The sequence below is a fragment of the Passer montanus genome, unplaced genomic scaffold, assembly GCF_014805655.1.
Source record: "Passer montanus isolate IOZ18808 unplaced genomic scaffold, ASM1480565v1 scaffold209, whole genome shotgun sequence".
NCBI lineage: Eukaryota > Metazoa > Chordata > Aves > Passeriformes > Passeridae > Passer > Passer montanus.
In genome coordinates this window covers 1-137,834 of record NW_024366692.1, presented here as the reverse complement: position 1 = coordinate 137,834, position 137,834 = coordinate 1, and the positions used below count along the sequence as shown (strand labels likewise).

Here is a 137,834-nt window from a genome sequence, read left to right as displayed (position 1 = left end):
CTCCTGAACACCCGTGACTGACTTGTTCGTACTGTGTCAGAGTTATATAAAATCTTTGCCTGCATGTAAACACCCCACAATTACAAGAGATTATCTCATTAAAATGCGTAAATTGAAGCCACTTGGGTTTTTCCCATAATCAGCTCTTGGTTTATAACATTGACCTTCCTGTCTTTGTCCTTAAGAATAAAATATATTTTTTCTTCTTTTATTTAATACACAGAATGTTGTGTCTCTAACATGTAAAAATAGGAGGGAAAACATGAGAAAGGAAAGGAAAGATTGATGAAACAACTCAGAACACTCAATTTCCAGGTGAAATATTTTACCGTTTCCAGGGACTGAAAGAAAAACAAGTGGAGAGTTTAAAAAGGAACATGGGGAGAGACTTCTTCTAAGGGATGAATTGGCAGGAAAAGAGGGAGTGGATTAAAACTGACAGGGAAGAGGTTTAGATGGGATATTGGGCAGGAATTGTTCCCTGTGAGGGTAGGGAGGCCCTGGCACAGGATATTCCATGGATTGCCCATCCCTGGAAGCTGTCCAAGGCCAGGATGGACAAGGCATGGAGCACCCTGGTCTATGGAAGGTGTCCCTGGATGATCTTTAAGGTCTTTTTCAACCCAAACCATTCCATGATAGCATTTTATGGTATAAAGTCCATTCAAAGATGTTCCTGTTTGTTGTGTTTGTCTTGCCTTGAGTAGGTAGAGAAATGCTGAGCCTGCAGAACCAATGTTTTTCCCTTTGTTATTTGTCTCCAGTCCTCATTTGAGTTCCTAAAAGAAACTCCATTGGCTCTGTGTCTCCTGTTAATCTCACCCAAGGACCTTTACCTGGGCAAACCCAGGAGTGTCCTTCAGTCATCCTAATTATGAAGCACTCATAAATAATTCAAGTCAGCTTTATTTCCTCCCCTAACGCTAATGAAAGCAATGGGATCATAAAAAACAATTCCCCACATAAAGCCTGGAGACAATAGAGGTCTGGGGTGGAATGTGCAGCTCACGCTATGTGTGGGTTTGAAGTGCACCAGCAATAAGCAAAAACAATTTCAGCACTTTGGGGAATTATGTGTCCTGCAATTTGGGGTTGGGACCTAATTATGAACTGGCGCATCAGGTGGCCAGTGCCCTGTGGGCAAGCAGGGAGCTCTATAAAAGGTGTCTGCACCAGGTCCTTCCATCCACTTCTCTCACCTGTTCTGCCTTCGTGAACCAGGTAAGACACTTTTGTCTCAAACTTCGGCCCCTGCTAAACCCGAGGGAAAAATCCCATTTGAGGTCTCATCAACAGATGAAATGTGATGGTTTCACAGCCAAAGAGCGTGGAACCTCTGCTGCTTCATCCCAAACCCATGGATTTGTAGCTGTTCAGCCCCTTTTGGATTTCTCCTCTTTCAGCTTCTGCCTTAAAGCTTCTCCTGCCCCATTTTTGTGTTGCCTGGGGTAAATATGGAACAAAGGGGCTCAAAATGGGTCCTGCTTGTTCACATCAACATCTGGGATTTGGAAGAGAACCCGAATCATTCACATGTGAATGTGCCTCTGGCTGGAGAAGAGTTTCGTGCTTCTTGGAGACTTTGCAAATTCATTGCTTTGCTTGTTGTCATTAAAAGTTTATTGCACCAAAGTTGCCATGTTCTGGTGTTCTTTTCTCCTCTTTTCACCATTGTTATTTGCCTTTGGAGAAGCCTCATCTGTGCAGGTGTCAGTGACAGCCTAAAATATCCTCTAATCATGGAATGTTTGGGTTGGGAGGGATCTTAAAGCTCATTTCATTCCACCCCCTGCCACAGGCAGGGACACCTCCTACCGGCCCAGGTGGCTCAGAGCTTCATCCAGTCTGTCCCTAAACCATGGAGAGGAATGTCCTGCCCAAAAAACCAGGGAAGAATACATTTCCATATAAATTTCTTCCAGGTAAATCTTTCATCTCTTTGACCTTCGTGTTCTGACTCAATTTCCTCAGTCAAACATTTAAACTCTGTCTTCAGGAACAACCTCAGCAAAAAGTTAAATCAATTTCCTGTCAAATCTTTAAATAAAGTTTTCTGGGCCACAGATTGGAACTTTGAAATCTGAAATCTTTCTGAATAATAATGAAATGTGACGTTGGACAGCTTTTAACAGAAAAAACAGCTCCTTCAAGGATTTATTCACACCAGCAAGAAAAGCTGGAGCAGAGAGAACCTGGGAAAATGGTTCTTGGAAAAATTAAAAGGCAGAAAATGCCTTAACCTGTGAGCATATCCACCCTTCCTCTTGCTCTGGTGAGATTCCACCTTCCAGGATCTACAGGGAAGCTGGAGAGGGAACTGGAGTGACAGGAAAAGGGAGAATGGATTCAGACTGACAGAAGGCAAATTTAAGGTGGATATTGGGAAGAAATCTTTCTCTGTGAGGGTGAATAGGGCCTGGTACAGGTTATCCTGGGAATTTCTGGTTGCCCCATCCCTGGAAGTGTCCAATGCCAGGCTGGAGCCACCTGGTCCAGCAGGATGTGTCTCTGGCCATGGTAGGGGATGGAAGGAGAAGACCTTTGGGGTCTTTTCAATCCAACCCATTCCATGAGTCCATGAGTCTGTAATGTTATTATTGTGCCCCAGGACAGCTGGGTGGGAAGATTCCTACTCCCAAATTCTGGACCAAGGAGCAGTGGCTGACTTCACTCCCAGCTAAGACATTCCAGGTGGTTTTGAAGTCTGAACCTTAGCCTATTGTAAGGATCTATATTTTCCCCCAGCCTGTACAGAGAGAAGTGTTGCCAACCCACAGCCAGAGAAACCAAAACTAAAACTTCATTTGTTTTTTGCAGAACAGAATCACTTTAATGAGAAAAAAGCATTCACAGAAAAACATTGCAGAGTATGAAGAATAACAGATAACAGGCAACTCCTTCCATGGTTGCTCTTCTCCAGTTGGACAGTGAAGTTACATTTTAGAAGAAAATAAATTACATATTACACACACAGAGACAGAAAAAAAAGCCCAGAAGACAACAAGTAGAAGGTGAACGAATCAAGGAGTTGTGTGCTTCCATCTCCACCGTGTGGGGTGACTATGGTCACAGCACTTCCTCTGGGGCCAGGATTGCATCTCTCCGTTGTCGGTGATTCCTTACTCCGGGATGTTTCCGCAGGGTTTAGCAGGAGCCCCAGAAGCCGCGGCCGTAGCGGCCGTACCAGGAGTAGGGGCTGCAATAGCCAGAGCCAAAGGCTCTGCCAGAGCCATACAGGCCCCGGTACCCACCACAGGAGCCCAGACCCCCATAGCCCCACAGGCCCCCGTAGCCCAGGGATCCATAACCCCCATATCCATAGAGACCCCCATAGCCCAGGGATCCGTAGCCCCCATAGCCCAGGGACCCGTAGCCCCCATAGCCCAGGGAGGCCCCGGAGGCTGCAAGGACGGGTGCTCCAGCAGATCCCACCACGGAATCCTGGGGGAAGGAGCTGAGGATGGGGCCGGGGAAGGTGACCACCACGGCGGGAGGCTGGATCACGGTGGTGGAGTCAGGGCACTGGCGGACGCACGGCTCGTTCCCGCTGTCAGCCAGGGGCTGGGGACGGAGGACGCCGCAGGCAGCGGAGGGGTACAGGTCATAGCAGGACATCTTGTAGGGATTGGAGGTCAACACAGGCTAAAAAAGAAGGCAAGGAGTTCAAAATTCGGAAATCTAAATTAAAATTACGAGTGTTCCAAGCACTTTGCAATCTCAGTGCTCTCTTTTTCTCAAAAAGTGTTTTTTTCAAAAATTCTCTAAAGGGTGCCTGCACACAAGAGCAAGTGGGAAATGTTCTAAAATCCTTGTCCTGCGTAACATCCTTCAAAGAACTGTGACTGATTTCTCCACATTAAACTGAAAACCGGGAGCAAAAGCAGCAAGAGCAAAGCGACTTTGTCCAAGGTCATTGGATGAGTCATTAGGAAAACTCAGATTTGGGTTCAGCAGGTTTGCATGAGATGGAGCTTATAGAGAACTTAATTACAGTAGCTTCATCTTCCCACTCATCCCAATTTTGCTGAGAGCCAAGGGAACAACAGATTACAGGATTGTGAGCACCTGGCTTTCCCAGAAAAGCATTTGACAAGACAATAAACAACAAATCTCCAAGGACGTTCTGTAAATCCTTGACAGAGTTCTGAGGAGGAACTTGAAAGCAAGAAGGTGAAGGAGAGCTGAAGATTTGTGGTAGCAGGACACAAATGGCTTTATCATGTGTGAACGGCTGCAGGGGTGACACCCTTGTCAAACCTTGAACATTTTGTGCAAAGGTTGAGATGGGTTAAATGTATCAAAATGAGGATCAGAGAATCACAGGCTTCCTCAAGCTGGAAGTGACTCAAAAGGCTCAAGTCCAACTCCCTACTCGTTGCAGGGTTATTTAGAGCTAAACCAGAGAACCTTGGAATTGCCTGGTTTGGAAGAGACTCTTAAGATCATCCAGTCCCACCCACTCCATGGACAGGGACACCTCCAGCTATCCCACGTTGCTCCAAGCCCCATCCCAACTGACTTTGGACACTTCCAGGGATGGAGAATCCATGGAATATCCAGTGCCAGGGCCTCCCCACCTTCACAGGGAAATATTTCTTCCCAATATCCACCCTAAATTTCCCCTCTTTCAGTCTGACCCCATACCCTATATCTTATCCCTGTGGGAAGTCCCTCTCCAGCTTCCCTGGAACTCCTGCATATCCACACAACCTCCGTTCCTCCAGGCTGAACATTCCCAGCTCTCCCAGCCTGTCTCCATAGGGGAGGGGATCCAGTCACCTTAGTTGACTCAGAGCACTGTCCAGTTGCTCCAAGGTTTGGAGTTCCTGGCACCAAGAACTCCACAGGACTCCACAGGAACTCCACACTTATCTGCCACCCCAGAGACAGAAAAGTTCTTGATCTTTCCCAAGTCCAGATTCACCCAACAGAAAGGATGTTGGACGTCAACTGGAGTTGAAACCAACAATAAAAAATACACCGAGAGCAACGGAGCAGATTCAGACTTACCCAAGTCTCCAAGAAGTCAAGGGAAGCGTTTGGAGGAGCAAGGAGACAGAGGAGCTTTTATATCAGCTGGAGGCACCAGATCAGCATCTCTTGCCCGCCCCAATTTCAAACTCATGCAACCATCAGGATGATGAAATTGTTGGGTTCATTATTGGCGTTTATGAGGCCTTTCAAATTTGTTTGTAATAATGATCTAAACATCACCTGAGATTATAGAGAATTCTTTCATCTTGTGACGAACTGGGGGGGAGATTAACATGCAGCATTATTCCTGTCACTTCCTTGGAATTACATCAGGAATCACCAAGCCAGCTCCTCTTGGTATTAACTGAATACCTGGAGAGTAGCTCATGGGTTCATCAGAATCACAAATTCTACTGGAATTTAATCCTGAGCAGGAAAAACAGTGAAATCCTAAATTTTGGCCACTTCCACAGAGTGCCGTGGAGGAGACAGAGAGGACCCTTTGTTTTCCTGAGGCTTGTTTGGGTTTGGGAGATAAACAAGGAATGAATTCACAAAGTTAACAAAAGCCACAAAGGGATTGGAGGTCCTGAAGAGATGTTTCCCAGGTGTCGAGGGTCTGATGTTTTCTGGACAAAGGTGGCACTGAGAACATTGAACGGACCTGAGGAAATGTGGGATTTTTTAGGAAAAAATGGATACTCTGGTGCAAAAGTCAAAATGTGACGCAAGTACTTTGAGTTATTGCCTTGGGCTCTTAGGAGCCTTGGGTTCATGAGCTCCTGTGATACACAAGTCATAAATCCCAAAAAGGGCTGAGCTGGAAGTTTCTGGGGTGAGGGAACAATGAGGAATTTGGAATGTGTGACACAAAGGCTCCTTCTTGCCTCGTTTACAGGTGGGCCATTTTAATGTTGCAGACTCCACGCCATAGGTGATCCCTAAATGGTGAGGTGGGGTTCTCAGCCTTTGGGGGACAGGGGCTTTTGGACAATAATCTTTTCAAGCTTCCAGGAGCAAGTCCATGCAAATCCTGTAGATGATCCATTAGATTAAAGGCATGGAGCTGGATTTAGGTTCCTCACAATTATGGAATGACATCACATTCAAACACCTCAGTCAAGATATTTATGGTATCTTGGTAACCCTTGGTATCATCAGTTCAAGGCCAAATACTGGGGGCTCGTGACCCTTCAGGTCTTTTCCCAATGAAAAAATAATTTGAAATAAAAAATTCAGAATAAAACCTGGAAATTCATGAACTGTATTTTATTCAAAAACCATTCCAGGGATGGGTCAACCACAGACTCTGGTCCCAGGGAACAAGGGATGGGAGAACAGGGAATGGCCTTGGATGAGGGTCAGTAACAGCTTGGACTTGATGGTTTGGAGGGCTTTTCCAACCCAAATAATTCCAAGATTTTGTAACAAAAACCTTTTAAGGACCACAGGATGATTTCCATGCCTTCCTTTGGGTTCCGTATTGTTCTTACATTAAGCAGAGTAATAATGATAGAAATGACCACCCAAAGTTGCTCTAAATAATTTTTTCTCCAGGTATTTTGTTTTTTAATGGAAAAAAGCTCTGCACATCAGATGACCCCATGTGAGCAGGCGGGTTTTGCCATTAATGATGGAGAAGCTCTGGAAGAGCGTTGGGATAATTCCTGCTGTAACGCCAGGGCTGTGAATGGAATGATAACAAGAATGAGGATGACTTGTCACCATTCCAGATGAAAGAGGGCTTTGTGATGAAACGCGCCTCTCACATTTCACGAGACTTCGGACCAGCAAATAAACAAAGAGTCAGCAGAACTTTGAGGACCTACGTGTCACATTCATTTGGGGTTTGCCCCAATTATGCACATCCCCAAATTGCACCTTAGATGTTCCCCAGGATCTTGGGAATGGTATAAAAGCTCTCCCAACCTGGGGCTCTTCACTTCGCCTTCCTTGCCTCATTCACCTCCGCGAGAAAGGTAAGCACCATTCTAAGGGATCTCTTCCCTTAGAATTTTCCATTAGAAAATTCCAGTCTCTTTTCTGCTGGTCTTAATCAAGGTTGGAATCATCCATAAGGATTCTGAGATTCTTAATATTTGGGTTATTTTGTGATGGTTTTATTTTTAGTTGGTGTTGGACATTCATAAGTTCAAAATGGTAAAATCATTCTTTCTTCTTAGTAGAAATCAGAAAAATTAGCAAAGCAGCTTCCAAAACCTTGCAGAAGGTTTGTTCCGCCAATAAGAATTTTCTATGGGTTTTCTGTGGTGGGAATGAAGTACAAGAAATTAGGAATGAAACCCAAGGAGAGACAACAGCTGAGAGAGGAGGGATTTACAAAAACACTGATGAGAAGGAAGGACAACCAAGACTTGACACATAACAATTATTTTCATCCACACATCCAACTGTCAAATCTTTTAACCATTGAATTTCTGCCTTTTTCTCACTCCTCAGTGTCCGCTGACCTCCAATCTCTACAAAATGTCCTGCTACGACCTGTACCCCTCCGCTGCCTGCGGTGCCCTCCGTCCCCAGCCCCTGGCCGGCAGCGGGAACGAGCCGTGCGTCCGCCAGTGCCCTGACTCCACCACCGTGATCCAGCCTCCCGCCGTGGTGGTCACCTTCCCCGGCCCCATCCTCAGCTCCTTCCCCCAGGATTCCGTGGTGGGATCTGCTGGAGCACCCGTCCTTGCAGCCTCCGGGGCCTCCCTGGGCTATGGGGGCTACGGGTCCCTGGGCTATGGGGGCTACGGATCCCTGGGCTATGGGGGTCTCTATGGATATGGGGGTTATGGATCCCTGGGCTACGGGGGCCTGTGGGGCTATGGGGGTCTGGGCTCCTGTGGTGGGTACCGGGGCCTGTATGGCTCTGGCAGAGCCTTTGGCTCTGGCTATTGCAGCCCCTACTCCTGGTACGGCCGCTACGGCCGCGGCTTCTGGGGCTCCTGCTAAACCCTGCGGAAAACCCTCTGGATGATGTAGAACGGCAAAGCAAAATGCAGATGTTTCTTCCTTTTAAATTCTTTCCTGAAACCTCCATGAGTTCAATTCCTTGTTATCTTCTTTATCACCCCTGTGGCTGCATGCAGTGACAGACTGAAGTGTCTTTCAAGCTCTGCCTGCATTTACAATCCTGATGTTGCCATGTTGTTTGTGTTCTTTTCATTCTCATTAAAACTGTTGCATCACTGAAAATCCTTGTGTTGGGCTTTTGTGTCCTCACCCACCCTGAGTTTGCCAACCTCGCTGGATAAAGCTCCCTGCTCTGCATGAGGCTGCAAAAACATTGAGCAAATCCTGCCCAGAGGGGAAAGTCTCCATGGAGAGCCTTCCATGGGGCTGTTTTACCCGTGAATTTACAATTCCAGTAAATCTACATTTACGGAATTACAACATGGTCATAGCATGGTGGCCAAAGATGGGCAGAAATTTCCTCTACATGTTGAGCAGAGACAACTTCTTTAAATCCACAACAAGGACCTCATGAGTGGTCATGGAATCACAGAATTGGGTTGGAAGAGCATTGAAGATTGTCAAGACCATGGGTTTAATTTATTTATATATTAAGTAGAAATAGAATTTGTGTCCATATTTTATAAGTAGCCTAAAACCCAACAAAAACACTGCACCATAAATGTCATTATCTTCTTGTGTCATCAGCAAACCACAAAGCCACCTCCTGACTCAGGCAGATCCTTATCTCACTAGGAGTTTTCCTTATCTGATTCAGCTGCTAAAAGATCTCAGGGTACACATTTTCCTGCAGCAAAAAGATTTGTTGAAAATCACCACATTTAGAGAACTTCTGACCAGAAAACTGAAGAGAAAACATGAATTAAAAAAGGCAAAAGCTGCTGCAAAATTGAATGACTCCCAGCAAAACTCAGAGCTTCCCCAGTGGTATCCAAATGACAGGCAGAGAGGATGTTCTATGTCCTGTGAGGACCTGAAAACCAGTCAGAAAATCTGTCTACCTCCTGTCAGGACCTGAAAAATCAATCAAAAAATCTCTACCTCCTGCCAGGACCTGATAAACCCGTCAGAAACTCTGCCTGCCTCCTGACAGGACCTGAAAAATCAGTCAGAAACCTGTGGTGGTGAAGAGAAGGGTAAGAAAAGCTCAGGTTACAAAAGGAGCCCTTAAGCAGGGTTTAAGCCAGGTTCTAACGGAGATCCCTGGCGGTGCTTCCTGAGGGAAGGGACAAAGGATCTGCGTGATGACACTGGATGGTGGCTGAGCCACCACCCTCGGGTCAGGGCAATCCTTGAGTTGGTCATCGGGAAATGTGATGGTCATCAGGTGACCCAAGCCTGGCCATCACCCAGGAGAACCTTCTCTGGGACAAGGGGAAAAGCTTGGAAATCTCATGGAAATAGGAAAATCTGTCCAGTGTCCAGTTCTGGGTCCCTCATGGCAAGGGGACGTTGAGGGGCTGGAGAATGTCCAGGGAAGGGAACGGGTCTGGAGCAGCTGGAAAAGGGAATGGAGAATCCTGAGGGAGCTGAGGGGGACTCAGCCTGGAGAAAAGGGGGATCCAGGAGGAATTTGGGATCTGATCCCAGAAAACAGGGAGAGGACAAGAGGGAACACCCTCAAGCTGTGCCAGGGTTGGAAATTTGGGAACATTCCTCCTGCAAAGGCCTTGGAAGGGGCTGTCTGGGGAGGGTTGGAGTGGCCATCCCTGGCAGTGTCCGAGGCATTCCTGAACATTGGTCTGGATGACCAGGTGAGGGTGGTCCCAGCTGGACTCAGTGACCTTGGAGCTCTTTTCCAACTTAGATAACTCTGGGATTCTGTGAAACTGCAGGCAGTGTCGAGGAGGGGCTTTTGGTAGGTCCTCTGAGCTGCTGGAGAAGGCAAGGCTCCCATTAGCGCGTTTATCACGCCTGGTCACCTCACGGGTGACGAAAGGGTTTTGCTCAATGTTTCTGTTTATGAGTTGATTCAAATTCTGACGCTGCATGAAACGCAAATTACAACCCAAAGATTTCTTTCATCTCAGCACTTTAATTGGCTGAGGTTCACGCCTGGTAACGTTCCATGAAATGCACTCAGAATGACAGCTCAGATTCTGCTGCTTCATTTATTCACCTCTCATTAGCTGGCATAATGATGCTGGCTCAGGTGTTAATCATCATTTTCATCTGCTTGAAGGTGCAAGATTTTTTCCTTTCTTATTTGCGCATGGTAGATAAAAAATTGATGAAAACCTCGGTGCCTTCCTTGTGGAATCAGCAATTTTTATGTCTTGTTGGAATTTGGATTTGGACAAAACCATTCAGAACTTTTCCGAGGAAATTGCAGATATTTTTTACACCGTTCAGATCCGTGTTTTGTCTCACAGATGTTCAGGCTACAGAGAAAATGTGAGTTAAAACATCAGCACTGAAGAAGAAACTCACCCAAATAAATGAAAACTTAAATTAGATAAGAAAATCCACTGAAGTGAGAAGCCATGAGCTGGTGGAGGGAACAGGAAGAGTTCACTTGGACAATTTCTTTAAAATGTTTTATTTTTAATAATAATTTTAAGTCTAATTTTAATTATGTTTCAAAATACTGGGATGTTAGAACAAAACCACACATTTATATTGCAATAATCACACCGAATTTCATGCATAAACAATTAAGGAGGGTTTGAGAAGTGCTTGAAAACACACCCAAAAATATTTGGACACCTTTTGGGAGAAATTATTCCTGTAATCCCCTGGGGACATCCCGAAGAAGCTCCCAACTTCAGTGTAACTTTGGTAGGAATGTGTTTATTTAATAACTCATCCACAGCAAATGAGGGGTTTTGAAGTGGGATGTTCATCTAGTTCATCTAGTGATGTTCATCTGTGAAAAAACCACTGATATCCCTCCAGAAAAAAACCCAACAAACTTTGATTTAAGCCCTATTTTAGGTACTAAAATATTGTGTTTTCTGCATTGAGGAAAATCGGGAATTTCCCAATCCCAGCGGGCAAACCCACAATTCCCACAACTACCTGAGGTTTGTGGCTGTGGGTGCAAAACCCATCAGGAGGCTCCTTGCACCTCTCCAAGCATTCCATTGCAAAATCTGGGAGCAGAAGTGACGAGAGCCGAAATCCGGAGCCCTTAAACCCAAACTTGTGCACGGCAGCAGGTTCTGACTCCGATTAAAATCATTAATGATGCTAATGAAGGAAGGGCTTAGCAAATGGGATTTAATTCCCGCTGGGAGGGATGGAGCTGCTCCATCAGGATCCGAGATGAAAGGGAGCCGGCAGCTGGAATGTGCCGACCTTGCGGGGCAGAGATTCAGGGTGGTTTTGCAAAGCCGGGAGAGTTTCGTCACTTTGGGGAGTGATTTGGGCTCGTCCGAGGTGGCGACTCCCGGGTTCGGCGTGTTCAGCCCCGGGGCATCCCAGGGTTGGTATAAAAGCAGCAGCTCTGCGGAGCTTTTCCATCATTCTCCTGCTTTTCTCCTCTCCATCAGGTAAGTCCAATCATTCCTCTCCCAGCTCCATAATGCCTTTGCTTTTTGACTTTTCATTCCAGTTGCTGTTCGCAACTATTATATTAATTTTCAGGGCTTTATTTTTCCCTTGTTCTTCTTTTTATTCTTTAAATTTTCATTTTTGCAGTATCCTGACAAGTATTCTACTGCAAGGGTTTAAGAGCCAAATCCACATGACGCATTTTTTATTTAGGAATTTTTTTTTCCTGTTATTCATATTTGGCCATTTCTGGACTGACAGCAGAATGAAAATTCAGGATGACACAAGCTTTAAAATGCTGAATTCCCCTGCATTTCAGTCCGTGGCTGAATCAGGGAAATTTGTCTGTGTCCTGAGCTATCCAGCTGAAGAAAGAGTTTATTTTAATTCCAGTCATTTTTATATATAAAAATATAAAAATATTGCATTATTTAGTTATTTTCACCACAGCAAAAATGAAGGAAAGTACTCATGCTCTGACCCAGTGAATAAAATAATAGTTTTACTGGGAAAAAACATTAAACCAAAGGCTTTTAGGCCCAGATATCCAGGTGGAAAAATGGTTTAGATCCATATTTTTATCTGATGAAGGAATTGTGCTCTTTCCATCCTATCCCATCTCCATCCCACCCCATCTCCATCCCACTCCCCTTCCATCTCCATCTCCATCCCATCCCATCCCATCCCACCCCATCCCATCCCATCCCACCCCATCCCACCCCATCCCATCCCATCCCACCTCTCCCAACCCCAAACCTGCTCCTATCTCACCCCAATTTTTCCCCTGGGGAAATCTTCCCACATTTCCCAGCTCCCCCAAACCTCCACCTGCCCCTTCCGTAGATCCTCGGTTTTCAGCAGCTCCTTCTCTCCATTCCAGGAACCTCCACCCCTGCCGGGAAATGTCCTGCTACGACCTCTGCCCCACCACTGGCAGCATCTCCTGCCCGCAGCCCGTGGCCAACAGCTGCAACGAGCCGTGTGTCCGGCAGTGTCCGGACTCCACCGCCCTCATCCAGCCGCCCCCGGTGGTGGTCACCTTCCCCGGCCCCATCCTCAGCTCCTTCCCGCAGCAGGCCGTGGTGGGATCTGCTGGAGCCCCGGCCTTTGGTGGCTCCCTGGGTTTTGGGAGTCTCTACAGCTCCGGGGCTTTCCCGGGATATGGCGCCCGCTCTGGATACGGGATCTCGGCTCTGGCCAACGGCTCCTGCGGCCCCTCGGTGTCACGCCGCTTCAGCCGCCTCTTCCGCGGCTCCTGCGGGCCCTGCTGAGAGCACCAGACCCTCCAGGAAATCCTGGGAATGCCCAAATCCATGGCCACGAGCATGAGGGGTCGGTGTTTCCGCAGCCCCCTTTGCATTCCTGATCTTTCTCCTATTTCTTGTTCGGCATCTCCTCGTTGTTTGCTCTCGCTGCCTGTTCCGGCATTCCCTATTTATTGGACTGATGTAGGACAGCCCATTCCTGATTTATTGGACCAGCATGGGACAGCCCATTCCCTGTTCTGGCACTCTCAGTTTATTTAATAAGTGTGGAACAGCACATTCGCTGTTCCAGCATTCCCGATTTATTGGACCGGTGTGGGACAGCCCATTCCCTATGGATTTCACCCACAATGATCAATATCCTCGGACAACAGCCAGGAGGAGCCGGCTGAGGACATCTCAGAGCAGGACTTTGGTTGGACTTTCCCCAAAATTGTTTGGGAATGGATTTTCCCCAAAACTGTCCAGGAATGGATTTTCCGCATTCTGTGATCTCTGTCTTTGCAAAGGTGCATTTCTTGCTCATTAAAAATTCATTGCATCACACAGCAGCCTCCTGGTTTCCATTTTCCCCCATTTTCCCCCTTTTCCCCCTTTTCCCCCCTTCTTTCCCTTTGCCACCTGATCTGCCCACAGGCAGGTCCGAGCTGCTCCCTGAGGAGGAGCACAGCCTGAGTTTACTTGGTTTTCCAAATGTTTCTGGAATAAAACTCATCAGGAGCAGCTTTCCATCCTTTGAAGGTTAAAAAAAGAATAAAAAATTAACAGAATTCCAGAGTCATTCAGGTTGGAAAAGGCCATGGGAAAGACTGACAGGACATGGGGAATTTATCAGGTAGAATGATTCTGGGTTTTCTTTTTTTATTTAACAAGGAATTATGGAATCAGGGAATGGTTTGGATTGGGAAGGAACACCAAAGGTCATCCAGTCCAACCGTTCTGGTTTTCTCTCATTAGATCAGGTTGCTCAAAGGCCCCTGAACACTGCGAAAATCAAAGATTCCAGACATTCTTATTAAATTGTTTGGGTTTCAAATAAAAAAAATTAAAAAAAAAAAAAAAAGGAGGGAACGAGCTAAAAATGAAGATTTTCTTCAGTGTGTCTGAGGGAGAATCTAATTTAAAACACCTGAAAAAATGGAAGTGCAGCTCCTACAATTGCAAAATGATAAAAATGGCAAATCCTCCCTTTGCCAATCCCACAGGAATCTGGCCCTGGCAGGATGCTGGAATCCAGCAGGGCACATCCCTGGGTCTTTGTGCCTGCAGGGAAATTACCAGCCTGGAGCACCTACAAACACATTAAATAAAGACTTTGCCAGCCTGGAGCACCTAAAAATCCATTAAATAAAGATATTGCCAGCCCGGAGCACCTAAAAACCATTAAATAAACATTTAAGCCATTACATAAAGTCTGGAAATCAAACACGAGAAGTTTAATTGGCATCGGGATCTGCCGTTTGCAACGCCTTTAATGAGTCAGCTGCTGATTGCATCTCAATTAACAGCCCTTCCCTTGTCCTAGGACTGAGCACGGGGTAAGACAAGGGTGTAGTGACCTCTGGGGTTCAGAGCAGAGTTTTTCTCATCCTCGGAGTTTTCTCCCTGCTCCCAAGAATTCTTTGTTTGGGTGGCAGGTGCTTCAGTTTCTGCCATCGGAATTTTTCTGAACTTCTTCAAATTGTGCCCGAGAACTTCAGGAAATGTCACAGACACATCCCAGTGTTGCAGTGGCCAGAAAATGATGATTTTTGTATCAAACTGGCTCCATAATCAGGAGTCACAGGACCAGAGGCTGCTCCAAAATAGAGATAGAAAAAGGAGGAGAAAACCCCTTAAACTTTGAGACATTTTTGTATCTTTTGCCTGTGTTTCTTTTCCTTCCCAGCCCAGAGAGAATTAAGTAATTAAAGGTTAAAGAATTGATCTTTGGGGTATCATAGAACTGGATGACAGCCCGGGAGTCCCCACAGGAGGTGACACAGGGCTGGTTCCAGGTGTCGGCGCAGGGCTGGGGGCAGGAGATCCCACAGGGGGCCAGGCAGCGGGAGCTGGAGCTCTGTCTGTAGAAAGACATCTTCTGGGATTGGGGATGGGTCTGGAACCACAAAGCTGAGGCAGCAAGAAGGTCAGAGACCGATTTAGTGGAGGTTGGGCTGGGAAGAGAAAGAACAAACAGCAAAAAGGTCACAAAGAGGCTCAAAATGTGGGGTTTTCCATATTCTCATGTCCTTGTCTCCTATGCCTCCCAACTCTTAATTATGGAGACAATTTGACACAAAAATACCCACCAAAATTAACAGTAGATCCCAAATTAACAGTAACCTCCAAAATTAACAATAAATACCAAAATAAGAGTAAATAGCAAAATTAACAGTAACCCCCAAAATGAACAGTAACTCCAAAATTAACAGTAAACCCCAAAATTACCAGTAAACCCCAATCCCTGCCCTGGCCCTGCTGGCCCCACAATTCTGGATCCAAGCAAAGCTCAGTTCAGATCCCGACAGTTCTAGGAACAATTCCAGGTTCGGACTTACCCCTGTGGAGCTCGGAGCGAGTCGGGAGGGTTTGCTGGAGCAGCCCAGAGACAAGAGGGTTTTTATACCTTTTCTTGGGCAATCAGCTGGAGCTGAAACATCCATGGCTGATGAATGATCCAAGAAAAATTCCCTCCACCTCTCACTGGCCCAGATAAAGTGATTATTTTGCTCAGCAATTATTACTGTTGTTGTTACATCCATGGCATTACTCAGGCACCGTAATGATTTATTTTTTTTAATTTTCATTGTTGCTTTTTCCTACTTCTGGTATTGCTTCATGATTGCTCAGAGCTTGATCCATCAGCACGAGGTGCTGACATAGCAGAGATTCCACCCTGCTTTTTCCGAGGAAAAGGGAATTGTGCAATTTCTGCCATTATTGACCCACAGTGACTCTGGCTTGAGACATGTTCATCCACAGGCGCCTTCCTACGGAATTCGGGAATGGGAAGAGCTCCTTCCCATCCTCCTGGTCAAGGAACACTCCCAGCTTCATGAAATGTTCAGGGGGAGTTCAGGGATCCGCGATCAGGAGAAATCCACGTCCACTTTTAAGGGAATCTGTGGGATCAGCACTGCTGAGGGAGGAGGATTCATGGATTGGGGTGAGCCAGGTCAGGGAGGGGATCTGTGCATCACACCTGGAAAACCTGGGAATGTCCAGGTGCAGCTCCAGCTGAGGCAGAGGTCTGGCTGCAACTTCAGCAGATTTGTTCCTCAGATTCCTCCCTCTCCAGTCATTCATGGATTACATTTCCTGTTGTGTCTCCATTTTCCATACCCAGCATTTTTTCCAAATTTCCTCCAGAAATGAGTTTTCCCCCTCCAAAATTGCTCCCTTTTATAGAGTTATAAACTGAACAGTGGGGTTTTGAGTAGCCCTGAGAATTCTGTCCCAAAATGTCCATTTTATTCCATTTTTTCCATTGGTAACTGTTAGGGTAGAAAACCCAAGGGAGCTTTTCCTGGGGTTTCCGTGAGTTTTCCCAGCCCTTGGAATTTACAGCTAAGAGGATTCACCCAAACCAAAACCAGGACTAGGAAAAACCAGGGAAGGAGAAATTCTAGGGCCACAACCCCCAGGAACTGCTCCTGCTCCAACCACAACTGGAAATCCCTGTCCCAACCTCCCCATCCTCCTAAAAGGGCAAAAGGAGAAACCCAGTGGGATCTGCCCAAATGAACCCTAAAATTCTTCCTTTTGGCTCCTGGTCTTTGATTCTCCCCCTCTGCTCTGTGGTGCTGTGATCCCACCAGGAATTCCGTGCCCAGTTCTGGTGTCTCCAAGCCATGAAGTTGCTCATGAGACTGGAGCCCCTCCCCGATGGATCCAGGCTGGGAATGTTGAGCCTGTGGAGACCCCAGAGCCCCTCGGGGCTCCAGAGAAGCTGGAGAGGGATTTTTCCTCAGGAACTGCAGGGACAGGACACAGGGAATGGGGTCAGGGTGAGATTTTGGGGAGGAATTGTTCCCTCTGAGGGTCTGGCCCAGGGAATTCCATGGATTTCCCACTCCTGGAAGTGTCCAAGGCCTGGCTGGTCCATGGAAACTGTCCCTGCCTGTGGAGCAATTCCACAAAAAAAAAAAAAAAAACCAAAAAATTAATTCCTCAGCGTTTTTACCAACTTGGCAAAATCAGCAAAATGCTGCAGGAAGCGAAACTCCTTCCAAAATACTCAAGGAAGAAACTGGAGGGTGTTGGGAGAAACTGATAATTGTTTTGAGGCGGATAAAACAGTCGGAGCCCGGGCAGGGATCGCCTCCCCAGGGTTGGGAAATGTCGGGGATGGCTCAACCCCCGCGGGCAATCCCGGGATGGGATAAAAGGCTCCCGGCTCCCAATTCCTCCCATCCCAGCTCCTGATTCCTGAGACTTCAGTTCCTCGGGCTTCTCCTCTTCGGGATCTGAGTGAGTCTGGGGGACGCTTTGGGGTGGCCGGGGTGGGAGTCCCTCCTTGGGGAGACTGGGAGAGCCCTGAGGAGCTGCCGGGGAGGAAAGGAGGGAAGGGGAGAGGGAAAAGGGGAAAAGAGGGAAAAATATGACTTTTTGGAGAAGAACTGTTTGGGAAGGAGGGAGGGAAGGAGGAGAGGGGCAGGAAGAAGGGAAAGGGAGTTTTTCCAGAGCAGGTGCTTGGGAAGGAAGGAGGATAGAAGGGCAGGGATAAGGGAAAAAGAGGAAAAATCTGAGCCTTTGGAGAGGAGATGCCTGGAAGGGATGGAAGGAGGCAGGGAGAGAGAGAGGGAGAGAGGCAGGGAGAAGGGGACAAAGAGAGAAAAATCGGAGTTTTTCCAGAGCAGGTGCTTGGGAGGGAGGGATGGAGGGGGGAGGAGAGAGGGACAGGAGACAGGAAAAAGAGAAAAATTTTCTGAGATTTCAGAGAGTTTTTGGAAGGAGGGATGGAAGGAGAGAAGGAGGGAGGAGAGGGACAGGGAGAAGGGAAAGAGAGAATATGAGCAGGGGCTCTGCTGCGCTGATTTCCAACCCTATCTCCTCCCCTCCCTCCCGTTCCCGCAGCAGTTCCAGCTCTCTCCTCCCAGGATGTCCTTCTCCAGCCAGCTCAGCTCCCGCTGCTCCGCGCCCTGCGCCGTGTCCTGCCCCCAGCCCTGTGCTGACACCTGGAACCAGCCCTGTGTCACCTCCTGCGGGGACTCCCGGGCTGTCATCCACCCCCCGCCCGTGGTCATCACCTTCCCGGGGCCCATCCTCAGCTCCTGTCCCCAGGAGAGCATCGTGGGATCCGCATTCCCGGCGGGAATTGAGCGCCCCGCGGGCCTGCAGGGCTCCCTGGTCTATGGAGGTGTCCTGTCCTCCAGGAACGCCTGGAGCCAGCGCTCCGGGAGCTGCGGGCCCTGCTGAACCGGGGAAGGGGTGGGGAAACCCGGGGGAGCGGCAGCAGGAGCTGGGGCAGGAGCTGAGCAGGGGGACGTGGATCTGTGGGGCCGGGAGATGGTCGGAATCCATGGAAATATGTTCAGGGTTCATGGGAGCTGCTCAGGATCCATGGGAAATGCTCAGAACCCATGGGAAATGTTCAGAACCCGTGGGAAATGTTCAGGATCCATGGGAATTGTTCAGAACCTGTGGGAACTGCTCAGAATCCATGGGAAATGCTCAGCATCCATTCAAACTCCTCAGCACCCCTGGGATTCTCCTTAGCACTTCTGGGAGCTCCTCTTCCTCCCCCTCTTTTGTTTTTAATGTAATTTTTCTTTGAATTTGCCTCTTCGCTCCTCAACTGAATTGTTTGCCTGCTTTTATCCCAATAAACTTCTGTGTTTGCATTCAAATATCTAGGATTTCTTCTCTTTTTTATAAAACCTCTGCAAACCCATGGGACCAAACTATCCCATTATCTCGGAGATCTTGGGAGGATGGTTTGAGTCTTCCAGGGAATGTTTTTATGGATTCACCTGTCAGCAAATTCCCATTTCACCTTCCCAGGGAACAAGGTGGGGCAGAGCTGCGCAGTCCTTGGGAAAAAAATTCCATGAAAAATTACCATTGTATCCATTGTAGAACTGCTCCAAGATCTCATCCCACCCGAACAGAAAACTCCAAATCGTGATGCAGAAAGGATTTTATTGGGGCCGAGAAATGGGATTCATCCCGTGACAGCAGCGCCGCCCGGAATTCCAGGGGAATTCAGAGGGAATTACAGAGGAATTCGGGCAAATTCACAGCAAGGCAGAATGGATGGGAATTGCGAGCGGGGATCCGATCCAGAGGGAATTGCGGGGCTGGAATCACTCCTCGGATGGTTTCTGGGATCATTCCTGGGATGAAGGAGCAGCCCCGGCTCCCCTCGGAGCCCTCCCCTCGCTCACAATTTGCGGATTTACTTTTTTTTCTGCTGGTTTTGGTCATCCAGGGTTCCTTTGCCGGGTTTGGGAGGGCGGGGGTAGGAGGGGAAGGGATTTCGGGGGTAGGAGGGGTGAGAATTTTGGGAATAGCAGGGGTAGGAATTTCGGGAAAAGCAGGAGGAGGAGGAGGAGTAATTCCAGCCACCAGAAGAGGCTCCGGGCTCCCAGGAGCTCTGGACACCTCCGGACCCGAAGGAATTTCCCATTCCCGCTGGGAATGGGGACCCCACGATGCTCTCCTGCGGGCAGGAGCTGAGGGTGGGCCCCGGGAAGGTGATGACCACGGGCGGGGGGTGGATGACAGCCCGGGAGTCCCCGCAGGAGGTGACACAGGGCTGGCTCCAGGCGCTGGCCACGGGCTCTGAGCAGGACACGGGGCAGAGCGGCTGGGAGGACATCGCGGGGCTGGAGGTGACACAGAGGGGACAGCGTGAGGGGACAGAGCAAAGGGGAAACCTCATTTATTCATTATTCATCATTATTTGTTTGCTATTATTTAATCATTATTATTATTATTATTGTTATTATTACATGTATTTATTTATTTATTCGAATATTCGCATTTCCAATTTTAATATTTTCAGTGTTCATACTTCCAGTGTTCATATTTCCAATATTCATTCATTCATTCATTCATTCATTCATTCATTCATTCATTCACTTTCATTCATTCTTTCATTCATCTTTTCAATATTTGTCTTTTCCATATTCGTATTTCCAATACTAATCTCTTCAATGCTCATTTTTCTAATACTCATATTTCTTATACTCTTTTATTAATCTCAGAATTAACGCGTTTTACCCCATTTATTTCCGACTGTTCTGTTCCCAAATCTTGAGCCATTTCCCACCGCTCCTTGTGAATTTTTTAGAAGCAAATCGAACAATTTCCGAGCTCAAACCCTGCCCGACCCCCCAGACCTGACTTACGCGGTGGCACAGCAGGAGATGGGATGAGAATGGCAGAAAAATGATTTAAAATCTCTCTGCAGGAGCTTTTATAGAGCTCCTCACTTCGCCCCGGGGGAAGGGAACCACTCCTGTCCTCTTTGTCCCCATTGTCCCTCAAATGTCTTTTTCTTTTTTGCTTTTGTCTCTCAATCAAGGTAATCGTGGCCATTGTTTCTCCCCAAACTCCACCTGACGCTCCTTTAAATCCCGGAGATTTCGGGATGTCAGACAGGGAGGGCGATTCCCACCCTTGGCACAACTCCCGAGCTGAAGATTTATTTTGCTGCGAGCTTTCAAATCGATATTTCCCCCCCAAATTGTACCAAAATCCCTCAATTCAATATCCCCGCGCGGATCGCCCTCCCCATCCCCTGTTTTTGTTTCTCCAAACAAAGAATTCCTGGCTCAGAGCCGGCGCAGGAGATGAAAGGAGCGAGGCCTTGGGCTCCTCCCTGGATCTCCTTCCCCTCTGAATCAACAGCCGGGGCTGGCATTTCACCTCAGACTTTTTAATAATCCCCGTGAGGAAATCGGCACCAAAAATTGCCCAATTCCCGCGGGGTGTCGGGAAAACGAGGGGTTGGATACGAAAAACAAGGGTTTGACATCGCCCGAGATCAGAGAGCACCGAGATGGTGAGGGGAGGAATAAAATGAAAATGAAAATTAAATTGTTTTGGCAGCAGCTCCAGCCAGTGTCATCACAAGGAAAACGTGATTTCCAGGGAAGGAGGCATGCAGAAACCCAGGGATCATTCCCAGCCCCTGAGGAGGAGGAGGAAGGTTTTGGGGTGAGGATGAAGAAAGGCAAACAATGATTCAGGAATTTGGAGATGTTTTTGACAGAGATCTTTGCTTCTCCCATGGTCACTCCTGACTCAGGACCCTGCGCCCGCTCCAGACTTCCCCCAGGAGCTGCTGAGCCTGCAGAAAATCCTGCTTTATTAAGCATTAATTAGCAATAATCATCATTTCCCTTGCTCTTTCCAGGCCCGCACCTCCCACGCAAGACAGGGAATCAAGGGAGGTTCCGCTGATGGTTTTTATTTTTAATTTTTTTTTTTTCTGGCGGAGATGATTAAGAGAAACCCAGTGGATTTATAAAAACATCCCGCGGCAATGCGGGGAACCTCTGGGAGGAGATCTCGGGCACGGCCTGGACTTGTCAGTGCGATTAATGTAATTAAAATTTCATTATCCCCTGGAAATTTATCTTTTTCTGACACTGAAGGGCCCAAATTCCCAATTTCCAAAATTAATCCAGAATTTGTGGCTGGGAGGAAACCGCCATCGGTGATTCCTGGAAATCACACGGAGCATCTGGGAGAGAAATGAGGAATCCCAGGAGGCAGAGAGAGGTGGAATAACCCCAGGGCAGGGCGGTACAGTGCAGAAAATGGTTTTTAATGGGCACGAGAAGCAGAACGAGCATTCACAACAGCACAAAATTAACACGGACACCTTTAATATCCCTAATTCCCACCAGAATTCCCGCTTTCCTCACAATTCAGCCCCTCATCCTTGGAACCGAACCCCCGGGAAGTTTTCACCAGGGGCCACTTTTTTTTTTTTTTTTTTTTTTTTTTTTAATTGATAATTCCAGTCTCAGGGCACGTAAAGCAAATAAGAGTTGATTAACATTAAATTAACATTCCAGGTCCAGGCGTAATCCAGCCTGGGAGTGTTTGGGAAGCGTTCTGGCTCCCTTTGTTGTGCGGAAGCCCTGGGATATTTTGGGGCGGGGGGTAATTGCGGGAATGACCCGGAATTCCAGCTCCAACGTGGCCATTACGGAAGAATGAACCGAACATGGTCTTTAGGATAAAAACAGCGCCTGGAATGGCTCGGAATGGGATGAGCAGGGCACGCCTGGCATCCCAAACTGCCTGGAGGGATCCACTGCTGGCACCGGCTCCTGGAATTTGGAACTCCGGGTCCCTCCCTGTCACCGCGGAGAGGTGGAGAAGAGTCCTTGGAAAAGCAGTTCAGGAAAGTTTGGATGCAGAAATGTGGAAAACAGCTTGGGCTTTGCTCAGTTCCCTTTGTTTAGAGGGAAGAAAATCCCCAAACAGAGCTGGGTATGAACAAGACACTAAGAATTCCTGTTTTGCTTCAATCTGAAGGTTTTATCCTGGAAAATGCACAGCCAGGGTTTTTTAGGGATAAAATCTCTTATCCCAGAAATTTAACCCTAAATTTTACCTTTAGTCAAGTTTGGAGCAGTCCGGGAAGAGCCTGGAGGTTGCCTGTCCCTCTATCCAAGGCTGAGTGTCCCCAAGAGAGCCCAAGGAGCAGAGGAAAAAGGGAATTCGGAACAGGTTTGATGCAGTAGCATTTTAATGGGAATGCAAAGTGGAGTCGAACATTTGCAGAGAGAATAATGCAGACAAAGAGGAGCCGACTCCAAGAAAAGCCCAAAATTACCCCAAATCACCCAAAATCGAGCTCACCCACTCCAGCCTGACACCCCCTCCCCTCACACTTGCTGAGACCTTCCAATTCCTACCATTCCCCAAATCCCTCAGTTGCGATCCACGCTCGGTGTCAAACTGGGCAGAGAAAGTCCAAAGCACAGACAGAAGAAGCAAAACCCCAAGAAGAAAGAAAAGCCTGAACTAAACTAAAGCTCTATCCTAGACTTAAAACGCAGGGTCCTGGTTTCCAGCGGTGCTTCCCTCTCCGGCAGCCTTCGGGTCACATTCCGTATTCCTTCACTTTTCCCCTCGTTCCTTTCCGTGGTTCTTTCCCTCAAAAACCGCTCAGATCTTCTTGCAGAGGCCCCTCTGGCACGGGTGCTTCCAGCGGGTGGAGAAGGTGTAGGAGCGCTCGGGGACGCACTTGGTGGCACAGGGCGTGGCACAGGGCGTGGCGCAGGGCGTGGTGCAGGTGGGGACGCACTTGGTCACGCACTTGGTGGCACAGGGGGTGGTGCAGGGCGCGGCGCAGGGCGCGGGGCACGGCGGGGCGCACTTGGTGGCACAAGGTGGGGGACAGGGTGGAGGACAGGGCGGGGGACAGGGCGGGGGACAGGGCGGCGGGGCACAGGGTGGGGGACAAGGCGGGGGACAGGGCGGGGGACAGGGTGGGGGACAGGGCGGGGCACATTTGGTGGCGCACGGAGCAGCGCACGGGGTGACACAGGGCGGGGCGCACTGGGTGACACACGGGGGGTCACACTTGGCCACGAACTGCGGCACGCAGCAGGACTCCAGGCACTCCAGGCCCTTCTGGCCCGTCCCGATGGGCACGCCCGCCTCCAGCGCCCCGGCCAGCTCAGCAGACTCAGTGGAGCCCACCACGGTCTCCTGCGGGTAGGTGGTGAGGATGGGCCCCGGGAAGGTGACAACCACGGGTGGCGGGAAGATGATGACGCGCGAGTCGGGACAGGCCACCACGCAGGGCTCATTGCAGGCGGTGGCGCGTGGGTCAGGGCACGGCTCAGCGCACATGGTTTTTTCGCAGGACATCTTGCGGCTGGGCTGGACCTGAAAGGAGGGGACAAATGTCAATCCCAAGGAGCCGGAGGGATGGGATCAACCCCTGGACAGGCACAAGGTGGTGGGTGGGTTGATAACTGCTCTGCTCTGCTTGGCTTGGCTCTTCTTGGTGACCTTCCAGAGCCCTGGGATCCCAAACACCTCCCTGGGGACACCAAAACACCTCTTTTGGGGACACCAGAACACCTCTTTTGGGAACACCAAGCCACCTCTTGGAGCACATCAAAACACCTCTTTTGGGACACCAAAACATCTCTTTTGGGACACCAAATGACCCCTTTGGGGCTGTTGTTTAATTAATATCTGTTTTCTCCTCTGCAATTTGGGCTCCAGAGGTGGAGCTCAGTAAAATGAGGATAACAAATAAACCGCTGTTGGAATGGACAACACGAGAGGTTTTACTGGACCCAATTTGGACAAAGTCTGGGCTAAGAAGATAAAAATCCAAGGAATATCATCCCTATGATGGAACTGATCCATAAGGATACCAACAATTATGGATTTAGTGCAGTCAGTTCATAACAGGTCCCTTTGCCACAGATATTGAGCACAAAACTCACTTGGAAAATTCAATAAAAACCTTTTGCAAGATCACTACGAAAAACTGAAGCACAACAATAACCTGAGAGCAGCTGTCCCAAATTTAAATTTCAGAGGGATTAAAACTGGTCCCAAACCAGGGCTGAATTTTTCTTTCTGTTTTTGAAATAAATTTAAGGGTGGGGATTTGGAAAACAGTACAAAAGTCCATTTCAAGTTGTCCTTTCAACCTTACCCAAATTCCACCTCAAAGCATTGAGTGAAGGAGCCGCTTAATCTGTTGTTGCAGATTAAATTGAATATTTTGGGCTCAGCCCAGGTGATTATTTCTTTTTTAAGCTGCATATTGGAGAAGCCTGGGTGGAGTTCAGTTTGACTCAAGCCATTTTTGTTTTCTTTGCTTGTTCTAAACACGATGCCCAAATGTGAATAATTCACCCAAATTTAAACCCTAATCCAGGTGCTCTCCTGAGCTTCCCACCCTTTAAATCCACTACAACTCTGAATTCCCTGTCCTTGACTTGACCCTGATCAGAGAGGAAAGGAATAACTTAAAACCAGACCTAAACACAGAGCACAACACATCCCAAGCAGATTCAAATATTCTCACTTTGCATAAAACCAAATCTTTGCATAAAAAGAACAAAACCACCTAAAGCATCTTCCTAAGTTGACATTTTTCGGATCATTCCCATATCTCCTGGATAGGAAAACCGGGAATTTTGTACGGCCACATCCACAGCAATCTTGCGTCCTCATCCACAGGCGACTGCAGCTCTGCTCATCTCAATATTGCTAAAACTCGCGTTTAAATTTCCACACCACCTCTGCCCAAAATCAGATAAAAATTGTAACCACAAGGTCAGAACCGCCCCACCAGGTGGAAGCTGCTGGCTGAGGTATTTTAAGGTTACCTAAAGGTTGTATCCATTTAATTTCCATAAAGAAAAGCAATTAAATGTTTTTAATATTATCTAGATTGCAAATACATTTTTAAACTTTGATCCCACAGTGCTTCTGGATGAATAATCAAAATTATTTTGAATATTCCATGAAAATAAATGGAATTGTTTTCCAGAACTGCAGAACATGAATCCAAAATTCTGCACTGCGTTAAACGTAAACATTTTTAAAATTAGACTCATTTTATTATTTTAGGAAGAAGTTATATCAGAATCCAACTTACTCAGTTCACCAAGGAGAAGCCAACAGGACCCGCTGGAAGCTCCCTGAGTCAGGAATGGTTTTTATATCCCCGGCTGGACCACCAGGCTGATGCAAGAAAATAACGTCATATTTGAGCATTAGGCCCCATTACTCCCCAAACCAAATTTGAGGGGTAATTACAGTAATTGCTTTGCTTTGCTCACTGTTTGTGTTGATTACCCTTTTCGCACCAGCACGTGACTGCCGTTGTTTGGTCCCAGATTCTTCTAATTTCAGAGTTTTGAGGCTCAAATTTATTCCTGCAGCTCTGTCAAGGTGAAAACCTAGGCTAAGCTCAGCTTTGCAGGAGCTCCTGAGCTTTGCAAGGCTCGTCCTTGCAGCTCCTTAATCCCAGGATTTGTTTTCCTGGTCTCCAAGAATGCAGCAGAGTCTAACCCAGCATTAGCCGTGAGTGTTCCCGGCTGCTTCCAAACTTGTTGGGACGTGTTTATGGGAATGGCCAGACTGGAGTGGCCGAGTCGGCTCCCAGAGCCACTCCCGGCTGAGCCCGTGGGGCTCTGGCTCCTCATTTGGTGTCCAAGTTCAGGATCCGACTCATCCCAAGTTCCAAACCTCAAGGAGTTCCACCTCAGTGTGAGGGAGAACTTCCTTCCATATAGCTGCTGCTCAGGGAGGGCAGAATTCGGATTGTCCCTGTCTGGAGTCATCCCAAATCCACGTGGATGTGTCCCTGTGTCACCTGCCCTGGGAGAGCACTTCCAAGCCCAACAATCCTGGGATTCTGGGATATAAAACAGCACCAGGAGTTGATGTGGCCGGTCGAGCCCTGGTTTAGCACAAAACTCCTCCTCTGCCGCAGAATTCGTGCCTGGGAAGAAATCGGAAGTGGGAAAGTCCCTTTTGAGAAAAGTGGGATGGTCAGAGGGATCCTGGCATGGGATAAATCACTCCATCCCCAGTTCCTTTCTTGGTGGTTTTGGTCACCAGAAAAATGTTGGAGTGTGGAGGCATGTGGGAAACTCGGGGCAAGGGGAGAAGCCACCAAAGACAATCATTCCTTGCTGAACACAGGGAAAACCAGGAAAAAACCCCAGGATTTATTTAAGGTCACTCAGGACAACTTTGGATCGAGAGGACAAAGAGTTACAGCCCCAGTTGGTGCTGGGGTGAAGCAGAAATTCATGGCATGCTGGAAGCTCAGCCCCTGAGGTGAGAGAAGCCCGGTCCCACTTAAATCCCCAAATATGTCCTGATTTGGGAAGGTGAGTGTTTGGCCAAGTGGATTGAAATGGTATCATTAGGATAACAAACACAGGGGCAGGCTTTTAATCCCAAAGAACCAGAGGGATCCGAATTCCCGAGGCTGAGTCAGGGGAATCACGTGGGTGGCCTGACACATTTGTTTGGAAGGGACGCTATGATTCAGTCCTGGTTTAATACCCACAGCCTGTCATTAACTTCAGAGAGCCACGGCGCTTTGCATGGGTAAAACATGAGTGGGTGTTTGCAAAACCATCCCCAAGCATTTCCTCACAGCATTCCCCATGAGTGCTTTTGCCCAGGGGAGCCTCTGGGATCGCTCTGCTTCCAGGAGGGAATGGAGAGCACGGAGGTCGTGACAAAAATAAACCCCAAAAAAACCAGGAAGGAGGGAAGTGAGCCCAGGAAATGAGTCCAGGAAATTTTGGGGGGTGCTCAGAAACAACTATTTTGGGGTGGCAGGTCCTGGGATTGTCGTGTCAACATGATCCAGGGCTCCTCAGATGAGTGTGACACAAAATTCCAGAGCTGGGAATGTGGGATGGGCCCCTGAGAGAGGATTTTAAAGGAATCACAGAAATGGGATGGTTTGGGTGGGAAGGGACCTTAAAAATCCCCTCATCCCATGCTCTGCCATGGGCAGGGACACTTCCCACCACCCCAGGTTGCTCCAATTCCCATCCAGCCTGGCCTTGGACACTTCCAGGGATGGGGAATTAATGGATCAGGATCAGGATCAGTAGGACCTGTCAGAGGCTTCTTTCCCGGAGCAGCCCAACCCAGCAACTTCTGGCAGCTTCGGAAAAGTTTGGAGACTCTGGAATTCCTTTCCAGCTCCTTTCAGCAGTGCCAGCCCTGCCAGGAGGATTCCTCCTTCTCTTTCCTTAACAGCAGCAGCCTCCTGCAGCTTTTATCTTGTTTTTGGCTCTCTCAGGGGCATTCCCAGCTCCAGGTCCTCATCCCTTGCCAACTTCCATCCCCAGGAATTCCCCAAAAACCCCTTGGAAGGGAAGAGCTGCTCTCCCCTTCCTGGCACAAATTCCCTTCCCCAGAGCAGCTCCAGAGGGAGCTTTTGAGCCTGACTTCTGCACGCAGGAGCGACTTTCTCCTCCTGCATGTTTTTACTTATTTAGGTGGATAAAATTGAGGATGAGGAAGTGGTTGTGGAATTCCGGTTGGAAAAGGATTTCGGACTTCAAACCGGTGAAGTTAGAAAAGGTGTTGTGAGCAGGAAATACAAATAAATATTAATTATTCGATAAGTTTTGGATAGGGAAGGGTCTGGAGAGGTCCAAAGGGAGATCGGGGGGGCTCCAACCCTCCCAAATTCCTGAATTAAACAAAAAGATGAGTTGGGAAAAGGAGTTAAAATGATAAAGAACAATGGGAATTTGAATGCAACAGAACTTTAATGACAAGGAAGGGTTTGGGGCAGAGTCACACACAGGGAGTACAAAGGACAATTCCCAGGGCTTTGGGAAGTGATGCAGATCCACAAAGGCCGGAGAAGGCGATTCCTGGGATGTCCCTGGCTTGCAGCTTCCCCAGGAGCTGAGCCCAGCCTGTGGCTGCTGCCGGGGGAGCTGAGGCTGCCTCAGAAATAAAAGAAGCCACAGTTTCCTCCTCCAAACCTCCTGGAGCTGCCCCCTCCGTAGGATCCCCCTCCACAGGAGCCGCCCCCAAAGGAGCTGCCCCCACCGCAGGAGCCCCCGAAGCCCCCGCCTGAGGAGCCAAAGGATCTTCTGCCCCCAAAGGATCTGCTCCCTCCGTAGGAACCCCCGGAGCCAAAGGATCTGCTCCCTCCATAGGACCCACCAATGGAACCGCCTCCATAGGATCCCCCAATTCCCCCCAGGGAGCCGCTGCCCCCTCCGTAGGATCCCCCAATGGCGCCCCCGGACCCAGAAGATCCCGTGGCCCCCGACGGGAAGGAGGTGCCCACGATGCTCTCCTGGGGACAGGAGCTGAGGATGGGCCCCGGGAAGGTGATGACCACGGGCGGAGGGTAGACCACGGCCCGCGAGTCCCCGCAGGAGGTGACACAGGGCTGGCTCCAGGCGTCCGCGTAGGGCTGGGGACAGGACACCTCGCAGGGGGACGAGCAGCCGCTGCTCACCATCGCTCCTGACGACATTCTTGGGATGGACGGCAACCTGCGGCAGCACAGAAATCAGAACTGCAGTGCCCAAAATTCCACAGGAAAATGAAATCCTGCTCTGGTGCCTTCCATGAGCGGGAAAAAAGGGGGGAAGGAGAGTTTAGAGAGATTCCTGACAACATATTTTGTGGTAGAGGGAGAACTGCATCACTGGAGTAAAATTAAAATGTTCAACAACATCTGGGCCTTTACACAATCACCAGCATGATAAAAAACTGTAATTTCCTGATTGAAGGAATTATTGCCCTATAAATACGAGATCTCCTCTCATTTCCCTCCATCCTGAATAAAAGCCAAGCTCAGAGTACTTAAGTTGTAACCTCCCCATCAAATAATCAGGGTTTAATTGACACTTTCCCTTTGTGGTTTGGAACAACACAACCTCACATTTGGAGATCTGCATCTCCCAACCGCTCCAGCCACAAAATCTTCCCTGCCCGAGAGACAGAATCGATAAAATGGAACCATTTGGCTTGGAAAAGAGCCCCAAGTCCATTTTCCTGATCATTTCAGAGTTCTGACATGGAATCATTTCCAATTCAGCACTGACAGCCACATCCCAGTTAATGGAAATAGAATGAGAGGCAGAGAACTCACCGGGCTCGCAGGGAAAACCGGACTGAGGAGAAGGTGCTGGGGAAGCTGCAGAAAATCCCGGTTTTTATACCCTTCCCCACGGCTCCCAAGCCATGCAACACAACTTTGGGACATCACCAGTGACACGTTTTGCTGTATAAGCGCCTTCTAATTGTAATAATTGCTTTGATAAGTGCTAATGATTCGTAAATCAACCCCTCATCAGCCAATACATGCACACACCCTTTGTCTTGCTTTAATCCTTAAATAATTTTTAAAATTATTTTGTGACTGCTGCCATTTCCTGGCCTGGTTTGACTTGGGAATTGGCTTGGAAGGGTGAAGGATCAGGAATTCCCTCAGCAAGGGCAAAAATCAGTTTGGTTTTGTCAGGGGAAATATTTTCTATTCTCCAGAAAATTCCATGGAAATCCAGAATTGGGAAATCCCACAAATTTTTTCTTTATAAATTCTTGGATGGGAAGGATCATTTTTTATACCCATTTAACCAAAGGAACTCATTAAAAAGGACTTAAATTAATTCCTTGGATGCTCATTATCATCCAAGGAAGCACTGTATGAAAGCATTTAATTATTATAATTCTCCTTTTGTCACCTTAATTATCCTAATTCTCCTTTTGTCCCCTTTTGGGACAGCTGCAATATTCCAGGGAGTCACAAGTCCAGGAGGCATCATTGGATGAAAAAACCTAAATATTTTTGAGTTCACGAAGCTGATTCCATCTAAAACACAATAAAAGCATCTCAAGACTGGCCAGGATTATTTTTTTCAGGGAATTCCTGAATTCCCTGAAAATTCTTACAGAATTCCTGGGTTTAAACCTCATCTGGTGAGAGGCAGAAATACATAAATAGCAGGAGAGATCTCCAAGCCAAACACCCTTCATCAATCACCAGAAACATCAGGAGGGATTTAGACATGATGGATATTTTGGGGTGGTTGTCACAGAAAAACATCTCACACAAATATTGGTGTCATCAAACCCCAGACTGGGGTGGGGGGTTTGGTTCTAAATCAAAGTCAGCTGAAGAGATTTGAGATTTGAAATTCGAGGTTTGAGATTTGAGATCTAAGATTTGAGATTCGAGATTTGAGATCTAAGATTTGAGACTTGATTCTCAGTTGGAGCTATGGGAGGGAAGTTATTCCAGTTTGGAGCTGGAATTTCACCCTGTTTTTCCTGGAAAAGGTGGTCAGGCCTTGGAAAGGGCTCCCTGGAGGTGTCCACCAAGGAACACCTGGCCATTGTCTGGGTGACCAGGTGGGGATCAGTCCCAGGTTGGACTCCATGACCTTGGAGATCTTTTCCAACCTCAACAATGCTGAAATTCCGTGGTCATCCCGTATTTCACATTTCTATCACGATAAAGTTTACTGTTGGTGTTTACATAACTCCTATCCCCACATTTCTGGTGTTTCCAGACCTGATTGGAAAACAGAACATGAGGAGCGATATCGGGGTTAAGATCTTGCAACAGAACCTGAACAAGCCCTGTCAGGCCCCGGTGACATCCCCGGGTTTGACAGCTCTGCCAGTCAGCAATTCCTCCTTGACTCCTCAATTAATGTGAAACTTTCTGGGTTCCTCCAGTTGGGTTGGGAAATATCAATTTACAGGGAAAATCCTGGGTTCTGCTGCTGGTTCTCCCTTTCTGGTGGCTCTGGGAAGCAGCAGCACTTCCACCAACTCCCCAAAATCCAGATTTTGGGGTGGAAAGAGAAATATTGTGCACAAAACTGATTTATTAATCAATAAATCCATCAAGTGGATCTAAACACATTCCAGCTTCAATTCCAGTGAGGCCCAGGGATAGCACCAGCTCCAAGGTGACATCCTGGGGGTCGGAATGTGGAACAAATGGGATCAAACCCAAGGGGTGCAGTGCTTGGAATGTGACTTTGGATTAATAATGAATTTATCACGTCACTTAGGAGAACAATTAGGACAATTAATGAAATAATCCAGCCAGCAAAACACGGTTTGGTAACGCGTGGGAAGGTCTTGCACAAAATGCAGCTCCCATCCTACTGGGGGTCAGGAAAGGTATAAAAGAGCTCTTGGAATTCTGCAGTGCCATCCACGGCTGCTCCTCGTCTCCACTTCGCCAGACCGGGTGAGTTGGATCTTCTTTGTCCTCTGTGTGAATAGGGGAAAATATTTTTTGTCTTTTCTCTAATTCACAAAAGATATCTTCAGGAATCTTTCTAAACTCTTCCTCCTTTTTCTTGCTCATAGAAGGCACCAGAGCAGGATTTCTTCCATTTGGTATTTTGGGCATTGCAGTTAGGATTTATCCCCTGCTTCAGGTATCTCCCCATCCCAAAAGGCGTCTCCAGAACACGGAGGGCTTGCTCTCCTGCAGATCCTGTAGTGCCCAGACATCCCATGTGCTTTTCCACGCTTTAAAATCCGAAGTCCCATCCATGCCTGCATTTGTAGGAACACGGTCAATGAGAAAATTGGAATTTCCCAGGCAATGGGATCAGTTCAAGGTTGTTGGTGACCACCACAACTTTGTCTTATGGTCCTGGGTATGAGCTGCTTCCAAAGGCCCCTGAGTTTCGCTTTGCTCTCCAGGATTCCCAGCACTTCCAAGGCAGCAGGAAACCCTTTGGGAATCAGCAGAGCTCAGTGCAGAGAAACGCAGAAAAGGGACAAACCTCACTCTTCCCAACCTCTCCTTCCCCCTTTTTTTCCCACTCATGGAAGGCACCAGAGCAGGATTTCATTTTCCTGTGGAATTTTGGGCACTGCAGTTCTGATTTCTGTGCTGCCGCAGGTTGCCGTCCATCCCAAGAATGTCGTCAGGAGCGATGGTGAGCAGCGGCTGCTCGTCCCCGTGCGAGGTGTCCTGTCCCCAGCCCTACGCGGACGCCTGGAGCCAGCCCTGTGTCACCTCCTGCGGGGACTCGCGGGCCGTGGTCTACCCTCCGCCCGTGGTCATCACCTTCCCGGGGCCCATCCTCAGCTCCTGTCCCCAGGAGAGCATCGTGGGCACCTCCTTCCCGTCGGGGGCCATGGGATCTTCTGGGTCCGGGGGCGCCATTGGGGGATCCTACGGAGGGGGCAGCGGCTCCCTGGGGGGAATTGGGGGATCCATTGGAGGGGGTTCCATGGGGGGATCCTACGGAGGCGGTTCCACAGGGGGAATTGGGGGATCCTATGGAGGCGGTTCCATGGGTGGATCCTATGGAGGGAGCAGATCCTTTGGCTCCGGGGGTTCCTACGGAGGGAGCAGATCCTTTGGGGGCAGAAGATCCTTTGGCTCCTCAGGCGGGGGCTTCGGGGGCTCCTGCGGTGGGGGCAGCTCCTTTGGGGGCGGCTCCTGTGGAGGGGGATCCTACGGAGGGGGCAGCTCCAGGAGGTTTGGAGGAGGAAACTGTGGCTTCTTTTATTTCTGAGGCAGCCTCAGCTCCCCCGGCAGCAGCCACAGGCTGGGCTCAGCTCCTGGGGAAGCTGCAAGCCAGGGACATCCCAGGAATCGCCTTCTCCGGCCTTTGTGGATCTGCATCACTTCCCAAAGCCCTGGGAATTGTCCTTTGTGCTCCCTGTGTGTGACTCTGCCCCAAACCCTTCCTTGTCATTAAAGTTCTGTTGCATTCAAATTCCAATAGTTGTTGGGTTTTTTTTGGTTTTGTTTTTTTTTTCTCCAAGTAATCTTTTTGCCTAATTCAGGAATTTGGGAGGGTTGGAGGCTCCAGGATGGGAACCAGGGCCAATTATCCCACTCAGCACTGGGTTTGAGGAGGGGACAACAAATTCTCCACCATGAACATTTCCCATTGAAGCTCTTTTATATCCCTATTTTTGCCTCATGTTTTCCACATTTCTCCTACAAATCCTTCAGCTGGAATCCACTTTGCCCAGAGCCAGCTGAAATCCTCCTCTCTTAAATCCTGGAGTGACTTTCAGGCCACTTTAACAGGAATTTGGAGCTCTCGTTTCACCTTGTGACACATTCTGGGATTTGCTGAACTGGAATTCTGTGGGATTTTGCCTCCTCTCTCTGGAGCTTCACCATGATTGCAAACAAATTATCTAATTGTTTCCCAATTGAGCCTCTTCCTTCAGCCCCATTAAGGTTTTGCTCGGAGCTGATGAATTTATTGTGTGCCATCATTAAATTAATCACAGATTAAAATTCCTAAACCTCTTTAGGCACACCAGGAATTTAAGTAACTTTATTAGTGTGTCATCCAATTTTCTATTTACCTCCAGAGCTGTCATTCAATTTTTTAAACCCATTTTCAGCTTAAACAGAAAGCGAAAAATTTGATTTTCCAAGCAGGAATCTCTCATACGGACAACTTCTTTTTCTTGATATTTCCCATATTTCAGTTCATCCTTCTTGATTTCATAAATATTAAGGATTCTGTAGTGCAATAAAAAGTATTGAAAAAATATTTAAAACTTTTTCTGGGGGGTCCTGCTCCCCTTCCCGTGTTTTCCAAGGGAGTAAAGCCAGGTTTTAGGTCACCTTTGGCACATCTTTAGACCTGGGGCTCACCCAGGGTTCTCTCTGTGTTCCCATCCCGACAGAAAACAACAGCACCAGGCGGGATCTGAGCTCTTGTGTCACTCCTCCCTTGGGAAATTCTCTCTTGCACAGCCTGGTGACATTTTGCTGTCATATAAAAGCAGCCCTTTGATGATGCCACAGTCGGGAGAAATTTCTCCACATCTTGAAGCGTTTGGCACTTCCAGCTCAGAGTGACAGCTCAGAAATCAAGGACAGGTTCCTTGGTGGATTTCCTCTCATTCCCATCCTCAGTCCTCACATTTTTATATTGGTTCACGTTCTTTGATACTCCTGAAAATGTGCTCAGTTTTCCTGAACCTCAGAATTCTGCAGGGAATTGTGATAATTCCAAAAACTGGTTTAAATATGGTGGCAGAATGGACAGGGAACAGGACCAGGACAAGAGGGAATGGCTTTGAGCTGTGCTGGGGGAGGCTCAGGGTGGGAATTTGGGAAAATTCCTCCTGGAAATGGTGGCCAGGGAGGTTTGGAGTGACCACCCCTGGAGGTGTCCAAAGAAGGACTAGACATGGCACTGTCTGGTGGAAGGTGGACCTTGACCAAAGGTTGGACTTGATGACCTTGGAGATTTTTTCCAGCCTCAAGGACTGGATTTTATGATTCCAGGAACTAACAGAATCCTTCAGGAGGGAGGAGCTGAGCAAAACCAGGGTGTAAAATAAAAACCTTGTGCTTTCCAGCCAGTCAGCTGACCACATCCCACCCCTCACTTGTTCATCAAGAGAGACAGAGACCTCCATGCCCCTCAGAGAACAACTGAACCCTTTTGTGCTTGAATTTTGGGTGCTCATCCAACCCTCCATTTCACAACCCCAATTAATTAAACAATTATCTCCCAATTACCACAAAACCCCGTAATTGCTGCTCACAGAACCAGCTCGAGGAAGCCCAGGGAGGTAGAGGAGAGGATGGGACCGAAACGGCCCTGCAGATAAAGGAAATCCCAACAAAACATGATGATGCAGGAGGATTTTAATAGGATACACTATGAATGACACCAAACAGACACTCCTTCCTTCAGCCCACTGCCCAAGAAGAATCCACCTTCCACCCATTGTTCTTCTCCTGTCAGGGCTGCATTGACAAGCTCCGTGCCAGGCCTTTCAAGCTGTTCTGTTTTTCTTCTCTTGGCACAATGGAAAGAAGGAGCTGGCACTGAAGGGTGATTAACAGAGGCTGTTGTTAATTAAAGACAAAGGGGAAATGCAGGGAAGAGGTGTGGGCCCAGTTCCCAGAGGTCCTGAGCCAGGGTGGCTCCCGTTGTTTTTTTTGCCATCTCCAAAAAGCCAGTCCCAGCTGCGGGTCTGGATCGTGGGGCTCTATCTCCCAGATCTTCAGCTGCCTCAGTTTCCCAGGCGGGATCCACGGCTGCTGCTGGTGTAGAACTTCCTGAGGTAGCAGCCCCCCGAGGAGGAGCCCCCACATCCAGAGGAGCCCAACCTCCCTGACACACCCCCAGAAGAGCTCCCAGATCCATAGGAGCCCCCGGATCCATAGGAGCCCCCAGAGCTATAGGAGCCCCCAGATCCATAGGAACCCCCAGATCCATAGGAGCCCCCAGATCCATAGGAACCCCCAGATCCATAGGAGCCCCCAGATCCATAGGAACCCCCAATTCTGGACAGGCCACCAGAGTAGCCTCCCATCCCTGAGCCGTACGAGGAACCACCGGAGGGCTGGGGCATGGATGATGCCACGATGCTTTCCTGGGGGCAGGAGCTCAGGATGGGGCCAGGGAAGGTGATCCACACGGGTGGGGCGTAGACGAGGGCCGTGGAGTCCCCACACGAGGCCACGCAGGGGCCAAGGCCTCTGCTGTAGGCACAGGGCTCAGGGCATGCCACCTCGCAGCCGGGCAGGCACCGGGAGCTGATGCAGTTCATGGTTCTCAGGGCTGGAGGAGGAGCTGGGAAAGAGAAGATGGAGTCAGGGAATGTCAGGGACAGCAAATGAGATCCTTGCCCTTCCTGCTCACGGAATTCCAGGATCCCCAAGGTTGGAAAAGGGCTCCGAGAGCATCGAGTCCAAGCTATGCCCAACCCCTACCTGGTCACCCAGACCAGTGTCCAGGAATTCCTTGGACACCTCCAGGGGTGGCCACTCCAAACCTCCCTGAGCCCCTTCCAAGGCCTTTTCCCTTTTCCAGGAGGAATTTTCCTAAATTTCCCACCCTGAGCCTCCCCTGGCACAGCCTGAGGACGTTTCTGGCTCTGTTCCCTCGGATCAGATCCCAAATTCCCCCTGGAGAAGCCCAAAATTCCCCCTGGATCCTCCTTTTCTCCAGGATGAGCCCCCTCAGCTCCCTCAGGATTCTCCAGACCCTTCTCTAGCTGCTCCAGCCCCCAGCGACCTTCCCGACTTGAGGGACCCAGAACTGGCCACAGGATCGAGGTGTGGCTTCACCTCCTCCTTCAAATCCTCCTGTCCTGGGACACCATTTCTCCCTCCCCTGTAGAAGACACCTAGGATTTAGTTTTTCAGTAAATTTAAGCTTTAAATTTGTGCCTCAAGCTTTGAAAAGCCACAAGAAAAATTCAAATAACTCCTAAAATTCCATCTTTAAATATCAAATTGATTTCTTCCAAGTGACTGCAGTGACTCCAAGGAAAAGCAGGATTTCACTGCCACGTCTCCTGGCTAAAATCCCCAAAATCAAGGAACGAGTCCTATTTTAAAACTATCACTACAGAGAATGAGAGCAAGCAAAGACCAGTTTAAATCCAACTCACCTGGAGTAGCAAGAGAAGTCAGGAGAAGGTTTGAGGAGAGTCCTGAGAGGTTCCTGCTTTTATACCTCTTTGGAGGCAGCTCCTGGGGTATGAAACATCCCATAAATCTCTCACCTTACCAAATTCTGATTTTTTTCCTCCGTGTGACTCCTCTAACGCCTGTAATTATTTTCATAGTTTCCAATTAGCAAATCAACCCTCGACATATACAATCTGACTCTCATATCATAAATTTGGCTTTTTCATTGTGTGGGAATTTTACAGCCCAGTTCCTGTGCAACATCCCAGGGATGACTGGATTTACAATGGAACCTGACCCCTGCCTGTTATTTTTCATTAATGATTTAAGTGAGGCCTGGACAAGATTTCAATCCTGCAAGTCTGCACTAAAGAACGGCTTGGGTTGATGATGAGATAATTTTGAAGGTCAAACTCATTTGTGAAGAGTTTCAGGAGGAATTTCCTCATGGAAAGGGCTTTGGAAGGGGCTGACCAGGGGGGTTTGGAGTCCCCATCCCTGGAGGTGTCCAAGGAATAAGTGGACAGTGTTCTGGGTGACCAGGTGGTGATGGGTCAAATGTTGGACTTGACAACCTTGGAGGGCTTTTCCAACCAAGATGGTTCCAAGGTTCCAAGTCTGGGATCCACCTTGGGGCACAAAGGCCTGGTGACCTTGGGCTGTGCCCTTGCAGAGGCACTGGTGAACATCCTGGTGACAACGCTGAGCTCAGCATCCCCAAAATGAGTTTTGATTAAAATTACTCAGAGGTTTCAGGGCTTAGAGGACCTCGCATGTCACTTCAATGCCTTTGAAATGTGTTTTGCTGTCTCATCCCCTCAATCCATGGGTGCACGAAGGGTTGCAAAGAGCCCTGACCCCCATCTGAGGTTGGATGATTCTGGTTGGGAGGGATTTCACCCAAATCGGAGGATTACACCCCAATTGTGTGAGTGACATGAGGGGAGCCACCTTCTTGCGAGTCACTGAAGGAAAACAAACACAGAGATCAGCTCCTGTTTCTTTTGGAACCAGAATGATGCTGAAAGGATTTTCCTCCATGAAGTCTGAGACAAAAGGAGACTTTTGGGTGTTGGGTTTCTGTCACTCAAAGCAGGGCTGGAAATGATCAGTAATTATGAGCTGAAATGAAAACAATTGCAAGGCTTAAGAGGATCTTTTTCTTTGTAAGTGATAAGAATTTAGTAAATGATGGGTGACATCACGTCCTCCTTATTGTCTGAAAATGGAATAAAAGGGGAGAGATCTGAGAAGTCTTCCATTCTCGCAGCTCCACTGACTTATTCCCTCCAAGACGTCGAGGTAAGTCTGACTTCATTGTACTCCTCAATACTTTGAAATTTCTCCTTTTTTATCTTGCAAAATTTTAGGAGTTTTAGAAAAAGCTGAGGGAGAGAAGAGTAGATTTAGAAAAGTTGGGGGAAAGGGAAGTACAGAGCAAGGAAGATTTTCCTTGGGGACTTTCTGAAGGCAATTTTGCCTGTAGATCTACTGGAAAAGGGAATTAATGGGACTATTCTGGGCAAGGAATTGTTTAAGGATCAGGTAGTTCAGCCCCAGAGAACAGGGGAAGATTTTTTTTCTTTTGAGAGATTCAGAAGAAAAAGAGATGTGGTGGTAGGAAAGGAAGAACTGAGAAGCCTCAAACAGCTCAGGAAGGAAATAACAGGAAAAATGGGAATTTGTGAGGGAGGATTGAACCGAGAGCAGCTGGAGAAGGACAAAGTACAACTGGTTCATACTGGGAACCTGTGGCCTGACTGTGCTCCTTCCTTGACCTCACATTTCCTCTCCCAGCTTGATCCCAAATCCCAAGAAGATGATGTCAAACGTCGGCTCCGAGTGCCTGCCAGGCTGCGAGGTGGCCTGTTCCCAGCCCTGTGCCTACAGCAGGAGCCTGGAGCCCTGCGTTGCCTCCTGTGGAGATTCCAAAGCCGTGGTGTTCCCTCCTCCCGTGGTCCTCACCTTCCCGGGCCCCACCATCAGCACCTGCTCGCAGGAGAGCGTGGTGGGAGCGTCCCAACCCATGGTTCTGGGTGCTCCCATCCCAAGCATCTCCGATGAGCCCTATGGGGTGGGGAGCTCCTTTGGGGCTGGGAGCATGATGGGAGCAGGACCCTCCTTTGGATCCGGGGGCTCCTTTGGCTACGGGGGCTCCTCGGGGGCCAGGGGTTCCTTTGGATATGGGGGTTATGGAATGCAGAATTCCCGCGGGTCCTGTGGCTATGGGGGCGCCCTGGGGGCGAAGGGTTCCTTTGGGTCTGGGGGTGCCTTTGGCTATGGAGGCTCGCTGGGAATGGGGGGCTCCTGCTACAGCCGGAGGTCCCGCAGCAGCCGCGGCGGATCCTGCGTGGGGAGCTGGGGCTCATCCTAAGGCCAAACAACCCAGAGGATGAAAACCCGGGATCCAGATCCACGGCCAAGCCTGGAATTCCGAAGCTGATCCCTGAAAACCAGGCCCACATCTCTTCCTGCTGTGCCTCATCTTCAATCAAACGCTGTTCTGCGGGACGACGTCTCTCCTGGAACTCTTTAATTAATCTTGTTCCGTGTCCTTTCTGGTGGGGTGGAAATGCTTCAGAATTTCATCTGGGGTTTTCTGTAAAGGCCCCAACTTCACCTTGTGAAGTGGCTTTTGTCACCGACGGGGATGGCCTGGCTGCCCTGGGACCACCCATGAATTGCTCTGTTTTGTTCTGTTTCATTTATTTCACCCTAATAAAAATCTTTCCAAACTGCATTGGCAGCTTCCTGGTTTTCCTTTCCACAGAATTCCAGGATCATTTAGTCTGGAAAAGACCTCCAAGGTCATCGAGTCCAACCTTTGATCCCCACAAAATGAGGTCACCCCTAAGTATGCCATCCTCCATTACCCTGGCTCCAAGGGTAAACTTGTTTTAACTGGGGGCTGCTCCAATCCACCCCCAGAGGTTTTTCCAATCTATTGGAAATTATTCTGTGTTATTTATTGAATAGTGTGGAATAGATCAGAAAGGGAAAACAGTTTATTGAGGAATTTCAGACTAATTATATTTGCATTAAAGCAGAATTAATTCCCCTCTGATGAGAATTAATTACTGCACAAGGATTCCCTTCTTTCAGACCGGTTTGTAACTGCAACTGTGGTGAAATAAAAGCCAGAACCCGAGGCTGTGATGCAACAGGGCTTTAATACAAACAAAAAGTGGGATGAGGCAGTGCAAAGACAAAGAACAGAATCTTCATGTCAGCATTCCCATTTCAGCATTCCCATGCCAGCATTCCCATTTCAGCCTGGACTCCAGTCCAGCATTCCTTCCAAGACATTCTTTTTCCAGCCGGACACTTTCACAGCCAAGTCCCATGACTGATTTGACTCTTCAGGTTCAGGGAGTACAAAACACAACAGGAGCAAGGGACAAAGGGAGGGAACATCGGGATCCTAAGCCTTGGATAAAGCACAAACGAGATCCAAACAACCCCAGCTCTGACCGGACCAGCTGGAGCAGAGACTGCTTGGAATTCCTAGCTCTCAACTACTACCCTGCATCCTATTTTTCCTTTGGACATTCCTCAGCTTTAAAGGGTTAAAAAGGCCCGTAGTTCCCATAGCGATACCTGTAGTACCCTCGGGAAAAATAGGGATAATAATTCCTACCATAGCCTGAGAAATAGGAGCCGCGGTAGAGGCTTCCAAGCCGTGACATCCCGCCCCCGCAGGATGAGCCCCCTCCCATTCCCCCGCAGGAGGAACCCCCTCCCATTCCTCCTCCTCCGGAGCCCCCTCCCATTCCCCCGCAGGAGCCCATTCCTCCCCCTCCAGATCCCATTCCTCCTCCTCCAGAGCCCCATCCCGATCCCATCCCACCTCCTCCAGACCCCATCCCTCCTCCAGACCCCATCCCTCCACCTCCAGACCCCATCCCTCCTCCAGACCCCATCCCTCCACCTCCAGACCCCATCCCACCCCCTCCAGACCCCATTCCCCCGCCAATTTCGGGGATGGACGACCCAACGATGCTCTCCGTGGGGCAGGAGCTGATGATGGGTCCTGGGAATGTCACGACCACAGGTGGGGCATAGACAATGGCTCGGGAGTCTCCGCAGGAGGCGATGCAAGGCTCGCTGCAGGCGTCGACGTAGGGCTGGGCGCACGTCACCTCGCAGGGTGAAGCGCAGCGGGCGCTGAGCAGTTGGCCATAGGAGGACATCGTTCCCGATCCAACCTGGAAGGACAAGAAGGTCCCAGCCTGGTGAAGGCACAGCCTGGGAAGGATGGATTGGAAGGATGGGGGAAAATTCCTTAGTTCTGGAGTTATTTGTGTGTTTAATTCTTTAAGCGGCGCCTTTTAGAGGTAAAAAATGTCCCCAGACTTCTCCATGAGAGAAGGAATCCAGGTGAAGAAAATGTGTTTTGTCCCTAAATTCTGAGGGATGAGGCTGAGATATCCGGCAGGAAATGGATGGCGTATAGGCAATTATTCCCTTTGGAATTTGATGGAAAGGGAGCTGGGAATGTGGATTTGCTGGATGGTGTTTGGATGAGCAGGTGCAGATGTGTGGGATTAAATCATCTGAATAAATGAGTTTGTGGTTAAAAAAATTAAAATTATAATTTAAAAAAATCATCATTTCTAAGGCACAATCTGCTTTTCCATAAATTGCACCAATCAAGAGAGATGAATTGTGGAGAAATGCTCCTGATTCTGTTCCCACTCCTCTCTAGTGCTCCATGGAATCACAGAATGGACCTTAAAGATCCAGTTCCAAGCCCTGGCATGGGCAGAGGAACTTTTCATAGACCCCAAACCCTGTCCAGCCTGGCCTTGGACAGTTCCAGGGATGGGGCTGCCGTGGCTTTTCTGGGAATTCCATTCCAGGGCTTCCCCATGCTCACAGGGAAGGACTTATCCCTAAAATCCCATCTAAACCTCCTGTCCATCAGTGGGAACTCATTCCCCCTTTTCCTTGCACTCCATCCCTTGGAAATTGTCTCTCCCCTTTGTCTCCTTCAGGTCCTGAAAGGCCACAATTGGGTCACCCCAAAACTTCTCTGTATTTTTGTCCAGTCTCTATTACCAGAATGAATTCTGGGAAGAACCTCCCTGTCCTTCTCCCACTTCATTCCCTTCCCTGTTCCTTTTGGGAATCAATCCCACCCTGATCACAGGTTTGGAGTGACACATTTAGGAAATGCTCAGTTCCTAAAAAATTCTTCCCATCAACACTTTTAAAACTCCCATTCCTTTGCCCCGTTTTATCCACCTTAATCCCAAGATTCTTCCCACGCAAGAACGGGTTTGGAGAATAAACTCTACCCTGATTTAGGATAGGATATAAAACCTCAGTTCAAAGCTCCCCATAAACCAAATTACCTCTAATTAGGAGCTGATTCAGTTAAATCTGACTTACCCCGTCAGCAAGGAGAACGACTCAGCAGAGGCAGCTCCAGGGCCACCAGTCAGGAGCACTTTTATATCCTGTCATGGAGAAGGGAAATTGGGACCAGAATGAATTCTGGGAAGAACCTCCCTGTCCTTCTCCCACTTCATTCCCTTCCCTGTTCCTTTAGGGAATCAATCCCACCCTGATCCCAGGTTTGGAGTGACGCTTCTCCATAAATAAATGCTCAGTTCCTAAAAAATTCCTCCCATCAACACTTTTAAAACTCGCATTCCTTTGCCCCGTTTTATTCACCTTAATCCCAAGATTCTTCCCACGCAAGAACGGGTTTGGAGAATAAACTCTACCCTGATTTAGGATAGGATATAAAACCTCAGTTCAAAGCTCCCCATAAACCAAATTACCTCTAATTAGGAGCTGATTCAGTTAAATCTGACTTACCCCGTCAGCAAGGAGAACGACTCAGCAGAGGCAGCTCCAGGGCCACCAGTCAGGAGCACTTTTATATCCTGTCATGGAGAAGGGAAATTGGGAGCCACCTTGACGCAACCCCTTGTGAAATGGAATGTTTTCCCTGCTCCTGCCTCCCCTTGTCGCAACTGTTTTGATAACGCCTTAGGATTAGGAGATAATTCCCAGTCCCACACAGGGCGCTGCAGGTGCTTCACCCTTCCTGGGCCTTTGCTGGAAATCTCTCCATCCTGGGGGATGGACGAGGGATTTTTCCCTAAAAATGGAGGGGGATTTTCCTTAAAATATTCATTTTGTGTGCGCGTGATCCACCTCATGAGTTTTTATGGAATTTCTGACTTCTAAATTGCCAGGCCCACACAGCAATGTGGGATAATCCCCAAGCGTACAGGTGTTTCAACCTCCCAGGGTCTTTGTGGGGATTCCCACCATCCACTGAGGGGGATTTCCCCTAAAATATTCATTTTGTGCGTCCGTGGTCCCTTTGTGTTCACCCTGTGGGTTTTTATGGAATTTCCGACTTGGAACATAAATTCACAGGCCCAGGCCTAGAGGTGCTTCACCCTTCCAGGGCCTTTGTTGGGAATCCCTCCATCCACTGAGGGGGATTTGCCCTAAAACAGGTTTTTTTTCCCTAAAATATTCGCTCTGTGCCTGCATGGTCACTTTGTGTTCACCCCATGGGTTTTTATGGAATTTGTGTGCTTGGAGGTGTCCTTTGAACAGAGGATTTTCTTTTCACATTCCAAGTGGGAAGTTTGAGGTGCCAAAGCAATTCCTGGACAAGTATTCCATCATAAATTAAGCTAAAAAAGGCTACCTGCCCAGGATTTTACATTTTATCAGCAATTCCTAATCTCAAGGGTTGTCCCCCTCAGAATAAACACCTATAAAATACTAAAAACCAGGAAGAAATTGAATTTTCCTTTGGGGATCTGTTTTTAAGAGGCCAAGATGAGGAGAGGAATTTAGTTTTGGATTAGAGGACCCAGAGCAAACATTACCTGAAGTCCAGGCTCACAAACTCAGCTCAAAAAAATCCCCAGGACCTGGAAAATGCTGAAAATGTGATTTCCACACTCACGTTTGCATTAAAAAACCCCTCTTCCTTCTCAGTTGTGGTGAATTATTAAAATGAAAGGAAAACACAAAAACAAAGACACAAATAAATTATTTTATTTACATTTCATGGCTCTGGAATCAATATAATGAGTAGAGAAGACACATGAGCAGCACAGAACAGTCTGACTCACTTAATTTGTGGCAATTAAAAGCACCTATTAATTACAGTGATTGGCAGCTGAGGCAATTCCAGGAGTTACCAAACCCAACATTTGAAAAAAGTCCATAAGAACCTCTTCATTGTCTTGAGGAGAGAAAATTGGTTTAAAACACAAAACTGCCAAAAAAATCCCTGGGGTTTCTTTCTGGATTTGAGGATTTTCCCTGGAAGCTTTAATGGGATCCTTTCCTTTGTGGAATTTCACAGCCCTGACATTCCACGGAGATCCTTCCAAAAAAAATCAGCTCCCAAATGCAAACCCCTGGCACAGGCTCAAAACTCCTTTCACAAGCCCTGAACCTGCCTCAGATCAAAGAGTTCCTTAAGAGATAAGAGAAGGAGATAAACTCCCTTCCCAGCTGGAAGAGAAATCCTTCTGGAAATATAAATTAAATTTTTTAAAAATCAGGAATTTTGGCTTTTTTTTTTAATGCAAAGGAATTCAGGTGGAAAACCCAACAAAACAACATAGTTTTTACATTTTAAAAACCCAACTTTAAAGAGCAGCACTTTGTGGCTCCAGACTCACCTCAAACAAACCAGCTCCAGAGATTTACCTGGCAGATTCCTCATCCTGTTTTTTCCTGGCACGCTGATGTTGTTGTTGTTGTTGTTGATGTTGTTGTTGTTGTTGTCGTGCCTGGTAAATTGATTTTCTGGCTTTAGGAATTCCAGGGCTCTGCTCTGATCCTTCCCGGCTGCTTTGCATACGGAGATGAAATCAGAGGAAGCTGCTGCAGCTGCTTTGCTCTTCCCTATAATTTTCCAAAATTGGGCTCCAAGGCCGCTTGGCAGAGAGGAAATCATCGGTGTCATCATCCCAGATCAGGGCAGAACACCATCCGCAACCCTCATTTTCCTCCAGATTTTATCGGGGCAGTTCCAGGCTTGGAAGGGAACAACCAACAACACCCAGCAGGAAAATAAATAGGCTGAAATTTGGGAATTGCTGTGCAAAGTTGAGGCTGGTTTGGATCGTGGAATCTCAGTTTTGGAGCAGTTTCTGAGCTCCCACCTGAAATCCAATTTCCAAATAAAGGGATGATGTTTTGGGGAGTTTTTTCATTGGATAATTGTGAGATTGAAGGGGAAATATGGGATTAAATGAAATCACCACCAACTGCTTGTTAATGATTTGTTTTATTGCTCAGACCAAGGCAGGATCACAGTTTGGTTTATTTATGTTAATATATGTCCATTTATGTTAATGTCTATCAATTTCTGTCCATTTATGTACATTTCTGATAATTTATGTACATTTCTGATAATTTATGTCAAATTTCTGTCCATTTCTGCCCATTATTGATGTGATTCCCCCTTATGTGATTATTGATCCTATTAAAAAAATAAATTCTTTGGCAACCTCCCATTTCCTTCTGGACATCTCAGTCTCTCTAAGAGATGAGTCTCCCATCTCATCTCCCTAAGAATTTAAGGACAAACCACATTTCCACTTGGATTTCCTCTCTCATGGAGAGGTTTGGGAACATTTTTTACCTCCAGCACCACAAAAGGTGGTGATTAAAGAATTAAACACACAAATAACTCCGGAACTGCGGAATTCTTCCCCACCACCCAACGAGATTTTCCTGGGAGCTCGGCAAGAATGACGGCACCCCAATTTCCTGGGAATCTTTCATCTTGGAAACAAAATCCAGTTAATGGTCTGTAATTCCCTGGATAAAACTCGAGGCAAGGTGGAATTTCAGCCCCGGGGGGGGGAAGCCTGGAGTGCCTGGGCGTGATTTGGGTCTGTCTAAAAGCTGGGCCAGGTGTCCCTCCGGGGCCCCCAGTCAAACGCCTTCTCCGGGTCAGGGTCACCTCCAGAACTTCCCAAAATCTCAGAATATCCTGAGGTGGAAGGGAACCCCAAGGATCAGGCACAGAACCATCCCCAAGAGTCCCCAGAGTCTCAGCTGGTTTTTTGGGGGGTTTTTTTGGGGTTTTTTTTGAGGTTCTGGAGCCCCCAGGATTGGGCAGGGTAGGTGAGTGAGATCTGATAGAGCTCAGCCCAACCCCAAACCCGAGAAGATTGAGGAGAAGGAGATTTTGAGCTTCACTGAGGAAATGGAGCATGGCCAGGGATGGGAACAGGGCTGGAGCAGCTGGAGAAGGGTCTGGAAAATCCTGAGGGAGCTGGTGGGGCTCAGCCTGGAGAAAAGGGGGATCCAGGGGGAATTTCGGCCTCTGTCAGGGAGGATTTGGGATCTGATCTCAGGGAACAGGGACAGGACAATAAGGAACGGCCTCGAGCTGTGCCAGGGGTGTGAAATTTGGGAAAATACCTCCTGGAAAATGGAAAAGGCCTTGGAAGGGTCTGCCCAGGGATGTTTGGGGTTCTGGAGGTGTCTGGGGAGTTCCTGGACATCGGTCTGGGTGTCCAGGTGGGATCAGACACAACTTGGACTCGACGACCTTGGAATTCTTTCCCAACCTCCAGGATCCTGGGCTCCTAAAGAGCTGCAGGATCTGCTCCTCAGGAGGGTAGGTGCTCATGGGAGAAGTTTGGGGTTATTTGGGGCATCTTAGAAGTTCCGCCCTTGCAAATAATTAATTTTACTATTTCATTAGTGCCTGTGGAATGAGCCAATTCCCATTCCTGTATCGCCCCATGGCTCACCCAGGCGTGGCGCTAAGATCCAATTTAATCATCCATTAATGAGAAAGATATTAATTAAATCTTCATTTGCCTTCATTGCCTCATTAAAGCTGCTCATCTCAGCAAGAAAATCTGGCAGCTTCCTCCGAGTTCCTTCAAGGATTAAACCCAGAGCTGCTGGCACAAAATCCTGTAAAAGGAATTTATATTTGGATTTAAGGAAGGAAAAGGAAATTTTCCCAGGGGAAAAAGCGCAGGATTTTTTTTATCCAGAGGAAATATTTGAATATTTTCCAGCTGCGATTATTTGTACAGCACTGATTAGTCCAGCTAAACAAGGCCAAAGGTTCAGCCTGAATGAAAATCTGTCAGGAATTCCAGGGCTTTCCTTGCTCCTGGAATTCACCTGGAATTGTGGTTACGGGAAAAAAGGGGATGGGTTCAAGCTGAAAAAGGAGAAATTTGGGTTTGGTTTCGGGAAGAAATGGTTCCCTGTGAGCGTGAGGAGGCCCTGGAGTGGATTTCCCAGAGAAGCTGTGGCCATCCCATCCCTGGAATTGTCCAAGGCCAGGTTGGAGCATCCTGGGATAGCAGAAAGGAGTTGGAATAAGATGATTTTTAAGGGCATTCCCAACCCAAAGCATTCCACTTCTGTGATTTTTTGGGCCTGAAAAGGGATTTACAGAGGAAAAGCAGCCCTGTCTCTTGCCTTGGGCCAAGCCTTGGTCTCCATGACCTCATCCCAGATTTTGCTGCCATGCAATATTGGGAATATAATGACAGGTTATTGGGAATAACCCTATTAATACCGGGGTGTGCCCCAGCCTCAGATCCACCCTCTGCATGGAGAATCCTTGGGCGGGTTGGGTCACTTTTGGGCATCAGATTGCCCCCAATAAATGAGTATTTTACTGGGCCAGGAGAGGGGAAAGGGAAAGGCTTGTGAGGAGGAGTTGTGGGATGGGATGTGGGAAAGGGAATGAGGGATCTGGATCATCCTGGAGGTCCTTTCCATTCCAAATCATCCTGGGATTCCGTGAAGATCAGAGGAGGAGGAACAGCCAAGCTCCCCGCGCAAGGCCGTAAAAAATATGGGAGCACTGGGAGAGAAACAGGTGGGATGGGTTTGTGGGAGGTGGGAAAAGGGGGGAAAAGCAGGGAAAAAAGACAAATTGGCTGGAAAATCCAAGGTTTCCTGATGCACCCTTGGTTTTCCAAGCTGCAAATCAAAATAATAATAATAATAATAATAATAATAATAATAATAGTAGTAGTAGGCAGATGAGTGGAGAATGCTGAGGGTTGTTTGGGAGACTACTGGGGCAAAAAACCCCATGGAATGGACCCAAACAAGATCTGTGGGGAAAAAAATCAGATCAGCTGGATCCAAAAGGGATCAGACTGATGCAAAGGGGATTAGATTGATCCAAACGGGATCCAGCTCTGAGTTCTTGGTGGAAAAGCTGGTGGCTCTTTTCCAAACAGCCTCAGTGAGGAGACTCCTGGGGGAATTTCAGGCTCTTCCTGGGGGGATTTGGGATCTGATCCCAGGGAACAGGGCCAGGACAAGAAGGAACAGCCTCAAGCTGTGCCAGGGGAGGCTCAGGGTGGGAAATTTGGGAAAATCCCTCCTGGAAAAGGGAAAAGGGCTTGGAAGGGGCTGCCCAGGGATGTTTGGAGTGGCCACCTCTGGAGGTGTCCAAGGAATTCCTGGACATGGGTCTGGGATCGGACACAGCTTGGACTCAACCTTGGAGATATTTTCCAACCTCAACAGCTGTGGGATCTTCCTTTAATGAAGATTTACCCCAAAAACTTATAAAAGGAGTAATTCCCATTCCTCCTCTTCCTGAGCCCTGTGTGGAACTGGAGATTGTCCAACTCCTGGAGCTGGATGGGGTGGAGCCGCTGGGGCCGATGAGTCAACCCCGAGGTCGTGGGGTCCGCCCCGCTCATGACCTCATTGCCGGAGTTTTCCCAACCTTTTCCCCCAGAGCCAAACAAGAAATGTGGGATCCGTGGGCTGCCCACGGCTCACGGGCTGATCCTCCAAGATATGGGGATCATTATATCACCACTGGCATCGGGAACAGGAATGGGAAAGTGGGGCACACAGAAATGGAGTAAACAAAGGGATTTATGGGAGCTCCCAAAGTGAGAACTCCCCCCAAAAAAAGGGAAAAATTATTCCCTATTAAGGGAAAAATTTAAATGTGGAGAGGCGGGGAATATTTGAGGGGATTGTTTCAGCAGGAACAGGTTTGGGGGGATTTGGGAGCATGGAAAAACTTCCTGTTTCCCACCTGGATGCCCAGGTGAGGAGGGTGGGCACAGAGAAAGTGAAATCCCTCCAAAACACGGAAAAAGCCTCCTCAGAGGTTGGGATTCTTCCTTCTGCCTGTTTAGGAGTTGTTTTAACATCCCTGACAAATTTTCCACAATCCCTTTTCCCTTTGAAGGGAACCCCTGGATTTGGGCTGGTCCCAGAAGGAGGAGCCCACCCTAAGATTGGTGAGGAATTCCAAAATTCCAACCATTCAAGCACAGCTGAAACTTCCCCGGTCCACAAAAAACCCTCAGGGATTAGGGATTTATCCAAATTTCCCAGTTAGGAGAATTTCCCTGGAAAAGAAAACCAGGAAACCACTGTGATAATGCAGAATAGTTTTAATGGGAAGGGAAAGAACAAGAATAAAAAAAACAAAATAAAAATTAAAATAAAATATAAAATAAAAATAAATTATGGGATAAAGTACATAGGTCCAGGTGAAGATTCTTTACTTTTATCCTGGAATTTTGCAATGGTTTGGGTGGGATCATCCAGATCCGTGGGCAAGGGACAATTCCACTATCCCAGGTTATTCCAAGCCCATCCAACCTTGCACTGGACACTTCCAAGACAGAAAATCCACATTTTTGTGGCCAAATTTTCCTGCTGAGTTAATTTTTATATAAAAAACAATTAATTTCCACAATTTTTTCCTTTTATTAAAATTAAATATAAGGAGACTGGTTTATTCCCTTTCCTGTGGTGAAAGTGAAAGCCGGGAAGTGGTGACGGGATTACGCTTGTATTTATCCCAATGAAAAGGGAATTTCCTGGTGAGTAATTCCCATAAAAGCTAAATCAGGCTTAATTAGGCCTGGCGGGGAAAGGCTTTGTCAGATCCGACCACATGTGAGGTGCTCCCCAATCTTGATTTTTCTAGAAAACCACAGAAGAACAACAAATTGCTCCCACAAACCAGATAACAAGTATCAGGTTATCCCAAAATTTGGAAAAAAATGTTATTTAATGGCTTTATTCCACTGCTTGGGAATGTCTGAGGGGAAAAAAATCTCAACTTAAAAAACCCCAACCTTAAAAAAAGCCCCAACTTAAGCTGAACTCAAATTCCCAAATCTGCTTTGGAGGAGCCTCCAGAGCCTTTGGATTGGGGTCGGATCCGCGTCACACTTCCAAGATTTCCTCTTCCTCCTTTGCTGCCTCCTCGTTTTCCGTTCCCGGCTTTTCCGGATCTGGAATATTCTCCTGGCTCCCGTTCCCAGTTGGCTGCTGGCTCCTGCAGCTGCTCCTTCGGCAGGGATGGATCCAACGGGAAGTAAAAATGTAGGAGCAGCGCGACGCTCGCCGGGGGCCGAACTTTGGGACGAAACCCCCGGAACGTGGGATTGGTGCTCCATGGGACCTCAGGGAATTTCGGAAAGTTCCCGCTCCCCCCTCCAGCATTCCTGAGGATCCCAGCACCATTCCCGAGGATCCCAGCAGGGTCTCCTGTGGGTCCACGCCGAGGATGGGCCTGGAGGTGAATTCTGGGATGAAAGCCCCGGAACGTGGGATTTGCGCTCCATGGGAGCTCAGGGAGGTTCCTGAGGATCCCAGCGCCATTCCTGGGGATCCCAGCGCAATTCCCGAGGATCCTTCTGGCATTCCCGAGGATCCCAGCACGGTCTCCTGCGGGCAGGTGCTGAGGATGGGCCCTGGGAATGTCACGAGCACGGGAGGAGGGAAGATGATGACGCGGGAAGCGGGGCAGGAAACCACGCAGGGCTGGCTGGAGCCGGAGGCCGCTGGCCCCGGACATGGCCCCTGGAATTCCGAGCACATCTGGGAAGAACCAGGGAGAACCTGCAGCCAGAAGAGCAAAAATATCCAGGAATTAGAAAATGTATTCCTGGTTATTTGTAAATCCCAGTGGGAAAAAAACCTTGCTCTACTTAATGTTTATTTTAGTTTTATTTTACTTGATTTAATCCAATTTAAAATGTATTTTTAATTTAAAAAATATTTAGTTCTTTAATTTTATTTTTTAAAATTAGGTTTAATTATCATTGTATTTTTAAAATTAAGGCATTTTTAAAAATTTTATTTCATTTTCAGTTATTTTTAAATTTCATCCCGTTTCTTAATCTTCGTTTTTAAAATCCTGTTTAATTTTCGTTGTGCTTTTAAAATTCAGTTTTTTAATTGTAGTTTTAAAAAATCATTGAACATTTTAAATATTACTTTGAAACTGAACTCCCAGCTCAGTTTCTCCTTTTCCCCACCCACCTCAACCTTCCCAAAACACCCCACCCTGGCTTTTCCAGGCCGTGATTCCAGGATTTTCCATCCTTCCCGGATGATTTGTTTATCTCAACCTGCCCAGCCCTCGTTGGGATAATTACCCGGAGCAGATTACAGAGCCTGGGATCTCTCCCAGCTCCGGATCCGCATCCGGAGCGCTCCCTTCACCCTGACAGCTCCAAAATCCCTGGGATTCTGGAGAAATCCTTCCTCCACATGAACTCCCGAGGGCCCAGAACTCCACACAGAATTTTGGTGCCCAAATTTTTTTTCCCCTGGACCCTGAATCTACATTCTTGTGGAATTAATTCCAGAATTTTTCCAGGGATTTACCTGTCAGGATTCAGAGCTGTGGGATGCAGATGATTCCCCCCAAAAAAATCCCTGAAATTTGTGTCCCTGGAGGAATCCAGGCTCTTCCAGAGGCTCCTTCAGAGGTAGGTGTTGGCTTAAACTCCTCAAATTCATCAAATTCCTGGTTTTTCTCCAAAGATTCCGCTGGAAAAGTCCAGGGGAATCCTATTATTTACCTGATGGGGATTTCTATGGAGATCAAATGGGTTTTTTTCAGACAATTCCCTAAGTTTTTTGGTGGGAAAACAGCAGAATTGGAGTTTCTTCTTCTCAAAAGTGCTACAAAAATGGAGTTTTGCACCAAAGAAATTCCTTGGCTGGTTGGGAATTGGGAGAAATAACTTTTTAGGGAAAATGGGCTCAGTTTGGATCATTCTGGCAGGAAAATAAAGTGGAAAAAAGATTTTCCTCCCTTTCTATCCCATAGAAAATAAATTTGATTTATTAATAATAAATTTTTTTGAGAAAAAAAAGATAAAATCACAAGTTTTCTCTGACTTTTAATGGAAAAATATGGATAAAATGTTGCTGAGCATCTTGACCTTTAAATTTCCTTCCATCCAAAAACATTCCATGATTTTATGACAGACTCACCCTAATCCCACCAGAATTAAAATTAAAGTAACTTTTATTGTTATTGACAGTTAAATGATAATTACTACACTCCAGCAGAATTTTTTTACATTTTAACAAGAATTTTTAAACCCAAATACCCAACAAAATAATTCCCAGCAGGGAATCTCCCTTTGGAATTTTTGGAGCCACAGAATTCCCAAGAAACCCCAATTGTTTATTTCATTTTCCCAATTATTCATTTTGATTTCCCATTTTCCCCAAATTATGGGACGGAAGGGAGAGGGACTTACCAATATTCCAGGAAGGAATCACCAGGAATGTCCGGGGGAGCCCCAAATCCGTGGAGTTTTATAAGAACTCCCGAACTTCCAGGAAGCTGAGGCAGCCTTTGGGCGCGAGGGTTTAATTGCCTTCCCCTCATGTGTAATAATCTTAATTACTGGTAATTATTTCGGGGTTGTTTACCCAAATGATTCCCTTTTCCATGGGAATTCCTGTCGTATCACCCAGGATTCCTGTTGGTTTTGGGGGTTTTTTTGCAGGAAAAGTGAATTTTGGAAGGGATTTCACAATTTCTTCCTAGATTTTCAACCCTGGGATGGTTTGGGTAGGAAGGGGATTAAATCTCATCACATTCCAAAGCTTTTCCAGGGACAGGAATGCTTCCTGCTCTCCCAGCTTGCTCCAAGCCCCATCCCAGTTTTTCCTTGGGTTAAAAATGCCTCAAGGCATTAAATATTAAACATTTTTAAACATTCTCTTTTTTATTTTAAAAATTAATTTAAAAATTAATTTTAAGAATTCAAATTTAAATTTAAAAGTTTTTAAAGTTTATAGTAAATAAAAAAGTCTGATAAAAAAATTAAACATTAAAGACTAAAATATGAGGGGAAAAAATTAATCCTGTGGAAGCTGGAAAAATTTGATTAATTTCATGGAGTTTTGATGATTTCCTGAGGATTTGGGTGGATCCTCAGAGCTGAGAGAATCCCAGTATTCTGGAATTAGTGTTTTATGGAACTAATTTTGAATTTTATGGAATTCATGGTAATTTGGGGATTCTTCAGGTGGGAAGGACTCCTGCCCAAACCTGGCACGGGATTTTCAGGATGTCTCTGGAATATCCCCACTGAGGGAGATCCCAACATTCCCTGGACAATCTGTTCCAGTGGAAATTCCTGGGAATCTGTTCCTGCCCCTGGAAATTCCCCCAGGCTGAGCCGAAGCCAATTTTGGGGTGATTTTTGAGGAGAAATCGATTGGTTTGCTTCATGAATACGCAAAACACCCAGAGTTAGCCTGGAGAACAACATCCTGTTTATTTGTGGAATTTATTCCATGCAGGGGGGAATACTCCAGAGCTGCTCCGAGCCCCGAGGTGTTTTCCTGGGATAATTTGTTATTTATATCACAAGGAGAAAACACTTTGCATGCATAAATTACTCACGAATATTCCTGAGGCGTTTTGACATCCCTACGTTTTGTGGGAACCTCATTATCAGGATTATTTCCCTCATCCCGTCCCAAAAGACAATCCCAGCTTCTCACAGAATTCCAAAAAAAAATTTGGGGTTTGAATTCCTCCTTCCCAATCGAGGCCGATCCCATTGAGATTTTTTTATTGGGGTTATGATTTCGTATTGGAATAGGATTATTTATGATTATAATTTGCAGATTATTGGGAATATATGATGTCAGTTTACAGGAAAAAAACTGATATCAGGAACCTGGGGTGGGAGTTTCGATTCCCTTTGATTTCTGGGAGCGGAAACTCCTTTGGGAATCGGGAATGGGATTTTTTGAGATTCAGGCATGGGATTTTTTGGGCTACAGGGATGGGATTTTTTGTGGTGAGGATGGCATTTTTTAGGATTCAGGATTGGGATCTTTTGGGATTCAGGATTGGGATTTTTGGGATGAGGATGGGATTTTCTGGGATTCAGGAATGGGATTTTTTGGGTTGGGGATGGGATTCCCTGCGCAGTTCTCCCCTGTGGCCACCAGGCGGCAGCACCGCCCCGCGGCGCTGTTGGGTTCCCGGTCGCCTTTTCCAGGTCTGTGACTCTTCCAAGGGCAGATCCCACCCGGAAAACCTCGGGATGAGGGAGGGACAGGGGAGCAGGAGAGCCTGAGCAACGTCCTCGTGTGGAGACAACGGAATTACGGCAAAATTTCGCTGCTGCTTTGAGACAGCTGCTTTTTATTTTGTCCTCGCAACACAGCTCCGTTATCAGCAGCAAACCCACGGAATCAGGAGCTCAGATTTTTACAATTTAACCTTTTCCTGCTGATCCTTCCCCTCTTCCCCATTTTTTCCTCTCCTACTGGGAGGAAAGGCTGAGGGAATTGGGAATATCCAGCCTGAAGAAGCTTTGGGGTGACCCTACTGTGGCCTTGAAGGGAAATTTGAGATTTTTTTTTTTTTGTTTGGTTTGGTTTTTATTGTTGGGTTTTGTTTTTGTTTTTTTTTCCCCAAGGACCTGGAGTGCCAGGAAAGGGGGAATGGGTTCAGCTTGACAGGGGGGAGTTTAGGTTGGATACTGGGAAGGAATTCCCGAGGAACTTCATCCCCTCCCCCCAGTAAATCCATGGTAGTGAACCCAGCCCTAAAATTGTGATTATTTCCCTTATTTTACACAAAAGGAGCAGTGAAACAACAGGGAAAGGCTTTTTTTCCCAGCAGTAGGAATTAAAAACTGTTTAAAAAGATGGAAAATAATTCAGGCAGAGAGCAGGAATCAGCTGTAACCTGAGTTTAATGTGAGCGGTACAACCAGAGTGAAACTGATCCCACAACATAAAAACAGGGCGCAGACGTTGTCATGAAGGTGTTGGGGTGAGGCTCGAGTGGTTCAGAGCTCTTCAACCTCTACCCAACACCTTCCTGGTGCTGGAAAATCCAAATTTGGGGTCGAATAAAATGGGAGATTTGCTCTGTGAGTGGAACATGGGTACAATATGGGGTGAAACCAGGCTTGGGGAGCAGGACTGGGAATGGAGGGGGGATCATCCCAAACCAACCCTGGGCTCCAAGGGCAGTGGGGAATCACCCCAAACCAAACCCAGGCTCCAACTAGGGGGGATCACCCCAAATCAAACCCGGGCTCCAACCAGGGGTGATCACCCCAAACCAAACCAGGGCTCCATGGAGGGGGGATCACCCCAAACTTGGGCTCCAACCAGGGGGGATCACCCCAAACCAAACCTGGGTTCCGTTGAGGGGGGATAACCCCAAACCTGGGCTCCAAGGAAGGGGGAATCACCCCAAACCTGGGCTCCAAGGAAGGGGAAATCACCCCAAACCTGGGCTCCAAGGAAGGGGGAATCACCCCATGAGGATCATCCCAAACCTGGGCTCCATGGAGAGGGGAAATCACCCCAAAACTGGGCTCCAAGGAGTGGGGAGATCACCCCAACCACGGGCTCAAGGCGGGGATCACCCCATGGGCATCACCCCAAACCCTGGGCTCCATCTCCCGCGGCATTCCCGACTTTTCCCGCCCCTCCCTCACCAGAGCCACTTGGAAGCGGAGCGGCTTTTCTTGGAGTGGCTGGAGCGCTTGGCCCCGGCCGGGGCCAGCCGGGAGGGCCGCGGGGCGCCCCGGGGGTGGTGGTGGCCACAGCGGGACTTGCTCAGGTGCTGCGCGGAGCAGCTCCTGCCCTTGGTCGCCTCAAGCGGCAGCGAGCCCTTGGCCACTGCCCGGAGCGGGGGACACTCCTTGGTGGCCTTGGTGACACCGTGCGTGGCGGTGGCGGTGGCGCTGCTCAGGCGCTGCTCCGAGGAGCAGCAGGTGACAAATTCCTGCGTCGGGTACCCCTTGGAGCAGCGGTGCGGGTCGACCCCGGCCAGCTGCTCCTGCAGGAAGGAGCGAGTGACGCTCTGCTGCGGGGGACACTCGGTGACACCTCGCAGCGGCAGCGAGTAGCCGCCGCTCAGCTCGGGGCAGCGCGGGAGGCACGTGGCCACCTTGTGCGAGCGGCACTCGCCGCGGCACGACGCCGAGGAGCAGCGGATGCCGCACGGGGGGAAGCGCAGCCGGCCCGGCTCGGGGCAGCGCGGAGCGCATGGCGGGAGGCTCTTGGCCACGCGTTTCTTGGCGCCGCGGGGGCTCTGCGGGGCCGGCAGGGTCTGGGGGATTCCGGAGCCCCTCGGGCGGGGCAGCAGCCGCGTGGTCTCGCAGGGCTCAGGGTAGAGCAGGAGACATTTCTGCACCAGCGGCTGGCACGGCAGCAGCGACATCGCGGTGGCACCTTGGGGACAGCTCTGCCAGCGCGGCGCCGGGCCCTTGGTGATGCTCAGGGGGTGGCAGGTGTTGGCGAAGGGCTCAGGGTGAGCCGGGCATGGCGGGAGCAGCTCGGGGATGAATTTGGGGCCCGGCAGGAGGAGCGGCGTGCAGCGCTCGCCGGGGCAGTGCATGGCGGAGCAGGGTTCAGAGCTGTGGGAAAGAAAACAGTGATTTTTTTTGGTCTTTTTTGGTGATTCAGCAGCAAAGCTCGCCCGCACGCCCCGCTCTCCTCGCGGCCCGTGACTCAAAGCAGGGCGTGTTTGGGAGGGGAGAGAAAATTCTGTCCTCGGCTCCAGGTTCTGCTCTCGAAAGCCTGAAAAAATCCGGAATTTCAGCCAGGCCGGTTCGTGCCACCCTCCAAACCGCGGTGTTTCACCTCCCGAGCTTTTGGGCGACTCCCGAGCACCTCGGGGCCCTCCCTGGGTCACCCTTTCAAGTTGAGCTCCCGTGAGATGAAAGACGAGCCAAAATTACAGGTGTGGCCACCCTATAATAGCTGGGTGTAGCCACGAAGCCACGCCGAGGCTCAGGAAGGGTTTGGGGCTCTCTGGAGCTCTGATCTCACAGGGATTTGGGGTCTGGGATGGGGCAGGAACAGCCGTGGATCTCTCTTAGGGCAAATCTCGGGGTTTTTTTTTAGCAAATGCAGCAAAATTTTCGGTGGAGGAAAGGCAAAAATTAAGGCAAAACCCCAAGTGGATAAAAGGATTAAATACCCCAGAAGATTTGGGGTTGGAATGGACACGGAGCAGGTGACATAGGGTTGGACATAGCTCCAGCTTCACTGATTTTGGGAGAATTGCACCCAATAAATCAGCCCCCAGTGCTGCATCACTGTTCTCCTCTGAAAAGTCTTCCTTTTTCTTGGAAGTCATAGGAAAAAACATCCTGCTCCACAAAAACTCCCATTTTAGGGAGTTTTCCCAGGTCCAAGCAGGATTATTTTGACCAAAAATGGTTTCATTCCAATATTATTTTTTTTTAGAGCTAAGCACTAAATTAAAAAAAAAAAATCTACATTGTAGATTGTGTAAAAAAAAAATAAATTAAAGTTATATATTTTCTAAGCACCCCGAATTCTATCATTCCAGGGTTTAAGGTTTCATCTTCCCAAATCCTAAACCGAGACAGAGTCACGTGTCCGGCTGGTTAGGAAAACTCGTTATCATCACAATCAAAACAATCATTGTCCAATAAAAACAACAATGGCAGCAATTACCGCAACAGCCGAAGCTCATTAGAACAAAGCGCCTCTTAATTAGGGAGATTGTTTATGCTTCCCACTCGTTTTTAGGGGGTTTAGCCGGGAATTTTTAGGAATTGGGGATTTTTCCCGTCTGAAATTCCGTCAGCTCCTTGCTTTGGTCGGGGAAAAAAAAAAATTCTCTGTTTGGAATTCCATAAAAGCAGAAGGGAATTCCTCCGGTTCCTTCGGAGGAGACTTCTTGGCTCTTCCCATCCCACGCCCGATTCCCGCCGGGTTCCAGCCCTTTACGGACCCAAATCCTACCGGGAAAAAAAGCAGGAAAACCCCCCCAAAAATCCCATTCCCTAGGGAATTTCTTCCCCATTTTTCCTCAGAGCAGCTCCCGCCGGAAGAGCTGTGTATCCCAAAAAGGTGGAGGAGCATTCGGGGATAAAAAGGAGAATTTTGGGAGTTCCAGGACTTACCCAGGTCATGAGGGGGAAGAGCTGGAGAGAAGAGCCCGGGAAAGGCCTGGGCTGGCCGGGTTTTTATGGAGCCCGGGAATGCCCCAGGGAATTTTGAGGAGGTTGGGTTTGGCTTTAATTGCACCCCAAACCCGGCCACGTGCGGCTCTGGCTCCCAGGGATGTCCTGGATCACCGGGATCCAAGAGGCTGGGCCAGCAAAAAAAACGACTGGAAAATCAGAGATCCTCAGGGGTGCTAAATTTTCCCGAAATTCCAGCCGAAACAGCCCTTTACACCCCCCCCCCCCCCCAAAAAAAAAAAAAAAACAAAAAAACCCCAAACAAATAAAAAACCTGGAAAACCAAGGATCCTCAGAGGTGTCAAATTTTCCTGAAAATCCAGCTGAAACAGCCCTTTCCATTCCCCCCGCAAAAAAACCAAAAAATCAACCAACCAACCAGCCAAAAAACCTTGGAAAATCGAGGATTTTCTGGGATGCCAAATTTTCCCAAAATTCCAGCCAAACCAGTCCTTTCCACTCCCCCCCCCCCCAAAAAAAAAAAAATCCCAGTGGATCCCAGCCAAGGGAAAAGAAGGAATTCCTCATTCCCAGGGGAGCTGCAGGCAGGAATCCCTTTGAAAATCCATCCAGGAAGGACTCGGGGCATCCCATAATTAGTGGGACACGCGGATTCTTTCCCGGGAATCCAGGGGAGACAGGAGGGATCATCAGGACAGCTCCCAAAAATTCCCTGTCTCAAAGGGGCCAGTGCTGCCCCGGCACCACAAAGAGGGGAAAGGAGCAGGCTCATCCCAAAAAAAACCCCAAATTCCCATTTCCTGCTCCATGCCCTTTGTTCCCCGTTTGTCCCACAAGAAAACCCCAGGGAAAATGAGCAGGACTGGGAATGCCGACTTTGGGAGTCACTTCTGCATGAGGGAAGGGGCCTGGAATTTGGGGGTTTGGGGGTGGTTTTTTTTGGTTTTTTGGGGGTTTTTTTTGGTCCCTTGGATTTTATTTTTTTTTTTGTTCCCTTTTATATGAATCGGACACTTTTGAATTGTAGGGATTCAGGTGAGGTGCCTGAAAAAGAGGGGAATTTTCATGGAATGTCCTCCTTGGAAGGGACCAAATCCAACTCCGGGCCCTGCGCAGAATTTCCAAAATTCCCAAAACTGGGAAAACGCTCCTGGAACCTTGGGAATGTGACCATTGGTCGGTGCCCAGCCAAAGAATTCCATGACTAGAATATCAGAATATTTGGAGTATTGGAATATTGAAATATTGGAATATTTGGAGTATCTTAATATTTAAATATTGGAATATTTGGATTTTGGAATATTGTGGTATTTGGATACTGGAATATTGGATTATTGGAATAATTGAATATTAGAGTGTTGGAGTATAGGAATACTGAAATATTTAAACATTTGAATATTGGAGTATTTGAATACTAGATTATTTGAATATTGGAGTATTTGAACATTGGAATTTTGGAATATTTGGAATATCAAGCTCCAAACTATGACCCGCGACCTAAATTTCCCATTTTATTTCCTGCTTTCCCAGGAGCCTGGAGGCAGCCTTGTGATTTCCATTTAATTTCCTGGCAGCACAGGAAATCCCAGGGACAGGGCGCCGGCCTTCCAGGCGGATCCCAACATTCCAAGGGATCAAGGGAGGAACCCGAAGGCAAATCCCGGCTCCAGCCCGGATTCCTCTCACTTTTATGGATTCTCCCTGCCCTGAACAACAACAACAACAACGAACTTTTTAATGCTGAATTCCCTGACCCGAAATTCTGGGAATAAACAAGCGTCGGAGCGTGGGTTAGGCCAGGTTTTATGGGAATTCCTTGGGAAGCTCGGGATCAAGGAGAGCTCCTAATTCCTGGTTGTGTGTGCCCAGTGCAGGGAGCGGAGCATTAACGTGTGACCTGGCATTAAAAAAAGTTCTTAATTAGCACCCAATGTCCTTAATTAACATTTGCGAGGCCCTTTCATCTCCTGGTGTCTCCTGGGAAATTTTGGGGGGGGGGGGGGGTCATTTTTCCCAATTAAACGCTGGGGAAACTGAGGCACGGCTGAGTCAGGGCCAACCCCGTCCAAAACATCCCCAAATCCTGCTGACCCCAAAATCCAGGATCCACCCCCAAAGGAGGATTTTCTGGAAGATTCCGTGGGAAAAGCCACAAGGCCACCCTGAGATGGGACAACTTCTGCAAAGGTCATGGAGGGGCTGGGAATGTTGGGAAGGTTGGGAATGTGGAGACCCCAGAACCCCTCCAGGATCTGCAGGGGCTCCAGAGAGGCTGGAGAGGAAATTTTCCTCAGGAACTGCAGGGACAGGACACAGGGAATGGGGTCAGGGGGACAAGAGGGGAATTTGGGTGGGATTTTGGGAAGGAATTGTTCTCTGCGAGGGTCCCAGGTGATTCCATGGATTTCCCATCCCTGGAAGTGCCCAAGGCCAGGTTGGACCCACCTGGGAGAGGGGAAGGTCCCTGCCCATGGAACTGGGGGGGATTTAAGGTTCCTTTCCACCCCAAACCATTCCAGAATTCCCTGGGCCAGTTTGGATGGGATTTTAGGGATAAATCCTTCCCTGGCCCAGGTTATTCCAAGGATTCCCCATCCCTGGGAATGTCCAGGGCCAGGCTGGAGCCACCTGGGATAGGGGAATGTCCCTGCCTGTGGAATGGGATGATTTTGACATCTCTCCAACCCAAAGCATTCCAGGACTTTATCCTAATTTTAGTGGATCCAACAGATCCCTGAAACCCAAACCATTCCAGGATTTTATCCCGATTTTAAGCGGATCCAACAGGTCCCTGAAACCCAAACCATTCCAGGATTTTCCCCCTCAGTTTCTGGGGGATCTGGAGGGTTGGATTGTGGGATCATGCCTGGCTCTGGGGGTGGCAGATTTTCAACATTCCCTGCTGGAAACAAACCCCAAACTCCCAGGAAAAGGAGGCACCGGGATCTCCCAACACTTCCAGGAGCTCTTGGACAACTCCAGGTGGCACCAGGAGGTCACCGAGGCAGGGAGGGGCAGGACAAGATGCGGGACAGCGTCCCCAGCCCGGCCACACCCTCCTGTCCCCTCTGGTCACCTCGTGAGCTCCTGCTCATTTTCCTAATGATGGGGCTCATCCATGGCTTTTTCTAGCCTGGATTTTGCTGGACTTAATAAATAAATATTTAATATTAAACAAATATTTAATATTAAACAAATATTCCCATTAAATAATTTTATATTGAATAAATATTTCTATTAAATAAATATTTCACATTAAATAAAGATGTCACGTTAAATAAATATAATAGTATTAAATATTTATAATGTGAATTTAAAATAATCATAATAATATTAAATAAATATTTCTTTAATTAAATAAAAAAACACCAAGAGGCAGAAACTCAAGATTTTAATCCGAGGTCAGACAAGAATGTTTATTTAAGTTTATACATATATATGTAAAATAATAGTATATTTCTGTAAATAAATTTGTTTTCAGTGCACATCTTCAACATAAAGAATTTAATGAATTACCTTTCTATTGAAACGTTTATAAAACAACCCTGCTATAACTTTCATTATTTCAAAGAGTTTTCATTTCAAGTTGTGTTTTTTATCTTGATCAAAGAATACAAACTTGGCAAGGAACATTTGGGGAATTGCTGTTTGGGGACTCTGCGGGAGTCAGGGGTTAAAAAACCAGGGAATTCTGGCCAGGTTCCCAGGGATTATCCTTGTCACACACCTGGTGGTCACCAGGGCCACTTGGGGGCTGAGCAGTATTTCTTGGAGTGGCTGGAGATCTTCACTCCACCGGACTGCTGGGGGACACACTTGGTGGCACTTTGCTGGGGGACACATTTGGTCACACACTGCTGGGGGACACCAACTGTGCCACACTGCTGAGTGACACTCTTGGTCACACATTGCTGGGGGACACACTTCGTGGCACTTTGCTGGGGGATGCATTTGGTCACACACTGCTGGGGGACCCCAACTGTGCCACACTGCTGAGTGACACTCTTGGTCACACATTGCTGCGGGACACACTTGGTGGCCCTTTGCTGGGGGACACACTTCGTGGCACTTTGCTGGGGGATGCACTTGGTCGTACCTTGCTGGGGGACGCATTTGGTCACACACTGCTGGGGGACCCCAACTGTGCCACACTGCTGAGTGACACTCTTGGTCACACATTGCTGCGGGACACACTTGGTGGCCCTTTGCTGGGGGACACAAACTGTCCTATACTTCTGGGTGGCACCTTTGGTGGCACTTTGCTGGGGGACACAAACTGTCCTATACTTCTGGGTGACACCTTTGGTGGCACTTTGCTGGGGGATGCACTTGGTCATACCTTGCTGGGGGACACATTTGGTCACACACTGCTGGGGGACACAGATTGTCCCACATTGCTGGGGCACACACCTGATGGCACTTTGCTGGGGGACACCCTTGGTCACACACTGCTGGGGGACACACTTGATGGCACTTTGCTGGGGGACACATTTGGTGGCACTTTGCTGGGGGACACAAATTGTCCCACACTGCTGGGGGACACCCTTGGTGGCACTTTGCTGGGGGACACAAACCATCCCGCTCTGCTGCTGCTGTGGGACACAAATGCTGGCCCCACCGGTGTCACACTGCTGGGGGACACACTTGGTGACACACCTGCTGTGCCACTGCTGGGGGACACTGGCGGTGACACTCTGCTGCTGCTGGGGGACAGGCGCTGTCACCCACTGGTACGAGACGCCCCGGGTCGCGCGCTGCTGGGGGACACAGCTGGTGACACACCTGGGGACACCCTGCTGGGGACAGACGCTGGTCACGCACTGCTGGGGGACGCACCTGGTGGCACTCTGCTGCTGTGGGACACCCTTGGTGACGAACGGCGGCCGCGGCACGCAGGTGGTGACACACCTGGGGACAATCTTCTGCTGCTGGGGGACGCACTCAGGCGGTGGCACCTGCAGCTGCTGCGGCACGCACTGGGTGACGCCGGTGACACCCGCGCCGCCCGTCACGCGCTGCTGCGGCACGCAGGTGGTGACACACCTGGGGACAATCTTCTGCTGCTGGGGGACGGGCGGGCAGTACTGTGGCACCCGCAGCTGCTGTGGCACGCACTGGGTCACCCCCACCTGGTGTGGCACGCACTGGGTGACGCGCTGCTGCGGTGGCACGTACGTTGTCACCCGCCTGGGGACAGTCTGCTGGTGCAGGAGGTGCTGGGGCACGCAGGGGGGTCTGTGGAGCTGGCAGGGTGGCACAGCCTGGGTGACACTCTGCTGCTGGCACACGCTGGAGGACATCGCCCGCTGCAGGGGCACCTGGCAGGGCACAGCCTGTGGGATGCAGGTGGTGGAGTGCCATCGCTGAGCCGGGAAGGGGACGCCAGGGGACAGCGCCACGGGGTCCTGGTAGAGCGGAGTGAGGTGCTGGTGCAGGTGGCAGGACATCTTGGGGACACGTGGCAGGACTGGAAGGACACAGACGGGGTTGGAATCAGGTGAGGTTTGAGGTCCCTCCCAACACAACCTTTTTGGTGGCACTCTGGTGCCCAAACCTTGGGGACACGTCCCAGCTGTGTCACAGCCCCAGCTGGTGGAGGTCTCAGGGACATCTTGGGGACATTTGAAGGACACGGTGGGGTTGGAATGAGGTGAATTTCAGGGTCCCTCCCCACCTGTTTGGTGACACCCAAGGACACCTGGACAGGTGAGTTCCCTGTGGTCCCCACACCTTGGGGACATGTCCCATCTGGGCCACCATCCCAACATGGCCCCAACAGCACCTGAGGGACCCAACCCTTCATTTTTAACTCTGAACCACATCCTGAAGCCAAGCTGGGGACATTCAGGGACACTCAGCACTGAATGTCATGTAAAAAAACCCCAATTAATTTAATTAATTAATTATCTAAAACTTCCCAAACTTCCCCTTTTCAGGAGGAAATCTGTGATTCAGGCACTCAACAGCGAACCACAAGAATCCTTTCCCACTCCATCACAGAAATTCCAACCAATCAATTTTAAAAACCTCTCCCAAATTGCACTTTTTATATGGGAAAATCAGGAATAAATCTGAATTTTGTAATCCCAGAATCCCAAAGTGCTTTAGGTCAGAAGGGACATCAAAGGTCAAGTCAAACCCTGCCATGGGACACCTTCCACTATCTGAGCCTGACCTGGGACATTTCCAAGAATGGGAAATCCATGGAACATCCCATGCCAGACTCTCCTCACTCTCACAAGGAACAATTCCCTCCCAAACCCAACCTAAATTCCTTCACTTTCACTTTTACCCCATTCCCCATTTTCCTGTCACTCCAGCTCCTGATGGAAAGTCCCTCCAATCACCCATTCTTGCAGGGGATGTTCTCCCTGAAATCCACCAATCCCACCCCAAAACGAGCTGGTATTTTTCCTAAAACCACCCCAGATCTCTTCCTGGAATCAGCCAATCCCACCCCAAAACGAGCTGGTATTTTTTCCAAAGCCACCCCAGATCTCTGCTTGGAATCCACCAATCCCACCCCAAACTGAGGTGTTATTTTTCCTAAAACCGCTCTGGATCTTTCATTGGAATCCACCAATCCCACCCCGAAACAAGCTGCTATTTCCCAAACCCACCCCAGATCTCCCCAAACCCCAATCCCAAACCCTGTCCAACTTGGCCATGTACCCTTCCTGGGATGGGGAATTTTTTCTGAGCCACCCCACCAGCCCATCCCCACTCCGGGAATCACGAATTCCCCCCGAATTCCCCATCCCAGCATCTCCAGAGGCTCAGGAACAGGACTCAAACTGGACTCACCCAACTCCCGGGGGTGGGAAGAGCTTCCAGAGGCGACCAGCGCGTCCCAGCTCCGCCAAAGCTTTTATAGGGCCGCCGGAGGAGCCGCCAGGTCCCGTAAGCCCCGTGGCCTTCCCGGAGTGAGTCGGAGCTGCCGACTCATCCCGGACAATGAGTGGTTCCATGTCAGCTTCCCAGAGTAATTACCTCGGGATAATTAATCCTCCGTGGCATTCGGAGCAGCAGCCCCAGCCCCGGGGCTGTTTGTGGGGACTGAAGCCATGGATGTGTAGGAATGGGTTTTCCAGGGGGGTTTTCCATCCTTAGGGTGGTCCCGGTTGTTGTTGGATTTGGGACAGGTTTTCCACGGGCTTCTCCAGCTCTGGGGTTTCATCTCACCCACAATGCCCGGATTTTGGGGGTGTTTGGCCAAGGTTTGGATGTGGATTTCAATCCACTGAGAGAAAACAGCAAAACAAATTCCCCCTTGTGGTGGGTGCAGCTCATTATCCATCAAAAAAAATTTTTTTTTAATTTTTTAATTAAAAACTCCAGTTCTCACCCAGCCCTGTGGTCCCAGCTCAGTGTTGGTGTCACCGGGCTGGGCACGGCTTTGTTCTGGTCCATCTCAGCTCTCCTCGGGATCATCAGAGAGAAATTGTCCCTCAGCACCGAGCAGGAAGGGCCTGCATTGATTCCTGGATTCGTTCCCGATGGAGAATTCCATAATTAAAGGAAGGTTTCACCCTCTCCGCTTCTTCCCCCATGTGGGGCACAATTACCCAAGAGCTCCCAAACCTTCTGATTCATTTTCGTGTCCGAAATATTCAGGGCCCTTTCTCCTGGCCACAAAAACCACCTGGGCGGGGCCGTTTGTCTAAGTTCACAAGAAACCACATTTTTTAATAAGAAAAATTAAAATATTCAGGCTATGACCCCTCCCTGTGGGTTTGGGCTCTGTGCTGGTGTCACCAAGGCTGGGCTTTATTTTCTCCTGGTCCCTCTCAGCTCTGCTGGAGCCAGCAGGGCCAAATTGGCCTTTTTAGGGTAATTTTGTGTCTCTATGAAACCCACAAAAGCACTGAGCAGGTTTAATGACTTAAAAAATCCATCTTCTGTTTTTTGGGGTTATGTTGTGTCACTCTGAACCCCTAAAAGCCCTGAGCAGATTTTAATCACTTTTAAAATCCATCTTCTGGGTTTTTTTGGGGTTTTTTTGCCACAATGAACCCATGAAGGTGCTGAGCAGGTCTTTAGTGACTTTAAAAATCCATTTCCCTTTTTTTGGGGGGTTTTTTTGGTGTCACAATGAACCCATAAATGCGCTGAGCAGATCTTTAGTGATCTAAAAAAAAAAAGGAATTCCTGGTTTCAGGAGTTTTTTAATCTCTGGGAGACAAGAAGATGAATGCCTGGGGAAGTCACACGGGGCTGGAGGAAGTTTATCAGCTCCTGGAGCTTTTTGTCACCTCTGGCTCCAGGTGTCCCCACGCGGGTCCCGGGACTGTCACCTGTCCCCAGAGCAGCGGGAATGTGGCCCTGGTGACTCTCAGGTGACCGGGGCAGGTGAGGCACAGCCGTTGCACAACCAGCTGGGCTGCCACCCAAAAATAAACTTCCTCCAAAAATCACGTGTGACTTTCTCACTGATTCAACTCCTTATCTCACACAAACTAAAAGAAATAAATAAATTAAAAAAAAAAAAAAAAAAAAACCCACCCAAAAAACCAAAACCAAACCAAACCAAAAAAAATAAAAACCCAAACAAACAAACAAACCAAAAAAAAACCCAAACCCCAGGAGACTATTTTTTAAAAAATCATTAAAAATCTGCTCAGTGCTTTTGTGGGTTTCATAGAGACACAAAATTACCCTAAAAAGGCCAATTTGGCCCTGCTGGCTCCAGCAGAGCTGAGAGGGACCAGGAGAAAATAAAGCCCAGCCTTGGTGACACCAGCACAGAGCCCAAACCCACAGGGAGGGGTCATAGCCTGAATATTTTAATTTTTCTTATTAAAAAATGTGGTTTCTTGTGAACTTAGACAAACGGCCCCGCCCAGGTGGTTTTTGTGGCCAGGAGAAAGGACCCCGAGTATTTCGGACATGAAAATTAATCAGGAAGTTTGGGAGCTCTTGGGTAATTGTGTCCCACATGGGGGAAGGAGCAGAGAGGGTGAACCCTCCCTTTTTCCGGGAATTCTCCAGGTTTTCCTGGTCAGCTCTGAGTGTCCAGCTCCACCTGGGCCACGAGAACGTGGCTTTGTTGTGGTTTCTCTCCTGCAGGAATCCTTTCTTTGATCTGAAGCCACAATTCCTCCGTGGCTTTCAGCTCCCATTTTGGGAGGCTGGAACCTCCCTTTGACCAAAACGAGCAGTTCACATCCATACAAATATAAACCATAAACAGATCCCATTTATATAAATTTATATTGATATTTCCAGGTCTGGACAGAGGCAGGTGGGACACCAGCAGGAATTTCCACCTGGAAAAAGTGGTTGGGCAGGTGGGAATTACTGCAGCAGGGCTGATTTTCCATCTCCAGAAGTTTCAACCCAACGCCTCAGATCTCACATTGAAAATTCACCTTTTTTTCCCCCTTTTGTCTCCTTTTGTTCTGCTGCCAGAGCTTCTATTTTCGGAGCAGGGAGGGAGTTCTGCATTCCTCATGCCTCACCCTCCAAATCCGCGTTCCTGGCTTATTAAAGGTGGGGTGGAGAATCCCCAAGGCCCCACCGGGCTCCTCCTCCCGCGGTTTTTGGGACCTCCCTCCTCCAACCCCTCCCTGCTTTAACTCCCTTCCTCCACCTTCACCTGGCGGCAGCTTTCCGGTGGGGTAAAAAGGGCAGAATTCCAAAATCCCTGAAAAGAAATCCAAGGTCATTGAGTCCAAGCTTGATCCATACCTGGACACCCAGAAAAACGTCCAGGAATTCCTCAGACACCTCCAGGGGTGGCCATTCCAAACCTCCTTGAGCCCTTCCAAAGCCTTTTCCATTTTCCATGAGGAATGTCCCCAGATTTCCCACCCTGAGCCTCCCCTGGCACAGCTCGAGGCCGTTCCCTCTTGTCCTGTCCCCATTCCCTGGGATCAGATCTGAAATCCCCCCTGGCAGATCCCAAATCCCCCCTGGCAGATCCCAAATTCCCCCAGGATCCCCCTTTTCTCCAGGATGAGCCCCCCCAGCTCCCTCAGGGTTTTCCAGACCCGTCTCCAGCTGCTCCAGCCCTTCCATGTCCCCTTTCCACGAGGACACAGAGGACCGAGTGTCACACGAGTGTCACCCGAGTGTCCCCAACCACCAGAGCGCAGCATTGGCCTGCGCAGGCGGCTCCTGGAAGATCCCTTGGGATCCTCCCTCTCTCTCGCTGTGTCTCCAGGAAAAGTTTTAATTTCGGGTTTGGCTCAGCCCAACCCCTTTTCGCCGCTGGATCTGGGAAGGAGCAGCACGGGCTGGGATTGTCCTGTCGGGAATCTGCCCCATGGAGAAGGACCTGGGGGTCCCGGTGGGCAAAAATCTGTCCTGGAGCTGCAGGGGCTCCAGGGAAGCTGGAGAGGGATTTTTCCTCAGGAATTGCAGGGACAGGACACAGGGAATGGGGTCGGGGTGACAGAGGGGGAATTTGGGTGGGATTTTGGGTAGGAATTGCTCCCTGTGAGGGTCTGGCCCAGGGAATTCCATGGATTCTCCATCCCTGGAAGTGTCCAAGGCTGGGTTGGACAGGGTTTGGAGCAGCCTGGAGTGGGGAAAGGTGTCCCTGCCCCTGGGTTGGAATTGGATGAGCTTTAAGGTCCCTTCCAACCGAAAACCATTCCAGGGTTCCAAACCATTCCAAATTATTCCATAATTCCAAACCATTCCACCATTCCAAACCATTCCACCATTCCAAACCATTCCAAAACCATTTCAAACCATTCCAAAACTATTCCATGATTCCAGACCATTTCAAACCATTCCAAACCATTCTGATTCCCGACCATTCCAAACCATTCCATGATTCCAAACCATTCCAAATCATTCCACCATTCCAGTCACAGGGCAGGGACCAAAGGAAACGTGAGGGGACGAGCAGGGACTGCACTCAGAGTAACTTTATTAATTAAATTAATTTGTAATTAAAGAGCTGCACAGGAGCTGCAGACAAGAAAAGTTCTCTCATTATGAGCAAATTCTCAATTTGGGTGATTTAACAGCGCTCAGGGCGAAATGAGAATGAAACTCCTCACCTGGGTCCCTCTTGCTTCACCCTAAAAGGGTTTTATTGCTTAATTAACTCTTGGTTTCTCTAATTAGGAGCTCTTTGTTCTGGGCCAGGCTCGGGGGAGGTTAAGCCTGGCTTTAGGGTCAGAATAACCCCGGTGACTTCTCAAAGCTCAGCTTTTTCGGGGTTTCAGCACCAATTCTTCTTCCTCCAACGTCGGCTCCATCCCTGTGCTGGGATTCCACGGGGAATAAAATCCTGGGATTTGGGGTTGGCCTCGTGCAGGTGTTGGAATGAAGCAAATGGCAAGCCCAGGGTTGTAATTTTAATTATTTTAGTGATTAACTCAGCTCGGCTTATAGAACTCATGGAAAAGACAAAATCCAAGATAAATCCTTTCCGGTTTTTAGCTCAAACCCCAATACTTGCCTTTCCCAGTGGCACCAGGAGCACCACAGAGCTGATATTCCAGAAAAAAAAGGATTTTATCCTTTTCCAAGAGGTCAGGGAGGCTGAAACCTGCCTCTGTATCCCAATTCCTCCTTGGGTGTCCCCAAGGCTGCTCCACTTTCCAGCAGGTCCTGGAAAAACCTGGGAAAGGCTGAACTCCAGCGAGGTCATTCCCAGCGAGCTCCAGAGGGGGAATGAAGCAATCGGGAATTGGGTTCTTTGATGGGATGGCTGCGGGAAGAGTTGTGGGGTTTCAGTGAGGCAATCAGAGCCCTGCGGGGGGAAATTAGGGATAAATTTAGGCTGGGAATTAGCAGGAGGTTTTCAAGAAGAGAAGAAATTAGGGATTAATTTAGGCTGGGAATTAGCAGGAGGTTTTCAGGGAGCAGCCCGGGAGGACTCAGGAACAGGCTGGGAAATCCGAAAATGGGACTCAAAACAGGGAGCGATTAACTCAGCTCGGCTTATAGAACTCATGGAAAAGACAAAATCCAAGATAAATCCTTTCCGGTTTTTAGCTCAAACCCCAATACTTGCCTTTCCCAGTGGCACCAGGAGCACCACAGAGCTGATATTCCAGAAAAAAAAGGATTTTATCCTTTTCCAAGAGGTCAGGGAGGCTGAAACCTGCCTCTGTATCCCAATTCCTCCTTGGGTGTCCCCAAGGCTGCTCCACTTTCCAGCAGGTCCTGGAAAAACCTGGGAAAGGCTGAACTCCAGCGAGGTCATTCCCAGCGAGCTCCAGAGGGGGAATGAAGCAATCGGGAATTGGGTTCTTTGATGGGATGGCTGCAGGAAGAGTTGTGGGGTTTCAGTGAGGCAATCAGAGCCCTGCGGGGGGAAATTAGGGATAAATTTAGGCTGGGAATTAGCAGGAGGTTTTCAAGAAGAGAAGAAATTAGGGATTAATTTAGGCTGGGAATTAGCAGGAGGTTTTCAGGGAGCAGCCCGGGAGGACTCAGGAACAGGCTGGGAAATCCGAAAATGGGACTCAAAACAGGGAGCAAGCTTTGGGCTGGAGTTTGGGGGATTTATGGGGAGGTTTTACAGGAGATTCCCAGTCCTGAGTCCCTGACTCAGCTGGGAAGTGCAGAGTTTTATAGGAATTGTCTGGATCCTGGAAGCCTCAGGGATCATGGAATTATGGAATGGTTTGGGGTGGAAGGGATCTTAAAAATCATCTCATTCCAACCTCTGCCATGGGACATCTTCTGCTGTCCCTGGTGGCTTCAGGCTGGAATTGGACACTTCCAGGGATGGGAAATCCTTGGAATAACCTGGGAGCCTCACAGGGATCAATTCCTCCCCAAAATCCCACCCAAATTCTCCCTCTGTCCCCCTAACCCCTGTGTCCTGTCCCTGCAGTTCCTCAGGAAAAGTCCTTCTCCAGCTTCCCTGGATCCCCTGCAGATCCTGGGGGGGTTCTGGGGTCTCCACATTCCCAACATTTCCAACAGCCTGTCAGAAAAATCAGTCAGAAAAAGACCATGGACACTCCAGATCCAGTCCTTGGATCCCACCACCCACTTGGGGGTGTCCAGGTTTTTTGGGACCTCAGATCCCATCCTGGGGTGGGCAGGGAACATTCCCACCCTCCCAGGTGGCTCTAAGCCCATCCAGCCTGGCCTTGGACACTTCCAGGGAAGCCACAAAGGTCCCGGGAGTTTGGGACAGGAGCTGCTCCAGGCTCCAGACCGATACCGGTGCTAATTAAGCCATCCAGCAGGTGCTAATTAAGCCTTTGTTTGATGAGTTCACCGCGATGTCCAGCCCGGAGCTGGACACAACAACGACATGGGCGGAGCCGAACCCTCCGGGAGCCCCGGGCCAGGCCGGGCCGGTTCGGCAGCTCCTGAGTCACGGCTGAAATCCGGCGGGGCAAAAGTTCCCGGGGATCCTCCCCTCTGTGCACAAAGGTCCTGAATCCTGGGGAAAAAATCAGGGAGAATCCATGAAATCACGAGAGAAGGATCCTCGCTGCCCCAAAAAAAATAGGATCCCTGAACTAAGGTCCCCAAATCCTGCACGGCAAAAATCAGGGGGTGTCTGTGCAGACTTGAGGGAGAGCTCCTCAGTTCCCAAAAGAATCTGATCCCTTTCCCCCAAATCCTGGATGGAAAAAAAGGTCAAGGAGCATCCAGAGAGTCCTGACTGAGGAGTTCTCACTTCCCAAAAAAATCTTGGGAATTGCATGAAAATCCCCAAATCTGAGGTGGCAAAAAAGGTCAAGGAGCATCCATGGAGCTCTAGGTGAGGTCCTCACTTCCCAAAATTCGGATCCATTTTTTTGGCAGAGTGAAGAAAAGGAGCTCTGGGACCCTTGGAGACATGGAGACGCCTCCATGACATCCCAGACGGAGCCGCCAGCTCCCTTTTGGATCTCCTGGAATAACTCCTGGGAATTCCCTGCTTGGCACCTGGGAGGTCCGTGATAAATTTGGGATTTGTGGGATCTGGATCAGCAATTCCCACCTGGGAATGCCAGGCTGGGAATTTCCTTCCCCGCCATGTTGCGATCCCTCGAATTTGTGGCGCATTTGGGACGGACTGGGAGCTCCACGTTCCTCCATTCCCTCACGTTTCTCCCGTCGTTTTCCCAAAGGTTTGGCTAAAAATAGATTTTTGTGCAATTCCCGGGGATGGGAAAAGCAATTCCACCTCTCCTCAGGGAAAAACATTCCCTCCCTTTCCAGGAGCTGACTCCATAGCCTCTTTGGGCAATATCCATGATTTTTGTGCTGAGGTTGCTGCCTGGTGACCTCCGGAGCATTTTCAGACTGGATCCAAACCAGTTTAAGGTCAGGCCACATCTCCTCATCTCCAGACAGGGTTTAGGATTAGGTTTAGGATCAGGTTTAGGTTTAGGTCTCTCCCTCCCAGCCATGGGAAGTGTTTGACTTTAATCCCTGGGCGTCGCAAGTTCTGGGTTTAAATTTGGCACTGAAATGTTCCAGAAATTCTCTATTTGTTGCTTAAATAAAAATGTCCCAAGCAGGTGGAGGTGTCCAGCTCTCTGAGGGATGGACAGCACTGAGCTCTGACCTGAGGAGGAGAATTCCCTCAGGAATATTGCACAAAAATTCGGGTGGAAGGTTGGAGGTGGTGAAATTCCCTGTCCATTCTCAAACTCATCTGCTCCGGCCTCAGCAGGGCAAAAACCAGGATCAGGGAATGATGAAATCATGGAATAATAGAATCAGGGAATCATGGAGTATCAGAGAATCATAAAATCATGGAGTTAGAGAATAATGGAATCAGAAAATAATGGAATAATAGAATCAGAGAATCATGGAATCATGAAATCAGAAAATAATTGAATCAGAGGATAATGGAATCATAAAATCACAAAATGATGGAATTAGAGGATCACAGAATCACAAAATCACGGAATAATGGAGTCAGAGAATCAGAGAATCATGGAATTGCAGACTAATGGAAGCATAAAATCTTGGAATAATAAAATCAGAGAATCCAAGAAAATCAGAGGATCATGGAACAGTTTGGGTTGGAAAGGACCTTCAGGATCATCCCGTTCCAAGCCCCTGCCGTGGCCAGGGACAATTCCCACTGTCCCAGGTCTCTCCAAGCGCCATCCAACCTTTCCTCGGACACCTCCAGGAACAGGGCAGTGCCGAACCCCAAGGTTTTAAGGACTCTGATCTCCTTCCCTGCATCTCCCCGTGGGAAGGGCACAATTCCAGGAGCTTATCTCGGTTCCGAGCCCTGCCAGCAGCCAGGCTGCCTCGAAAGCAGCCGGGCAGGTCTGGGAAGTGCCCTAATTCCAGCCTGGAATTGGCACCAGCGGAGCACCAGCAAGGCCTGAGTCAGGCTTTGGGCTTGGGCTGGGGTATTCCCAAAGCTGGAGACTAAAACTGAGCTTATCCCAGCAGGAACAGCAAGGCAGGACCCAGGAGGAAAACGGGAATTGTACAGAAGGGAGAAAATTCCGGAATTTCCCGGCCTTGTGCTGCCAAAGGGTTGTTGAGGGAGGAAGTTGCTCCATGCTGGGAGCAGCCGCTTCCAGGCGCTGCCCAGGAATTCTGGGAGGTGACATGGGACCAGCTCAGCCTGTTGCAAGTGATCGCAACGGGATCTTGGTCTGATAAAAGCTCCGGAAAAGCCACGGGGATGAGCCCGGGAGAGGCCCAGGATGACCAAAGGTGATGAAATTCCCGTCTGGGTGGGACATGGCGTCTCCAGGAGCCGTGTCCTGATGGATCCTGGAGATTTGGGGGATTGGGATTGGATTTCAGGAGATTTTCCGACTCCATAAATGTCTGGTTTTCGTTCCAGACATTTTCGGACTAATCCTCAGGGAATGCATTGCACACACAGAGCTCCCTTTCTTTCACATCCAGGCCTAACCACATTTTTAAATTCCCTTCTGGAATTCCGTGGGGCTGGTTCCCCAAATTCCATTTGGGTGGGAAAAATCTTGGATATTGTTAAAAATCCCCTGAGATAAACTCAGCTCCCTGCTCCATCACATTTGGATGGGTGAGAGCTGCATCTCCATGGAAAATGAGATTTATCCAGAGAATTCCAGGATTCTTGAGGTCGGAAAAGCCCTCCAAGATCATCCAGTCTGACTTTAGATGGATCAACCCCTTTCCAGGAATTCCTTGGACACCCCCAGGGGTGGCAACTCCAGACCTCACTGGGCAGCCCCTGACCGCCCTTTCCAGGAGGAAATTCCTGAAATTTCCAGGAAATCCCTCCTGGTGATTCCAAACCTAAATGAAAGTTGAGGGAAATCCATGAAGTTCTTCCCAAGGAAAACCCAGGGGAGGTTTAGGTGTGGAATGACCCCTGGATGGGTTGAGGTGGGAATTCCCAATAAAGCCCAGGAATTTCAGACATCAGAGGGGGTTTTAGCTATGGAATGACCCCTGGATGGGTTGAGGTGGCACCAAACCCCACCAAGCCCCCAAACCTCAACGGGGTCTCCAATAACTCCATGAACCCGAGGCTCTGACCTTTATCCAGGGAGCAATTCCACGGTTCAGCGGGATTAGTCAGGGGAACGAACTCAGAATCCTCTCTGAAAGTGCCTACGTGTAAAACCCGGCCGGGCAAGGTTCTTGTGAAAGAATGAGCTCATCAGCCAGGAGGACTCATTCCCAGAAGGCAGGGCTTCCAAACCCTATAAAAGATCCCAAATCTCCCCACTCCAGCATCCACTCCGCTCCCGCTGCTCCCTCGGCACCGGCTGGGTGAGTCCTGCAATCCCGAGGTTCCTCAGGGAGCTTTGGAATTGGGAATCCCGAGGTTCCTCAGGGAGATTTGGGATTGGGAATCCCGAGGTTCCTCAGGAGCTTTGGGATTGGGAATCCTGAGATTTTTGAGGGAATCCCGAGGTTCCTCAGGGAGATTTGGGATTGGGGATCCTGAGGTTCCTTGGGGAGCTTTGGGTTGGGAATCCTGAGGTTCCTCGAGGAGGTTTGGGATTCAGAATTCTGAGATTTTGGAGGGGATATATGGGATTGAGAATCTCGATTTTTTTGGAGGATGTTTGGGATTGAGAATCCTGATATTTTTGAGGGATATTTGGGGTTCGGCCATTCAGGAAAGGTTGGATTTGGTGCCTTGGGGTACGCAGAGGGTTCCTGGAAAGGAAGGAATTTGTGGGCATTGGGGCAGCCTGGAAATGGCACTGGAAGGCAAATTAAGACCAAGCCTAAATCTGAGGGTAATTAAGCCCTAAATTAGACCCTTCCTGAGGCAGGGATCAGATGGAATTCCGTTGGTTCAAGGGTGAATCTCTTCCCTCCAGGGAAGGACACCAAACCCTCTCCTGCCAAAATGATTTTCCTTTGATTTTATAACCAAAAGGTTTTTAGAACTTCCATTTCACCCAGGAATTCCTTGGAAAGAGGCAAATTTGGGAGCACGAGGGCGCTGCAGGGAGACAAGGAGTGAAAATATTCCCCATGTGCTGCCTCACCCATGTCAGGAACAAGATCTTAATTAATTAATTAATTGAGGTCTTATCAGATTAAAAACAAATAAATAAAAAAGCCAAGAGAGGAGGGAATTGGCTGTTAGAGGAGCTGGGAACCCCCCGGGGAAGGGAGGAGGAATTTCCCATCTCTCTGCCTTGGGGAGTTCAAATCCCTTCCAATCCCGCTTTTGGAATTCTCACCTTTCACTCCTGGCCTTGGATTTTATAAAAGCGGCAGCGCAGGAATTCCTGAGGTCCGGGTGAGCCTTCAGCGGCCACAAAATTGTCCCCAAATTGTCCCCAAATTGTCAGGGAGGAGAAATCGGCGCTGCCCGCTCTGACTCAGGAGGGGACAGCGGTGACAATCTCGGACCTCGGGGACGCTTTATCCCTGAGAATTCCCTTCCAAGAACCCTTCCAGGGTCACCCAAACCGGCATTGTCACCGGAGCCGGTGAGACCGGAGCGAGAGGAGGAGCTGTCTCCTGGGAATTTAACCCTCAACTCGCCGGAGCCTTGAGAAACCTCCCCTGGTGTTCCAAATTCCAAGGAAAATCTGAAAATCCAGGGGCAAAACGCAGGAATTATTTCGGTTTTACCAGTCCAAAACACCCCGTTGCCCCCACATTTATATTCTTCTTTTATTTCTAGCACACCAAATCTCATTAAATGTTTGGTTTTAGCCTCGGGAAGCCAAGGGCAGAGCAGGAAAACTCGGCTTTTTAAAATTTTAACACCTTTTTCAGAATTGTGCCATCCTCGTCCCGGTAACAGAAGAAATTCCCACTTTTTTTTTCCAGGTGATCCCGTTTTCCCGCAGAGATGTCTCTGAACCAGATGCAAATCAAGCAGGAGCTGCAGCTCCCCCCCGGCTTGGGTAAAACCACCCCAAAACAGAGCCCGGAGCATCCCCAAATCCCGATCCCAGAACAGGGAAAAGGGGAAGCTGCGGAGGCTGCGGTGCCCCAGGGCCCGCCCCAGGAGCAGCAAACCCAAATCCCTCCGGCATTCCGAAACCCCGAGCCTGCTCCGCGCCTGGAAGGGAAATCCCACCCGGAACCCACGCTGGAAAAGCAGGAGGCCAAGGAGATCCCGGTTCCCGTTCCCGTTCCCTGCTCCGAGGCTGCAGCGTGCGCCCAGGAGAAGCAGCAGGTCCAGGAAATCCCGGTGTCCATCCCAGAAAAGCAGGAACGCAAGGAAATCCCGGTGTCCATCCCTGATCCACATCCTGACCCTGTTCCGTGCTCCCAGGAGAAGCAGCAGTGTCAGGAAATCCCAGTTTCCATCCCTGACCCGGAAATCCCGGTGTCCATCCCGGAGAAACAGGAATCCAAGGACGCCCCTGTCCCCATCCCAGTCCCAGTCCCCCAGCCCGTCCCGAGTTCCCAGGAAAAACAGGAACTCCAGGAGATCCCGGTGCCCGCCCCGAGTTTCCAGGAAAAGCAGGAATTCCAGGAGATCTCGGAGCAGAGCTCCCTTCCCGAAAAATTCCCTCCCCTGGAGCAGCAGCTGGAGCAGCCCGGCCCGTGGCAGAAATAGAGGGAAAATCCCGATCCCGGGGATTTTTCTCCCCGAATCCAGAGGTTTTTTTCCAAGCCTTTTGTTGTTGTTGGTTTTTTTTTTTAACCCCTGCAGAGCTTTTGTCAGGAATTCCTTCCAGCCGCCCCTCCCGCTAACGCCTTGTCCTTTACTAACAGCAGGGAATTCCCGTCGGGAATGCTTTCCAGCAGGATTGTAGCTCCCCTTCCCAAATTCCTGCCCTTTTCCCCAATCCCGAGGCTTTGGAATGCCCAAAAAAAACCCCAAAAAAATCATGGAGCAAGGCGGGGTTCGTGAAGTTAAGAGAAAGCCCCAAATCCCGGGAAGAGCTCATCCCCTTTTTCCTGCATTCTCCCCCTGGATTCCAGATCCCACCTGGAATTTGGGAAGTTTTTCCCTATAAATAATCAGATTTTGTGCTGAATCTGCCACCAAAACTTCCCAAATCGGGAATTAGTGCTGAATTTTTTGGTGGAATACAAAAATAATCCTTCTGGACTGAGGGAGAAAAATGAAGATATTTAGGATAGATCCGACTTTGGTGGAATTTAAAATAATCCTTTGGGATTGAGGGGATAAAATAGGATAAATCCGAGCTCGATCTCCCCTTAAATTTCCTCAGAGGTGTCAAAGAACAGCTCAGGCCGTGAATATTCCATAATTACCCAAATTTATGGATAATTAACTCCACTCCAGACATGTTTGGGAAGGGATTAACCCCGGGCGTGGCGCAGACGGGATAAAGGAGCAATTCCAGCAGGGAATGTTTCGCCACCCGTCGGTGTTTGGGACTTTGTCTCGTGATTGTTTTCGGCTGCTGTTGGATCCAGGATTTATTTCACTGTGAAAATTCCACAATAAAAGCGACTTTGAGTACCGAGTTTTGGGAGTTTTTGTTCCTGGTCGTGGGGGGCTTTATACGAGGTTGTGGGGATTTTTGTGCCAAGGTTTGGGGATTTTTAAAATCAAGTTTTGGGAAGTTTTATACTAAGTTTTGGGGGGGGGGTTTATATAAAGTTTTGGGGATTTTTGAAATCAAGTTTTGGGAAATTTTATACTAAGTTTTGGGGGGGGAGGTTATATAAAGTTTTGGGGATTTTTAAAATCAAATTGTGGGAATTTTTACACCAAGTTTTGTGAATTTTTGTGCCTAATTGCGGGAAATTTTTATATCAAGTTCTGGGGATTTTTTAATCAAGTTTTGGGGATTTTCAACGGCTTTTCCTGAAAAAGATGGAGAGGAGGCTCAGCTTGCAAAAGCTGGGGTTTGTGTGTGCTTAAAGTTGATATTTTAGGGGAAAATAAAAGAGAAAGAGAAGTGAAAACGGGAGAAAAGCACCAACAAAAACACCAGGAAGCAACCACGAGATCATTCCATCATTTTATTGCACCACATCCCAAATTAAACTCGGAATTAAAACCAGCCCCGCCATTCATTTATCATTTTTAAACCTAATTAAGCGCTTCTCGTTATGAGGTAATTCCTGGCAAGCGAAGCAGGTGGCTGCAGGTCTGGAGGCGTTCCCGGGAGCCAGGAGAGGTGGGAAGAGCGGGATTTGGGGATTGGGACGGCTCCTACTTCTGCTTGGAGCACTGCTGCTGCTGCTGCTGCTGCTGGGGGAGGCTCTTGACAGCCGCCTTGGCCTGGCCTTTGGAGGCCTGGCTTTGCTGGACCCCCTTGGGCAGGGCCCCGCACTTCTGCTGGCACTGGGCCGGGATCTGCTGCGGCTGCTTCTGCTGCTGGGACATCCTGGCTGGGCCTGGAATTCAAAATCACGGAGACAATCGAGCCTTTTTTAAGGCTTAAATTCGCCTTTTTTGGGTGTTGAGGTTGCGGGCGCTGCCTCAGCTTCGAGATCGACCCCAATTTAAACTTAATTCCAGTCCCAAACCAGGCAGCTCCTGGGATTAAATCCTGAGGGTGCTGCAGTTCAGCCCGAATTTTGGGGAGTTGTTTCCTGCCCTTTACTGGGTTTTTTTTGGATCCCTTCCCATTCCCTGCGGGATTGGTCGCTCCGCTGAGGGATCAGGGAAGAGCTGTGCCTAAAATGAGGATCAGAGGCAAAACCCAGCCTAACAAAGCCAGGGAAAGGCTGCAGAGCTGGAGAGGAGACAAACGGCAGCAGGGGTTTTCCTTCCTTCCCTCTGCTCATTTTTTTCTGGGAATCTTAACTTTTAAAAGCTTGGGGGAAAAACGTGGATTTGGAAAGCTGAACTCAAGGAGAAGATTCAAGAAAAGCAGCCAAAGAGGAGCAGAAAACTGGGAAAATCTCAAGATTGGGAGTTTTGACAGGGAAAAATCCTTTGATAACAATCCCAGTATTGGATACCAATCCTAATATTTGATAATATTCCCAATATTTGATAATATTCCCAATATTTGATATCAATTTTTGGAACCACCACGCCTCTGCCCCGGCTCCTTGAGACCCCCAGAGCAGGACCCACACACGGGGCCATGAAATTCAGGTGGATTGAAGATTTTATCCAAGGAAACAGATCCAGGATCCCCGAAAATCCGGGAAGCTATTCCAGCATCTGCCCATGGACGCCAGCCTTTGGTTATCCACAGGATTCTTATCAATCTGGGCAAAAATTATCACAGAGTTCTGACCCAAAGAGTCCCACACCACTGGCTGGAGCCTCAAAACACCCCAAATTCTATAATGCAGTTTTCCACCCATTGCAGGCAGAATTTTTTGGGGCGACAACCCCAGTTTGGCGAAGAAAACGGCGAAAAATCCCAATTTTCCCACCCCGGGGCACCAAACCCCTCACCTGGGCAGCGAGAGGGGCAGGGAAGGACTCACCTGGCGCGTCCTGCTCGAGGAGGGAGCTCAGGAGGAGCCGCTGCGGGTGTGGAGCTTCCCCGAGGAGCGGCTTTTATATCCCTGTGGAAGGGCCGATGACTCCGGATTAAACTCGGTGACCAGAATCTTTCACAACCGGAACCGGCTCCGCTCCCACCTCCTGGACCTCAGTCAAAGTCTGGGAGAGATTCCCTCCTCTCCCGGCTGCGGGGGACTGGGTGTTTTTCACGCAGGGCACACCCAGGGCTGCTCATCACGGGGTGATCTGTTAATAATTCATTAATAATTTCTTAATAATTCACCCCGTCCCTGTCCCAGGCAGAGATCCTGCAAAGAACCAGAAGCTGGGACAACTCACATCCACTCGGGAATGAGTTTTAATCATTTTGGCTGGGAGCACATGGAGAAATCTGAGTGGGGTTGGGAATCTGTCCTGTCTCCTGGGAGAGGCACCAGATCCCAGTTTGGAGCCCCGTGGTTCTGGATTTTGCTGTTTCTCTTCTCTAATTCCCATCCCCAAAACAAGAATGAAACACTTTTTATTTTTCCCCCCAGGAAATTAGGAAGATTTTCCACCAGCCTGATGAAATATCCCTAATTTATTGCAAATATCCCAGGAATTCCAGCAATTCCCGGTGCTGACCACAGCTGGTGCGTCAGGGCTTGGCCACAGGAAATGTTGGGAGCACAGCAGGTCCCTCCAGGATTTTCCAGGTGCTCCCGTGATCCCTGTTCCCAGGGAAAATGGAAGAATTCCAATGACAGGCACAAGTGATGGATCGGGATGGAAATGCTCCAGAATGAGGTGATTCAGGGAGAGGAGGAGCTCCACAGGATTCCTGATTTAAACCTTTTCCATGATTCATGGTTTAAACCTTTTCCAGGCCTCCAAGAGGACACAAAAGCGGCACCCCAGAGCTTGGACCCCCAAAAATTTGGAGGAATTTGAGGTGCAATTCCTCATTTCCCGATAAATTTTCCTGGGATTATCCAGTCCAGACGAGTTCAGGTGTAGGGGTTGGGTTTGTTCCATGATTCCTGACTAAAACCTTTTCCATGCCCGCAAGATGTCACAAAAGTGGCACCTCCAGGGCAGAGCTTGGATCCTCAAAGATTTGGGTTCCTCGGGAGGAATTTGAGGTGCAGATTCCTCATTTTCCTGGGAATTTCTGGCCCAAGTGTGGGGTTGCTTGCCCTGATTCCTAAAACCTTTTCCATGTCCCCAAGATTCCACAGAAGTGCCACCTCCGAGTCGCTCCTGAGGCAGAGCCTGGATCCTCAAATTCCACTGAGGAATTCGAGGTGCTGATTCCTCACTTCCCCTTCAATTTTTTGGGGAATTTCTGCTCCTGCTTTGCCTCTCAGGTGTGCTCAGGTGTTTGCCTTCCCCAGCTGTGTTTTTTTGCCTCCCATGATCCCCGCCTGAGGGTGTCACCTCCTGGTGTCACCTCCTGGTGTCGACAGCGAGGGACACAAAGAGGAACCTGCTCCTCGCCTCCCCACCTGTGCATTAAAAAGGCGATTTGGAAACAGTGTCGGCACACCCCCGAATATAAATATCTCTCTTTTCTTCTGCAGATTAGATATTCCCCACCCTTCCCGTAATGAGAGGGTAGGTGGGGAGCGATTTCAGCATTCCCAGACATGGAAATGGCGTGGCCAGCACGGAACCGGAGGTGAAGAAAGCCACAGGCACAACCTGGCACAGTGGGAGCTTTATCTCTGAAATTTGGGGATTTTTATGGGCTTAACTCCCTCCAGACCATGGGGTCACCCTCAGCTTCTAACTTATCCAAAATAAAGATTGTTAAATAAATATATTTATTTAAAATGGTGCTTTCCAGATGTTCAATTCCTTTATTAATTTAAAGCTTTCTTCCACTTAAATTCACCTTTTAATGGTTTCTAGGATTTACTTCCCAAATCCCAAGCTGTGAAGACCAAAATTCTGTCTGAAAATCAAATTTCTATCAATAATTTCAAGTATCTCTCAGAAAAGAATTGACCAGACAATGATTTCCTTGTTGAATTAGAAGGAATTTCTTCATATTTAAACTTTTTTTTACTGCAGGCACAAAACCTATCCCAACCATTTTTGAAAACTGAAATTCAGGAAGATATTTTGGAGTCTGAAGTTGTGGAAATAGGGAGAAAAAAGACAAAAGACAGCTGCTGCCATCGATGGTCATTTTTTATTGCTGCACAGAGAATTTACGAGACGGAGAAGAGACAGGAGGAGAAAGGAGGGGGAAAAGCATTGACATCTTCCACCACCAGCTGCTGACAGCGCTTCCTGGGATTCCCAATGCTAAAATATCAGGAATGCCCAAGAAAAAACGCTGGCACAAGCAGAAGTGAAAACACAGGGAACACTCAGACACAAAACGTTTTCCAAGACGAAGACAGCGTGGGACGATCCGAGCAGGAGAGGCCTCGATGCGTTGCCGATGGGTCTGTGCCGTGTTTTCCATCCAGAACCCGTGGGTTCGGCTCCTCACCGGTCACCGGAGCCGCCCCGCGGGGCCAGGCCCGCGTCGGGATCAGCAGGGGTGGGAGCAGGGCTCCAGGCACACGGCCTCACACGACTCCACGCACTTGGTGTTGCAAACCTCGGCCTGGCACTTCTCCACGCACTTGGTGACACAGGGCTCGGGGCACTGGGCGGGGCACTGGGCGGGGCAGACGTCCACGCACTGCGGGGCACAGCTGGTGGCACACTGGGTGTCACAAACGTCCACGCACTGCGGGGCACAGCTGGTGGCACACTGGGTGGGGCAGACGTCCACGCACTGCGGGGCGCAGACCTCCACGCACTGGCTGGAGCAGGGCTTGGCACAAACATCCACGCACTGCGGGGCGCAGACGTCCACGCACTGCGGGGCGCAGCTGGTGGCGCACTGGGTGGCACAGGGCTCCACGCACTGGGTGGCACAGCTGGTGGCGCACTGGGTGGCACAAGGGGCCTGGCAGACCTCGACGCACTGGGTGGTGCAGGGCTCCGGGCACTTGGCGCACTTCTGCAGGCAGGGAGGGGGCAGGCAGGGCTGCTTGCACTGCTCGTAGTAGTAGGACATCCTGGGGAGGTGCCGGGGCAGCGGGAAAGAGCTGGGAAAAAAGCTGGGAAAGAGAAAAAAAAAGTTATCAGGATATTGGTGCGTGCTTATTGAGACGCGATTCGCGGTGTGAGGTCTCGGTGGGTTTGTGTTCTGCTGAGGAAATGATCATTAGGAAAAGCTGTGCGTATCCAGGATTCCTGGGTTCTGGAGTTGGAAGGGACTCACAAGGGTCTCATCAAGTCCAGCTCTTCAGGGAATGATCCCTGCAGAGATCAAATCCGTGAGCTCGGCATTGTGAGTGCCACGGTCTGGGCCAACCACAGGGTTTTTATGGAATTAACACTGCCAGAGAACCCCTTCCTTCATTAGGAACCTGTAAGGAAGCTTTGAGCCATAAATCCTGAATTTTATGGGATCACCAGTTTGTAGAAGCCATAAGACACAAATACTTCAATTCCTCCTATTCTCTGTTCCATCAGCAGATGTTCCAGGGCACGTCTCTTCCTTATCAGATCCTCACACCCACCTGGGCACGTTCCCTGGGTTGGGAATTCCCAACCACAAAGCCCAGAGGCCACAAATCCCGCCATTATCCCATGGAATCATGGGATGGTTTGTGCTGGGAGGGATCTCAAAGATCATCTCATTCCAACCCAGACCAAGTTGCTGCAAGACCTGTCCAACCTGGCCTTGGACACTTCCAGGGATGAGGAATCCATGGAATAACCTGGGCCAGGGCCTCACCACCCTCACAGTTTCTTCCCAATATCCAACCTAAATTTCCCATATTTCAGTGTAAACCCATTCCCTGTGTCCTGTCCCTGCAGTTCCTGAGGAAAAGTCCCTCTCCACCTTCCCTGGAGCCCCTGCAGACCCTGGAAAAGGCTCTAAGTTCTCCAGAGGCTGAACATTCCCAGCTCTCCCATCCTGATGATCCTCCAGATCCTGGGACGTCACTGGAATTTTTTTGGGGCATTAATGGGGCTCACCCTTCCGTGAGGGAAGGGTTGGCCCAGAGGCTGCAGCTCCCATTTCCAGCTCGTTTCCTCCTCTTGGCTTCTCCCAGAGCTCTCCCCCGGCTTTGCCTGCAGGAATCCTGCAGTTCCCTCCTTTCAGATAGAGCCTCTTCCCACCCATCCTGTTTGAAGTCCCAGGAGCTGCTCCACAGCATCCTTTAATTTATTTAATTCCCAGCCTTAATGAGGCAGGAACAAATCAACCAGGATGGAACAGGAGGGAGGAGGAGAAGCAGCCACAGTTCTGGAGGAGGCGACTTCTCCAAGCTCCTCCAGGCAGAGCAAATCCTAAAAAAAATCCCCAACTTCAGGACAAATTCCGGAAGAGAAGCACAGGAGCGAAGCTCTCCTAGTACCAGGAATGAACTCTCTTTTCCACGAGATATCCTGATAAACATTCCCTGATAAAGCCAAGGAGGACTTACCGGGTCACCGGTCCTGGCGAGCGACAGAGAAGCCAAAGGAACTGGCGGGAGCCTCCGAATCCAAACCTTTTATACGGCCGGAGTGGCGTCAACTCCGGAAACGCGGGAGCCCAGGGGGATGGACAGCTGACCACAAACTGCCCCGGCAGGCTCCACCTCCACATGCTTTGCATGTTTGTTTGCATCCTAATTTTTGGTGGAAGCCCTCTTCCAGGAAAGCAGGTGATGCTGAGCCAGCCGCGCTTCGATCCCGGTCATGCGGTTCCCAACGGGAATGGGGGAGTCATTAAAAAAAAAACAGCGGGTGCTGAATTAATTGGTTTTCAGAAAGGGATTTAATGCGCTGGGACGTTTCCGTGGCCTTATTTCCATAAATGTTGGGTTTTGATACCTGGAGTTTTTCCAACGTGGGAATGGCTGTTATTAGGGAAGATGGATAATTAATTGGATTTACTATGAGAAATGCCCTGTCCTAATTCTCATGGAAAGGCACAACCAATCCTCCAGCGCTCCCACAAAACCTTGAGGTCCCAGTTTTCCTGATAAATTAAATTATTTCATTCACCCAACCCATTCCTCTCCATGAATTTACACCATCCATGCTTGGCAGTTTCAGTGGGGACACAACTCCAGGTTTTTTGAGGAATACTTCAAGCCATTCAAGGCAGAATAATCCTCATTTTAAAGATGTTCTTCTCTCACTGAAAAGTACAAAAGGCTCCAGTTTAAGTGGGCTTTAGGCCCAGGACACAATTTTTATTAAAGTTTTGCTGATTATGGAAAATCCACGTTTCTCCCAGATATTCCAATCACGGAGACGGGAATGTAACCAACACAAAAATTCTAGATAGGGATAAAAACCACCCCAAAATGAACCAACCCAGCACGAGAAGCACGTCCTGTTTACGCCCCAAACCCAGAGTCTCCCAGAGAATTCCAGGCATCACCACCGGTTCCTTCCCAGTGCTTGTACTGGAATTCCACCCGGAGCTGACGGATCTCCACGGGGCTTTTTGCCACCTCACGGGTGGCTCAGCTTTTCCACACACTCAGCTCCCCACGTGCAGCTTCTCCCCCTTCCCCGGAGGCTCTGCTGCCCCGGAGGCTTTTCCGGGGATAAACTGGGACTGGCAGAGGGTGGTTTGCTCATCTTAAACACCTCCTTTGTCATGGGAGGAGAAGCTGCACCCAGCAGAGCTCAGATCTGGGAGCTGAATTTTCAGGCAGATTAATCCCTCTTCATTTTCTACTCCTCGAGCTGCCGGGTGTGGAAATTTTCCCCCAGAGCAGCTTCCAACTCTTATCTTCCCGAGGAATATCCCATATTCCGGTTGGAACAGCTCCTCATTATCTCCTCAGGCTCCAGGCTCACCTCAAAACCATCTCTGAGGACCGGTCCTGCACCTCCCTTTCTACCCCGAGATGTTTTACACCCTGTTGTTAACTTTGATTAGTGAGAAATTGGGGCCTTCCAAAAGTGGATTATTTTGGGAGACGTAAAGGGATCCGCACTCCGACACGTGGGAACGTCATGGGGCTGGATCGTTATCCCTAATTGGCACTTATTTGGGAATCTCCATTACGTTTATGGGCAATTGGAGTCATTGGAGTTGTCACGTTGGTGTTGGTGAGTCAGGACCCCACAGCGACGTCCTTCGGTGGCTCCGGTGACTCCTCCGCAGCGGGTCGGGTGTTCCAGAGGGAATTCCGTGAGGGAATTCCACGAGGGCAGCACCCCCAGCTCCAAGGGTCTTGTGCTGAAGGCCAAAGATTTTCCAGGATCCCAAAATCCCTCAGATCGAGAAAGATCTCCCAGAACATCGAGTCCAAGCTGTGTCCGATCCCCTCTTGGTCATCCAGAGGAATCTCCAGGAATTCCTTGGACTCCTCCAGGGATGGCCACTCCAACCCTCCCCGAACCCCTTCCAAGGCCTGCCTACAATTTCCATGAGGAATTTTCCCAAATTTCCCACCCTGAACCTCTCCTGGCACAGCTCAAGTCCATTCCCTCTTGTCCTCTTCCCTTCCCTGGGATCAGATCCCAAATCCCCCCTGGAAAAGCACAAAATTCCCCCTGGATCCCCCTTTTTTCCGGGCTGAGCCCCCTCAGCTCCCTCGGGGTTTTCCAGATCCTTCCCAAGCCCCGTTCCCACCCCTGGACAGGCTCCAGCCCCTCCATGTCCCCTTTTCCATGATTGTCCAGACCTGGACACGGTGTTGAGGTCCAACCCCTCCATCCCCATGCAGAATTTCCATTTTCCTGAGCAAGAAGAGGTCCCCTGGACAGGCTCCAGCCCCTCCATGTCCCCTTTTCCATGATTGTCCAGACCTGGACACGGTGTTGGATTTTTTCTGTGCGTTTCAATTGATTCTCACAGAAATCAGAGATTCTCCCCATTTTCCTGCCCAAACCTGGGCACAATTAAACACTCCTGGTTGCAATTAACCCTCCTGGGCCTTCATCAGACTCAACTTTCCCCTCTCCTCATTCCCACAAGGACCTGGGCAAGGTGGGAGGGTCTGACCCAGCTCCCCCGGGCAGTGTCCAGGTGACTCTGGGAACCCTGGAATTTTTGGGATGCCAGGAGGATGAGAGGAGAGGACATTAAGGCTCACATGGACCTGAGTGGCTCCTTCAGTCCATGCCCGAGGGACAATTTGGATCCAGCCATGACAGGAACCCAAATCCCACCATTCCGGCCTCTTTTCCTGTTTACTCCGGAAGGTGAGCGCTCAGGGAAGAATGACAATTAGCACCTAAGTAATTAAATCTGGGAAGGAGGAACTGGCTGTGGTTATGGAAAAAAAAAAATAAAATTCCTCACCTCTTTTACTCTTTGACTTCTTTGCTTTGATTTTCTCTTTTTTTTTTCAGGACAAATCCCTGGATTTCCTCTGGATTTCTTTTTACTTTAGTGGATAAAAGTGCTTTGATCTCCATAGAAATTTTAGAGCTCACCTGACAGAGGAACCAGGGGGATTCTACAACATTTCCTTGTAGTGAGCAGCAGTTTTCTGCCTGTTTTAATTTCACAGGTGTGGAATAAACATCCAGATGGTCACGCAGGAAGAATTCCTGTTTGGTTGTTTTAGTTTTTTGGTTTTTTTCTGGAAATGATACTTCTGCTCTCTGCTGCTCCGAGATGATTCAAACCTGAATTTTATGGACACATGAAGGATTAAGTACCCTGCCAGCACCACGCCAGAAGAGAAAAATTAATCCAAAAGCCACTTTTTTCTCCGACCTACATTTTATTTCCCAGAAAACCAAGAGAATTGGGAGCAGCAGCAAAGAACATCGTTGCTCGCACAGAATTTTAAGAATTTTGGGGGGCGTTTTGGACTCCAACGAAACCCCACAGGGAGGATTTGTGCCCCAGCCCGCTGGGATCAGAGGAGCTCTGAGGGAGGAGCTCGCAGGTTGTCACCAACCCCGGGCCTTGGGGCATCTTCGGAGGAGCCGGTGGCGGCTCCCAGACGGTCGCACCCCGTCTGCCGCCGCCCCCGCTCCTCCGCCCGCATTCCGAGCGGGATTTGCTCCGCCAAACCCTGCCCAGGCCCGGCTCCCAGCCGAGCTCGGGAACCTCCCGGGATGGTTCCGAGCTTCGTTTGGGGGTTTGGGATTGAGTGATGGAGGAGCGCTTGGAAAATTCCCCTTTTTTGGGATTTCCAGGTGTTTTTCCAGCCTGGAAATCCTACCTGAGCTGGGATTTCAAACGTTGGTCTGGGATATCACGCATTGATCTGTGATATCACACATTGATCTGTGATATCACACATTGATCTGGGATTTCAGACACTGATCTGGGATTTCACACATTGATCTGGGATATCAGGGATGTCAGGACTGAGGGAAGGGCTGGAGATGTGCCAGGAGGTGGGAATTGGGGTGGATTTTGGGAAAAGGCTCTTCCCACCAGAGTGTGGGAGCGCTCACCAGACTCACCAAGGGATGGTCACCATCCCAAACCCACCAGAGCTCCAGGACAACGCTCCCGGGGACACGGTGGGATTTTGGCATGTACTGGGCAGGACCAGGAGCTGGATTTGATGATCCCTGTGTGCCCCTTCCACCTCAGGGCATTCCACAATCCCAGTGAGACCTTCCCAAGCATTTTTTATTACAAAAATCTGGATTTTAGGAATGGAGTTAAGAGGAAGTGAAGGAAATGCGGGAGGCCGATGCCAAGATCGTTTCTTTTATTGCTTCAGAACACGGAAAGGAAAAAGATCAGGAAGAACAAAGAGGGGAATTCCTCCATCGCACTCCCAGTGCGAGGGGGAACTGAAGATTCTTTCTCCCGGGGAACGATCCCGGGGGCACAAAATCGCTCGGTGACATCCCGTGAGGAATGGCGCTTTCTTGAGGGGAAAAACAGCAGGAACGGCAGAAAACGCGAGGAAAATTTACTCTTACTCTGGAGATTCCACAGGGAGCGGGGTCTCCTTCGGATCCCACCCCAGAGCCCCTCAGCGAGCCCGGAATTTTGGGCAGCCCGAGACAGAGCAGCGCTGGCCGCACACGGGGCAGGTCTGGGTGACGCAGGTGGTGGGACAGGAGTCGGCACACCTGGTGACAACCTGGACACCTCCGCGGCACTGCGGGCTGGCACAGCAGGGATCCGCACACGGAGGGGGACAGCTGGGGACACAGCACGGGGCTGGGCACGTGGTGGGGCAGGTGGTCACTCCCTGGCAGCAGGGGTTTTGGCAGGTGGTCACTCCCTGCCAGCAGGGGTTTTGGCACGTGGTGGCACATGTGGTCACTCCCTGGCAGCAGGAATCTTGGCAGGTGGTCATTCCCTGGCAGCAGGGGTCTTGGCAGGTGGTCACTCCCTGGCGGCAGGGGTTTTGGCACGTGGTGGTGCAGGTGGTCACTCCCTGGCAGCAGGAATCTTGGCAGGTGGTCATTCCCTGGCAGCAGGGGTCTTGGCAGGTGGTCACTCCCTGGCAGCAGGGGTTTTGGCACGTGGTGACATCCTGGCAGCAGGGGGTTTGGCAGGTGGTGGTGCAGGTGGTCTCTCCCTGGCAGCAGGGGTTTTGGCACGTGGTGACATCCTGGCAGCAGGGGGTTTGGCAGGTGGTGGTGCAGGTGGTCTCTCCCTGGCAGCAGGGGTTTTGGCACGTGGTGACATCCTGGCAGCAGGGGGTTTGGCAGGTGGTGGTGCAGGTGGTCTCTCCCTGGCAGCAGGGGTTTTGGCACGTGGTGACATCCTGGCAGCAGGGGGTTTGGCAGGTGGTGGTGCAGGTGGTCTCTCCCTGGCAGCAGGGGTTTTGGCACGTGGTGACATCCTGGCAGCAGGGGGTTTGGCAGGTGGTGGTGCAGGTGGTCTCTCCCTGGCAGCAGGGGTTTTGGCACGTGGTGACATCCTGGCAGCAGGAGTTTTGGCACGTGGTGGTGCAGGTGGTCACTCCCTGACGGCAGGGGTCTTGGCAGGTGGTGGTGCAGGGGGTCACTCCCTGGCAGCAGGGGTCCACACACCTGGTGGCACATCTGGTGACAGAACAGGGATCTTGGCACCTGGCCACCCCCTGGCAACACGGATCCACACACCTGGTGGCACATGTGGTCACTCCCTGGCAGCAGGGATCAACACATCTGGTGGCACATCTGGTGGCACAGCAGGGATCCTGGCACGTGGTGACGCACTTGGTGACCTCCTGGCAGCAGGGATCGACACACCTGGTTCTGCACTTTGTCACCTCCTGGCAGCAGGGATCTTGGCACGTGGTGACACACTTGGTGACCTCCTGACAACACGGATCCACACACCTGGTGGCACATCTGGTCACACAACAGGGATCTTGGCATGTGGTGACACATTTGGTGACCTCCTGACAACACGTATCCACACATCTGGTTCTGCACTTGATGACCTCTTTGCCGCAGGGATCTTGGCATGTGGTGATGCACTTGGAGACCTCCTGACAACACGGGTCCACACACGTGGTGACACACTTGGTGACCTCCTTGCCACAGGGATCTTTGCATGTGGTGATGCACTTGGTGACCTCCTGGCAGCAAGGATCTACACATCTGGTTCTGCACTTGGACACCTCCTGACAACACGGGTCCACACACGTGGTGACACACTTGGTGACCTTCTGGCAGCAAGGATCCTGGCACGTGGTGACATACTTGGTGACCTCCTGACAACACGGATCAACACATCTGGTTCTGCACTTGGTGACCTCCTGACAACACGGGTCCACACACCTGGGGTCGCACCTGGTCACACAGCATGGATCTTGGCACGGGGTGGAGCACTTGGGCACCTTCTTGTAGCACGGATCCACACATCTGGAGCTGCCCTTGCTCCCCTTCTTGGAACAGGGATCTCCACATCTGGTGCTGGACTTGGCGCCTTTCTTGCACCACGGAATCACCCATGGGCTGCTCCACTTGGTCACCTTCTTGCAGCAGGGATCGTAACACGGCGTGAGGCCCCTGGAGGCTTTCTTGCCACACGGGTCCACACACGTGGTGACACACCTGGTGACCTCCTGACAACACGGGTCCACACACCTGGTGACACACTTGGAGATCTCCTGACAACACGGATCCACACACGTGGCATACGTGGTCACTTCCTTGCAACACGGATCTTGGCATGTGGTTGTGCACTTGGATACCTCCTGGCAGCAGGGATCTTGGCACGTGGTGACACACTTGGTGACCTCCTTACAACAGGGATCCACACACGTGGTGGTGCATGTAGTGACCTCCTTACAACAGGGATCCTGGCGTGTGGTGACGCACTTGGTGACCTCCTGGCAGCAGGGGTCAACACACGTGGTGGTGCACTTGGTGACCTCCTTACAACAGGGATCCTGGCACGTGGTGACACATGGGGTGACCTCCTTGCAACAGGGATCCTGGCATGTGGTGACACATTTGGTGACCTCCTGGCAGCATGGATCCACACACCTGGTTCTGCACTTGGTGACCTCCTTGTAGCAGGGATCTTGGCACGTGGTGACACATGTGGTGACCTCCTTGCAACAGGGATCCTGGCATGTTGTGGTGCATGTGGTGACCTCCTTGCAGCAGGGATCTTGACATGTTGTGACACACCTGGTCACTTCCTTACAGCAGGGATCCTGGCACGTGGTGACACACTTGGTGACCTCCTGGCAGCAGGGATCCACACACGTGGTGGTGCACTTGGTCACTTCTTTGCAACACGGATCTTGGCACGTTGTAGTGCACTTGGATACCTCCTGGCAGCAGGGATCTTGGCACGTGGTGACACACTTGGTGACCTCTTGACAACATGGATCCTGACACGTGGTTGTGCACTTGGTGACCTCCTTACAACATTCCTGGCTCCTGGTGCAGCTCTCGGTCACCCGGCAGCAGCAGCAGGGGTTCCTGCACGTGGTGGTGCACCCGGCCACGCCCTGGCAGCACGGGGGGACACACGTGGTGGCCACGAGGCCGCAGGGCTTGGCGCAGGCAGCGGCCTGGGCCGCGGCCAGGCTCCCCAGGCTGACGTAGGTGGTGGTGCCGGGGTAGCAGCAGGGGCTCCTGCGGGAAGGGAAGCACTGGAAGGTGCTGGCGGTGCCGCAGGGATCCAGGCTGGATCTCACCGGGAAGCTCCTCACCAGGACGGCGGGAGGGGGGATGCAGATCTGGCTCAGCGGGCAGCCGGTCGCGCGACGCATTTTTGGGGGGAAGGGGGGGAGGCTGGAAGTAGGAAAGGGATAAAATTTAAAAGGCATGAAAACATTCCAGGCTGTTCTATACTCAGAATTAAATCATCCTTTTTCCATGGAATCCTGAACTGGGAAAACAGCCATGAGGCAAGGAAGTGACTCCACATAAAAGCGTTTTAGACAAATTTGTAGCTATTTTCAAGCAACTTCCTCTCAAAACAGGAAGCAAAAATTATTTGGGCTCCTTCAGTTTTTCTGGGAGGTCTGAAGCTTCCACCTGCCCACACCTCCCCTTGGTTTGGGATGAATCTTTCCCATTCCTTCCATAATTTCACCCAAAAAAGCTTCAGATCACCCTGCCCTCATCCAGAGGACACCAGTGGCGGCTCCACGCAGGAAAACCTCCCCAAGGAAAGGCTCAGCTGAGGCTGCTTTTCCCACAAAATCTGCCTGGCTCTTCCCACCCCGATTTTTCCTCCCAGGCACGGCCTTCCCTGGCAGCCTGAGAGTCTCCACTCCTTATCACCCCTCCCACTCCTCCCCTTTGAAGTCCCAGCCTGGCCTTTTGATCTCTCCCAACACCAACAATTCCCTGGGTGAAACACGCAGCAAAGCCAGAGAGGACAGAGAGAGAATTTGGTCCTCCTCGATGGACAAAGAGCAAAACCTGCAGCAAATAAACCCCCGAGAAGACGGAATTAAAATCTGGGGGAATCCCAACCCCAATATCCCCAAGCAGAAACACTTTTAAGTCTTTTAATTTGCTTCTGCACGGCTCCAAAATGAAAAAAAACCAAATCCCAACCATGAGGTGACTTCCCAGGAAACCGAGCTGGACTTACCCAATTCTCCACCAGCGAGCACCAAATGAAACCAAAAATGGCTTGAGGAACAGGACAATAGGAATCCTTTTATAGGATTTTGGTGTCCGTGGCTCCGGAAGTGAGACACCTCAGGGGTATGGAAATCAAATATTTAATAATCCAGACCTGCTCTGCTCCAATCCTTCAATTACTTCTCTCGACGTTATAATTTTTAATGTCGCCGAGGTGGGACATGAGACTCTTATGACTGCGAGGAATTCCCCATCCACGTATTTCCTACGGACTGGGAAATGCGGATGAGGCAGCCTGGAAACAATCCCCCTCAGGATTAAAGTCTGAAAAAAAAAGCTGTTTTGGTGCATTTGGGCAATGGAAGGGGGGTGGGACTCTGGAAGGGGCTTGGCTCTCTCACAATATTCCTTCTGCTGGGAATTTTATTCCTGATAATCTGGTCCGTCTTCCCTCCATCCCTCAGTTGGAAGAGCCTCTCCATGAATATTTTGGGCAGCTCAAAGAGGCCTCAGGATTATCACCAAGTCCTTTCCAGGGTGGGCAAATCCTTCAGCATCTCCCAATCCACCTTTTCCTCGAGGTCCCTGGAACATCTGGGTGGCCTTGGTTGGTCTTGGGCTGTGGGAGCCAAGCCAGACACAGCTCCAGATGTGGTCCAGGAATTCCCTGGACACCTCCAGGGGTGGGGATCCAACCCCCCCTGAGCCCCTTCCAAGGCCTTTTCTCTTTTCCAGGAGGAATTTTCCCAAATATCCATCCTGAGCCTCCCCTGGCACAGCTCGAGGCTGTTCCCTCTTGTCCTGTTCCCATTCCCTGGGATCAGAGTCCAAATCCCCCCGGCAGATCCCAAATTCCCCCTGGACCCCCCTTTTCTCCAGGCTGAGCCCCCTCATCTCCCTCAGGATTTTCCAGCTCCATTCCCATCCCTGGACAGGCTCCAGCCCCGTTCCCATCCCTCTTTCCATGATTGTCCAGAACTGGACACAGCACTGGAGATTCCCCTCCCCAGTGCCCACCCCAGGGGACAATCCAATCCCTGCCCTGGTCCCACTGGTCATTTTTGTCACAATTCTTTGATTTTCTTTTTAATACAAATTTGATTTCTTTGATTTGTTGGAATTTTGGCCTTTGCCTCCAGGGAAATCTTCACATTTCCAGGATCTCCAGGATCTTCCAGGACCTCTCCCGCGTGCCTCAGCTCCACCAGGTGACACCCAGGGCAATGAGGGATGAACTCTCTGATCTCAGTGGCCTTTGGGCCAATTTTTGTGCCCGTTTTTGGTGCCAGGAGGTCACACCCAGCCCAAGAAGGTGACAAACTTCACGCAGCCATCACAGCTTGCTTTCTCCCCACGGAAAAGTTGTCCCTGCCTGGAAAAGAAGGAAGAGAGACCCAACCAGTTCCCCTGAGACATCAAAGGCTCTGGAATTCCTCCCGAAGTCACCCAGTGACACAACCAGGGACAGGAGTGACTCGCACCAGAGGCGAGGCCGTTTTCCACCAGGAGACCAAGGGAGGTTTTGCCTCTTCTCCCTCCCAGTTTGGGTGCCCAGTCTGGGATATTTTTTTTGTTATTTCCTGGAAATAAATAAATCTGGAATTCGTGACCCTTTGGGTTGGGAGTTTGCTGCTGGCTGGAGGAAAAATCTCCTCCTTTTTTTGGCTTTTCTGTTCAAACTCCCCAAAAGGAGCTTTTCCTGCTCAAATCTGTTCTCAGCTGAACAATTCCAATGATTTTCCGAAGTTTTCTTTGAGGGGAAGGGAACAGATTTGATTCATGTTTTTTGGGTTTATGGATTTCCAGCCGGGTGGAATTCAGCGGGTTTGGGGTAAAATGAAGGGAAAAGGGTGGTGGTCACTCCTCCGGTCACCTGCCTGCTCGTCCCGCACGAGGACAACGCCACCGTCACGACAACGGAGACAGGATTTGAGTCAGAACTTCGGGAGCAGACAGAAAACATCACGAGATGAGCGGTGAGCGAAGAGTTTCCAGCAGCTCCGTGGAAAAACAAGGCAGAAAAAGGTCACACGTGGCTAAAAATAAAAGAATCCCCCAAATCCCACATCCCATCCTGTCTCTAATGGACCTCACGAGGTGTTGGGCTGGAGGATGCTGGAGCATCCCAAAAACCTGCCCTGTCACCAGGTGATTATTGGAGGGCTGGCCGGGAATCCACTCATTTCTCAAATTCTTCCCTGGCGTCTGCGGGGCCACGTGAATTCCTGAGCTCCAGGTCCGGCTCCAGCCACGGAAATAGGCGTTTTCCATTAAAAATAATTAGGCAAATCATCTCTGGCGGGGCAGAGGCGGAGCGAGGCCGTGAGGAGCTCCGGGTGCCTGGGGCTCTGCGGCTCCGGAGGCCCGGGAACACAGCAGGAACATCCCGGGATAACGCGAACGCCTCTGCCCTGCTGATCCCGACCCGGTGAGTCTCCTTGAGATCCTGCAGATCCCGGTGGTCATTTTCCAGAATAGATTCCCTGGAAAGCTGAAAAATGGGGATTTATGGTGCTCAGTTTCCTCAGGGATAAAGGTTTCAGAGGGTTAAATCCTTTCCCCGCGCTGGCTTGGCTGTAATTCCGGAATTCCCAGGGATGTTCTGGAAAATTCCTGTTGTTCCAGCACTGGGTTTAGTGGGATTAAACCCCATCCTGCCAGGTCATCCAGGATCCATTCCAAACAACTGGAAAAGGGAAAAACAACTGGAGAAGGGAAGGGAGTCACTTGAAATTTATAAACCTGAAAACGTGAATCAAATCCATTGTTATCCCAAAAAGAAAGCTGGCAAATTGTTGGCTGAGAGCAGATTTTAATGAGAAAAGCTGATTTTGGGAGTTTGAAGAGAAAAGCAGAAAAAATGAGGAATTTTCCCCTGATTTTTCGTGGGATTGGGTGTGAAATTGTTCCTTTTCCTTGCAGCTCTCCATCGCAGGGAGATGAATTCCCAGTGCCCACCCAGTTCCTGCCCGGAAGAGGCTGCCCAGAGCCATCCCTGCGCCGTGGTGGCCCCGGAGCAGAATTCCCAGGTGGATCCCTGCCCGTGCCAGGACGTTTGTCCCTCCTGTCCCTGTGACCCTCCTCAGGTCCCCCTCGGGGTCACCTCCCCATCCCTCCCCGCGGACTCCGGGCCCTGCGCGGATCCCGTGAAAATCCCGAGCTCAGCAGAGGAGCCCTTCACCTTCGAGACCCCCGGGATGTGCGTGATGAAGTTCCCACTGCAGAAATCCATCCTGACCGTGGAGCTGTGTCCCCCTGACGCCGCCGGGACCTTCCCGCTGCCCCAGGAGGAGCTCGGAGTCCCCAAAACCGCCGGGACCTGCCTGGACGACCTGGAAAATCTCCGCCAGGAGCTCCCTGTCGTGGAGCCCTGCACGCTCGAGGTGCTGGATTTGGGCACGGATGAACCGTGCCAAGCCCAGGGCACGATCCTGGAGGATCCCTGCACATCCCACAGCGAGATTTCCACGGATCCCTGTGCATCCCAAAGCGAGATTTCCACGGATCCCTGCGCGTCCCAATCCCAGGGACTTGGGGACGCCGGAGACGCCAAGGACAGCAAATCCCAAATGTCCCCACGGAGCCCTTTCCGCCTCAACTCCTGCACTTCCACTATCGTGGAGCGCTGCCTTTCCCGCTGCCAGAGCTGGTTCCGGGGCAAGAAATAGGATTGGGATCAGTGGGATGAAGGAAGGGGGTCCCTGCCTGGCTCGGGTGAGTCTGAGCTTCCCACGAGTTACAAAAAAGAGAGGAAATTGCTTCATGTGAGATTAAAAAAAAAAAAAAAAAGCTGCTTTTCAATCATCTCTTAATTACTGTGTCAGTTTGATTGCCCAACGAAAAGCGCAATAAATAATGGGAAAATGATCCAAGTGGGAATTGCAGCCGGGGTCCTGTTTCGTCACCCGCCGCCTTTTCGCTTCCCACAGACGAACGAGGAGGTTCAGAGTCCACCTTAATTCATTTATGGTTTTGCCTTTGCATTTTTAATCCTCCTTCTTATTGGTTTTCCCCATTGAAATTGTGGGAATATTGAGGAAAGCAAATTTTCCTCGGAAATAAAACTCGAGTTGCTTCTTCCCCACGGATGAGAATTTTTTTGAGGGAATTCTGGGCTGGATCTGAGTTTGGGGACCACCAGCAGCACCCCAGGGCTGGGGCTGCTCCCGAATTTATTTTGGGGAGCTGGAATCCAGCCTGCAACCCACGTTTTCCTGGGATGAGTCCCCACCCCAGAGGCTCTTCCAGGCACGGAGAATTCCAGTTAAACCAGCAGCTCCCAGTTTGCCAAAGGATCAGAACCCCTCAGAACCCCCAGGGGAGGTGGATTTTGCCTGGAGGCTTCACTTGGGAGCTCCAAAAATCCAGAAGGAATGGAGAAGGAACTCCTGGGAATATTTGGGAAGTGCCAGAGCCCGTCCCAGCTCCCGTCCCGGTGTCGCCAGCCAGAAATGCCACTGGAAACCGGGGCAGGCCACTGGGAGAACTGGTCTGGTCTGGATTCCAGCGGCCCCGGGGTCCAGCAGGGCAGAGCTGCTCCCTCCTCCCTGCCCCAGCAGCTTCATCCAGGGCCATCCCGATTTTCATGGAATAGGGAGAGATTCCAGCTTTTTCTGAGCCGCTGTGATACATCTGCTCCCAAATTAAAAAAGAATCATCAGGATTTAAAAGCAAGAGAGTGGAATCCTTAATTTTTGGGAAATCCGGGATGAAGATGGAAGGAATTCCAGCTGGGGAATTGGGTGAAAGCATCCTAAGGAATTGGGTGAAAACATCTTGAAAAATAGATTAAAAAATCCCAAGGAATGGGATGAAAATATCCTGGAAAATGAGATTAAAACATCCTGAGGAATTGGGTGAAAAGATCCCAAAAAATGGGATTAAAACATGCCAAGGAATGGGAAAATGAGCAAAAGGGATCACAGAAAAATCCCACCCTCAGCAGGAGGATCGGGAAAGGAAACAGGAAAATCCAAGATATTTGTGAGTTCGGGGCTCAGAAGGCATGGAAAGGGTTTAATTAATTCCTCCTTAATTATTATTAATGATTGTTGGATTTATTAAAAGTGTCTCAAAGCAAGGGAAGGATCTGGGATATGAATCCCTGGTTTGAATTGTGGGATTATTCAAATCCGGAGAATTCAAGGGGAGCTCTGGAATCCAATTATCCCGGCAGGAACAATAAAAATATCCTCATTAACATGGGGAAAAAAGCAGGATTAGGGGAATTTCTGACACTTCTTAACGTCACCAGGGATTAGGGACAGCGGGAAGAGCTCAGGGGAAAGGAAGGATTTGATTCCAATAATTTAATCATGCAGATGTGGCGATGGAAATCCCTGTGGAATGGGAAGGTTTAGGAATCTGCTTGGGGACGAGGCAAAAAGAGGGAAAAAAGGCTGGAATTTGGGGCGAATTCCCCACAGCTCTCAGTAGGGGAGGAGGGAAAGAAATGGGAAGAAACGGCAAAGGAATGATGGGAAGGGGATAACGTGGGAAAAAAGTGGAAAAACACGGATAAAAGCTGTAATAATATGGATAAAACCTTCAAAAAGAGGGATAAAAGCTGCAATGATAATTGAAATAAAAAGTAAAATAAAATAAAACAATATATATAAAATATAAAAATATATAAACATATAAAATATAAAAATATATAAAATCAACCTTCCTGAGCCGTTTAGGGGACTCCCAGTCCTCCCAGTGGCTCCCAGCCCGGCAGTGGGAGCAGCGCGAGGAGTTCCAGCCCTTTTCTCTCCGCGTGCCTCAGTTTCCCCGCGTGTCCCCATCCCAAATCCGCGCGGGGGCCATTCCAGGGGATCCCAGTCCCGCTCCCGGAGCCACTTGGTGGCACTGTGGGAGAAGATTTCGCCGCTCGCTGCCGGATCCAGGAGAATTCCAGGATCATCCAGGAACACCCAGGGAAAGAGCTCCAGGATCAGCGAGTCCAAGCTGTGTCCCATCCCCCCTTGGTCACCCCGAGGAATCTCCAGGAATTCCTTGGACACCTCCAGGAGTGGGGATCCAACCCTCCTTCCAGCCCTTTTCTCTCCGCGTGCCTCAGTTTCCCCGCGTGTCCCCATCCCAAATCCGCGCGGGGGCCATTCCAGGGGATCCCAGTCCCGCTCCCGGAGCCACTTGGTGGCACTGTGGGAGAAGATTTCGCCGCTCGCTGCCGGATCCAGGAGAATTCCAGGATCATCCAGGAACACCCAGGGAAAGAGCTCCAGGATCACCGAGTCCAAGCTGTGTCTCATCCCCCCTTGGTCATCCCGAGGAATCTCCAGGAATTCCTTGGACACCTCCAGGAGTGGGGATCCAACCCTCCCCGAGCCCCTTCCAAGGCCTTTTCCCTTTTCCAGCAGGAATTTCCCCCAATTTCCCACCCTGAGCCTCCCCTGGCACAGCTCGAGGCCGTTCCCTCTCATCCTGTCCCATTCCCTGGGATCAGACCCCAAATCCCCCCGGCAGATCCCAAATTCCCCCTGGATCCCCCTTTTCTCCGGGATCAGCTCCCTCAGGGTTCTCCGTTCCCTTTTCCAGCTGCTCCAGCCCCGTTCCCAGCCCTGGCCCCGCTCCAGCCCCCCGGACCAGCCCCAGTTCCCATCCCAACATCCTCATTCCTCTCCTTTTGTTTCCCCTCCCTCCCCACCCCTCTCACCAAACCCGTTCTGAGCCCCGGGCGTGGCTCCGGCACCGCCTGAACCCCAACCCTGGTGGGGTAAAAATATCCAAAATCACCAAATTTACCAAAATAGCCTTTCCTGCCCAGTTCCTGTCCAGTTCCTGCCCAATTCCTGCTCAATTCCTGCCGGGGGTGTCCATGGGAGAGGCCAGGAATTCATTCCAGAGAAAATCCTCATTAATGAGAAAAAAGCAAATTAAGATGGAGGAATTGGGTGAGGGGCGTTTCAGTGTCCCCTGGAATTCCCAGGCCGGAATCCCGATCCTATAAAAGATGGATTCCCTGTGCTGGTTTGGATGGGATACGCAGAATTCCCAACCCTCCCCTGGCATGTCCACAGCTGAGATCCCCCAGAACTCATCCCAAAATTCCACACTCTGGGCCCGATCCGGGGAACTCCGAGAGCGGCGCGCTCGGAACCCCAAACCCCCGTGGGGTGGGGGTGGTTTCTGGTTTGGGATTTCTGATTCAGCGCTGAGGCCGCTGTGGGATTCGGGGCCGTCTCGGAGGTGACGTCGGAGGTGGCACCGAGGGCTCCGTGCCCTGCGTGTCACCGACCTCAGACGAGGTGTGGGGACCTCGGCCGGGCCCCGATGGCGCTGATTGGGGACAGGTGACAGATGGGGACGGGGACAAACAGGATGAGCGGCGGGGTGAGGAGTCCCGGAATGAGCCCCGCTGACCTCATCCCACTGCTCGTCCACATCCCGGCTGGAAAAGTGTCCCAGGACACCCCGAACCCAGGTGGGACAAATTCCACAGTCCCAGGTGGGTCCAGCCTGGCCCTGGACACTTCCAGGGATGGGGAATTCATGGAATATCTGAGCCAGGGAAGGATTTATCCCTAAAATCCCATCCAAACTGGCCCAGGGAATTCTGGAATGGTTTGGGGTGGAAAGGAACCTTAAATCCCAAAAAATCCCACCCCAGTTCTATGGGCAGGGACCTTCCCCTATCCCAGGTTGTTCCAACCTGGCCTTGAACACTTCCGGGGATGGGAAATCCATGGAATCACCTGGGACCCTCATAGGGAACAATTCCTACCCAAAATCCCACCCAAATTCCCCTCCTGTCCCCATGACCCCATTCCCTCTGTCCTGTCCCTGCAATTCCTGAGGAAAATTCCCTCTCCGGCTTCCCTGCAGATCCTGGAGGGGCTCCGGGGTCTCTGCAGGCTCAACATTCCCAACATTCCCAGCCTGGATCCACTTCATGGCCTCCTCTGGACTCGCTCCAACAATTCCAGGTCCCTTTCCTGTTGGGGACACCAGAACCCAGCACAGAATTCCCAGTGGGATCCCACCGGAGCCGAGCAGAGGGGGAGAATCCCCTTCCTGACCCTCCTGCCCAAGGAACGGGGTGGATTCTGCCCATGGTGGGTGACACCAGAACCCAGCACAGAATTCCCAGTGGGATCCCACCGGAGCCGAGCAGAGGGGGAGAATCCCCTTCCTGACCCTCCTGCCCAAATCCTTCGGATCCAGCCCAAGGAACGGGGTGGATTCTGCCACAGTGGGCCAGGAGAAGCATTTTTGGGGAAAACCCAGCAGGAAAAGGGGGTTCAGCACTGCCAGGACGTGCCTGGAGCCTCGTTGCCTCATCCTGGGAATGTCACCAAATCCCAGGAAAGCGCTCCCAAGGCCAGGAACCTTTTCCAAGGCGGATTCCCGAGGCTCCCGCGCGGCCCCAGCCCCTGGGGTGGGGATTCCAGACAGTTACAGGCCACTAAACCCCCCCTCATTTGCATAATCACCCCAAAATCCACCCCAAAATTACAGCGTCCCAAGGGTGTCATTATCGCCCAGGCGGGGCCTAATTTGCACCAGGGTAATTTAATCCAGGAAAAAAAAAAGCCCAAAAATGAACGTTGGGGACAAATCCCTGGGCTGAGTGTCCCCGAGGTTATTAATTAGCCAGCGTTAATTAATTGGGCTCCTACACCCAGGGTGAGCCACGGGCGAGGCTGCGGGACGAGTTCCTGCTCTGAGGTGGCCCCCGTGATGTCCCCGTCACCTCGTCCCCCCTCCAAACCCCAAATCCAGGCTCTGGAATTTTCCAGATTTCCTCCAAGTGCTGGGAGAGTTCCTGGGGAATAAAGGAAGAGTTAATTAATTTGCCGTTCGAAGATTAAATTAAAAAATAAGGAGATTGTGAGGTAATTGCGGCCCGAGGGCAGCCAGAGGAAATTCAGCATTAATCGACCTCTCAGCAAAGGTTTCTACTTTTTGTTTTAATTAAATTCGAGCAAGTTGAAATTAAAATAGTCCAATTAATATTAGAAGTTTTATCATTATTTTTCTCAATGAAAAGTCATCAATTGATTACAATTTCCTTGTTCAAAAATCCGTTTAAAAAATCATTTAATCTTTTAAAAATGGCTGTGCTTGGTTTATTTTTTATATTGGATAATGCGCCAAATACTCATTAATGAGAAGTAAAAATAAGAATAAAACTCTACAGGGGTGTCCCACAAGCCAAAATCAAGAGGATTTGGGGCATCTCACCCAGATTTTAGGGCTGAAATCTTCTTCCCTTTTCCTGATCCAAACCCCCGTGACCTCAGGCTTGAAATTCCAAAGGAAATGCACAAAAAAGAGACAAAAATCCCCTCTGGAATTGTGAGACCAATTGCGTAGGTCATAAAGATCTTGATTGTCCCTCATCTGCTCATCCTGAGCTCTGCTGCCATCAGCACTTAAATTTTCTTTTAATTTAATTTAATTAATTTAATTAATTTAATTAATTTAATTTAAATATTAATTCCTATTTTCATGTGGTTTTGCAGGCGTTAAAGACATAAACTCCCACCCATAACACAAATATTTACACTAAAATCCACCCTCCTCCGTTTACGCTCTGGAGCCCTTCCAGATTTCCCCAAAAAATCCGAAACGCGACCATAAAAGGATTTTACAGCCAGGATTTTCCAGGATTAGGCGGAACCGGCCTGAAGAGCCGCTGCTATTTCGGGGCGAAAATGATAGGGAAGGGTTGATAAAGTCAAATAACCCGTTTGGGACTGGGCTTGGCCCAGGATGAATCAGGACAACGTCCACGAAGGGTGGCTCCTCTCCAACCCCAACGGGGACCCTATAAAAGCAGCCCCGTCCTCTCCTCGCTCCGCACGGCTTCCCAGGAATCCCACTCGATCCCGCCGGTGACTTGGGTGAGTGGCTCCCTCGGGAATGTTCCCTTTGCCGGGAATATTCCCTTTGTTGGGAATTTTGGTGTTTCTCCGGGATTCATGGTGGACGGGAGAGTCGTTCCCGGCGTTTTTTGGGAATGTCAAGGGGTTTCTCCTTGTTGGAATTGTTGGGTTGGGTTGTCCTTGAGGGAAGGGAATATGGGAGAAGTTCGGGGACTTCTTTGGGTCAGCTCCCAGCTGGAGCAGTGGCCCCTTCTCCATGGAAATTCCGGCGTTTCCATGGGGCAGGGAGTGCTCGTGTGCCCGGGCACGTTCCGGAGGCGGGAATCGGGCACGGCACAGCTCCCCGGGATCAGATCGGGCACGGAGGTTCCCGATAGGAGGCTTGGGGATCCCACAAGGGAGGAAGGAGGGAAGGAGGAAGCTTTGGAGGTTTCCAGACGCAGCTTTTGAGGTCTCTGCCCCAGATCTTGTCTTGGGTTGGGTTAAAGCTCCTCTCACCGGGATCATGGGGATAGATCTTGGGAAACACCAAGAGGTCCTGGAATGAGGCCATGGAGATGCTCCAAGGGCTGGGTGAAGGTTGGGAGAGCTGGAGGGGTTCACCTGGCGAGGAGAAGTTCCGTGGAGACCTTAGAGACCTCCCCGGACAGCAGAGGGGTTGGACTGGTTCTATTTAGGGTTTATTCCAAGGAAATATTCCATGGGATAACCCCACAGGGCAGGATCTGGGGGCACCGCTTGAGTCAGCACCACCGGGTCCCTGCCCATCACCGCATCCCCGTCACCATTCCCGCTCCAACGTCACCCAAACGCGTCAGTGGCGAAGCCAGAGGCCACTCCCCATCCCACTAAAACCCTGGAATGTGTTCCCAGCAGGGAATGCAGAGTCAGGAATTCTCCTTCCTCTTCCCAAGAGGATCCCCCAGCCCCAGGTCTGCTCCTGTCCCTTGCAGGCTTGCTCGGATCTGCAGGATGTCCCCGTTCTTGGACAGCATCGCCACCATCGTCGGCGTCTTCCAGCAGCACGCCCGGGGAGATGGGGACGGCTCCGGGCTCAGCCGCAGGAGGATGAGGGAGCTCATCCAGAGGGAATTCGCAGATTCCCTGGTGGTGAGCGCTGCGGGGAAGGGCTGGGATGTGGGAACGGCAAAATCTCCTCTGGAAAGGGAACGGGGAGGGTTCCACCAAAGGTTGGGTTCCTCTGTGCCGGGGAAGGGAATGGAGAACCCTGAGGGAGCTGGGGGGGCTCAGCCTGGAGGAAAGGGGGATCCAGGGCGAATTTTGGGAAATGAATTCCCACAGCTGGAGATGAGCCCTAAAAGTGACATTATGAAAGATGAAAGGAGAATTCCTGCAGCTCTTCCCATTTTTGCATTTCTCCCACAAGGAGCAGAAAGACAAAAATCCCTTTTTCTCCCGCCCGTGTTTTTTCCCTGCAGAAGCCACATGACCCTCAGACCATCGAGAAGATCCTGCAGTTCCTGGAGTGGGATGGGGACGGGGACATCGACTTTAACGAGTTCCTCCTCCTGGTGTTCCGCGTGGCCAAGTGCTGCTTCTGGTTCCAGCCAAGGGCCCCGTTCCTGGTGCAGAGGACAAAGCTCCCGACCGGAGGAAAATCCCTCCGGGAGCCAGAATTCAGGAGCAGAGGGAGCCGCCGGCAGCTCCAGGAGGAGGAACAAACCTGGGAGAGGAATCGTGAAGCTGAGCTGCAAGGAGACCTCAGGGTTGGGGAGGTGGAAATCTCAGAGGAAACAAGGAGGGATCAGCAGGAAGGTGGCACGCGGAGCAGGAAGGATGTGGAACCACGCGGGGAGCCGATCCCTCGGGAATACCGGGAACGGAGCCAGGAGCCGCGCGAGCAGCGGGAGAGCCGGAGAAGGCGGCAGCCCCCGGAGCCAGACAGACAGGAGGGAGACAGGAGAGACCGGGAGGGGCTCCGGGAGGAAGAGCTGGCAGACGTGAGGATGGGCAGGCAACGCCGAGAACCACAACCACGGCCGGACCGGTGGAGCCGCCAGGAGCCAGGGCGTGATGAAAGAACCCAGCGGCCACGAGGAGCAGATGGAGAAGGTGACAATCGGCCACGGGAACCTGAATTGCTCCGGGAAGAGAGGAGCCGCCACCGCCGGCGTGAGCTGGAACAAAGAGAGCTGGAAGGGAGAAGCTGCCGGGCGGCTGAGCTGGAATGTCCGGAGTCCAGGCGGCCACACCAGTCATACCTGGAGGAACCGTTAGAGATCGACCTCGGGCAATGTGGGAGAGCAGAGCCCGAGGAACGTGGCTACGGACGGAGAACAAAGCAGGAACGAGAGCTGGAATCTGTGGAAAGAGAAAGGGAGATCCGGGAGGAGCAGGAGAGGGAAGAAAGAGATGACCCCAGAAGAAAAGGGAGAATGAGAGAGAGGAGGGTGGATCAGGAACGGGAACTGGAGGTGGACGTGTCTGAGCTGCGCACACAGGAGAGACGAGAGCGTGACATTCGTGAGATTGAAAATGATGGAAGGAGACAGAGAGAAACAGTGAGGTACGAAAGGGAGAGAGAGATCTCAGTGGCAGCAGCAGAAGCCGATGTCAAAGTGCGCCGTGAGATCCGGGAACGAGGTGAGGAGCTGAGAAGGAGAGAGCGTCCCTGTGAGGATGAGGAGGAAGCAGAACCACAGAGGAGAATTTCCCGGGTTAGAGAGAGGGAAGAGGCTGTTAGGGAGAGGAGAATCAACCGTGAACAAGAGCTGGAGGTGTCTGAGCGCCGGACGCGGGACAGGGAGGATGAAGTGGCCACAATCGGCCGGAGAGAGACACGGGAGAGGCAGGAAATTCGTGACATTCGTGAAATTGAAGCTGATGCAAGAAGACAAAGAGAGTCAGAGAGGTACAAGAGGGAGAGAGAGATCTCAGTAGCAGAAGCAGAAGCCAACATCAAAGTGCGCCGTGAGATCCGGGAACGAGGTGAGGAGCTGAGAAGGAGGGAACGTCCCCGTGAGGGTGGAGAAGACAGAAGAATTTGCCCCAGAAGAGACAGGGAAGAGCCCCTGAGGGAGAGGAGAATCAACCAAGAACGGGAGCTGGAGGTGTCTGGGCGCCGGACACGGGAAAGGGAAGAAGTGGCCAGAGTCAGCCGGGGAGAGACACGGGAGAGACGAGAGCGCGACATTGACATTCGTGAGATTCATGATGATGGAAGCAGAGAGCGAGAATCAGTGAGGTTTGAAAGGGGGAGAGAGATCTCAGTGGCAGCAGCAGAAGCCGATGTTGAAGTGCGCCGAGAGATCCGGGAACGAGGTGAGGAGCTGCGACGGAGAGAACGCCCCTGTGAGGATGAGGAGGAAGCAGAACCAGAGAGGAGAATCTCCCAGGTCAGAGAGAGGGAAGAGGCCGTCAGGGAGAGGAGAATCGATCGGCAATGGGAGCTGGAGGGCTCTGAGCGCCGGACACGGGAAAGGGAGGAAGAAGTGGCTGTCATTGGCCGGAGAGAGGCACGGGACAGACGAGAGCGAGACATTCGTGAGACTGAAGATGATGACAGGAGACAAAGAGAACCAGTGAGGTACGAGAGGGAGAGAGAGATCTCAGTGGCAGCAGCAGAAGCCGACATCAGAGTGCGCCGAGAGATCCGGGAACAGGAACCACGAGAGGAGCTGAGAAGGAGGGAACGTCCCTGTGAGCGTGAGGAGGAAGCAGAACCAGAGAGGAGAATCTCCCGGGTCAGAGAGAGGGAAGAGGCCGTGAGAGAGCGGAGAATTGATCGGCAACGGGAGCTGGAGCTGGAGGGCTCTGAGCGCCGCACACGGGAAAGGGAGGAAGAAGTGGCCAGAGTCAGCCGGAGAGAGACACGCGACAGACGAGAGCGTGACATTCGTGAGGCTGAAGATGAGAGACGGAGAGAACAAGATGTGTATGACAGGAGAAGAGAGAGAGACACGGGAGAGACGAGAGCGTGACATTCGTGAGGCTGAAGATGATGCCAGGAGGGAACAAGAAGTGTATGACAGGAGAAGAGAGATCTCAGTAGAAGCCGATGTTGAAGTGCGCCGTGAGATCCGGGAACGAGGTGAGGAGCTGAGAAGGACAGAACGTCCCCGTGAGCATGAGGAGGAAGCAGAACCAGAGAGGAGAATCTCCCGGGTCAGAGAGAGGGAAGAGGCCGCGAGGGAGAGGAGAATCAACCGTGAACGGGAGCTGGAGGGCTCTGAGCGCCGCAGCCGCCGGACACGGGACAGGGAGGCAGAAGTGACCATCACTGACCAGAGGGAGGCACGTGATGAGATCAGGCTGGAGGTCCTGGAGGAAGAAGATGAGGAGGAGCTGGAGCAGGGCCAGTGCCGGTACCAGACCCTGGATGTGGACACCGGCGATCTCTGCCCCCCAGGACAGGAGGTGCCCGTCAGTGACCTCAGGGTCCGGTACCGCCCCGCTGACCCCGATGTCCGGCCCGAGGTCCGGCTGCTCCCCGAGCCCGTGGAGCCTCAGACCGTCGCCTACTTGGTGCACGTGATCCAGAACCTGGAGGACCCCAAGGCCGCCACCTACGAGATCGTGTGCCGCCAGCCCGGCCAGCAGGGCCAGCCCGTGCGCGTCCGGACCTGCTCCGTGTCCCCACGGCCACCAAGCGACCGCCGGGGCCACCCCGAGGCACCGACATCCAAACGCCAGGAAAACCGCGAGGGTCTGGATGAGCCCCGGGAAAGATCCGGAAAAGAGGTGAAGGACGGAGCCCTCCGGGATTCCGCTGAGCCGGAGGCTGTGAAAGGCGAGCGGGTGAAATCCAAGGAGATCCGGAGGCGCCCCGAGATCCCTGAGGTGGAGCAGGATCAGCCCCAGGGTGAGGAGCCCCAGAAGGTCCCACGGGAGCCCGGATCCGGCTGCCAGCGGAGAGAGCGCGAGGACAGCGAGGCCAAGAGCTGCATCCCCCCGGAATGCCGGGATGCGGAGCGGAGAGACCCCGGAGAGACCCGTGGAGAGGGAATCCAGGAGGGTCAGGAGGCTCCTGAGGAGGAACCCAGCAAGAGGAGCCCCCGGGAACCCGGCAATTCCCAGCTTTCTCGGGAAGGTGGCACCAAGCAGGGCCAGGAGCCCCCGCAGGAGGCCCTGAGCCGCCCCAGAGATGAATCCAAGACATCCTGAGGGGAATCCGCCTCTCCCTGGAGCCTCTCCAGGTCCTTTTGAGGGTCACTTCTGCCCCCCATTGCCAGCTCGGGATGTGGTGGCCCAGCAGTGATGGACTCAAAAGGATCCTGGGGTGTCCAGTGGGGTGTGGGGGCTTTTCCCTGGAATGAATCCTCAGCAGGAAGCGAGATCCCCCCTGGATTGGGAGTTCCTGCCTCCCTGCCGGGTGTGTCTCTCCATATTTAATCACTTTTCAGCTTTAATTGGAGTTCTTTGGTCCCTCTGTCCTCTTTTGCACCCTGGGGTGTCACTTCAGATCCCCGCAGGCACAGGGCTGGGCTGCTCTCAGCTTCTGCCGTTAAACTTTAAGAAATTCCTGATTTTGGGGCCTGGAAGTCCTCGAGGCTGGGGGAAAAAAAAATCACCTTTTTAGCCTCGATTCCAGCAGAATTCCAGCTCCAGGCCCCCGGGGTTTGGAGCCACAGGGTGCTGGTGGTGGGTGGGGGATTCTCCTTCTCCTCCTTTTCCTTTTCCTTCCTTTTTATCGCATGGAAAATGGGAATAAACGGCTGATTCCTGCAGCAGCTCTGAGCGTCACTTTCTGGAGGGCTGGGAGTGGGGGGCCAGCTGGGATCAGGCATTCCCAGTTGGAATCAGGCATTCCCAGTTTGGGTCAGGCATTCCCAGTTGGAATCAGGCATTCCCAGCTCAGGTGACACATTCCCAGTTCAGGTCAGGCATTCCCAGTTCAGCCCCCAAACTCCTCCTAATCCCATATCCCACCCAATCCCCATTCCCACATCCCGCTCCAGGCTCCAGGGGCTCTCCCAGGGCTCTGTCCCTGTGCTGTCCCCAACTGGGGACAGCACAGGGACAGGAACAGGAGAGGGACAGGAAACTCCTCCTAATCCCATATCCCACCCAATCCCCATTCCCACATCCCGCTCCAGGGGCTCTCCCAAGGCTCCGTCCCTGTGCTGTCCCCAACTGGGGACAGGACAGGGACAGGAACAGGAACAGGACAGGGACAGGAACAGGGACAGGAACAGAGACAGAAACAGGGACAGGAACAGGAACAGGAACAGGGACAGGGACAGGGACAGGGACAGAAACAGGAACACAGCTACGTGACTCTGACAGAGCTCAGTGATGGGGACAGGAACAGGAACAGGACAGGGACAGGAACGGGACAGGGACAGGGACAGTGACACTGGCAGGACTCGGTGGCAATGCCAGGGGCAGTGACACAGCTCGGTGACAGTGCCAGGGGCGGTGACACAGCTGCCAGATCTTGGTGGCAATGCCAGGGACATGTGCCAGCCATGTGGCCGCACAGATGGCGGCGTCTCCATCCCGGAGCCTCTGGGAACTGAACATCCCAAATCCCCGGGATCGGCCCTGGCACAGGGAAATGTCACCTGCCCCCCTCCCGCGATGTCACCAGGGGGTTCTGAGGGGGAGGGAAATCCCAAAGGGAGATCCCAGCTCGGGAAAATTCCCTTTGGGAGAGGTGGATTGGGGAAAACACCAATATTCGGGAAAAATGGGAGTTTGGGGGCAGGAAATTGAGGGAAAAGGGAAACTCTCCCAAGTTCTGGAGGAATTCCTGGGATCCCAAAACTCATCCTGATCCCTGGTTTTTAACCCTTCTCTGGCTCTCCCCTGAATATTTTGGGATTTTCCCTTTTCCTGCTCCAGGCTCTCCCAGAAGACTTTTTGGAGGAAATTTCCCCCCTTTTTCCCCAACCTCCCCGTTAAGATTTTTGGGATTTCCCCCCACTCCCATGCCCGAGGACGACTCCAGGGATACCCCAAGCAGCAAACCGGGATGGGGCAGGATTTGGGAATGCCCGCAAAGCCCCAAACCGGGCCGGGCACATTCCAGGACCGCGGGAGGAGCCGGTTGCCACTGGAAACGAAAATTGCCCAACGTGTCCAAGCTGACTCAGGCCGGGCGGGGCTCTGGAACTTTCCCCGAGCTTTCTTCCCGATCCTACAACTCCAAACCGGAGCGGAGCAGCCGCGTATCCCAGCCATGGTGAGGGATTCCCGGGAGTTTGGGGAGGGAAATGAATCGGGAGCGAGGGAAAAGGAGATTTTCCTGCGAAACGCCCCAAAACCGCAGTGGGAGGGGATAGGGCGTGGTCCCAAGGGAAGGAAAGAACAGGGGGAGGAAACGGAAAAATGGGGGAAAAACAGGGGAAAAAGGGGAAAAAAAGGGAGGGGGGAAACAGGTGAAAAACGGGCGGAAAATGGGAAGGAAACGGGGGAAAAAACAGGGCAGAAACCGGGAGGAAAATGGCAAAAAAACTTGGAAAAACAGGAAAAAACCCGCGGGAAAACAGGGAAAAAACGGTGGAAAACAGGGAAAATTGGTGAAAAACAGGGAAAACCCGGGGTGAGGTGGGGAGCAATGGGGGAAACAGGGAAAGAACGGGATTTTCTCCCAAAACTCGGCCTCAGCCGAAGGCCGGAGCCAGCCCGGCCCTTGGCACCGCCCCGCCGGATCCGCCACCTCCCCGGGGCATTTTCCAGGAGCCGCTCCCGCTGCGGGCCCGTCCCGCTGCCAGGGAGCGAAATCCTGGGAAAATGCGGCGGAACGGGTCCGGCTGAGCCCTTCCCGCATCCCGCAGAAGCCGGGATTGCTCTTGGAAAAGCTGGGGTGGGCACAGGAGGTGCTTCCCTGCTCCCAAAAAAATCGGGATTGCCCCTTGGCACACCTGGAATGGGCACAGGAGGCTCCTCCAGCCCTTCCCGCATCCTGAAAAAAACTGGGATTGCTCCTGGAATGGGTAGAGGGGGCCATTCCCTGCTCCCAAAAAACCTGGAATCGCTCCTGGAATGGGCAGAGGAGGCTCCTCCAGCCCTCCACTCATCCCGAAAAAACGGTGATGGCTCCTGGAATGGGTAGAGAGGGCCATTCCCTGCTCCCAAAAAACCTGGAATCTCTCCTGGAATGGGCAGAGGAGGCTCCTCCAGTCCTTCCTTCAATCCCAAAAAATCCAGGATTGCCCCTGGCACACCTGGAATGGGCAGAGGAGGCTCCTCCAGCCCTTCCCGCATCCCAAAAAATCCGGGATTGCTCCTGGAATGGGTAGAGAGGGCCTTTCCCTGCTCCCAAAAAACCTGGAATCGCTCCTGGAATGGGCACAGGAGGCTCCTCCAGCCCTTCCCTCATCCCCAAAAAAATGGGGATTGCTCCTTGGCACACCTGGAATGGGCAGAGGAGGCTCCTCCAGCCCTTCCCTCATCCCCAAAAAAATGGGGATTGCTCCTTGGCACACCTGGAATGGGCAGAGGAGGCTCCTCCAGCCCTTCCCTCATCCCAAAAAAATGGGGATTGCTCCTTGGCACACCTGGAATGGGCAGAGGAGGCTCCTCCAGCCCTTCCCTCATCCCAAAAAAATGGGGATTGCTCCTTGGCACACCTGGAATGGGCAGAGGAGGCTCCTCCAGCCCTTCCCTCATCCCAAAAAAATGGGGATTGCTCCTTGGCACACCTGGAATGGGCAGAGGAGGCTCCTCCAGCCCTTCCCTCATCCCAAAAAAATGGGGATTGCTCCTTGGCACACCTGGAATGGGCAGAGGAGGCTCCTCCAGCCCTTCCCTCATCCCAAAAAAATGGGGATTGCTCCTTGGCACACCTGGAATGGGCAGAGGAGGCTCCTCCAGCCCTTCCCTCATCCCAAAAAAATGGGGATTGCTCCTTGGCACACCTGGAATGGGCAGAGGAGGCTCCTCCAGCCCTCCACTCATCCCGAAAAAACGGTGATGGCTCCTGGAATGGGTAGAGAGGGCCATTCCCTGCTCCCAAAAAACCTGGAATCTCTCCTGGAATGGGCAGAGGAGGCTCCTCCAGTCCTTCCTTCAATCCCAAAAAATCCAGGATTGCCCCTGGCACACCTGGAATGGGCAGAGGAGGCTCCTCCAGCCCTTCCCTCATCCCAAAAACTGGCATTGCTCCTGGAATGGGCGGGCACAGGGGGCCTCTCCCTGCTCCCAAAAATTCCGGGATTGGCCCCGGCACAGCCGGGGCGGGCAGAGGGGGTTCCCCAGCCCCCCCCGACCCCAAATCCCGGGATTTGTGTCCCAGCCCACGGAGACGGAGCGCTGCATCGAGTCGCTGCTGGCCGTGTTCCAGCGCTACGCCGGCCGCGAGGGCGACGCCTGCACCCTCTCCAAGCGGGAATTCCGCGCCTTCATGGACACCGAGCTGGCCGCCTTCACCAAGGTCCGGAACGGGGGGTCCTGGGATCCGCGGGATGGGATCCGCGGGATGGGATCCGTGGGATGGGATCCGTGGGATTGATGGGATGGGATCCATGGGATGGGATCCATGGGATGGGATCCATGGGATGGGATCCATGGGATGGGATCCATGGGATGGGATCCATGGGATTGATGGGATGGGATCCATGGGATGGGATCTATGGGATTGATGGGATGGGATCCATGGGATGGGATCTATGGGATTGATGGGATGGGGTGGGATCAATGGGACCCATGGGATTGGTTCAATGGGATCCATGGAATGGAGTGGGGATAGGATCAATGGCATCCTTGGGATGGGATGGGATCCATGGGATGGGATCCATGGGATGGGATCCGTGGGATTGATGGGATTGGTTCAATGGGATCCATGGAATGGAGTGGGGATAGGATCAATGGCGATGGGATCCGTGGGATTGATGGGATTGGTTCAATGGGATCCATGGAATGGGCTGGGGATAGGATCAGTGGGATCCATGGGCTGGGATCGGATCAATGGGATGGGATCCTTGAGATTGGGATGGGGTCAATGGAATGGGATGGGATCGATGGGATGGGATCCATGGGATTGCTGGGATGGGATCGATGGGATGGGATCCATGGGATTGATGGGATTGGTTCAATGGGATACATGGAATGGGGTGGGGATAGGATCAATGGGATCCTTGGGATGGGATGGGATGGGATGGGATGGGATGGGGATCAGTGGGATCCATGGGCTGGGATTGGATCAATGGGATCCATGGGATGGGATCCTTGAGATTGGGATGGGGTCAATGGAATGGGATGGGATCGATGGGACAGGATGGGATCCATGGGTTGGGATGGGATCAATGGGATTAGGATGGGATCCATGGGATTGGGATGGGATCAATGAGATAGAATCAATGGGAACAATGGGATCAATCAGCTGGGATGGGATCAATGGGCTGTGATCGGATCAGTGGGATGGGATGGGATGGGATGGGATGGGATGGGATGGGATGGGATGGGATGGGATGGGATGGGATGGGATGGGATGGGATGGGATGGGATGGGATGGGATGGGATGGGATGGGATGGGATGGGATGGGATGGGATGGGATGGGATGGGATGGGATGGGATGATCCAGGTGGCCCCAGCCCTGGGATGGGGCTTGGAGCGGGATGGGATTGTGGGAACATCACCGAACGTGGCTGTTCAAGGATTTTCCATTCCATCCCAAGCCATTCCAGGATTCCCTGAGCTCCCCTCCCTGCCTGGGCAGGGAACTCCCCCTCATTCCAGGCACCAATTCCCGTTTTTTTTCCCAGAACCAGAAGGACCCGGGCGTGGTGGACAGGATGATGAAGAAGCTGGACATGAACAGCGACGGGCAGCTGGATTTCCAGGAGTTCCTGAACCTCATCGGGGGCATCGCCGTGGCCTGCCACGACTCCCTGGTCCTCAAAGCCCCCAAGCCCTAAATCCAGAGGCTCTGGCTCCGCCCCGGATCCCCCTGGAACGCCCCATGGAATGCTGGAAGTGAGGGAACGCTCGCATTCCCTTTTTTGCCTTTTTTTTTTTTTTTTATGGATAAATAAAAGGTTGAAGACCCTAAGAGATTCTGGGATCAGCGAGGCGGGGGAAGAATCCCAAAGTGTTCCTCACCCGCTCGGAATTCCAGGGATTCCCTCCAGGGGTGGGATCCAACCCTCCCTCAGCCCCTTCCAAGTGTTCCTCACCCGCTCGGAATTCCAGGGATTCCCTCCAGGGGTGGGGATCCAACCCTCCCTCAGCCCCTTCTGATGCTTTCCACCCCTTTTTCCATCATCCCAGATTTCCCACCCTGGCACAGCTTGAGGCTGTTCCCTCTTGTCCTGTCCCCATTCCCTTGGATCAGATCCCAAATGCCCCCTGGATCCCCCTTCTCTCCAGGCTGAGCCCCCTCAGGATCCTCCCTTCCCTTTTCCAGTGGCTCCAGCCCTGTTCCCTGGACACTTCCAGCCCCTCGTTCCATGCCCCAGCCATTCCCAGCAGGACGATCCCTGGAATTGCATCCCTGGATCCTCCCCCGTTGTTATTCCCACCCCTCTCCCCTGCTGGGATGGGAATCCACCCAAATTTGGGAATCCCGGAGCCTTTTCCGTGCCCTGGGGCCAAAGCCGGGAGTGCCAAAGGACAAAACTCCACCTGGAAATGCAGGACAAGCCCTCAGGGTTAATTGGGGCGTTAATTACACCCCACTAATTAACACACCCAGCTCCAAATCATCCCAGGAGCGCCGATCCCATCCTCTGGAAAATTCCCAGCTCTCCAAGCAGAGGTGGGAAAAGGGATTAAATTCCTATTTTTTTTGGTGTGTCCGGAGCTGCAAACCAGGAACATCCAGGTGATTAATGAACTTTATTAACGAGGGGAGCTCATTAAGTTGCCATGATGACAACAGAAGGCGTCAACGAACACAGAGCCACTTCCAGAGGGAGCAGGATTTCCCTGGATTCGGGATTTACAGAGCCAATCCCAGGTTTTCCAAGAAAATTTTTAGGATTTTAAGGGGAGCAGAGGAGGTTGTCTCCCAACCAGGATTTGGGAAGAGCCTCCCTTCCCCCTCTGGAAAAAATCTGGGATAAAAGCACAGAAAAACCGCTCTAGGAATAAGGAAAAAAATTCCTGCTAAACGTGGGAAAAAATCTCAATCAGGAATTCCAGGGCAAGGAAAAACCGGGAAAAGAGGATGGGAATGGCCAAGGGGAGGGAGTGGGGGGAAAGCTGGGATGGGGCAGTGGGAATTTCCTTATCCAGGAGAATTCCTAGCGGAACTGGAGGGGGCTGATGCGCAGCCCCAGCACGTCCTTCCCGATCTCCGTCACCTGCAGGGACAAAGAGAGGATTTAGGGGTGAAAATTCAGGATTTAGGGGTGAAAATTTGGGATTTAGGGTGAAAATTTGGGATTTAGGAGTGAAAATTCGGGATTTAGGGGTTGGGTTTGTGGCTGTCACTCCTGGGCCTGTGCTGGGAGCACTGGGAAGGTTCTGGGAGGGTCCTGAATCCCCTGGTGGGATTTGGGTGTGAATTTGAGGGATTTGTGTGGAAATTTGAGGGGACATTTGAGATATTTCCACAGATATTGAAGATATTTCCACAGATGGATAAATTTCCTCCTCAGCCTCCTCCAGACCAACCAGGCCCAACTCCCACAGGGCCTCCCTTGTGAGAAAAACACTCCAGAGCTCAAAATCCCCTCTCAGAAGAGACATTTTTGGGGATATTAGAGATATTTCCATGAATATTGAAGATATTTCCATAGATGGATAAATTTCCCCCTCAGCCTCCTCCAGACCAACCAGGCCCAACTCCCACAGGCCTCTCTTGTGAGAAAAACACTCCAGAGCCCAAATCCCCTCTCAGAAGAGACATTTTTGGGGATATTAGAGATATTTCCATGAATATTGAAGATATTTCCATAGATGGATAAATTTCCCCCTCAGCCTCCTCCAGACCAACCAGGCCCAACTCCCACAGGCCTCCCTTGTGGGGTAGACCCCAAACCCCCTCCGGAAGCACAAAATGTCCGCCCAAAGCACAGCACTGACCCCTCAAACCACCTCCAAACCCCGACTTCTCCCAGCCCCCAGCTCAGCGGGACGAGCGGTGTCCCCTCACCGTGGTGACGCGGCAGATCTGTCCCCGGAACTCGGGGCTGTAGCAGGCCCCGCTGAGGGGACACTTCTCCACGGCCTTGCCGCGGTAGATGGGGCGGTAGGAGGCGGCGCAGATGTCGAAGGGGTTGTGCTGGTCGTAGTTCAGCTGGTGGCTGTCGACGGGGTTCTTCTCGCACGCCGCCAGGATCTTCCGCGTCTGGGAACGGCACCGCCGCGAGCACGGGGAACGGGGAGGGCCCAAAAAGGGTCACGGCGGGGGTTTGGGGACAGGGACACCCCAAAAAAGAGTCACAGCATGGGTTTGGGGACAGGGACACCCCAAAAAAGGGTCACAGCGGGGGTTTGGGGACAGGGACACCCCAAAAAAGGGTCACAGCGGGGGTCTGGGGACAGGGATACCCCAAAAAAGGGTCACAGTGGAGGTTTGGGGACAGAGACACCCCAGAAATGGTGTCACAGGAAGGGTTCCAAACCCGAGGGCCTCAGCTCAGGTTTGGGGACAGGGACACCCCAAAAAAGAGTCACAGCAGGGGTTTGGGGACAGGGACACCCCAAAAAAGGGTCACAGTTGGGGTTTGGGGACAAGGACATCCCAAAAACGGTGTTTCCCAACTTGAGGCCTCATCTGAGGACCTCACCTTGAGTTTGGGGACAGAGCCACTGGGGACATTTGGGGACAGGCTCATTTGGGGTCTCACCTGCTGGGTTTGGGGACAGGGCCATTGGGGACAGGGCCATTTGGAGTCTCACCTGCTGGGCCACCTCAGGCTTGGGGCCGAGCTCAAGCAGGCGCCGGGCGAAGGTGGCGGCGCTTTTGAAGTTCTTGAGCTTGAAGAAGAGGTTGAGGGCTGTGCGGAGCACCAGGATCATGTGCACGGGCTGCAGGTTGGAGTGTGTGAAGTAGGCGGCCATCTGCCGGGGAAAGTAGGGGTTAAAATCCTTGGAAGTAACAGGAATAATGACAGGGAATCCGTCTTTTCCTGTTGTGTTTTCGTTGAAGGCAGAATTCCAAATTTCCAGTGAGGTTTTTACCGCCTCAGGAATCTTACATTTCCCCCTCAGGAATTCCTTGCTTTTCCCCTCAGAAATCCCCACATTTCCTCCTCAGAAATCCCACATTTCCCCCTCAGAAATGCCCACATTTCCTCCTCAGAAATTCTGTGCTTTCCCCTCAGTACTTCCCTAATTTCCTCCCTCAGGAATTCCTACATTTCCCTCCTCAGGAACTCTGTGTTTTCCCCTTCAGAAATTACCCCATTTCCCCCTCAGGAATTCTGTGTTATCCCCCTCAGAAATTCCCTCATTTACCCCCTCAGGAATCCTGCACTTCCCCCCTCAGGAATTCCATGTTTTCCCCTCAGGAATTCCTTGTTTTTCCCCTCAGGCATCCCTCACCTCACAGATCCTCTTCTGCTGCTCCAGCGTCTCCTTGGGCAGCTTCTTCCTCTCGATCTCCATGGACAACCCCACGATGTATTCCCGGCATATGGCGACCAGCTGCTGTGCCTTTGGGACAAAACCGGGGATCAAACCCTTCCCTGGGGACACCCCGGGATTGGGATGGGGAATCCCATGTTTCCCCCCTCAGGAATTCGATGTTTTCCAGGTCAGGAATCCCATATTTCCCCCCTCAGGATGCCCACACTTTCCCCCTCAGGAATTGGACATTTTCTAGGGCAGGATTCCCACATTTCCCCCTCAGGAATTCCATGTTTTTCAGGGCAGGATTCCTGCATTTCCCCCTTAGAAATTTCCACATTTCCCCCCTCAGGAAACCCACATTTCCCACCCTCAAGAATTCCCACCTTTTCTCCTCAGGAATTCTCACATTTCCCCACTCACAAATTCCATGTTTCCCCTCTCAGGATTCCCACATTTCCCCCCTCAGGAATCCCACATTTCCCCCTCAGGAACCCCATGTTTTTCAGGGCAGAATTCCCACATTTTCCCCTCAGAAATTCCTACATTTCCCCCCTCAGGAATCCCACATTTCCCCCTCAGCAACCCCATGTTTTTCAGGGCAGAATTCCCACATTTTCCCCTCAGAAATTCCTACATTTCCCCCCTCAGGAATCCCATGTTTTTCAGGGCAGGATTCCCACATTTCCCCCTCAGGAATTCCCACATTTTCCCCCTCACCAATCCCACATTTCCCTCTCAGAAATTCCCACATTTTCCCCTCAGAAATTCCCGCATTTACCCCCTCAGGAATCCCACATTCCCCCTCAGGAATCCCATGTTTTCCAGGGCAGGATTCCCACATTTCCCCCTCAGGAACCCCATGTTTTTCAGGGCAGGATTCTCACATTCCCCCTCAGGAACCCCATGTTTTTCAGGGCAGGATTCCCGCCGGGATGCCCCGCTGACCTCGGCGATCTCCTGCTTGTTGTCCACCACCAGCAGGGGCACGCTGAGCAGGATCAGCCGGAATTTCTCCACGGCCTCCTCGAACTTGCCGGCCGTGGTCAGCTGGTAGCAGAGCTGCAGCCGCTGGATGAGGTCGTTCAGCTTCAGCCCCACGGCCGGCAGCGCGTTCTTCAGCCCGGCCTCCTTCCTGGCACCCCGAAAATTCCGGATTTAGGGATGTGAGGGCAGCGAGGGCTGTGCGGCCCGGTGAGGGTGGGGTGGAATGCCAGGAGCGGCCCAGGAATTGCTGGGAATTCCCTCCAGGGATGGGAATGCACCTCCCTGAGGCCCTTCCAATGGTTCCCAATGCTTTTCCATGGAAAAATTCCCCCAAATATCCAACCTAAACCTGTCCTGGTTCAACCTGAGGAGTTCCCTCTCATCCCGTCCCTGTTCCCTGGGATCAGATCCCAAATTCCCCCTGGATCCTCCTTTTCTCCAGGCTGAGCTGCCCCAGCTCCCTCAGGATTCTCCATTCCCTTTTCCAGCTGCTCCAGCTCCATTCCCTGGACACTTCCCAGCCCCTGATTCCAAGAGGATCCAGCCCTGGCCATTCCCTGGATTTTGCCCTGAGCTCAGCCCCAAACCCATCTCTGCCCCCCACAATTCCTGGCTCTCTCCACATTCCTCCCCATCCTCCCCATCCCTGGAGCTGCCCAAGGAATTCCTGGAATTCTGAGCATCCAGCTCAGACTGGCTGACCTCATTCACCCCTCGTAAATCCGGGATTTCTCCCCAGGAAGAGCCTGGAAAACCCCTGGAAGAGGGGAAAGGCGTCCCAGTGCTCACCAGTTGCGGTGTGGGTATCCGTACATGGCGGGGAGGCTGGGAAGGGCCTGGAACGTCGTCCGGCCCCGGGAGAAGGTCTGCAGGAAGAGCTGCTTGTAGGGCCCGAAGTTGGTCACTCCCACCTGGTCATGGAGCAGCTGAGGGCGAAAAAAATCATGGATTGGGTCAGGAAAACCTGGATCAGGCAGCGCTGAGGCCACGCTCTGGGTCATATCCACAGGAAAATGGGGATGGAATATTCCCAGATGGACGCAGGGGTGGAGCAGGCAAAGTAAGGGGGAAAGAAGGCGTTTTTCCATTAAAAATTCCATGGAAAACTCACCCTCATGGCTGTCTCGAAGGATCCTGCCAGGATGTGATCCACGGGGAGCTGGGAATTGTTGCACCACACCTGGGAAAGAGGGAAGGGAATCCAGGTGAGATGGGGAGGGCAGAGTTCCCACAATGGGCTCACAAATCCCAAAAAAACCCCCAAAAATAAAGGGAAAATTAGAAAATTCCCAGTTTTCTGAGGAAATCCAGGATTTTACCTGGGCTGGGCTGGTGCCTTTGGTGGGAGGCACGAAGAATCCATCCTCAGCTGTTCCTGCAGGGCCGGCAGGGACATCCTGAGGGAAATTCCCAGAATTCCAGCTGAAATCTGAGCTGGATGATCCCACAGAACAGTCCCTGCTTCCCGAATTCCCAAGGAATTGGCACTGGGATGCCCCAGGATTCTCCTACCAGCTCAGGGGGAAGATCCAAATCTTCTTCCACCTCCCATCCTCCTCCTTCCTCCTGGCCTTTTCCCGTTCCTTCCTCTCCAAATCCTTCCCCAGCATCCACAAATCCATCTGCAGGGAGCAGGGAATGTCAGAGGGATCCCATGGGCACGGGGAATGGAGTTTTCCCAAAGAAAATTCTGGGATTTTCCCACCTTCATCCAGCTGCAGCTCGGCGTCCTCGCCCCAGCCCTCGGTGCCCACGGCGTCCATGTCAATGTCAGCAGCCAGGGCTCCTCCTTTCCCTAAAAAAAACAGGGAAAGACCCTCAGGAAAGAATTCCATGAGGGGAAAACTCACCCTGCCAGTGTGCTGCTGCATCTTGGGGTGGGATTTTGCAGAATTTTGGGATTTATGAGGGTGGGGGAGAGCTCCAGGATCACAGGGTTCATCCCCAGAATTCCAGGGATTCCTCAGACTCCTCCAGGGATGGGGATCCAACCCTCCCTGAGCCCCTTCTGATGCATCCCAACCCTTTTTCCATGGAAAAATCATCCCAAATTCCAGCCCTGGCACAGCTCGAGGCCATTCCCCTCTTGTCCTGCCCCATTTCCTGGGATCAGATCCCAAATCCTCCCTGGCAGATCCCAAATTCCCGTGGATCCCCCTTTTCTCCAGGCTGAGCCCCCCCCAGCTCCTTCAGGATTCTCCCTGTGCCTGGAATTCCCTTTTCCAGCTGCTCATTCCATGACTTCCCCCACCTGGACACGGCTCTGGCCATTCCCAAGGATCAATCCCAGTCCTGATCCCATTCCCAGGGGTCAATCCCAGTCCTTATCCCATTCCCAGGATCAATCCCAGTCCTGACCCCATTCCCAGGGGTCAATCCCAGTCCTGATCCCATTCCCACCCCCCTGGCCTCACACCCCCCCTCCTTCCCCCGTTTTCCAGCCCCTTCCCCCCATTCCCGTTGCCCAAATCCCGGGATCTGCTGACCTTTCCCGGCGATGGAGCCCTCGAAGAAGCCCTTGGACACGGTCAGCAGGGGCCAGTTGGTGTCCAGGGGCAGCACCGGGGCCGGCGGCTGCAGCAGCCGCGCCTCGGGATCCACGGCCGGGATCTGGGACACGCCGGGAAAACGTCGGGATGGCCAGGAAAATCCCGCTCTGCCTTTCCATTGTCGGCTCCTTCCTGAATTCCTGGAGCTTTCCAGGAGTTCTCCCCAAATTCCAGGAGTTTCCAGGAGCCCCCATCCCCTCCTTCCTGAATTCCAGGAGCTTTCCAGGAGTTCTCCCCACTGGAACCCACTGTTCCCCTCCCGAATTCCAGGAGTTTCCAGGAACCCCCATCCCCTCCTTCCTGAATTCCAGGAGCTTTCCAGGAGTTCTCCCCACTGCATCCCACTGCTCCCTTCCCAAATTCCAGTTTTCCAGGAGCCCCCATCCCCTCCTTCCTGAATTCCTGGAGTTTTCCAGGATTTCCTCCATCCCCACCATTCCCTCCTTCCCAAATTCCAGGCGTTTTCCTCCCTTCCCAAATTCCCGGAGTTTTCCCGGTGTTCCCACCGTCTCCTTCTCGGGATCGAAGGATTCCCGCAGGCTCTCGGCCTCCTCGTCCAGCCCGTGCGTGGCGGCCGTCAGGAACGCCAGGGACTCTGGAAAAATGGGAATGGCCACGGGAATAACGGGAAACACTGGGAATGGTCATTGGAATAATGGGAAATACTGGGAATAACCATTGGAATAACAGGAATGACCACAGGAATAATGGGAAACACTGGGAATGGCCACGGGAATAATAGGAAATACTGGGAATGGCCATGGGAATAATGGGAAATACTGGGAATGGCCACGGGAATAACGGGAAACACTGGGAATGGTCATTGGAATAATGGGAAATACTGGGAATAACCATTGGAATAACAGGAATGACCACAGAAATAATAGGAAATATTGGGAATAACCATTGGAATAATGGGAATACTGGGAATAGCCATTGGAATAATGGAAATAGTAGGAACAGCCATTTGAGTAACAGGAATGACCATGGGAATAATGGGAAATACTGGGAATAGGCACTGGAATAATGGGCCCCTGCCCGGAATTCCCGGAATTCCATCGGGAACCACTCACTCTGGCCGCAGTTCCGCAGGATCCGCACCCTCTCGGCCACGTCCCCCAGGTAGAGCGCGTTCTGGTAGTGCCCGCTCATGTCCTTCCGGATCTCCGCTGCGCCGGGGAAAACCGGGAATGAGCCGCCATTCCCGGCCCCCCCGCCCCGCTCCCGCCGGGAACGCCGGCGCTCACCGATCTTCATCATCTTGCGGAGCTTCTCCAGGTTGCCGGTGATGAGGTAGAGGAAGGAGAGGCGGTCGAAGTTCTTGGTGCGCTGGTAGCACATCTCCACCACCTGGTGGTTGCCCTGCAGCAGGGCCACCTCGCCCAGCTTCTCCCAGCAGCCCTTGTCGTCCAGGGCCTTGGCTGCCCCCAGGGCGATCTGCGCCCAGGGAATTCCGGGGTTAGAGGGATCAGGAATGGGTTAGAAATGGGAATGGGGTTAGAGGATCAGAAATGGGGTTAGAAATGGGGAACGGGTGCAGGGATGGCGGCAGAGCCACCTCCCCTGGCAGCCTTTGTCATCCAGAGCCTTGGCTGCTTCCAGGCCAATCTGTGCCAGGGAATGTCCCACAAACATCCCAAAACACCCAAAACCAAATTCCCAGAACATCCCCAAAACACCTCAGAACGGCCAGAAACGTCCCAAAACATCCCCAAATCCCCCAGAATCTCCTGAGGCAGCCCTGTGCCTGCATCACCTCGATGCTGCCAGGCTCCAGAGCCAGGCTGAAGCGCGTTTGTCCCAAAACACCCCAAAACACCCCAAAACGCCCCGGAATGTCCCAAAGCTGGCGTCACCTCGATGTTGCCGCACTCCAGGGCCAGGCTGAAGCGCGTCTTCTCGTCCTTGACGAAGTGCAGGGCCACCTCGGGGTAGCCCTTGCGCTGCAGGTACGCGATGATCGACTGCCCCACCAGCTTGGCGTTCCGCACCATGTGCAGCACCTGCGGGGTGGCCCCGGAGAACCTGGGAAAGGCTCTTCCCAAAACCCCTGGGAAAGGCTCTTCCATCCCTGGGAAAGGATCTTCCCAAAATCCCTGGGAAAGGCTCTTCCATCCCTGGGAAAGGATCTTCCATCCCTGGGAAAGGATCTTCCCAAAACCCCTGGGAAATCTCTTCCCAAAATCCCTCAGGAAAGGCTCTTCCCAAAATCCTTCAGGAAAGGCTCTTCCCAAAATCCCTGGGAAAGGCTTTTCCTATCCTTGGCAAAGGTTCTTCCCAAAATCCCTCAGGAAAGGCTCTTCCCAAGATCCCTGGGAAAGGATCTTCTCAAAATCCTTGGAAAGGCTCTTCCCAAGATCCCTGGGAAAGGATCTTCCCAAGATCCCTGGGAAAGCATCTTCCGTCCCTGGGAAAGGTTTTTCCCATCCTTGGGAAAGGTTCTTCCCAAAATCCCTCGAGAAAGGATCTTCCCAAATCCCTCAGGAAAGGATCTTCTCAAAAATCCTCAGGAAATGCTCCTCCCAAAAATCCCTGAGAAAGGCTCTTCCCAAAACCCCTCAGGAAAGGATTTTCCATCCTCAGGAAAGGTTCTTCCAATCCCATTTTTTCCCACTTTTCCCCATTCCCAATCCCATTTTTTCCCACTCTTCCCCGTTCCCAGATTTGCTTCCTGACCTCATCCTGAGAGCCAGTTTGAAGCACAATTCCATGGAGTCAATGTGAGCACCTGGGACTTATCTACCTTTTTCCACCATTCCCAAAACCACTTCTCCACCATTCCCAACCCCACTTTCCCCCATTCCCAATCCCATTTTTTCCCGCCTTCCCCACTCCCAGATTTGTCTGCTGACCTCGTCGTACTTCCTGTTGATGAGGGCGAGTTTGAAGCGGAACTCGGTGGGGTCGATGGTGAGCACGCGGGGCCGGCACTCCCGGTCCAGGCAGTAGACGTTGTTGCCCTTCACCCGCGTCACGTAGATGGGCAGGTCCAGCGTGCGGATGATCCCGTGATCCCTGTGCCGGGCGGGGACATTCCCGGTCGGAATTCCCCGTCGGAATTCCCATCCATCCCGGGGAGTTCCAGGGGGATATTCCCGGTGAGAGCAGCACCTGCGGGCCGGCCCCGGAGAACCTGGGAAAGGCTCTTCCCAAAACCCCTGGGAAAGGCTCTTCCATCCCTGGGAAAGGCTCTTCCCAAAACCCCTGGGAAAGGCTCTTCCATCCCTGGGAAAGGCTCTTCCCAAAACCCCTGGGAAAGGCTCTTCCATCCCTGGGAAAGGATCTTCCCAAAACCCCTGGGAAATCTCTTCCCAAAATCCCTCAGGAAAGGCTCTTCCCAAGATCCCTGGGAAAGGATCTTCCCAAGATCCCTGGGAAAGCATCTTCCGTCCCTGGGAAAGGTTTTTCCCATCCTTGGGAAAGGTTCTTCCCAAAATCCCTCAGGAAAGGATCTTCCCAAAAATCCTCAGGAAATGCTCCTCCCAAAAATCCCTGGGAAAGGCTCTTCCCAAAACCCCTCGGGAAAGGATTTTCCATCCTCAGGAAAGGTTCTTCCAATCCCATTTTTTCCCACTTTTCCCCATTCCCAATCCCATTTTTTCCCCACTCTTCCCTGTTCCCAGATTTGCTTCCTGACCTCATCCTGAGAGCCAGTTTGAAGCGCAATTCCATGGAGTCAATGTGAGCACCTGGGACTTATCTACCTTTTTCCACCATTCCCAATCCCACTTCTCCACCATTCCCAACCCCACTTTCCCCCATTCCCAATCCCATTTTTTCCCGCCTTCCCCACTCCCAGATTTGTCTGCTGACCTCGTCGTACTTCCTGTTGATGAGGGCGAGTTTGAAGCGGAACTCGGTGGGGTCGATGGTGAGCACGCGGGGCCGGCACTCCCGGTCCAGGCAGTAGACGTTGTTGCCCTTCACCCGCGTCACGTAGATGGGCAGGTCCAGCGTGCGGATGATCCCGTGATCCCTGTGCCGGGCGGGGACATTCCCGGTCGGAATTCCCCGTCGGAATTCCTGGCCATCCCGGGGAGTTCCAGGGGGATGTGCTGACCTCGTCGTACTTCCTGTTGATGAGGGCGAGTTTGAAGCGGAACTCGGTGGGGTCGATGGTGAGCACGCGGGGCCGGCACTCCCGGTCCAGGCAGTAGACGTTGTTGCCCTTCACCCGCGTCACGTAGATGGGCAGGTCCAGCATGCGGATGATCCCGTGATCCCTGTGCCGGGCGGGGACATTCCCGGTCGGAATTCCCCGTCGGAATTCCCATCCATCCCGGGGAGTTCCAGGGGGATATTCCCGGTGAGAATTCCCGGTCATCCCAGGAAGTTCCAGGGGGATATTCCCGGTGAGAGTTCCCAACCATCCCAGGGGGTTCCAGGGCAACATTCCTGGTAAGAATTCCCGGCCATTCCAGGGAACTCTCAGCCATCCCAGGGAGTGACCATCCCAGGGGACTCCTGGCTATCCCGAGGAATTCCTGACCATCCCAGGGAACTCAAAGCCGTTCCAAGGAATTCCCGGCCATGCCAGTGACAATTCCAGGCCGTCCCAGTGAATTCCCGGCATTCCCGGTGACAATTCCAAGCTATCCCAGTGAGAATTCCCAGCCATCCCAGGAATTCCCAGCCATCCCAGGGAATTTCTGGCCATCCCAGGAATTCCCGGCCATCCCAGGCAATCCCGGCCATCCCAGGGAATTCCCAGCCATCCCAGGCAATCCCGGCCATCCCACGCAATCCCGGCCATCCCAGGAATTCCCGGCCATCCCAGGGAATCCCGGCCATCCCAGGCAATCCCGGCCATGCCAGGAATCCCGGCCATGCCAGGAATCCCGGCCATCCCAGGAATCCCGGCCATCCCAGGAATTCCCGGCCATCCCAGGGAATCCCGGCCATCCCAGAGAATTCCTGGCCATCCCAGGAATCCCGGCCGTCCCAGGAATCCCGGCCATGCCAGGAATCCCGGCCGTCCCCGGCAGGGCTGACCCCGAGGTGACGGCGTATTTGATGTGGTTGCTGGTGGTGTAGATGAAGACGCCGCTCTCGTCCCAGGCGCCGCTCTTCACCCGGATGTTCTCGTGGATCTGGCACAGCGACTCCAGCTTCCGGTTACAGATCAGGATGGCTGCGGCGGCGGGAAGAGGGAATGAGGGGATTATGGGAATGAGGGGATTATGGGAATGGCGGGAATGAGGGGGATTATGGGAATGACAGGAATGAGGGAATGACGGGAATGAGGGGAATGACGGGAATGAGGGGAATGAGGGGGATTATGGGAACGGCGGGGATGAGGGGATGACAGGAATGGAACGGCAGGAAGCAGGGAATGACGGGAAAGAAGGGATGATGGGAACAGTGGGAAGCAGGGAATGACAGGAATGAGGGGATTATGAGAATGGTGGGAATGATGGGAACGGTGGGAATGACAGGAATGAGGGGATTATGGGAACGGCGGGAAGCAGGGAATGACGGGAAAGAAGGGATGATGGGAACAGTGGGAAGCAGGGAATGACAGGAATGAGGGAATGAGGGGATTATGAGAATGGTGGGAATGATGGGAACGGTGGGAATGAGGGAATGACAGGAATGAGGGGATTATGGGAATGACAGGAATGAGGGAATGAGGGGATTATGGGAATGACAGGAATGAGGGAATGACGGGAATGAGGGGATTATGGGAACGGCGGGAACCAGGGAATGATGGGAATGAGGGGATTATGGGAATGACAGGAATGAGGGGGATTATGGGAACGGCGGGAAGCAGGGAACGACGGGAATGGCAGGGATTGCAGGAATGACAGGAGTAATGGGAATTAGAGGAATGGGATTGAGAACGGGGATGGGGATGGGAATGGGGACAGGAATGGGAATAATGGGAACGAGAATGGGAATTACAGGAATGGGAATGAGAATAGGGATCGGGATGGGAACAGGAATGGGGACAGGGATGGGGAATGGGGATGGGAATGGAGACCAAGGTGGGAATAGGATAACGGGGAACGTGGGAATAATGGGGATGGGGATCTTGGCCCGGAGCTCACCGTGCTTGGCCAGCAGGGCCACGTGGGACATGTCGGCCGACCAGATCACGTACTTCACCTTGGAGATCTTCACCGAGGCCAAAGTCCTGGAAAAACCCCGGATCTGGGATCAGGGAACAGCCCAAAACCCAAAAAACGCCAATGGATCCCAAAAAACTCCAGCAGATCCCAAAAAACCCCCAGCGGATCACTTTTCCACCCTTTCCCAGCTTTCCACGGGAGCAGGCAGGATTTGGGGTGGGAAAAGTGGGATTCGAGGTAAAAAAACAGGATTTAGGGTGAAAAAACCAGGGCTTGGAGCAAGAAAAGCAGGATTTAGGTGCGGAATTCACGGAAAATTCCTGGAAAATTCCAGGAAAGCTCCCACCTTTTCTGCTGGACGTCGAAGAGGGTGATGGAGTCGGAGTCCCTGAGGAGCAGGTTCCCCGTGCCCGCGTAGAAAATCTCGTCGCAGTTGGGAACCGGAACCTTCTTGGTGATCTCGTTCTTCAGGTTCTTGATCAGGATCTGCCCCCGGGAAGAGAATTCCCAGGTTTTGGGGGGAATTCCCAGGTTTTAGAGGGAATTCCCAGTTTTAGGGGATTTTAGGGAAAGCGGGGAGGTTTTTGTGCCCTTTGGGCTGAAGCAGAGTTGGGTTTTTCCAGGATTTTCCCCCTTTTTTGAGGGAGCACAAAGAGCTGGGTTGGGATTTGGGGTTTTCCTGGAATTCCGGGATTTTGGAGGTTGGAAAAGCCCAACCCAAATCCCAGGAGTCCCTCGGACACCTCCAGGGGTGGGGATCTAACCCTTCCTGAGTCCCTTTTGATGCTTCCCAACCCTTTTCCCTGGAAAAATCATCCCAGATTTCCAGCCCTGGCACAGCTCGAGGCCGTTCCCTCCTGTCCTGCCCCACTGCCTGGGATCAGATCCCAAATCCCCCCTGGGAGATCCCAAATCCCCCCCGGCAGATCCCAAATCCCCCCCGGATCCCCCTTTTCTCCAGGACCACCCCCCCAGCCCCCTCAGGATCCTCCATTCCCTTTTCCAGCTGCTCCAGCCCCATTCCTGCTTTTCCCAACCCGATTTTTTTTGGGATCAAGCCCCTCCAGATCTGATCCCCATTATCCCAATGCCCATTATCCCAATCCTAGCCCTTTTTTTGGGATCAGGCCCCTCTGGATCCGATCCCCATTATCCAAATCTCCCGCTTTTCCCAACCCTTTTTATTTAGGATCGGGTTCCTGTGGATCCAATCCCCATCATCCTAATTTCCCCAACCCTTTTTCCATTGGGATCAGGCCCCCCTGGCCCCCCATTATCCCAACTTTTCCCGTTTTTTCCCAGTTTTTCCCCGGGATCTCACCGAGTGCATCCTGTCCAGGACGGCGAATCGGTTCCGCGCCACCCACACGGCCGTGAGCCCCGAGGAGCGCTTCCCCTCCGGAGCTGCGGCCCCAAAAACACCGGGATCAACCGGGATCAACCGGGATCAGCCCGGGAATCCAGCCGGGATCAGCCCGGGATCAACCCAGGAATCCGGCCGGGATCAGCCCGGGATCAACCCGGGATCAACCCCGGAATCCATCCCTCGGGATGGGATCGATGGGATAGGAATTATAGGATGGGACTGGGATTTATGGGATGGGATTGATAAAATGAGAGGGGATTTACGGGATGGGATTGGGATGGGATTTATGGGATGGGATTTAAATAAATGGGATTGAGATGGGATTTATAGAATGGCATTGGGATGGGATTTGTGGGATGGAATTGGGATGGGATTTATAGAATGGGATTGGGATGGGATGGGATTTATGGAATAGGATTTACAGAATGGGATTGGGAGGGGATTTATGGGATGGAGTTTATGGGACAGAATTGGGATGGGATTTATGGGATGGGATTGATAAAATGAGAGGGGATTTACGGGATGAGATTTATGGGATGGGATCTGTGGGCTGGGATTTATAGAATGGGCAGATTTTAGGATGGGATTTATGGGATTGGGATTTAAATAAATGGGATTGGGATGGCATTTATGGGATGGGATTTTTGAGATGGGATTGGGATGGGATTTATGGGATGGGATCTACGGGATGGGATTTATGGGACAGGATTGGGATGGGATCTGTGGGATTGGGATGGGATTTAGGGGATGACATTTGAAGAATGGCATTGGGATGGGATTTATGGGATGGGATTTATAGGATGGGATTTAAAGGATGGGATTGAGATGGGATTTATAGAATGGGATTGGGATGGGATTTATGGGCAAAAAAAAAATCACGTGGAATTTGCCAGAGAGGGAAAACAAAATAATTCCTGGAATTGTCGTTTTTAAAGGGTTTTTTATCCCAAAAATCCGCCTGAGATCCATCAACTTTGGACAGAGCCAGGAAATCTCCAGCTGGGAGGAAAATTTGGGAAGGGAAAGGAGAATTCCTGATAAAATATGGATGGGGGGCTGGAAAAGTGTGAATTTTTCAAGGGAAAAGGGGAAAGCTGCCAAAAAAAATCAGTGAAAAACCAAAATTTGGGGTTAAAAAAGGGATTTTGGGGGATAAATGAAGGGAAAAATGGAGGGGGGGATGGGGATGGGAATTCCTGGGATTTTTGGGAACACTCACCATCAGGATTTTGGGAATCTGCATCCTTGGGAATGGTGTAGAGGTCGTAGGTGCTGTTCTCCAGGTTGCTGGCTCGCTGTGGGATAAAAAAGGGCATTTCTGGGATTTTCCCCCCAGAAAACAGGGATTTGAGGGGTTTTTCCCAAAAAAATAATGGAATTTAAGGGATTTTCCCCCCCAAAAAAGTGGAATTTAAGGGATTTTTCCTCTGGAAAAAGAGGAATTTGAGTGATTTTCCCATTTTTAAAATGTGGGGTTCGAGAGGTTCTTCCCCACCACAAAAAAGTGGAATTTGAGGGATTGGGATTTTCTCCCCCAAAAAATTCAGGGATTTGAGGGATTTTTTTCCTAAAAAGAATCAGGGATTTGAGGGATTTTTTTTCCCAAAAAAATCAGGGGTTTGAGGGATTTTTCCCCAAAAAAATCAGGGGTTTGAGGGATTTTTCCCCAAAAAAATCAGGGATTTGAGGGGTTTTCCCCAAAAAAATCAGGGATTTGAGGGATTTTTTTCCTCAAAAAAATCAGAGGTTTGAGGGATTTTTCCCCCAAAAAATCAGGGGTTTGAGGGATTTTTCCCCAAAAAAATCAGGGGTTTGAGGGATTTTTCCCCAAAAAAATCAGGGGTTTGAGGGATTTTTCAGAGGAATGAAGTGGGATTGGAGGGGTTGTCCCCCAGAGTCAGGGATTTGGGGGATTTTTCCCAAAAAACCCAGGATTTTGGGACTCACAGTGCAGAGCAGCACGGCATTCTCAGCTGGGTTGTAGCTCATGCTGAACACCGGGAACTTGGAGCCGCTGGAAAGGGGAAAAATGGGATTTTGGGAACCCTGGGGCTTTTTTGGGATGGATCCAGGGGATTTTGGGAACCCTGGGGCTTTTTTGGGATGGATCCAGGGGATTTTGGGAACCCTGGGGCTTTTTTGGGATGGATCCAGGGGATTTTGGGAACCCTGGGGGTGTTTGGGATGGATCCAGGGGATTTTGGGAACCCTGGGGCTTTTTTGGGATGGATCCAGGGGATTTTGGGGTGGATTCATGGATTTTGGTGTGGATGTTAGGGATTTTGGGGTGGATATCAGGGAGGGATTTCAGGGATCTTGGGATAGATTGCAGGGATTTTGGGGTGGATTTGAGGGTGGATTTTGGGGCAGATTTCGGGATGTATTTCAGGGATTTTGGGGTGGATTTTAGGGATTTTGGGGTGGATTTCAGGGATGGATTTCAGGGATTTTGGGACGGATTTCAGGGTGGATTTTGAGGCAGATTTTGGGATGGATTTTAGGGCTTTTGGGGCTGATTTCAGGGCAGATTTTAGGATAGATTTCGGGATGGATTGCAGGGATTTTGGGGTAGATTTCAGGGATTTTGGGGTGGATTTCAGGGATGGATTTCAGGGATTTTGGGGGAGATTTTGGGGTAGATTTCAGGGATTTTGGGATGGATTTTAGCGTGGATTTTGGGGCTGATTTCAGGGCAGATTTTAGGATAGATTTTGGGGTGGATTTTAGGGATGGATTTCAGGTATTTTGGGGTGGATTTCGAGGCAGATTTCAGGGCTTTTAGGGCAGATTTTAGGGCGGATTTTGGGACGGATTTCAGGGATTTTGGGGTGGATTTTGGGGCGGATTTCAGGGTCGATTTTGAGGCAGATTTTGGGATGGATTTCAGGGTGGATTTCAGGGATTTTGGGGCAGGTTTCAGGTATTTCGGGGTGGGTTTCAGGGAGGTGGGGCTCGCCGTGCCTGCGCAGCTGCATCACGGCCACGTCGCGGGAGCTGCCGAAGTCGAGCTGCCGCAGGAAGCGGTCCTTGACGTAGAACAGGGAGTTCCCGTGCACGGCCAGCGCCGGCCGCTCCCGCTCCAGCTTGAACACCAGCATGCCCCCGTCGTGTCCTGGGGAAACACCCGGAATTACACCCGGAATTACAGCCGGAATTCCAGGGAAAACACCCGGAATTACAGCCGGAATTCCAGGGAAAACACCCGGAATTACACAGGGAATTGCGGGAGTTCCCGTGCACGGCCAGCGCTGGCCGCTCCCGCTCCAGCTTGAACACCAGCATGCCCCCGTCGTGCCCTGGGGGAACACCCGGAAAAACACCCGGAATTACAGCTGGAATTCCAGGGAAAACACCCGGAATTACACCGGGAATTACACCGGGAATTCCAGGGAAAACACCCGGAATTACACAGGGAATTACACCGGGAATTCCAGAGAAAAACAACCGGAATTACACCAGGAATTACACCGGGAATTCCAGGGAAAAACAACCGGAATTACACCAGGAATTCCAGGGAAAAACACCCGGAATTACACAGGGAATTCCAGGGAAAACACCCAGAATTACACCGGGAATTACACCAGGAATTCCACGGAAAAACACCCGGAATAACAGCCGGAATGCCAGGGAAAAACACCCGGAATTACACAGGGAATTACAGCCGGAATTACACCGGGAATTACACTGGGAATTCCAGGGAAAAACAACCGGAATTACACCGGGAATTACAGCCGGAATTACACCGGGAATTACACTGGGAATTCCAGGGAAAAACACCCGGAAACACAGCGGGAATTCCAGAGGGAATTCCAGGGAAAAACACCTGGATTGCTGGAAAACACCCAGAATTACACAGGAAATTCCAGGGAAAAACACCCAGAATAACAGTCGGAATTACAGCCTGAATTCCAGACAAAAACACCCGGAATAACAGCGGGACTTTCAGGGAAAAACACCCCGAACAACAACCAGAATTACAGTGGGAATTCCAGGCAAAAACACCCGGAATAACAGCGGGAATTTCAGGGAAAAACACCCGGAGTAACAGCAGGAATTCCAGGGAAAAACACCTGGAATGCTGGGAGAAACACTAGAATAAGAGCCAGAATTACACTGGGAATTACAACCAGAATTACAGTCAGAATTCCAGGGAAAGCCATCCAGAGTAACAGCTGGAATTCCAGGGAAAAACACCAGGAATTACAGCAGGAATTCCAGGCAGAATTCCAAGGAAAAACACCGGAATAACAGCTGCAATTACACAAGGAATTACAGTCGGAATTACAGCCAGAATGCCAGGAAAAACACCCGAAATTACAGCCAGAATTCCAGGGAAAAACACACGGAATTACAGCCAGAATTACAGCCAGAATTCCAGAGAAAAACACCCAAAATAACAGCTAGAATTACACTAGGAATTTCAGCCAGAATTACAGCCAAAATTCCAGGGAAAAACACCCAGAATAACAGCAGGAATTCCAGGGAAAACCACCTGGAATCCTGGGAAAAACACCCAGAGTAACAGCCACAATTACACCGGGAATTACAGCCAGAACGCCAGGAAAATACCTGGAATTACAGCAGGAGCTCCAGGGAAAACCACCAGGAATTTGGGATGGGAACGGGGAGAGAAAAGGGAACTGAGCACCAGCGTGGCCCAGTTGTGAAAAACACCCGGAATTCCGGAAAAAACACTGGGAATTGCACCCGGAATTTGGGGTTCCTGCAGAAACCTGGAGTTCCTGAGGCTATTTCGGGGTATCCCAAGTGGAATTTGGGGATTCCCAGGTGGAATTTGGGGATTCCCAGCCAGAATTCCAGGACTCACCAGCAGCAAACAGGTTGAGGTTGGGATGCGCCGCCAGCACCCAGAAGCGGTCGTGGTCGCGCCGGAACGTTTGGACTCCAGTCCTGAGGGGGAAAATCCAGGAATTCCTTCAATCCCGGGAATTCCAGAGCTTCCCAAGGGTCACTCCCGTCCCCCCAGGGGGCACTGACCGCTTGGACATGTCCCACACCCGGATGCTCTTGTCCTCGGAGTTGCTGAGGATCAGCTCCTGGCGCGGGTGGAAAACGGCGCAGGAAACGTTGTTGTAGTGGCCCCGGCACGTGTCCACCTCCCAGGCCTTGGACTCTGGGATTTGGGGGGAAAAACGGGGAAAACGGGGAAAAATGTTCATGGAATGGGGAGAGACAGCAGGGGAATGGGGAGGGAGCCAAGGGGAATGGGGAGAAATGATGGGGAAATGGGAAAAAAAGAGCAGAAAAAGGGAGAAACCAGCCCAGCACGTGGTCACCTCCCAGACAAAAATGTTCATGGAATGGGGAGAGACAGCAGGGGAATGGGGAGAGGATTAAGAGGAATGGGGAGAAATGATGGGGAAATGGAAAAAAAAACAGCAGAAAAAGGGAGAAACCAGCACGTGGTCACCTCCCGTGGCTTGGATTCTGGGGGGATTTGGGGGGAAATCCGGGGAAAATGAGAAAAAATTCTTTTTTTTCCAAAAAACAGCAGTGGAATGGGAGGAATGGGGGAAGACCCCAGGGAAAAGGGAGGAATGGGGGAGAAAAACCAGGGAAATGGGAAGAATGGAGATAAAAACCCTGGAAAATGGAAGGAATGGGGGGGAAAACTCCCCAAGATTGGGGAGAAAAAGCAGGAAAACGCCGGGAATGGGGGGGAAAATTCCCTAAGATTGGGGAGAAAAAGCAGGAAAATGCCAGGAACAGGGGTGATTCCCACTTTTTCCCCATCCCAAGCAGAATCCAGAGCCTTTTTCCTGCTTTTTTCCCATTTTTCCCCGTTTTTTCCTCACCGTTCATCCTCCAGATCTTCACCTGGCGGTCGTCGGCCCCCGACACGATGAGGGGCATGGAGGGGTGGAAGGCAGCCCAGTTCACCCCCCGGTCGTGGCCCTGGAAAGGTGGGAATGAGGGGAAATCCAGGGAAAACGGGCTGGGAACGGGGGGGCCGGGAATTACACTGGGAATTCCAGGGAAAAAAGGGAAAGGAATGGGGAAAATCCAGGGAAAAAGGGAAAGGAATGGGGGGAAATGGAAGGGACTGGGGGAAATCCCAGGGAAAAGGGCCAGGAATAGGGAAAATCCAGGGAAAATGGGCTGGGAACAGGAGGGAAATGGCAGGGAGTGGGGGAATCCAGGGAAAAAGGGAAAGGAATGGGGAAAATCCAGGGAAAACGGGGGAAATCCCAGGGAAAAGGGCCAGGAATAGGGAAAATCCAGGGAAAATGGGCTGGGAACAGGAGGGAAATGGCAGGGAGTGGGGGAATCCAGGGAAAAAGGGCTGGGAATGAGGGGAAAATGGCACAGAATGGGGAAAATCCAGGGAAAAAGGGCTGGGAATGGGGGGAAATGGCACAGAATGGGGAAAATCCAGGGAAAAAGGGCTGGGAATGGGGGGAAATGGCACAGAATGGGGAAAATCCAGGGAAAAAGGGCTGGGAATGGGGGGGAAATGGAAGGGAGTGGAGGAATCCAGGGAAAAAGGGCCAGGAATGGGTGACAAGCCAAGGAAAACAGGAGGAATGGGGGGAAAATCCAGGAGGACTGAAGAAAATCCAGGGAAAACCACAGGGGAGTGAGGGAAAAACGCCAGGAATGGGGGAAATCCATGGAAAATGGCAGGCATTGGGGAATCAACCACAAAAAGGGGGGGAAAGCAGGAAAATGCTTCTGGAATCCCTCCCCAGGAGAAGGACTGAAGCATGAAGGGATTTTTGTGGATTTCCAGGGATTTTCCATGGATTTCCAGGGATTTCCCAGGGATTTTCCATGGATTTCCCATAGATTTCCCAGGGATTTCCCAAGGATTTTTCATGGATTTCCCAGGGATTTTCCATGGATTTCCCAGGGATTTTCCATGGATTTCCCATGGATTTCCCATGGATTTCCCAGGGATTTTCCATGGATTTCCAAGGGATTTTCCATGGATTTTTCATGGACTTCCCAGGGATTTCCCAGGGATTTTTCATGAATTTTTCATGGATTTCCCAGGGATTTTTCATGGATTTCCCAGGGATTTCCCATGGATTTCCAGGGATTTTAGGGGGTTTGGGATGGCAGCACCTCCAGCACGTGCTTGACCACGGCGTCGGTGGTGCCGAACAGATCCACGCCGGTGATGCCGCGCACGTCCGACTCCACGGCCCCGGGGGACAGGTTCTTCTTCCTCAGCCCTGGGAGCAGGGGGAAAACTCAGGAAAAACACGGGAAAAAACCAGGAAAAACCCGGGAGAAAGCCGGGAGAAACTCGGCAGAAACCCGGGAGAAACCCAGGAAAAAAACAGGAAAAAACCTGGGAAAGACCCGGGAAAAACCCAGGAAAAACTCAGGAATAAACCCAGGAAAAAACCAGGAAAAACCCAGGAAAAACCCAGGAAAAACCCAGAAAAAAACCCCAGGAAAGACCCAGGAAAAAACCAGGAAAAACCACTCCCATTCCCAGTTTTTCCCATTTTTCCCTGGAATCTCACCGAAGAGGTCTCACGCCCATTCCCACTCCCATTCCCAATTTTTCCCACAGTTTTTCTCATCTTTCCCTGGAATCTCACCAGACACATCCCACACCCTCTCCCATTCCCAGTTTTTCCCATTTTTCCCCGGAATCTCACCGGAGATGTCCCACACCCTGACAGCCTGGTCCATCCCGCTCCCATTCCCAGTTTTTCCCCCAGTTTTTCCCTGGAATCTCACCGGAGATGTCCCACACCCTGACGGCCTGGTCCATCCCACACCCGATCCCATTCCCATTCCCGGTTTTTCCCCGGAATCTCACCGGAGATGTCCCACACCCTGACAGCCTGGTCCATCCCGATCCCATTCCCAGTTTTTCCCGGTTTTTCCCCGGAATCTCACCGGAGATGTCCCACACCCGGACAGTCTGGTCCAGGCTGGCCGACACCACCAGGTCCTCGCTGGGGTGGAACTGGGCGCACATCACGTAGTGGTTGTGCCCCGTCAGCACGCTGACCCCAAAAATCGGGACAGAATTCCATGAAAACCCCGGATCCCGGTGCCCCGGCCCCACCCACGCCCGGGGGGTTGGGAATTGTGGGATTGCCCGGGCTGGGCGCTCCCAGGATGGGGATTCAGGACCTGAAACCCCAGTGAGGCAGCCCAGGGAATCCTGGGATGGGAAAATCCCAGAATCCCCAAAAAATCCCACCCCAATCCCAAGGGGAGGGACGTTCCCATCATCCCAGGGATGGGGAATGCATGGAATTAATTCCCTGCGTCTGGGAATTCTCCCAGGGATGGATTTGTCTCAGAATCCCAGGGAATGCCCAAAATCCCAGGGGAGGATTTATCCCAGGAAATCCCAGGGAAGATCTGATCCCAGGAATCCAGGAATTCCAGGGAAGGGTTTAGCCCAGAATCCCAAGGAAGGGTTTATCCCAGATTTCCATGGAATCCCAGGAATGCCAAGGAAGGATTGATCCCAAAATCTCAGGAATCTCAGGGAAGGGTTTATCGGAGATTTCCATGAAATCCTAGAATCCCAGGGAAGGACTGATCCCAAAGAATCCCAGGGAATCCCAGGGAAGGGTTTGTCCCAGAATTCCATGGAATGCCAGGAATCCCAGGAAGCATTTATCCCAGAGAATCCCAGGAAAGGGTTTATCCCAGAATCTCAGGGAATCCCAGATTTCCATGGAATCCCAGGATCCCAAGGAAGGGTTCATCCCAGATTCCCAGGAATCCCAGGAAAGGGTTTATCCCAGAATCCCAGGGAATCCCAGGAATCCCAAGCAAGGATTGATCCCAGATTCCCAGGAATGCCCGGAGCCCAGGGAATCCCAGAACTCCCAGAATTCCCAGATTCCCAGGCCCTGACCAGACGCAGGTGCGGCTCTGCCAGTTCCACACGCGGATGGTTTGGTCGTCGGAGGCGCTCAGGATCCAGGGATATTCCTGGGAAAAAACCAAAAAAAACCTGGAATTGGGGCCTGGAGAGAGCCCAGCCCCGGGAATTCCGGATTTCCCAGGGGAAAAACCTCTGGGAAGGGATCCTGGAGGATGGAATTCTGGGAATGGATTCCCGTTAAAAAATACCCCCAGGAAGGAATTCCCGGAAAAGCAGAATTCCCAGGAAAGGGATTCCCAGGAAAATGGGAATTCCGGGACAAAAATTCCATGGGGAGATTCCCACCAGAAGCTCCCAGAAATCCTGGATTCCCAGAAAAGCCCAGAACTCCAGAATTCCTGGGATAACCCCCCAAAATTCCCAGAACCCCAGAATTCCCAGGATAATCCTGGATTCCCAGAACCCCAGAATTCCCAGGATATCCCTGGATTCTCAGAACCCCAGAATTCCCGGGAAAACCCCCCAGAATTCCTAGGAAAACCCCCAAATTCCTGGGATAACCCTGAATTCCCAGAAGCCCAGAACTCCCAGGAAAATCCCCAGAATTCCCAGAAAAACCCCGGAATTCCCAGGATAACCCTGGATTCCCAGAACCCCAGAATTCCTGGGATAATTCCCAGAACCCCAGAATTCCCAGGAAAACCCCCAGAATTCCTGGGAGAGCAGATTCCCACTGGAGAGTGCCAGAAATCCTGGATTCCCCGAGCCCCCCGGAATTCCCAAAATCCCCGGAATTCCCAAAATTCCCAGCCCCCCTCACGTGGTGGAAGAAGGTGGTGCGGATGTAGTCCAGGTGTCCCAGCAGGGTGAAGAGGCAGCGCCGCAGTTTGTAATTCCAAACCTGCAATTCCAGGGGGAAATCCAGGAAAAATCCCCGGAATTCCAGACCGGGACAGGCCCAGCTCCACCCAGCACAGAATTCCTGCTTTTTTTCAGGATTTTTCCCCATTTATTCCCAGGTTTCTCCTCTTTTTTCCCATTTTAATCCAATTTCCAATTCTGGATTTTCCTCTCTCCCGTCACTCAAAATTCCCAAATTTTATTCCCAGAAATCCTGAGCTGGGAAGGATCCCAGGGGTCAGCACAGCCCTTCCCAGGCTCTGGGTTTTTGGGGAAAAATGGGGAAAAAAAACAAAACAAAAATGGGGGGAAATGAGAAAGAAAATGGGAAGGAAATGAGAAATAAATGGGGAGAAAAATGGGGGAAAATTGGAAGAAAATGGGGAAAAGGGGGG

The 137,834-nt window shown here is 51.0% G+C and overlaps 14 protein-coding genes across 15 annotated transcripts; 5 read left to right on the top strand and 9 right to left on the bottom strand.

Moving 5' to 3' along the window:
- Positions 1 to 3,144: 3,144 nt before the first annotated feature.
- LOC120501869 (scale keratin-like) lies at positions 3,145 to 3,615 on the bottom strand. Its single transcript, XM_039708642.1, has one exon. The coding sequence runs from the start codon at positions 3,613 to 3,615 to the stop codon at positions 3,145 to 3,147; it is 471 nt and encodes a 156-aa protein (XP_039564576.1).
- A 3,846-nt stretch (positions 3,616 to 7,461) lies between these two features.
- LOC120501868 (scale keratin-like) lies at positions 7,462 to 7,932 on the top strand. The gene has a single exon (XM_039708641.1). It carries the CDS (start codon positions 7,462 to 7,464, stop codon positions 7,930 to 7,932), a length of 471 nt encoding a protein of 156 aa, XP_039564575.1.
- Positions 7,933 to 12,344: 4,412 nt separating this feature from the next.
- Positions 12,345 to 12,716, top strand: LOC120501870 (scale keratin-like). The gene has a single exon (XM_039708643.1). The coding sequence runs from the start codon at positions 12,348 to 12,350 to the stop codon at positions 12,714 to 12,716; it is 369 nt and encodes a 122-aa protein (XP_039564577.1). The 5' UTR covers positions 12,345 to 12,347.
- Positions 12,717 to 28,122: 15,406 nt separating this feature from the next.
- Positions 28,123 to 28,662, bottom strand: LOC120501898 (beta-keratin-related protein-like). The gene has a single exon (XM_039708677.1). The coding sequence runs from the start codon at positions 28,660 to 28,662 to the stop codon at positions 28,123 to 28,125; it is 540 nt and encodes a 179-aa protein (XP_039564611.1).
- A 6,506-nt stretch (positions 28,663 to 35,168) lies between these two features.
- On the bottom strand, positions 35,169 to 35,708 carry LOC120501897 (scale keratin-like). Its single transcript, XM_039708676.1, has one exon. It carries the CDS (start codon positions 35,706 to 35,708, stop codon positions 35,169 to 35,171), a length of 540 nt encoding a protein of 179 aa, XP_039564610.1.
- A 2,684-nt stretch (positions 35,709 to 38,392) lies between these two features.
- On the top strand, positions 38,393 to 38,947 carry LOC120501896 (scale keratin-like). The gene has a single exon (XM_039708675.1). It carries the CDS (start codon positions 38,393 to 38,395, stop codon positions 38,945 to 38,947), a length of 555 nt encoding a protein of 184 aa, XP_039564609.1.
- A 1,192-nt stretch (positions 38,948 to 40,139) lies between these two features.
- LOC120501910 (claw keratin-like) lies at positions 40,140 to 40,763 on the bottom strand. Its single transcript, XM_039708689.1, has 2 exons — positions 40,463 to 40,763; positions 40,140 to 40,324 (listed from the first exon to the last, which is right to left on the bottom strand). Exons 1-2 carry the CDS (start codon positions 40,761 to 40,763, stop codon positions 40,140 to 40,142), a joined length of 486 nt encoding a protein of 161 aa, XP_039564623.1.
- A 13,800-nt stretch (positions 40,764 to 54,563) lies between these two features.
- LOC120501887 (keratinocyte proline-rich protein-like) lies at positions 54,564 to 57,811 on the bottom strand. Its single transcript, XM_039708664.1, has 3 exons — positions 57,762 to 57,811; positions 55,108 to 56,240; positions 54,564 to 55,074 (listed from the first exon to the last, which is right to left on the bottom strand). The coding sequence occupies exon 2, from the start codon at positions 56,219 to 56,221 to the stop codon at positions 55,313 to 55,315; it is 909 nt and encodes a 302-aa protein (XP_039564598.1). The 5' UTR covers positions 56,222 to 56,240; positions 57,762 to 57,811; the 3' UTR covers positions 54,564 to 55,074; positions 55,108 to 55,312.
- Positions 57,812 to 61,516: 3,705 nt separating this feature from the next.
- LOC120501895 (keratin-associated protein 10-6-like) lies at positions 61,517 to 64,684 on the bottom strand. The gene is made up of 2 exons (XM_039708674.1): positions 64,587 to 64,684; positions 61,517 to 63,249 (listed from the first exon to the last, which is right to left on the bottom strand). The coding sequence occupies exon 2, from the start codon at positions 63,227 to 63,229 to the stop codon at positions 61,517 to 61,519; it is 1,713 nt and encodes a 570-aa protein (XP_039564608.1). The 5' UTR covers positions 63,230 to 63,249; positions 64,587 to 64,684.
- A 17,062-nt stretch (positions 64,685 to 81,746) lies between these two features.
- LOC120501888 (proline-rich protein 9-like) lies at positions 81,747 to 82,614 on the bottom strand. Its single transcript, XM_039708665.1, has one exon. It carries the CDS (start codon positions 82,577 to 82,579, stop codon positions 82,046 to 82,048), a length of 534 nt encoding a protein of 177 aa, XP_039564599.1. The 5' UTR covers positions 82,580 to 82,614; the 3' UTR covers positions 81,747 to 82,045.
- Positions 82,615 to 84,006: 1,392 nt separating this feature from the next.
- On the bottom strand, positions 84,007 to 91,667 carry LOC120501894 (keratin-associated protein 10-4-like). Its single transcript, XM_039708673.1, has 4 exons — positions 90,484 to 91,667; positions 89,641 to 90,219; positions 89,423 to 89,601; positions 84,007 to 84,068 (listed from the first exon to the last, which is right to left on the bottom strand). The coding sequence occupies exons 1-4, from the start codon at positions 91,665 to 91,667 to the stop codon at positions 84,007 to 84,009; spliced, it is 2,004 nt and encodes a 667-aa protein (XP_039564607.1).
- Positions 91,668 to 102,670: 11,003 nt separating this feature from the next.
- LOC120501873 (trichohyalin-like) lies at positions 102,671 to 108,000 on the top strand. The gene is given in 3 exon segments (XM_039708648.1): positions 102,671 to 103,436; positions 103,766 to 106,239; positions 106,241 to 108,000. Coding segments are annotated over 3 exon segments (3,822 nt in total). The 5' UTR covers positions 102,671 to 103,298; the 3' UTR covers positions 107,451 to 108,000.
- A 1,245-nt stretch (positions 108,001 to 109,245) lies between these two features.
- On the top strand, positions 109,246 to 113,283 carry LOC120501872 (protein S100-A11-like). Its single transcript, XM_039708647.1, has 3 exons — positions 109,246 to 109,470; positions 111,526 to 111,663; positions 112,995 to 113,283. Exons 1-3 carry the CDS (start codon positions 109,261 to 109,263, stop codon positions 113,145 to 113,147), a joined length of 501 nt encoding a protein of 166 aa, XP_039564581.1. The 5' UTR covers positions 109,246 to 109,260; the 3' UTR covers positions 113,148 to 113,283.
- A 764-nt stretch (positions 113,284 to 114,047) lies between these two features.
- LOC120501871 (coatomer subunit alpha) lies at positions 114,048 to 137,563 on the bottom strand. 2 transcript variants are annotated; one of them, XM_039708645.1, is made up of 30 exons: positions 137,360 to 137,563; positions 136,570 to 136,646; positions 135,591 to 135,700; positions 134,802 to 134,911; positions 133,532 to 133,631; positions 132,714 to 132,849; positions 132,544 to 132,626; positions 130,677 to 130,827; positions 129,663 to 129,729; positions 128,935 to 129,010; positions 127,671 to 127,753; positions 126,696 to 126,835; positions 126,329 to 126,414; positions 125,274 to 125,412; positions 124,342 to 124,504; positions 122,138 to 122,284; positions 121,529 to 121,718; positions 121,355 to 121,450; positions 120,788 to 120,876; positions 120,219 to 120,342; positions 119,438 to 119,527; positions 119,245 to 119,354; positions 119,052 to 119,129; positions 118,844 to 118,912; positions 118,522 to 118,658; positions 117,694 to 117,880; positions 116,722 to 116,832; positions 116,077 to 116,238; positions 115,328 to 115,522; positions 114,048 to 114,533 (listed from the first exon to the last, which is right to left on the bottom strand). In XM_039708645.1, the coding sequence occupies exons 1-30, from the start codon at positions 137,546 to 137,548 to the stop codon at positions 114,474 to 114,476; spliced, it is 3,555 nt and encodes a 1,184-aa protein (XP_039564579.1). In that variant the 5' UTR covers positions 137,549 to 137,563; the 3' UTR covers positions 114,048 to 114,473. The 2 variants fall into 2 exon arrangements, with proteins under 2 accessions (XP_039564579.1, XP_039564580.1); XM_039708646.1 differs by lacking the exon at positions 124,342 to 124,504 and adding an exon at positions 124,095 to 124,257.
- Between the last annotated feature and the right edge of the window lie 271 nt (positions 137,564 to 137,834).

Excerpts from the sequence above, each read along its gene's own strand:
- LOC120501869 (XM_039708642.1), bottom strand. The coding sequence starts at position 3,615 with ATGTCCTGCTATGACCTGTACCCCTCCGCTGCCTGCGGCGTCCTCCGT.
- LOC120501868 (XM_039708641.1), top strand. The coding sequence starts at position 7,462 with ATGTCCTGCTACGACCTGTACCCCTCCGCTGCCTGCGGTGCCCTCCGT.
- LOC120501870 (XM_039708643.1), top strand. The coding sequence starts at position 12,348 with ATGTCCTGCTACGACCTCTGCCCCACCACTGGCAGCATCTCCTGCCCG.
- LOC120501898 (XM_039708677.1), bottom strand. The coding sequence starts at position 28,662 with ATGTCGTCAGGAGCGATGGTGAGCAGCGGCTGCTCGTCCCCCTGCGAG.
- LOC120501897 (XM_039708676.1), bottom strand. The coding sequence starts at position 35,708 with ATGAACTGCATCAGCTCCCGGTGCCTGCCCGGCTGCGAGGTGGCATGC.
- LOC120501896 (XM_039708675.1), top strand. The coding sequence starts at position 38,393 with ATGATGTCAAACGTCGGCTCCGAGTGCCTGCCAGGCTGCGAGGTGGCC.
- LOC120501910 (XM_039708689.1), bottom strand. The coding sequence starts at position 40,763 with ATGTCCTCCTATGGCCAACTGCTCAGCGCCCGCTGCGCTTCACCCTGC. Across the intron at positions 40,325-40,462 it reads AGGAGGGATGGGGTCTGGAG|GAGGAGGAATGGGAGGGGGT; the intron begins GTGGAGGGATGG and ends GGGGCTCCGGAG.
- LOC120501887 (XM_039708664.1), bottom strand. The coding sequence starts at position 56,221 with ATGCACTGCCCCGGCGAGCGCTGCACGCCGCTCCTCCTGCCGGGCCCC.
- LOC120501895 (XM_039708674.1), bottom strand. The coding sequence starts at position 63,229 with ATGTCCTGCCACCTGCACCAGCACCTCACTCCGCTCTACCAGGACCCC.
- LOC120501888 (XM_039708665.1), bottom strand. The coding sequence starts at position 82,579 with ATGTCCTACTACTACGAGCAGTGCAAGCAGCCCTGCCTGCCCCCTCCC.
- LOC120501894 (XM_039708673.1), bottom strand. The coding sequence starts at position 91,667 with ATGCGTCGCGCGACCGGCTGCCCGCTGAGCCAGATCTGCATCCCCCCT. Across the intron at positions 90,220-90,483 it reads GTCACCAGGTGTGTCACCAC|GTGTGTGGACCCGTGTTGTC; the intron begins GTGTGTGGACCC and ends GTGCGACCCCAG. Across the intron at positions 89,602-89,640 it reads GTCACCAAGTGCGTCACCAC|ATGTGTTGATCCCTGCTGCC; the intron begins GTGCCAGGATCC and ends ATGTGCCACCAG.
- LOC120501872 (XM_039708647.1), top strand. The coding sequence starts at position 109,261 with ATGGGGCAGGATTTGGGAATGCCCGCAAAGCCCCAAACCGGGCCGGGC. Across the intron at positions 109,471-111,525 it reads AGCCGCGTATCCCAGCCATG|CCCACGGAGACGGAGCGCTG; the intron begins GTGAGGGATTCC and ends TTTGTGTCCCAG. Across the intron at positions 111,664-112,994 it reads AGCTGGCCGCCTTCACCAAG|AACCAGAAGGACCCGGGCGT; the intron begins GTCCGGAACGGG and ends TTTTTTTCCCAG.
- LOC120501871 (XM_039708645.1), bottom strand. The coding sequence starts at position 137,548 with ATGGGGAAAAATCCTGAAAAAAAGCAGGAATTCTGTGCTGGGTGGAGC. Across the intron at positions 136,647-137,359 it reads GCACCACCTTCTTCCACCAC|GAATATCCCTGGATCCTGAG; the intron begins GTGAGGGGGGCT and ends GTTTTTTCCCAG. Across the intron at positions 126,836-127,670 it reads TCCTGGACAGGATGCACTCG|ATCCTGATCAAGAACCTGAA; the intron begins GTGAGATCCCGG and ends TCCCGGGGGCAG.